At 44.1% G+C, this 144,179-nt stretch overlaps 2 protein-coding genes and 14 non-coding genes across 16 annotated transcripts; 15 read left to right on the top strand and 1 right to left on the bottom strand.

Annotated features, from left to right (window-relative positions):
• Nucleotides 1-34,694: 34,694 nt before the first annotated feature.
• On the top strand, nucleotides 34,695-38,353 carry LOC137302210 (probable G-protein coupled receptor 139). Its single transcript, XM_067971869.1, has 2 exons — nucleotides 34,695-34,791; nucleotides 37,458-38,353. The coding sequence occupies exons 1-2, from the start codon at nucleotides 34,695-34,697 to the stop codon at nucleotides 38,351-38,353; spliced, it is 993 nt and encodes a 330-aa protein (XP_067827970.1).
• A 28,449-nt stretch (nucleotides 38,354-66,802) lies between these two features.
• Nucleotides 66,803-66,874, top strand: trnaq-cug (transfer RNA glutamine (anticodon CUG)). Its single transcript has one exon. It is a non-coding gene; the product is annotated as a tRNA-Gln (tRNA).
• Nucleotides 66,875-70,919: 4,045 nt separating this feature from the next.
• trnaq-cug (transfer RNA glutamine (anticodon CUG)) lies at nucleotides 70,920-70,991 on the top strand. The gene has a single exon. It is a non-coding gene; the product is annotated as a tRNA-Gln (tRNA).
• A 1,022-nt stretch (nucleotides 70,992-72,013) lies between these two features.
• Nucleotides 72,014-72,085, top strand: trnaq-uug (transfer RNA glutamine (anticodon UUG)). The gene has a single exon. It is a non-coding gene; the product is annotated as a tRNA-Gln (tRNA).
• A 1,947-nt stretch (nucleotides 72,086-74,032) lies between these two features.
• Nucleotides 74,033-74,104, top strand: trnaq-cug (transfer RNA glutamine (anticodon CUG)). Its single transcript has one exon. It is a non-coding gene; the product is annotated as a tRNA-Gln (tRNA).
• Nucleotides 74,105-75,126: 1,022 nt separating this feature from the next.
• Nucleotides 75,127-75,198, top strand: trnaq-uug (transfer RNA glutamine (anticodon UUG)). The gene has a single exon. It is a non-coding gene; the product is annotated as a tRNA-Gln (tRNA).
• A 1,936-nt stretch (nucleotides 75,199-77,134) lies between these two features.
• trnaq-cug (transfer RNA glutamine (anticodon CUG)) lies at nucleotides 77,135-77,206 on the top strand. Its single transcript has one exon. It is a non-coding gene; the product is annotated as a tRNA-Gln (tRNA).
• Nucleotides 77,207-78,227: 1,021 nt separating this feature from the next.
• On the top strand, nucleotides 78,228-78,299 carry trnaq-uug (transfer RNA glutamine (anticodon UUG)). Its single transcript has one exon. It is a non-coding gene; the product is annotated as a tRNA-Gln (tRNA).
• Nucleotides 78,300-80,246: 1,947 nt separating this feature from the next.
• trnaq-cug (transfer RNA glutamine (anticodon CUG)) lies at nucleotides 80,247-80,318 on the top strand. Its single transcript has one exon. It is a non-coding gene; the product is annotated as a tRNA-Gln (tRNA).
• A 1,022-nt stretch (nucleotides 80,319-81,340) lies between these two features.
• On the top strand, nucleotides 81,341-81,412 carry trnaq-uug (transfer RNA glutamine (anticodon UUG)). Its single transcript has one exon. It is a non-coding gene; the product is annotated as a tRNA-Gln (tRNA).
• A 1,937-nt stretch (nucleotides 81,413-83,349) lies between these two features.
• On the top strand, nucleotides 83,350-83,421 carry trnaq-cug (transfer RNA glutamine (anticodon CUG)). The gene has a single exon. It is a non-coding gene; the product is annotated as a tRNA-Gln (tRNA).
• A 1,022-nt stretch (nucleotides 83,422-84,443) lies between these two features.
• Nucleotides 84,444-84,515, top strand: trnaq-uug (transfer RNA glutamine (anticodon UUG)). Its single transcript has one exon. It is a non-coding gene; the product is annotated as a tRNA-Gln (tRNA).
• Nucleotides 84,516-86,462: 1,947 nt separating this feature from the next.
• On the top strand, nucleotides 86,463-86,534 carry trnaq-cug (transfer RNA glutamine (anticodon CUG)). The gene has a single exon. It is a non-coding gene; the product is annotated as a tRNA-Gln (tRNA).
• A 1,022-nt stretch (nucleotides 86,535-87,556) lies between these two features.
• trnaq-uug (transfer RNA glutamine (anticodon UUG)) lies at nucleotides 87,557-87,628 on the top strand. Its single transcript has one exon. It is a non-coding gene; the product is annotated as a tRNA-Gln (tRNA).
• A 1,947-nt stretch (nucleotides 87,629-89,575) lies between these two features.
• Nucleotides 89,576-89,647, top strand: trnaq-cug (transfer RNA glutamine (anticodon CUG)). Its single transcript has one exon. It is a non-coding gene; the product is annotated as a tRNA-Gln (tRNA).
• A 46,330-nt stretch (nucleotides 89,648-135,977) lies between these two features.
• LOC137302002 (probable G-protein coupled receptor 139) lies at nucleotides 135,978-139,322 on the bottom strand. The gene is made up of 2 exons (XM_067971715.1): nucleotides 139,226-139,322; nucleotides 135,978-136,873 (listed from the first exon to the last, which is right to left on the bottom strand). Exons 1-2 carry the CDS (start codon nucleotides 139,320-139,322, stop codon nucleotides 135,978-135,980), a joined length of 993 nt encoding a protein of 330 aa, XP_067827816.1.
• Nucleotides 139,323-144,179: the final 4,857 nt, after the last annotated feature.

Here is a 144,179-nt window from a genome sequence, read left to right as displayed (position 1 = left end):
TTCTTAAATAATGGAGTCACATTTGTCATTTTTCAATCTGAACGGACAATTCCTGAATCGAGAGCGCTTTCGAAGAATATGGCTAAAACATCTTCCATTTTCCTCAATTACTTCCTTTAAAACGCTGTGGTGGAAAACATCATACCCCAGGGTTTTGACCGTACTTTCGTGCCAATGGGCTGGATGTTGCTGTGAGTGGTAAACGAAAGGCACCAGCTGTTGGTTAGAATTACACTCGTCCAATGATTTTCTATGAGCTTTTACACGGCAAGCTCATGAAAATTCGAAAGACGACCTATGTGAACGGGGCAAGCAGCTTTGTACTTCCTTAACAAATCACAATGAAGCATTGTTAATAACTGAGCAGTCAGAACCAGGAAGTATAAGTTAGAATAATGAATTCAATATTAAATCAGGCAACGAAAGCAAAATCAAGAGACGGCAAAACGTTTGTATTATGAGACAGATATAAAAGAGGCAATAAGAAAAATAGAAAAGAATTCATTTAATTATTGCTTTAACATCCAACAACAATTAAAATCTGAAGTAAATATACTCCACCCTTTTAAAAGTTAAATTTCAGTGCCAGAGAGGTTGTTTGGCAGTAATTGAGACATACCACGCCGTTAAAACGATACTTAGACTTCAACTGACTTGACTTATTTTTTGTGGCGAGATTAGTTTGTCGCTGCGACCTCAGTACAGGAACTTCACGTGGTTCAATATATTTGAACGGGGAGCCAACCGGCGAGAAACAGTTGGGCGAAGAATCACATTTTGGAGAGGAGCTTCTGCATTTGCGCTTTTAACTGCGCATGTGCACTCGCAAGCAGTCGCTTTCCGATTTGCACATAAATAACGCGGAGCGCTGTGAGCCTCAGCGATATGTATATGCCAGAATCCGGCCGATTATTTTTTCTAATATTGTTTTCTTGCTTAGCATAACTTTAGTGAGTTTCAGTCATTGATTCATTATTAGTTTCCCTGGAATGTCAGCAATATTATGCCCTTCCTCTCAAGTAATTATTGAACAAGTCTGCCATTTGCTTATTTTCATTTATTTTCCATCTCATCTAATTAATTTGACCATCATTGCGAGAGGATATTTCACTCCATTCTTCAACTCCTCTCTGAATTTCCTTTGGGTCACTGCATAAATAAAAGTGTTCGTGCAGCAACTCAGGAGCTGGAGCATGAAGCCGATTTCTGTTACAGATGTGCGCAGTGGTACAGGATATCCCAAATAATCCAATCGTCTCAGCATAGAACAAGTAGTGAACACCACCCACAAAAGGATGAAATTCCCCGATATAACAAATAGTACAACGATCGATTTCCTTCGGTTCTCCATCTCTGGGTCACTGGAACTCTCCCCACTGCTCGGACCCCGGATTCTCCTGCGGGCTCCGCTGGCCACTAAAATGTGTCTGACCGGTAATACATTTAACAGTACAATCAAAAGAAATGGAATAAATGGCGTTAACACATAATGCATTAATTCAATGACCGTCCAGACCAGCGAAAGAGCGACACCGGGTGACACGGTGCAAAACCAGGGACTATTAGAAAGCCAATACTCATTTGTATACAGAAAATACCATAAAATGTTCTTCAAGCCGCTCAGCACAGTCACTGTTCCTAGAACCACAGCCGTCTTCTCGGTGCAATATGTAGTTTTAAGCTTCTGACAACAAATGGCCACAAATCGATCAAAGGTGAAAGTGACCGTGAACCAGACTGAACAGTCTGTGGCTGCATAAAGCAGGATGGCGTGGATTTTACACACTCTAATGACACGCAGGAAATTAAATTGATCCCGATAAACAATTGGAATCTGCCTTAATATCAGATCGACGATAACGACCAGGAGATCCGCCGCTGCCATCGCCACCAGGTAGCGAGTGACACATTTGGAGAGACCGCACTTTCCCCGAGACAGGATCACAATCGTCACCACGTTAACTGTAAGCAAGACGAAAATAGGAAAATGAGTCAACAGTCTCCGGGAAAAACGCTAATTTGATGAGTTTCCTGTGAAATAACGGAGCAGTTGAAAGAACAGGAGGATTAATGTTCATCACAATAACCTGAAGTGCGCCCAAAAATTTGCAGCATGGCTTTGCGTCCAGTTTTGGAATCTGATTATTTTAACTTTGACAGGTTGTCCTGGAGATAGTATTTGTAATCAGAGTAATGAATAGGCAAATAAGTGAAGCAACGCGAAAAAATTAATTAAGGTTAAAAAGAGAAACTGACATTAGAATGAATACAAAAGCAACCAATCGGAAAGTGAAAGATTCACTTGCACCTGAGCCAGCGGGAAAAGAGAAGGTGTGACTTTTGCGGGTTTGAAATGCAGCATTTGCAAGTTAGCTGTTGGAGTGATACAAGTGACTTCAATGTCCCGAGGTTGGGACGGGATAAAAGAGCCCTGGGAGGAAGAGGAATGATCGAATCGCTGAAGCCCTTTGAATGGAATAGTGAGCTAACAACAACCATAGTCTGTGCTCATACATTTACTGTGGTCACTTGTTCAAGGCATTAAGAACATCTGAACAATGGCACAAATCAAACCCTCCCATCCAATGTTTGTAATGTATAGAAGAGAAAGGAATATTGGAATATTGGAATTGCTGGAAGATAAAAGATCAAGGTCCATCAAGTTCGCCTTCTACCTTCCTGGTACTGGCACGATACAAGGATAATGGAGTTCGTGACTAATCATATCAATTAATATCTATCAGTTAAACTACAACAGACACAGACATGAGGTGAGGAAAGCCCCAGTGTTGGAAACTTTTGTGAACCAGAGAACAAAAATCACCTTTTGCCTGGCAACCACATTGAACTTACCACAATAATGTCTCATATTACGCATCTACTGTACCCAAAATGTTATTTCCTGGAAGAAATCTAGTTAATTTACGTCTGAATAAATCAATACTAACTGCTTCCACCGTCTCCCGAAGAAACCTGTTCCATAGATTTGCCACTGAAACACAGAAATATTATTTCTGCTGCTTACCTTTGAATCCCCCCCGCCCGCTACCCGCCCACCTTCATTTGCAGGCTGCCCCCTCTGGTTCCACTGTTCTGAACAAGGTGAAACAGAAACAGTCTGTCGTAGTCCACATTATCTAGGCGAGAGATAATTACGCCACTTTTCTGCTCCTGGTCTAAAATATTATGTATTTCAATTCCTTTTTGTTTGATATAATAGAAGTGAGAGCCAACCTGATACTCTGCTCCCTGATTCCCAATGGTCAATCATTGGGTGAACGGAGTTCCAGTCACGCTAATCTCCATGCTCGGTAATTGGATATTCAGGGTCATGTGTGATGCTCCACATCAAAAATACAAAGGTAGAAAATGATAATATAACGTAGTTACTTTTGCAGGCAAATTTTCTAATCACATTACAAGCAACGCTTTTGCTTTAAATAGTGGAATGATAATGACTGGCAATATACGACATCAATCTGCGATTTCAAATTGACCTGAATTCTAGTCAAATAATGAAAATCGTCTTCTTTTCCTTCGGTTTTCTGAATTTAATAAGCTTCCAACTCACACAGGGAATAAGACACGATAAAATATCGAGTGAGTTCGATAACAGAACACGCCCCTTGCGATGATTGCGGCTCTCGATCAGAGACGAAGAACTGTACAAGCCAGGCACGGGATTAGATTATTAAAACAGATTAATTATTAGAAATGAAACCATGAAATGATCGGAATAAAAATAAACAATAGCTTACTTAACCATTCTAAATTAAACATTCAGAAGCAGTGAGACCATCATCGAACATGAAGCGGTGGAAAGCGAAAGAGTTGAACCAGATTGGACCAGGAATGCATTTGTCATTCATCTGGTAGGACTGATTTGTACAAATACATAACTAAATATAAACCCGCCGAAATTGCAGAAGTGTGAATGCATAAAACCTTTCTCAAATGACTCTCGGACTGAAAGCAGAATGCATACTTTCAATGAAGAGAATGATCTCGTCACATGGCCTGCGCTGTAATCTGAATGAACACCGGGAACTTAATAAGAGCGTCGGAAATGTTAATAATAATGACCACTAAGGAAACACTTTTCATTGAACTGACACCAATGAATGGGCCATTATCAAACACACATAAGAGCAATGGAAAGTAAGAAAGAAAGAATTGCATTTTGATAGCGCCTTTCACAAACTTAGGACGTTCCAAAGTGCTTCACAACCAATGACGTTTGCAGTGTCATCACTATTGTAATGTCGGGAGAGTAATAAAATAAAGTGCTGGACAGGCGGAATAAGAAGCCGCGTACAGATAAACTCGTCCTCCTGAAATACCAGGTGCAGATACGAACTTACCCGGGACACCGAACGCAGCCAGGATGGGGTAGTAAATCGTTTGTATATCATTAATCGCCCAGAGAATTTTGAGCTTGATCAGAAAACTAAGAGACATTATTTCCCCTTCGGTAAGAAGCGAAGATTCGATGGTTGGTCCTGATGCTGGCAGCAATTCTCCGATTGACTCATTGAGTGCAGTTTCCTTAATTATAGCAGAGCGAATTCAACCGGTCAGAAAATCAGGTCCCGTGCTGACTGGGTTTAATAACAGTCACTGAACAAACAGATGAAGTCAACAACTCTCACTCCAAGATCTCGAACAAGAACAACGGAATTTCCATTCAGGTAAAGCCCCGGAGACCAGGTTAAATGCTGCACCTTCATACACGCATACAAGTACCACAATAAGTTGTATTGGCCACAATTAGTGTGGAAGTGGGATTGGGTCGCTGATAGGATATGGGCGGCAGAGTTTCGCATGATCAGAATTTCATGGATGGTCGAGGATGGAAGCCGATCAGAAAAATATTGGAATATTCGATTATGGAGGTGAAAATTAAAAAAAATACCGATCCGGCAGCTTTCTGGGTATGTCACGGGACGAGTAATCTCGAGATCCTGGAATAATAATCCGGAGACAGAAGTTGAAATTCCGCCAAGGCAGCTGGGGAATTTAAATTCTGTTAATTAAATAAATTCTGGAATTAAAAAATAGAATCATAGAAAAGTTACGGCACAGAGGGAGACCATTCGGCCCATCGTGTCCGCGCTGGCTGAGAAACGAGGAACCCAGCCTAATCCCATTTTCCCACATTTGGTCCGTCGCCCTGCAGGTCACGTCTCTTCAGGTGCACATCGATATATATATAAATGAGTTGAGCGTTTCTGCCTCTGCCACCCTCTCAGGCAGTAAGTTCGAGGCACCCACCACCATCTGCGGGGAAATTGTTTTCCTAATTTCCGCTCTAATCCTTCTAACAATCAATTGAAATCTATGCTCCCTGGTTATTGACCCCACCACTAAGGGAAATAGGTCCTTCCCATCCAATTCATCTCGGCCCCTCATAATTTTGTACACCTCAAACAAATCAACCCTCAAGCTCTTCTGTTCCAATGAACGTAACGCCAGCCTATCCAATCGGCCATCACAGCTAAAAATCTCCATTCCTGGAAACATCCACTTAAATCTCCTCTGCACCCTCTCTGGTGCAATTACATCCTTCCTGTAATGTGGTGACCAGAACTGCTGAGGTCTTACAATTGTTTTATCCAGTTCCAACACAACATCCCTTCTTTGATGTTGTATTCCTCTGCCTGTAAAGGAAAGCAATCTACATGCCTTCTTAACCACTTCATCTTCCTGCCCTGCTACCTTCAGGGATCTGTGGACATCCACTCCAAGACACTTCCTCGACACCTCTCAGTGTCCTCCCATTTATTGTGTATTCCCTTGCCTTGTTAGGTCTCGCCAAATGCATTACCTCACACTTCTCTGGATTGAACTCCATTTATCACTTTTCTGCACATCTGACCAGTCCATTGATATCTTCCTGCAGTCTACAGCTTTCCTCCTCACTATCATCCACACGACCTATCTCTGTGTCTTCCGCAAATTTCCTAATCATGCCCCTAAGACCAAATCGTTCATGTATACCACAAATAACAAAGGACCCAGTATGGAGCCCTGTGGCACCCCACTGGAAAGAGAGTTCCAGTCGCAAAATCACCTTTCGAAAAATACCCTTTGCTTCCTGCCACTGAGCCAATTTTGGATCCAATTTGCCACATTCCCTTGGATCCAATGGGCCTTTACTTTTTTGACCAATCTGCCACGTGGGACCTTTTGAAAAGGCATTGCTAAAATCTATGTAGACTGCATCAAATGAACTATCCTTATCGATCCTCCTTGTCAACTTCTCGAAAAATGCAATCAACTTAGTCAGACCAGACCTCCACTTAACACATACAAGTTGATTACTCCATGCCTTTCTAAGTGACAGTTTATCCTCTCCTTCAGACTTGATTCCAATATTTTTCCCACCATCGAGGTTAGGCTGACTGGCCTGTAATTACATGGTCTATGCTTCACTCCCTTTTTGAACAACGGTACAACGTTAGCAGTCCTCCAATCCTCCGGCACTACGCTTTTATCCAGTGAAGTTTGGAGAATAATTGTTAAAGCCTCCGCTCTTTCCTCCCAGGCTTCATTTCACAGCCTGCGATACATTTGATCTGGCTCTGGTGATTTATCCACTTTCAAAGATGCTAATCCCCTTAATTCTTTCTCTCTCAGTATGTTTATCCCATAGCTAGTATTTGGGGATGACGCAAATGTTTATCGCAGAATGTCTATCAGTAATGGTGACTATGAATCTACCGGTTTGGTGTAAAAACCTATCTGGTTCATTAATGTCCTTTCGGGGAGGAAACGTACTGTCCTTACCTGGTCTGGGGCTTTATTTGACTCCAGACCCACAGCATTGTGGTTGATCCTTAACTGTCCTCTGAAATGGACCAGCAAGCCGCTCAGTTGTACAATTCCGGTAAAAATGTCATAATAAGAATAAAACCGGACGGACCACCCAACTTCGGATCACTAGTCACCTGACACGACAAACGCAAAGGCAAACCAAGCCCAGTGGACACTGCAAAGACCTCCTCACTAATATCTGGAGGCTTGTGCCAAAATTGGGAGTGCTGTACCGCAGACTAGCCAAGCAACAGCTTGACATAGCCATACTCACACAATCATACCTATCAGCCAACGTCTCATATATCTCCATCACCATCCCAGGGTTTATCCCGTCCCACCAGTCGGTCAGACCCACCCAGAGTGGGAGACACAATGGCAGACAGTCAGGAGGCAGCGGTCGTGGGGCGACGTCAACTTTGACTCCGACCCCATGATGTTACATGGCATCAGGTCAAGCATTGGCATGGATACCTCCTGCTGATTACCAACTCCCGCCCTCCCACAGCTGATGAATCAGTACTCCTCTATGTAGAACACCACTTGAAGGAACCACGGACGGTAGCAAGGGCACAGCATATACTCTGGGTGGGGGATTTCAATGTCCATCACCAAAAGTGAATCGGTAGCACTACTGCTGACGGAGCTGGCCGAGTCCTGAAGGACACAGTTGCCAGACTGGGCCTGTGGCAGGTGGTGAGCGAACCAACACGAGGGAAAAACATTCTTGACCACATCCTCATCAATCTACTTGTCGCAGATGCATCTGTCCATGACAGTATTGGTAGGAGTGGCCACCGCATAGTCCTCGTGGAGACGAACTGCCGTCTTCACACTGAGGACACCGACCATCGAGCATAACCACCGTGCTGCATGGGATAGATTCAGAACAGATCTTGCAGCTCAAAACTCCGCACGCATGAGGCGCTGTGGGCCATCAGCAGCAGCAGAATTGTATTCCACCACAATCTGTAACCTCATGGCCTGGCATATCCCTCACTCCACCATTACCAGCAAGTATGGGGATCCGCCCTATTTCAATGAGGACTGCAGTCGATCATGCCAGAAACAGCATCAGGCGTACCTAAACATGAGGTGCCAACCTGGTGAAACTACAACACGGGACTACCTGAATGCTAAACAGTGGAAACAGCATGCTATAAATAGACCTTAACGACTCCACAACAAACGGATCAGATCAAAGCTCTGCAGTCCTGTCACATACAATCGTGAATGATGGTGGTCAATTTAACAACGAACGGCAGGAGGAGGCTGCGTGGAATTCCCCATCCTGAATGTTGGCAGAGTCCAGCACGTGAGTGCAAAACACAAAGCTGAAGGGTTTGCAACCATCTTCAGCCAGAAGTGCCGATTGGATGATCCATCTCGGCCCCCTCCCGATATCCCCACCATCACAGAAGCCAGTCTTCAGCCAATTCGATTCACTCCACGTGATATCAAGAAACGGCTAAGTGCACTGGATACAGCAAAGTCCATGGGCCCCGACAACATCCCGGCTACAAGGCTGAAGATTTCTGCTCCAGAACTTGCCACGCCTCGAGCCAAGCTGTTCCAATACAACTACAACACTGGCATCTACCCGACAATGTGGAAAATTGCCCAGATATGTCCTGTCCACAAAAAGCAGGACAAATCCAATCCGAACAATTACCGCTCTCAATCATCGGCAAAGTGATGGAAGATGTCGTCGACAGTGCTATCAAGCGGCAGTTACTCACCAATAACCTGCTCACCGATGCACAGTTCGGATTCCAGAAGGACCACTCGGCGCCAGACCTGATTGCAGCCTTGTTCCAAATATGCACAAAAGAGCTGAATTCCAGAGGCGAGGTGAGAGTGACTGCACTTGACATTATGGCTGCATTTGACCGAGTGCGACATCAAGGAACCCTGGTAAAATTGAAGTCATTAGGAATCGGTGGAAAACTCTCCCATGGCTGGAGTCATACCTAACACAAAGGAAGATGGTAGTGGTTGTTGGAAGCCAATCATCTCAGTCTCACAACATCGCTGCATTGGTTCGTCAGGACAGTGTCCTAGGCCTAGACATCTTCAGCTGCTTCCCTCCATCATAAGGTCAGCAAAAGGGATGTTCGTTGATGATCTCACAGTGTTCAGTACCATTCGCAACCCCTCAGGTAATGAAGCAGTCTGGTGAATCCAGAAAACACAGATAAATCCAGATGCATATGCTGCTGATCTGAGTAAACCTCACTAAATCCATTTATATGGGCTGGTGATCCAACTAAATCCCACTAAACCCAGATATATGGGCTGGTAATCCCAGTAAATCCCACGAAACCCTGATATATAGGCGGATGATCAGAGTACAGCCTAATCAACCTAGATATATCGACTGGTGAGCCTAGTAAGCCGTAATAAATTCAAATATACAGGCAAGTGATTCCAATACACCCTAATTAAAGCAGTTATATTGATATTGATCCAAGTAAACCCTAATAAATTCAGATCAATAGGTTGGTGAAACCACTAAACCATATTCATTCCATATATATGTCTAAAAGATGGTGATCGCAGTAAACGCTGATGAACCCAAATATACAAGCTGGTGATCGCAGTAAACCCCCTCAAAACGAGATATACCGGCTGGTGACCACAACACACTCGATAATCCTAGCTCTACAGGCTGGTGACCACAGTAAAACCTCGATCTATCGGCAGGTGATCCCAGTAAACTCTGACCAAGACAGATATATAGGCTGGTGATCACAGAACCTGGTAATAAACTAAAATATATACGCTGGTGATCAAAGTTAACCCCAATCAAGCTACATATGTAGGCTGGTGATCAGAGTAAAACTCTGGTGAAACCAGATATACAGGCTAGTGATCCCACTAAACCATGATGAACCAAAATCTATATGCTGGTGATCGAAGTAAACCCCCATAAACCGAGATATACGGGTTGGTGACCACAGCAAAGCCGATAATTCGAAATATATAGGCTGGTGATGAAAGCTAACCCCAATCAAGCTATGTATATATAGGCTGGTGATCGCAATAAACCCTGATGAACCCAGATGTGAAAGCTGGTGATCGCAGTAAACCCTGATGAACCCAGATATACAGGCTGGAGATCGCAGAAAACGCCCATAAACCGAGATATACGGGTTGGTGACCACAGCAAAGCCGATAATCCCAAATATATAGGCTGGTGATCTCTGTAAACAACGATGAACCCAAATATTCATGCTAGTGGTTAACTGATATCCCCGATGAAACCGAGATATATAGGCTGGTGATGCCAGTTAACCCAAATAAATCCAGATGTATTAGTTAGTTATCTCAGTAAACCCCACAAAAGCTAATTACATAGGCTGGTGATCTCAGTTAATGCCGATAAACACAGATCGATAGGCTGGTGAACCCAGTATACCTTAATAATTAAGGAATTAGGTGGGATAAGACGAAAGGGTTATACCAAAAATGTGCAGAGTGCATGTGTGTTAACGCACGAAGCAGGGTAAATAATGTCCATGACCTGCAGACGCAAATAGCCATACAGGAATATGATGTAGTGACAATAACGGAGAACTGGCTCAAGAAACAGTAGGATTGGCTACGAAATATCCCTGGACAAAAGATGTTCAGGATAGATAGCAAAGGGAAAAATGGATGGGGAAGAGGGGTTGCGATGGCACTATTGATTAAGGAGAATAGTGTAGTGCTGGAGAGAGAGGATGTCCTTGAGGGGTCGAGGACAGAATCTATTTGGTTACAGTTAAGAAAATATGGAGGTGCCATTAAGCGACTTGGTCTATTGTGTAGGCCACCATCCATTGGGGAAGGATATAGAGCAGCAAATTTTCAAGGAAATTTCGAAGAGGTGTAAGGACTATAGAGTAGTGATAATGGGGTCTTGAGCTATCCAAAAATATACTGGGATAATGATAGTGTAATGGGCAAAGAGGGGGAGGAATTTCTGAAGTGTATTCAGGAGAACGTTCTTGATTAGTATGTTTCCAACACAACGAGGATGGAGGCATTGCTGGATCTAGTTCTGGGTAATGAGGTGGGATAAGTGGAGCAAGTGTTCGCGGGGGAACATTTAATTAACAGTGGTCGTGGTATCATAAGGTTTAGCGTAGTTATGGAAAAGGACAAGGAGCAATCTACAGTAAAAATATTTAATTAGAGAAGGAACAATTTCAGTGGGTTGAGATCGGATCTGGCCCGGTTAAAATATAATCAAAGATTGGTCGGGAAAACAGTAATCGAAAAATGGGCAGCCTTTAAAAAGGAGTTGGTTCGGGTACAGTCGAGGTACATTCCCACGAGGGGAAAAGGAAGGGAAACTGAAGCTGGAGCTCCCTGGATTGCAGACGCGTTAGAGAGGAAGATAAAGCAGAAAAAGGGGGCGTATGGCAGACGTCAGGTAAATAATACAATTGAGCACCAGGCTGAGTATAGGAAGTATAGAGGAGAAATGAAAAAGGAAATAAGAGAGGCAATGATGGAGTACGAGAATAGGCTGGTGGCTAACATAGAAGGGAATACAAATGTCTTCTATTGTCATATAAATAGTAAACGGATAGTAAGAGGGGCCGATTAGGGACCAAAATGGAGATCCACGCATGTTGGCAGATGATATGGCTGAGGTACTTAATGAGTACTTTGCATCTGTCTTTACCAAGGAAGAAGATGCCGCCAACCTCACAGTAAAATTGGAGGTCGTTGAGACACTGGATGGGGTGAAAATTAATAAAGAGGAGTTATAGTAAGGCTAGCTGTACTTAAAATACATAAGGTCAACAGGTCCAGTTGGGATGGAACGGTGTTTTTTGAACAAGGGCGTAACTCCGGCAACAACAGACCTGTCAGTTTAACCTCGAGGGTGGGGAAGCTTTTAGAAACGAATATTCGGGACAAAATTAATGATCAGTTGGACAAGTGTGGATTAATAAAGGAAAGCCAGAATAGGTTTATTAAAGGCAAATCGTGTTTAACTAACTTGATCGAATTTTTTGATGAGGTAACAGATAGGGTTGATGAAGGCATTGCAGTTGATGTTTTGTATATAGACTGTCAAATGGCGCTTGATAACGTGCCATGTAATAGGCTTGTCAGCAAAATTGAACCCCATGGAATAAAAGGGGCATTGGCAGCATGGACCCGAAATTGGCTGTGTGACAGGAAACAGAGAGTAGTGGTGAACGGTTGTTTTTCGGATTGGAGGGAGATACACAGTGGTGTTCCCCAGGGGTCGGTACTAGGACTGCTGCCTTTTTTGATATATATCAATGACTCGGACTTTGGTGTACACGGCATAACTTCAAAATTTTCAAATGAAACAAAACTTTGGAATGTAGTAAACACTAAGGAGAATAGTAATACACTTCAGGAGGACACAGACAACTGGACGGACGGTGCAATGGACGGACACATGACAGATGAAATTTAATGCAGACAAGTGCGAAGTGATATATTTTGGCAGAAAGAACGAGGAGAGGCAATAAAAACTAAATGGTATAATTCTAAAGGGGATGCAGGAACAGAGATACCAGCGGTGCATGCGCAAAAATCTTTGAAGGTTGCAGGACAGCGTGAGAAAGCGTTAAAAACCATACAGGATCCTGGGCTTTATAAATTGAGGCATAGAGTACAAAAACAAGGAAGTTATGTTGAACGTTTATAAAACACTGGTTCGGCTAAACTGGAGTATTGTGTCCAATTCTGGGCACCGCACTTTAGGAAGCATGTGAAGACCTTAGGGAGGATGCAGAAAAGATTTATTAGAATGGTTCCAGGGATAAAGCACTTCAGTTCCGGTGATAAACTGGAGGAGTTGTGGTTGTTCTCCTCAGAGCAGAGAAGGTTGAGAGAAGATTTGATAGAAGTGTTCAAAATCATGACGTGTTTAGATAAAGTAAATAAAGAGGAACTGTTCCCATCAGTGGAAGTTTCGAGAACCAGAGGACACAGATTCGAGGTGATTGGCCAAAGAACCAAAGGCAATGTGAGGAAAACTTTTTTTATGCAGCGAGTAGTTATGATCTGGAATAAGCTGCCTGAAAGGGTGATGGAAGCAGATTCAATCATTGCTTTCAAAATGGAATTGGATAAATATTTGAAGGGAATAAATTTGTCGGGCTACGGGGAAAGAGCGGGGAAATGGTATTAACAGGATTGCACTTACAAAGAGCTGGCACAGGCATGATGGGCTGAATGGCCTCCATCTGTTCCGTACCGATTCTATGATTCTATAAACCCAAATGTACAGGCTGGTGATTCCAGATTAATACAACGATTTTGGCTGCTAATCCCAGTGAACCGTAATAAACTCAGATATATCGTCTGGTTATCCCAGTAAAGCGTATTAAACCAACATATATAACCTCGTGCCTAATCTAATTGATAATAAACCAACATATATAGTCTGGTGATCACACTGAACTCCAATAAACCTCGATGCATAGGCAGGTGATCAGCGTAAAGTCTGATCAAGCCAAATGTCGTTGATACTGAAGCGGACAGCTGTCGATTCCAAGGGGATATCAATGGGTTGGTGGAGTGGGCGGAAAAGTGTCAAATGCCGTTCAACCCGGAGAAGTGTGAGGTAATGCACTTAGGGAGGGCAAACAGTAAAATGGACTGCGCAGTAAACGGGAATATATTGAGAGGGGTAGAGGACGTGAGAGACATTCGAGTGTATGTGCACAGGTCCCTGAAGGTAGCAGTATAAGTAGATACGGTTGTGAAGAAGGCATACGGAATGCTATCCGCTATTAGCCGAAGTATAGAATACAAAAGCAGGCATATAATGATGGAACTCTGTAAAACGCTGGTAAGGCTACAGCTGGAGTATTTTGCTCAGTTCTGGTCACCACATTACAGGAAGGAAGTAATTGCTGTGGACAGAGTGCAGAGAAGACTTACAAGAATGTTGCCAGGGCTTGAAAATTGCAGCGACGAGGCGAGATTTGATAGGCTGGGGTTGTTTCCCTGGGAGCAGAGGAGGCTGAGGGGAGACTTGATTGAGGTGTAGAAAATTATGAGGGGCCCAGATGGATTAGACAGGAGTACCTGTTTCCCCTAGCAGACAGTTCAAGAACTTGAGGACATAGATTTAAGCTGATTGGTGGAAGGATTAGACGGGACATGAGGAAAAACGTTTTTGTCCAGAGGGTGGTGGGTGTATAGAATTCGCTGCCTGAATTGGTGGTCGAGGCAGGGACCCTCAACTCTATTAAAACGTACCTGGACCTGCACCTAAAGTTCCGTAAGCTGCAGGTCTACAGACCGGGTACAGGAAGGTTCGAATGGGGGCCTGGTTGTTCTTCGAGCCGGCGCAGACAAATGGGCCGAATGGCCCCTTCTGTGCTGTATCATTTTTATGGTTCTATGGTTCTATGTATTAGCTGGTGATCAGAGTAAACCCGAATAAACCAACATATATAGGCCGGCGTTCATAGTAAATAGTAATGAACCAAGATATATACGCTGATGATCAAAGTTAACTCCAATAAACTTATATATAAAGGCTGTTGATCACAGTAAAACCCAATAAACCCAGATATACTGGCTGGTGATCGCAGTAAACACTGCTGAAACCAGATATATATGTTGGTGTTCCAAATATAGCCTAAGAAACCAGGATAAATAGTCAGTCCATATAAATCCAGATGTATATGCTGATGTCTCCAGTATTCCCTGAAAAACACAGCGATATTGGCTGATGATCACTGTAAACCATAATAAACCCAGATATACAGGCTAGGTTACCAATAAACCCTGTTGAGCACGGATATATAGTCTGGTGATCCCAGCAACCCCAGATAAACCCAGATATATAGGCTAGTGATCGCAAAGAACCCTGTTAAATACAGACATATGGGCTGGTGATCTCAGTGACCCTTGATAAACCCCGAAATATAGGCTGGTGATCGCAATAAACCCTGTTAAGCTCTGTTAAACCCAGATATACTGGCTGGTTATCCCAGTAAACCTTGATCAACCAAGACTTATAGGCTGGAGATATCAATAAACCCCGATATATCCAGATACATAGCGTGGTGATGCCAGTGAACCCACTGAAGAGCCCAAATATATAGGCTGGTGCTCCCATAAAACCCTGATAATCCGAGATATAAAGGCTCGTAATGCCAGTAAATACATCGATAAACACAAGTGTATGGACAGATCATCACAGAAAACGCACTGATGGAGCCAGAGATATAGACTGGTGATCCTAGTAAACCCTGATAATCAGAGATATATCGATTGGTGAACCCAGTAATCCCTCCTAAACCCAGATAGATAAGCTGGTGATCCCAGTATACACCGTGAAAAAAAGTATACATTTATTGGTGGTCCCAGAAAACGCTGATAATCCGCGAGATGAAGGCTGGTGATACCAGTAAATTCACAGATAAACCCAGTTATATAGACTGCTGATCCGAGTAAACACTAATAATCCGAGATCTGTCGGCTGGAAACCCATGTTAACAGACTGATAAACCCAAAATTATTGGCTGGTGATGCCAGTAATCCCTGATAAACCCTGATATTTCGGCTGTTGATCCCAGTATACCCTGATAAACTCAAATTGAAAGGCTGCTGATCCTATTAAAATCTGAGAACCCCAGATATAGAGGCTGGTGATCCGAGTAAACGCCCGGGGAAAAACAAACATATTGTTTGGCTATCCCATTATCCCTGAAAAACCCACATATATAGAATGATGATCCCAGTGAACCCTGATAAACCGATAGACTAATATTGCCAGTAAACCCGGATAAACGTACATATATGATGATGATCCCACTTAGCCTCGAAAAAGCAGTATAAATAGGCTGATGATCCCATTAAACACCGATACATGCAGATATATACGCTGATGACACCAGTAAACCCGACACACCCAGATAAATAGGTTGGTGATCACAGTAATCCCCTTTTAAACCCAGATATATAGACTAGTTATCCTAGTTATCCCTGATATATGGGCTGGTGAGGACTCTATTCCCTCGTCCCAGTTTCTCCATCTCCTTCGCATCTGTTCTGACGATGCCACCTTCCACACCAATGCTTACGATATGTTTACCTCTTTCCACAACCCAAGATTCCCCTGCACTGTAGTTGACAGGGCCCTAGATCGTGTGCATCCCATTTCGCACACTTCTACCCTCACACCTTCCCCTCCCTCCCAGAAACATGTTAGAGTTCCCTTGCCCTCACCTTCCACTCCACCATCCTTCACATTCAACGTATCATCCTCTGATATTCCCGCCACCTCCAGCACGATCCCACCACCAAACACATCGTCCCCTCCCTTCTCCTTTCAGCATTCCAAAGGGGCCGGTTCCTCCGTGACACCCTGGTCCTCTCGTTCATCACTCCCAATACCAGCTCTCCTCCACACAGCACCTTCACGTGCGAGCGCAGGAGATGCAACACTTGCCCTTTCAACTCTTCCCTTCCCATCGTCCAGGGCCCCAAACACTCGTTCCTGGTGAAACAGAGATTTACTTGTACCTCTTTCAATTTAGTTATACTGTGTTCGCTGCTCATGATGCTGTCTCGTCTACATTGGGGAGACCAAACGCAGATTGGATGATCGCTTTGCTGAACACCTCCACTCAGTCCGTCACCCAGACCTGCCGGTGGCTTGCCATTTTAATTCCCCGTCCAACTCTCACTCTGACCTCTCTGTCCTCGGCGTCTTACACTGTTCCAATGAAGCTCAATGGAAGCTCGAGGAACATCACCTCATCTTTCGACTTCGGCACTTTACAACCTTCTGGACCCAACATTGATTTCAATAACTTAAGAACATATCCGCTGCTCCCATTTTATCGGACAACAGGTGTTGGTGATGGTTGTGTTGTTGCCATTTCAGCTGCTCCAGACCCATCTTTTGTTTCCTCACTTCTCCCATTACCACCCTGCTTTCCTTGCACCATCATACCTTTGGTCATTTATTTACACCTGCCCTCCACCATATCAGAGAACCTTTTGTTCTTTCCTCCCTTATCCGCCCAGACCCCCTCCCCCCTTCCCTGGCTCTGTACTTGCTTAGAAACTGTTCACTCTTGAAATTCTTGCAGTTCCAACGAAAGGTCATCGGCCTGAAACGGTAACTCTGTTTCTTTCTCCACAGATGCAGCGGGACTTGCTGAGAATTGCCAGCATTTTCTGTTTTTATTTCAGATTTCCAGCATCCGCAGTATTATGCTTTTGAAATTCCGATCCAGTAAACCGCGAAATATTGGCTCGTGATGCGCTTGCACCAAGATAGGCCCGATATATAGACTAGTGATGCCAGTGATCACCGATAAACCCAAATATATTGGTTGGTAACCACATTAATTCCCGATAAATTCAAACATATAGGCTTGTAGTCCCAATAAACCCCTCTAAACACAGATATATGAGGGTGATCACAGTAAACCCCGATAAAGGAAAATATACATGCTGATGATCCCAGTATATGCTGAGAAATTTAGATAAATAGATTGGTGATCACTGGTAAACCCCGTTTTAAGCCCAGATTATATAGACTGGTGATCTCAGTCAACCCCGATGTGCAGAGATAAATAGGCTGGTAGTCCGAGCAAATCCCGATAAAACCCGATATATAGGCTGCTGTTCCCAGCAAACTCCGATAAATAAGCTGCAAATCCGACTAAACCCCGATATATAGATTTGTTATCCCAATAAATTGCGATATTAGGTTGGTGAGCCCAGTAAACACTGTTAAACCAGGATATAGAGGCTGGTGATCGCAATAAACCTAGACAAACCTGATATATAGGACAGCGATGTCAAATATATAGGTTGGCCATCTAAGTAATTCCCGATAAACACTGATATATAGGCTGGTGTTCCCAGTAAACCCGAATATATAGGCTGTTGATCCGAGTAACCCATGGTAAAGACTGACATATCAGCCGGTGTTCCCAGTAAACCCGAATACATAGGCTGGTGATCTCACTGAACCATGATAAACCTAGATGAATAGGCTGAGGGTGAAAATTGAACACGAGAATATCTGAGCAAGACGTATTAAAACAGATTTTAAGAGATTCTACAAGTCTGTAAAAGGGAGAGTTTAGCGAAAGTAAATGTGGGTCTCTTAGAGACTGAGGCAGGAGAAATTATAATGGGTAATAATGAAACTGCAGAGACGTTAACAAATATGTTGTATGTTTACAGCAGAAGGGACAAAAAACATGCCGGAAATAGTAGGGAACCAAGGGTGCAATGAGGGTGAATAACTTAAAGTAATTAAGAGTGGTAAAGAAAAAATACTGGAGAAATTCATGGAACTAGGAGCCGACGAATCCCTTGGACCTGATGGCGTACACCCTAGGGTTAGAAAAGAGGTGGCTGCAGAGATAATGGGTGCATTGGTTTTCCACTGCTTTTCATGATTTCTATTAATGACTTGGACTTAGGTGTACAGGGCGCAATTTCAAAATTTGCAGATAGCACAACATTTGGAAGGGTAGTAAACATTGAGGAGGATAGCGATAGATATAGGAAGATAGGAGCATAGGAACAGGAGTAGGCCATTCTTCCCTTGGGGCCTGCTCCGCCATTTGACAAGATCATGGCTGATCGATGATCGAACTCCATATACTTGCCTTTGGCCCATATCACTTGATACCTTTGGTTGACAAAAACGCTATCGATCTCAGATTTAAATTTATCAATTGAGATAGTATCAATTGCCGTTTGGGGAAGAGAGTTCCAAACTTCTACCACCCTTTGTGTGCAGAAATGTTTTCTCATCTCACTCCGGAAAGGTCTGGCTCTCGAAAGTTTCTCTCTATCCACCCGATCTGTTCGCCTCGACATCTTATAAACTTCGATCAGATCACCCCTTAACATTAGAAACTATAGAGAATACAACCCCAAATTATGTAATCTCTCCTCGTAACTTAACCCTTGAAGTCCGGGTGTCATTCGAGTAAACCAACGCTGCACTCCCTCCAAGGCCAATATGTCCTTCCGAAGTTGCGGTGCCCAGAACTGCTCACAGTATTCCAGGTGTGGTCTAACCAGGGTTTTGTATAGCTGCAGCATAACTTCTGCCACCTTGTACTCTACTCCTCTCGATATAAAGACCAGCATTCCATTAGCCGTATTGATTATTTTCTGCACCTGTTCGTGGAGACTTCAATGATCGATGTACCTGAACCCCTAAGTCCCTTTGGACATCCACTGTGTTTAACTTTTTACCATTAGAAAGTACCCTGTGCTATACTTTTTTGATCCAAAGTGGATGCCCTCACATTTGCCGGCATTGAATTCCATTTGCCACAGATTTGCCCGTTCAATATGACTTTGTAATTTTATGTTTTCATCTACAATGCTTACAATGCCACCAATCTTTGTGTCATCGGCAAACTTAGATATGAGACTTTCTCTGCCTTCATCTAAGTCATTAATAAATATTTTGAATACTTGAAGCCCCATGGCAGATCTCTGCGGGACTGCACTAGTCACATCCTGCCAATATGAGTAGCTACCCATTATCCCTACTCCCTGTCGCCTTTCGCTCAGCCAACTTCCTAAACAAGTCCGTACTTTTCATTCGATTCCATGGGCTTCTATCCTCGCTAACAGTCTCTGATGTGGGACTTTATCAATTGCCTCCTGGAAGTCCATATTAATAAAATCCATTGACATTCGCCTGTCCACTACTTTAGTCACCTCTTCAAAAAATTCAATCAGATTTGTCATGCATCGCCTAACTTTCACAAATGCATGCTGGCTCTCTCTGATTAACTGAAAATTTAAGAACATAAGAACATAAGAAATAGGAGCAGGAGTCGGCCAATCGGCCCCTCGAGCCTGCTCCGCCATTCAATAAGATCATGGCTGAACTGATCCTAACCTCAAATCTAAATTCATGTCCAATTTCCTGCCCGCTCCCCGTAACCCCTAATTCCCTTCACTTCTTGGAAACTGTCTATTTCTGATTTAAATTGATGTAATGATATAGCTTCCACAGCTTCCTGGGGCAGCAAATTCCACAGACCTGCGACCCTCTGAGTGAAGAAGTTTCTCCTCATCTCAGTTTTGAAAGAGCAGCCCCTTATTCTAAGATTATGCCCCCTAGTTCTAGTTTCACCCATCCTTGGGAACATCCTTACCGCATCCACCCGATCAAGACCCTTCACAATCTTATATGTTTCAATAAGATCGCCTCTCATTCTTCTGAACTCCAATGAGTAGAGTCCCAATCTCCTCAACCTCTCCTCATATGTCCACCCCCTCATCCCCCGGATTAACCGAGTGAACCTTCTTTGTACTGCCTCGAGAGCAAGTATGTCTTTTCTTAAGTATGGAGACCAAAACTGTATGCAGTATTCCAGGTGCGGTCTCACCAATACCTTATATAACTGCAGCAATACCTCCCTGCTTTTATATTCCATTTTCCAGATAGTCAGTCACCCTATCCTTAATTGTAGACGCCTGCATTTTCCCCACAACAGATGTTCGGCTTACTGGTCTATAATTCCCTGGTTTCCCTCTCTCTCCTTTCTTCCAAAGCAGAGTGACATGTGCAATTTTCCAATCTAGAGGGTCAGATCCTGAATCGCGAGAACTTTGAAATATTATAGTTAGGGCGTCTGCAATGTGCTCACCTACTTCCTTTAAAACCCTGGGATGGAAACCATCTAGTCCTGGGCATTTGTCACTCTTTAGTGCTATTATTTTCTTCATTATTGGTGTTTTACTTATGTTAATTTTATTGAGTCCCTGCCCCCGATTCAATATCGGTTTTCTTGGTATTTCGGGCATGCTATCCTTTTTTTTCTACTGTAAATACTGACACAAAGTATCTGTTCAACATGTCCGCTATTTCCCCGTTGTCAATGAGAATATCCCCACTTTCAGTTTTTAAGGGGCCAACACTGCACCTGGCCAACCTCTTTTTGCTAATATAACTGTAAAAGTTCTTCGTATTGGTTTTGATGTCCCTTGAAAGTTCTTTTCATACTCTCCTTTTGTAGCTCTGACTGTCTGTTTTGTGACATTTGTCACGTGTCCGCCTGTGCAATCAATCTGTTGATATCAAGAGGATATAAACAGGTTGATGGCATAGGCGGACACGTGGCAAATGAAATTTAATGCAGAAAATTGAAAAGTGATACATTTTGGTCGGAAGAACGAGGAGAGGCAATATAAACTAGAGGGCACAATTTTAAAAGTGGACAGGAACAGAGAGCTCCGGGGGTATATGTGTACAAATTGTTGAAGATCGCAGGGCAGGTTGAGAAAGCGTTTCAAAAGCATACTGGATCCTTTGCTTCATAAATCGAGGCATAGAATACAGAAGTATGGAAGTCATGATGATCCTTTACAAAACACTGGTTCGGCCACAGCTGGAGTATTGTGTCCAGTTGTGGGCACTGAACTTTCGTAATGATGTGAAGTTCTTAGAGAGGGTGTAGGAGATATTTACGAGAATGATTCCAGGGATGAGGGACTTTAGTTACGTGGATAGATTGGAGAAGCTGAGGCAGTTCACCTTGGAACAGAGACAGTTGTGAGGAGTATTCAAAATCATGAAGGTTCTAGACGGAGTCGATAGAGAGAAACTTTTCCCATTGTTGGAAGAGTCAAGAAACAGAGGACATAGATTTAAGGTGATTGGCAAAAGAATCAAAGGTGACATGAGGAAATGTTTTTTTACACAGCATGTTAGGATCTGTAATGCACTGCCTGAGGGGGTGGTCGACGCAGATTCAATCACGACCTTCAAAGGGGAACTGGATAAGGACTTGAAAGGAAAAATTGCGGTGCTCTGGAGAAAGGGCGGGGGATTGCTCTTGCTCTTGTAAGGTTGGAGCAAAGGCGATTAAACAGAGTTGAGGTACAGATCAGCCATAATCTCAATGAATGGCGGAAGAGGCTCCACGGGCTGAATGGCCTACTCATGTACCTTTGTGCATGGGTGTGAGTGTGTGTGCGACTGACTACTGGACAAGGATAGGATTGGAGTTGACAATGATGTCCTTCGTGATGTAATAGCCCACTGTCACTCAGTGTATGATTTTTACAAGTATCCGGGAGGAGAGCAGGGGGAAAGGTAAACTGGATGCGAAACCTGGAAGTAAAGTTGATGAGTTGGAATCTGCGACCTAATTGAACAGTCAAAATTTTACTTCCTGCTTTCGCGGGTTCAAAGAGGAGTGAGGGAGGGAGAGATCGGAAACCGTGTAGAAGATCTGGTGTGGGGGTGCGTAGAGAAGATTGAGATGGTGGGGCCATGGAGAAGTTTGTGGGGAGGAGGTGATTGGGTGGAAGAGTTGGTGATTGAGTCGGGGGGAGAGTTGGTGATTGGCTCAGACAAGATTTGATGATCGGGTCAGGGGAAGAGTTGGTGATCGGATCGGGAAAGAGTTGGTGATCGGCTAGGGGAAAAGTAGAGAAAATCAGTGTGGAGGGGCAAGAGAGAAGATCTGTAAGGAGCCGTGGAGAAGATCGAAGGGGGCGTGGAGAAGGTCGGGGGAGGGGCCTTGAGAATGTTACTGGGAGGAGCTGATCGGGTGGAAGAGTTGGTGATCAGGTCAGCGGGAGAGTTGGTGATCATCTCGGGACAAGAGTTGATGATCAGGTCGGTGGAAGAGTTGGTGGTCGCGGACTCGATGGGCCGAATGGCCTCCTTCCCTGTTGTAACCTTTCTATGGTTCTATGATTCTATAATCTAAAAAAATCTCTAGATTCTGGAACGGTCACCGCAGATTGGAAGTTAGCAAATGTAATCACGCTATTCAAGAAAACAGGCAGAGAGAAAATAGGGAACTATAAGCCAGCTCGACTGACAACAGTATTGGGGAAAATGCTGGAATCTATTTTTAAGGACATAGTAACAAGGCACTTAGCAAATCAAAGTATGATTAGGCAGCTTCAACACGGTTTCATGGAAGGGTAATTGTGTTTCACAAATCTGTTAGATTTTTTTGAGGGTGTAACTAGCAGGGTAGATGTGAGGGAACGAGTGGATGCAGTGTATTTGGATTTTCAAAATCATTCGATAACGTCCCACACAAGAGGTTGTTTCACAAGATTAGGGATCATGTGATTTCTTGGTAATATATTAGCATGGTGTGTGTATGGTTAGCGAATGAAAATAGAGAGTAGAGATTAGGAACACACGGACCATTTGTGGGTTGGCAGGTTGTAACTACTGGGGTGCAGCAAAGAGCAGTGCCTGGGTGTCAGCTGTTTACAATATATGCAGATGACTTAGGTGAAGGGGCCGAGTGTAATGTATCCAAGTTTGCTGACGACAAAAAGCTAGTAGACAAAGTAAGCTGTGAGAAGGCCGCGGAAGCTGCAAATCGATATAGACAGGTTAAGTGAATGGGCGAGAAGGTCGCAGATGATATATAATGTGGGGGAATGTGAAATTAGCCGCTTTGGCAGGAAGAATAAACAAGCAATATAATTATTTCAAAGGGAAGAGACAAAGAAATGCAAGAAATAGTACAGATCCTGGCAAATGGAAGAAATACAGAGAACAGCAAAGGGTGACGAAACAGATGGTAAGAGCTGCAAAAAGGGAGAACAAAAAGAAACTTGCAAGGGATATTAAAACCAACAAAATTTAAAAATATATATATTGGGAAAATAAGGATGATCAAGAGCAATGTGGGCCCTTAAAAACTGACAATGGTGATATTGTAAATGAAAATAAGGAAATGGTGGACCTAATAAAATAATTACTTTGCATCAGTATTTATAGTAAAGGAAGGGGATAACATGTTAGACAGCCCAAGGAAACCAATTTTGAATCAGGGACAGGGACTTACCATAATTAACGTAAGCAAATTAACAGCAATGAAGAAAATAATAACACGAAAGAGTGACAAACCGAGCGAGCAGATGGTTTCCATCCCAGGGCTTTAAAGGAAGTAAATGCGATCATTGAAGTTGCCCTAACTATAATCTTCCAAGGTTCTCCCAATTTCTATAGATTGTAAAATTCCATATATAACTCCGCTGTTTAAGAAATTTGAGAGAGCATTCAACTGTTTCTCCCTGGTTTCACTCTCTCAACTTTCATTATATTTATCTGTTGTCGGGAAATTATTAGAATCTATAATTAAATTTAGAGTGACTGAACACCTTGAAAATGTTCAGCTGATCAGAGAAAGCCAGCATGGATTTCTAAAGGGTACATCATTCTTGACGAACCTCATTGAATTTTTCCAAGAACTGACTAAAGTTTTGAACAGAGGAATGTCTATGGATGTTGTTTATATGGACTTCCAGAACGCATTCGATAAAGTCCCTCATAAAAGACAATTAGCTCATGGAATTGAGGGCTATTTATTGACGTGGTTAGGAAATTGGCTTCGTGATAGGAGACAGAGAGTCGGGATAATGGACAGGTAGTAAAATTGGCAGGATGTGAATAATGGTCTCCCACAGAGGTCTGTGTTGTGGCCTCAACTATTCATTTTGTTTATCAACGACTTAGATGACGGGGTAGACAGCCGCATGTCCAAGTTGTCGATGACACAAAGATCGGCAGCATTGTAGCAGTGCAGATGGAAGAATACAATTACAGAGATATTAATAGATTAAGTGAATGGGCAAAACTGTGGCAAATTGATTTCAATATGGATAATTCTGAGGTCATCCACTTTGGACCTAAAAAGGATAGATCAATGTATTTACTAAATGGTGAAAAGCTCGAAACAGTGGAGGTCCAAAGAGACTTTGGGGTCCATGTGCATAGTTCATTAAGAAGTCATGGATAGGTACTTAAAATATTCAAAATGGCTAATGGAAAGCTGTCCTTTACATCAAGAGGACGAGAATACAAGGGGGTAAAAGTTATGCCACAACGATACAAAGCCCTGGTTAGGCCACACCTGGAGTATTGTGTTCAGTTCTGGGCACCATACCTCAGGAAGGATATATTAACATTGGAGGGAGTGTAGCGTAGATTTACTGGAATGATACCTGGGGTTAAATTCTGAGGAGAGAATAAACAAACTCGGGTCGTATTCCTTGGAATTTAGAAGATTAAGGGGAGATTTGATCGAAGTTTTTAAGATATTAAGGGGAGCTGATAGGTTAGATAGAGGGAAATTATTTTCCCTGTCTGGGGAGTCTAGGACTAGGAGACATAGTGTAAAAAATAGAGCCAGAGCTTTCAGGAGTGAAGTTAGGGAACACCTCTATATGCAAAGGGTTGTAGAAGTTTGGAACTCTCTTCTGCAAACGGCAGTGGATGCAACTCAATTGTTAATTTTAAATCTGAGATTGATAGATTTTTGTTAATCAAAGGTATTAATGGGTATGGGGCTAAGGCGGGTAGATGGAGGTAAGTAACAGATCAGCCATGATATCATTGAACAGGCTCGAGGGCCTAAATGGCCGATACCTGTTGCTATATTCCTATGTTCCTATGTTCCTCGTCGGAGGGATTTGGGTCTCCTTGTACACGAATCACAGAAATTTAACATGCAGCTACAGCAAGCAATTCGGAAGCCAAATATTATGTTGACATTTATTGCAAGGGGGTTGATGTATAAGAGTAAGGAGGTCTTGCTGCAATTATATACGGCTATGATGAGACCACACCTGTCGTATTATGTGCAGGTTTGGTCTGCTTAACAAAGGAAGAATATACTTGCCTTAGAGGCGGTACAATGAAGGTTCACTCGATTGGTTCCTGGGACGAGAGGGTTGTTCTATGATGAGAGATTGAGTATAATGGGCCTATATTCTGTGGAGTCGAGAAGAATCTGAGGTGATCTCATTGAAACTTACAGAATTCTTAGAGGGCATGACAGGGTTGATGCTGAGATACTGTTGCCCTGACTGGCGAGTGGTCGGCCATTTAGAACCGAGATAAGCAAAAATGTCTTCATTCAGAGGTTTGTGAATCTTTAGAATTGTATTCCCCAGAGGGCTGAGGATGCTCAGTCGTTGACTATATTCAAGACAGTGATATATAGATTTTTTGGACACTAAAGGATTAAAGGGACATAAGGATAGGGCGGGAAAGTGAAGGTAAGGTTGAAGATCAGCCATGATCTTAATGAATGGCGGAACAGGCACGGCGACCATATGGCCTTGCTGCTCATCTTTCGAATGTTCCTTTGATGAGATTGTAAACGCCGATAAACCCACATACATAGGCTGGTGATTCCAGTAATCCATCATCAACAGGAAACGATTGCATTATAACCTCTTTCGAATGGATTTGGTTTTTATATGTATTTATCCAATTGCCTTTTGAAAGTTACTATTGAATCAGCTTCCACCACCATTCCAGGCAGTGCTAACCAGATCATAACAACTGGCTGAATAAAAAATCTCCTCATCTCCCTCTTCGGTTTTTTACCAATTATTTTAAATCAATATTGTCTGGTTACCGACCCTCCTGCCAGTGGAACCAGTTTTCCCTCTCTATGCTATTAAAACCCCTCATAATTTTAAACAACCATCTTAAATTTCTCCTTAAGCTTTTCTGTTCGAAGGAGAATATTCCCAGATTCTCCAATCTGTCCACATAACTGAAGTCCCTCATCCCTGGTACCATTCTACTCAATTTCCTCTTTACCCTCTCCAAGGCCTTGACATCGTTCAGTGTGTTGACCAGAGTTGGACACAATACTCCAGCTGATGCCTAACCAGTCATTTACAAAGGTTTAGCATAACTTCCTTGCTTTTGTACCCTATTTTTCTATTTATAAAGCCAAAGATCCCGGAAGTTTTTTTTTAACAGCTTTATCAACTTGTCCTGCTACCTGCAAAGATTTATGTAAGTACACCCCCGGATTTCTCTTTTCTTGCACCCCCTTAAAAAATGTACCAATTAATCTACGTTGCCTCTCCTCATTTTTCCTTCCGAAAGGCATCACTTCACACTTGCCATCTGCCATACGACTGCCCATTTCACCAGCCTGTCTATGTACTCCGGAAGTCTGTTACAATCATTCACATTGTTTGTTACATTTCCAAGCTTTGTGTCTTCTTCAAACTTTTGAAAGTGTGCCCAGTATACGCACGGACAGGTCATTAATATATATTTTTAAAAAACAATGGTCCTAACAACGACTCCTCTCTCGTCAGCAAACTTAGACACACGGCTCTCTTTTCTTCATCTAAGTCATTGATCAATATAGTGAAACGCTAAGGCCCAAGTACAGGTCGAAAGGGGATACCACGAGTCACATCCTGCCAATTGGAAGGCATACAGATTATCCATACTCTTTGTCTCCCACCTCCCAACTAATTCCCCGCACATGTCAACACGTTGCCTTCAATTCCTTGCGCTTTCATTATTGCTAACAGTCTCTCATGTCTCTTATGCACAGTTTAGGCCAAGGAGTTCCAATATAAAATGGATCGAATGCTCCTGCTGGACTTTGCAGATAGACTTACACAGAATGCCCAGCTCTGATTGCTCTTTTACGAACGTTGGAACAGGAGCATGCCATTCAGCCGCACAAGCCTGTTCTGACATTCAATGAGATCGTGGCTGATATGTATCCTAACTCCCTTCAACCTCCTTTGCTCCATATCCCCTAATAACTATGGCTTTCAAAAATCTATCGATCTCCGATTTAAAATTGTTAATTGAGCAAGCATTTACTGCTTTTTGTGGGAGAGAGTTCCACACTTCTACCACCCTTTGCATGTACAAGTGTTTCCTAACATCTCCTGAATGGCCTGGCTCTGATTTTACAATTATATACTCTTGCCCTAAATTCCTCCACCAGCGGGAAAACTTTCTCTCCATCTGCCCTATCAATTCCTTTCAAAATCCGAAAAGCCTCAATCAAATCAACTCTTAACCTTCTATATTCCAAGGAAAGCAAGCCTAGTCTTGGTTGGGCCGGCTCCCCCTCGGTGACATTCGCTGCAATGAAACTTTCAGAATGGACACGTTTAGTCTGTGAGGTTTTAGTTCTCCTTCAATTACTATAGAATCATAGAATCGTTACAGCAAAAAAGGTGGCCATTCGGCTTCTCGAGCCTGTGCCGACTCTTTGTGATAACAATCCAGTTAGTCCCATTTCCCTCCTCTTTCCCCATAGCCCTGGATTTTTTTCCTTCAAATATTTATCCAATTCCTTTTTAAAATTCATGATTGAATTTGCTTCCACCATCCTTTCAGGCAAAGCATTCCAGATCAAAATTACTCGCTGCGAAAACCAAGTTTTGTTTTTCTCACTTAACCTTTGTATGTATATGTTTATTCCCTTTAGAAAGCTATTGGTGTATCGGTTTACACCTTCATTTTAGGCAGTGCATTCCAGATCATAACAACTCGCCCCTTAAAGACAATCTTCTCATCTCATCACTGATTCTATGCCAAGTACTTTCAATCTGTGTCTCTCTTTACCAAACCTTCTGCCACTGGAAACAGTTTCTCCCTATTTACTGAAAACCCTTCTTGACTTTGAGCACCTCGATTAAGTCTTATCTTAATCTTCTTTGCTCCAAGGAGAACAACCCCAGCTTCTCCAGTCTCTCCAAATAACGCATGTTCATCATCCTTGCTGGCAATCGAGTAAACCTCTGCTGTACCCTTTCTCGTGCCACGACATCCTTCCTAAAGTAAATGGAGTTAAGATACAGATTAGCCATGATCTAAAGTAATGGCAGAACAGGATCAAATGGTTGAATGGCCTCCTCCTATTCCGAAGTTCCAAAATGAAACCCACTCTGCCATTCTTGCCCCACGAACTGTGAGAAAGCATTCCATTGTGTGCTCTTTGTGCAAGGACATTTCTGCTAAACCCCTCCAAACTCTATAACTGACATGTTTTAAATCGGTGCCTCCCCAAACAGAGGAAATACTCTTTCCTTATCCAATTCATCAGAAGAATTCATGATTTAAATCATCTCTTTTAAAGGACCACTTCGCCTTCTCTGCTCCAGTGGAAAATCTCAGTCTCTCAAGTCGCTGACCGTTATAGTTTTCCATTTTTTACATATATCTGGGGGAAGGGGTGGCCAGTGCCCGGGGAGGAGGGGGAGGTGGGATCAGTGTACAGGGCGTGGTTAGTGTCCGTGGGGGGGTGGTGGGATTGGATAGAATCTGGGGATTAATGCCCCGGGGGATCAGTGCCCCTGGAGTCAGTGCCCTGGCCGTGTCAGAGTAGTGGGCTGCAGCGTCAGACCTGGGTTGGGGGGTGGTTGGGTGGTCAGTGCCCAGGGGTGGGATGGGGAGGTCCGTACCCAGGGGGCTCGTTCCTCAGCCCGACAATGTTAATACATCACTGACCCCTCGAGGCTACTGGCAAACCTCTCCCACCTGCAAAACTGCAAGCAGTGGACAATTCCGCCCTTCCACTTTGGCTCGGCCCTTTCTCGTCCTTACCTTCAGCTTCCCCTCTTTCTCCTCTGCCATGTATAGATGCTCAGCCAATCACACAGCTGCTGTCAAACCAATCGCTTCCCTCGTCTCTGCTTCTGTTCCACAATGCTCAGCGCAGCTCGTATTACAGTCTTGCCAGATTATCAGTGCATAAACATTGTAAGGCACTGATGCATCAAGTTTGGCGTGAAAAGAATATGTTAACTTTGCACGAGGTCAAGAACACGATCCAAGCAATGCCTGGATTTCAAGGAACAATGCTTTGAATTTCGACATGTTTTCCTGCTGAATGCAGTTTGCAAAGAAAAATTCAGCAAACAACATTCGTTGATGCAGTGAAAAGCATCATTGCATAAAAAACAACTTTCTCTTCTGCTGATTGGGGAAAAGAAAAGACTGGCTGAGCTAATGAACTGAAACATATATCAGGAGCTCGATCCGCATTGATTGAGGCAGCGAAGTGCCAACAGCAGGGATTGGATACCAGGTGTCTTTTAGATGTTTGCCCCAAAGTTCGAAATCAATGGGACAAAAGAATTGAGCTTTCATCGAGAAGTGAATTCGGATCGCAGGATTCAGAGTCCAGAGTGCTCACCATTACAACATGGAAACCAGACATTGATTCATTCAGCACCCACCATTCAATGTCACTTGGCTCTTTTCTCAGCAAGGCAATGTCCATGCCAAAAAACGAAAAAAAATGCGTAAGCTGGAAATCTGAAATAGAAACAGAAAATGCGGATAACCTCAGCAAGTGAGGTAGCATCTGTGGAGAAAGAAACCCAGTGAAGTTTCCAGGTCGAAGGCCTTTGGTCAGAACTGGAAAATGTCAAAGAGTTAAAGTTTTTAAGCAAGTGCAGAGTTAGGGAAAGCGGGTGAGGGAGAGCAGGGGAGGGAAGAGCAAAAGGGAAGGTCTGTGATAGGGTAGAGGGCAAGAGTGATTAAATGACTAAAGCGATGATGGTGCAAGGCAGGGAGGGTTTTACTTGGACAAGTTAAGAAGCAAAAGGTCGCTGTGGAGTAGCTGTAAATGGCAAAAGGAGAAACATAATGAGCAGCTGCAGTCCAATAATTAAAAAATATATAGTTATTGAAAAATATGGGAGCAGTGGTTATGGTCTGAAATTAGTGAAATCAGTGTTGAGTCCGGAAGGTTGTAAAGTGCCTAAACTAAAGATGAGGTGCTGTTCCTCGAGCTTCCGTTGAGCTTCATTGGAACAGTGTAAGAGGCCGAGGACAGAGAGATCAGTGTGGGAGTTGGACGGGTGATTAAAATGGCAAGCGACCGTTAGATCGGGGTCACACTTGCTGACAGAGCGGAGGTCGACAGCAAAGCGATCACCCAAATTGCGTTTTTTCTCCCCAGTGGAGAGGAGACCGCAGTGTGAGCAGCGAATACAATATAGTAAATTGAAGGAAGTGCAAGTAAATTGCTGTTCACTTGGAAGCAATGGTTGGGGCCTTGGACGGTGGGAAGGGAGGAGGTGAAAGGGCAGGTGTTGCACCTCCTGCACTCGCATGGGAAGATGCACTGGGGAGGACAGCGGGTGTTGGGGTTGATGGAAGAGTGGACGAGAATGTCACGGAGTGAGCGCTTCCTTCGGAATGCTGAAAAGGGAGGGGAGGGGAAGATGTGTTTTGTGGTGGGATCGCGCTGAAGGTGGCGGAAATGGCGGAGGATGTCACGTTGAATGTGGATGCTGGTGGGGTGTAAGGTGAGGGCAAGGGGGACTCTCTCATGGCTCTGGGAGTGAGGAGAAGGGTTGAGAGAAGAATTGAGGGAAATGGGATGGACACGATCTAGAGCCCTGTCAACTAGAGTGGAGGGGAGTCTTCGGTTGAGGAAAAAGGAAGACATATCAGAAGCATTGGTGTATTAGGTGGCATAATCAGAAGAGGTGCGACTGAGATGGAGAAACTGGGTGAAGAGAATAGAATCCTTGCTGGAAGCTGGGTGGGAGGAACTGTAACCAATGTAGCTCTTGGAATCGGTGGGCTTATAATAGATATTGGTTGACAGCCTATCCCCGGAAATGGAGATGGAGAAGCCGAGGAAGGGAAGGGAAGATTCGGAGATGGACCATGTGAAGACGAGGGAAGGGCGGAAGTTGGAAGCAAAGTTGATGAAAATATCCAGTTCGGGGCGAGAGCAGGAAACGGCACTGATATAGTCATCAATGCACCGGAAAAAAAGTGCTGAGGGTGGGGACCTGAGTAGGACTGGATCAAGGAATGTTCCACGTATACCACACATCGGCAAGCAGGGCGAGGACCCACAAGGGTTCCAATAGCGTCACCGTTTATTTGGAGAAACTGAGTGGAGTCAAATGAGAAGTTGTTCAAAGTAAGAACAGGTTCAGTCAGGCGGAGAAGGATGGTGATTGGTGGAAGATGTGGAAGGCCCACAGGCCAACATGGTGAGGGATGGAGGTTTTAGGGGGACTGGACGTCCATGGTGAAAAGGAGATGGTTCGAGACTTGGAATTAAAAGCTGTTGATATGGCGGACGGCGTCGGAGGAGACGCGAATGTAAGTTGGAACAGATTGAACAAGGGGAGAAAAATTAGAGTCGAGCTGGGAAGAAATAAGTTCCATGTGGGAAGAGCAGTCCGAATTGATGCGTCTCATGTTCGTCGATCGTGGGAAGGCGGTTGAAGTGGGCTATGCAAGGTTGGGGGAATATGAGGTCAGATGACGTGTGTGGACGATCTCAGAAGAGATGAGGACATTGACGGTCCAGCAAACTATGGCTTGATGTTGGGCGGTGGGGTCATGGTCCAGGGGAGGTAGGAGGAGGTGTAGGAGAATTGTCGTTCAGCCTCCTCAAGTTGGAGGTCTGTTCGCCATGCAACAACAGTGCTGCCCTTTTCAGCAGGTTTAATGACAATGTCTGGGGTGGACCTGAGAGAACGGAGTGCTCTAAGTTCGGTGGAAGTACGTGAGTATAAGTGGGAGAAGCAAATAAATTGAAACGGCCGAAGTCATGCCGACAGTTCCGAAGGAAAAGTTCAAGAGAGGGCAAGAGGCCACAGGAAGGGGTCCGGGTGGAACTAGAATTCTGAAGACTGGAGAAAGTGTCTGCTGTGCGGGGGGAATATTTCTGTCCAAAGAAGTAGGCGAGGTGGCAAAGGCGACGGAAGAAGAGCTCAGCAACGTGTCGAGCTCGAAATTCATTGAGGTGGGGGCGCAAGGGGATGACTTCATTGGGATCACCAACCAATATATTGGGGTTTATCGACATTTGCTGGAATAATCAGCCTACATATTGGTGTTTAACTGCATTTGCTGGGATAACAAGCCGATATATATATCTGCGTTTAAAAGAGCGGTTTCCTGCGATCACCAGCCTATTTATATGGATTCATTGGTATTAATTGGGATCATAAGCATATATCAACGTTTATCGGGGTTCACTGGCACTACCAGCCGATGTAACTTGGTTTATCGGGGTTTACTGAGATCACTAGCCTCTATATATGAGTTTATGAGGGGTTTCTGGATTCACCAATCCATATATTTGGGTTGATCACTTTGCTGACTGGAATCACCAGCGTATATATATCGGTTGATCGGGTTTATTGCGATCAGCAGCTTATGTATCTGGGTCTATTAGGGTTTACATGGGTCACCAGTTCATATATCTGGGCTTCTCGTGTTTACTGGGATCACCAGCCTATGTATCTGGCTTGATCAGTGGGTTTTCTATGATGATCAGTCTACATATTTGGGTTTATCACTGGATTCACTGGGATTACCAGACTTTCTACCTCGGATTATCAGGGTTTGCGGGGAATACCATCCAAAATATAAATATGTCGATTGATTGTGGTTAACTTTGATCACCAGCGTTATATCGTAGTTTATTACCGATTACTGCGATCAATATAGAGTGATAGAATCATAGGACGATTACAGCACGAAAGGAGGTCATTTGACCAATCGAATCTGCACCAGATCTATGCAAGAGCAATCCAGCTAGCCCCAGTCCTAAGTCCTGTCCTCGTAGCCCTGCATTTTTTCAGTTTCAAGTACTTATCCAGTTCCTTTTGAAGGCCATGATTGCATCTGCCTCCACCACCTCTTTGGACAGTGCATTACAGATCCTAACCAATCGCTGTGGCAAAACGTTTTTCCTCATGTCATGTTGGATTCATTTGCCAATCACATTAAATCTATGTCCTCTGGTTCTTCATCCTTCCGCGAATGGGAACAATTTCTATCTATCTGCTCTGTCTGGATTCTTTATGATTTTGAATACGCCAATCAAATCTTCTCGCAACTATCTCTGTTCCATGGAGAACAACCGCAGCTTCTCCAGCCTATTCATGTAACTCACCCCCTGAAATCATTCTTGTAAATCTCATCTGCATCGTCCCTTAGGCCTTCACATCTTTCCTAGAGTCGGGTGCCCAGAACTGGAAACAATAATCCAGTTGTGGCCGAACCAGTCTTTTATAAAGTTTCACCATGACTTCCTTACTTTTGTAATCTATGCACCCATTTAAAAAGCCCAGGATCCCGTCTGCTTTTTTAACCGTTTTCTCGTCCTGCCCTGCCAACTTCAACGGTTTGTGCACATATACTTCCAGATCTCTCTCTTTCTCTAGCCCTTTTAGAGTTGTGCAACAGAGTTAATATTGCATTTCCTCGTTCTTCCTACCAATGTGTATTACTTCGCATTTTCTGCGTTAAATTTTATCTGCCACGTGCCCGCCATGCCACCAGCCTGTCTATATCCTCTTGAAGTCTAATCGCTATCCTCATCACCGTTTACCACCCTTACAAGATTTGTGTCATTTGCAAATTTTGAAATTGTGGTCTTTACACCCAAGTCCAAGTCATTTATATACATGAAGAAAATCAATGGTCTCAGAACCGACCCCTGGGGAACACGAAGGGACACCTCCCTCCAGTCCGACAAAACAACCGTTCACCGCTGCTCTTTGTTTCCTGTCACGTGGTTTATCACAGTTTGCTGACACAAGAGCCGACATATCTGGATATATTAGTGTCGGGGCTTATCAGGTTTTCCTGCAATCCCCAGCCTATTTATAGGAGTCAATCGGAGTTCACTGGGATCAACAACATGTATATTTGGTTTATCATGGTTTGCTTGGATCACCAGCCAAAATATCTGAGTTGATCAGGGTTTTCTAAGATCACCAGCCTGTACATCTGTATTTTTAGCGGTTTACTGCGATTACCAGTTGATATATCTGGGTTTACCGGGGTATGTTGATAAAGCCAGCCGACATATCTCGGTTTTTCGGGGTTGCCCTGCAACACCAACTTGTATGTTTATGATTTTAGTGGATATTCAAGTCTCCAGGAAGACAAGTTCTGAAGTATCTCCTGTGTAAACAGTGTGTTTGTTCAGTGACTGTGATTAAAACCAGTCAGCGCGGGACCTCATTTTCCGAACGGTTGAATTCGCTCTGCTATAATTAAGGAAAATCCACTCAATGTTTCAATCGGAGAACTGATCCCAGCACGAGGACCAACCATCGAATCATCGCTTCTTACTGGAGGGGAAATAATGTCTCTGAGTTTTATGATCAAGCTCCAGATTCTATGGGCGCTTAATGACATACAAAAGATTTACTACCCCATCCTGGCTGCGTTCGGTGTCCCGGGTAAGATACAATCTGCACCTGGTACTTCAGGAAGCCGAGTTTATCTGTACGCGGCTTCTTTGTCCGCCTGTTCATCTCTTTATTTAATTACTGTCCCTACATTACAACAGTGACTGCACTGCAAACTTCATTGGTTGTGAAGCACTTTGGAAGGTTCTCAGGTTGTGAAAGACGCTTTCAAAGTGCAATTATGTTTTTTATTTCCATTGCTCTTGTGTGTGTTTGATGATGGACCATGGTCCAGTGATGTGAATTCCCATTCATTGGTGTCAGTTCAATGAAAAGTGTGCCCTTAGTTGCCATTATTAGTAACATTCCAGGCGATCTTATTAAGATCCCGGTCTTCTTTCAGACGACAGCACACGTCATGTTACTGGATCTTTCTGTTAATTAAAAGTGTGCATTCTGCTGTAAATACTGAGTCCGACTGACAAGTGAGAAACGTTTTATTATCTAACACGGTCTGCAATTTCGGCTCGATTTAGTTATTTAGTTGCACAAATGAGTCCTACCAGATAAATGACAAATGCATTGATGATCCAATCTGGTTCAACTCTCTCGCTTTCCACCGCTTCATGGTCTGCATTGGTGTCACTGTTTCTCAATGGTTAAATTAGAATGGTTCAGTGAGCTGCTATTTATTTTATTCAGATCATTTAATGGTTTCATTTCTAATAATTGATCTGCATTGATAATCTAATCCCGTACCTGGTTTGTACAGTGCTTTGTTTCTCTGATCGAGACCCTCAATCAATGTAAGGGTCGCATTCTGATAGTGAAACTCATTCAATATTTGATCGTGCATTTTCGCGATATGGATTGGAAGTTTATTGAATTCCCACTACTTAAGGGAAAGAGCAAGATTAACACTATTTGACTAGAATTTTGATCGATTTGTAATCACAGGTTGGTATGAAGGATTAGAGGGGAGGGAACTGAGCAGAATTATTTTCACCCAGAGTGTGATGGGAGTCCGGAACTCGCTGCCTGAAAGGGTAGAAGAGGCAGAACCCTCAACTCATTTAAACAGTATCGATGTGCACTTGAAGTGAGGTAACCGACATGGCGACGGACCAAGTGCTGGAAAGTGCGATCAAGCTGGTTTGCTCGCTTCGACTGGCATGAACACGATGTGCCCAATCGCCTCCTTCAGTGCCGTAACTTTCTATGATTCTCTGAATCTATTGTGTATTATATTACCAGGCATATTATTCCACGATTGTTACAAGTGTTACCTGTAATGTAAATAGAAAACTTGCCTGCAAAATTAACGACATTATATTATCATTTTCTACCTTTGTATTTTTGGTGCGGAGCATCACACATGACCCTGAATATCCAATTGCCGATCTTGGAGCTGATCGTGACTGTAACTCCGTTCATCCAATGATTGACCATTGGGAATCAGGGAGCAGAGTATCAGATTGGGCATCACTTCTAATATAGAAAACGAACAGGGATTGAAATATTTAGTATTTTAGACCAGAAGCAGAAAAGTGGAATAATTATCTCAAGACTAGATAATGTGGACCACGGCAGGCTGTTTCCGTTTCACCTTGTTAGAACAATAGGACAGTAAAGGTTAAGGCCTGCAATTGAAGGGTGAGTTGGGGGGTAAAGTCAAAACTAAGCTGCAAAAAGAATATTTCTGTGTTTGAGCAGCCAACCTATGGAACAGGCTCCTTAGGGAGACGGTGGAAACAGTGAGTATTGATTCATTAGCGAGCTTTCGTTCAGAAAATAACATTTTGGGTGCAGCAGTTGAGTAATTGGAGACATGACACATGGTTAGTGTCACATGCTTGAGAAGGAAAAGGTGATTTTGGATCTATGTTTCTCAAACGTTTCTAAACTCGGGGCTTTCCTCACCTCATTAATTGATTGATAGAGACTGATTGCTATGATTTGTCGCCAACTCCATTATTGTTGTATCATGTGACTACCATGAAGGTAGAAGGTGCACTCGATGGACCTTGGTGTTTTTTGATCCAGCAATTCCTATGTTGCGATACTCCTATCTCGTATGTACATTAAAACATTGGATGGGCGGGATTGATTTGTGCCATTGTCCAGATGCTTTTAATGCCTTGAACAAGTGACAATCGTCAACGTATGAGCACAGATTGGGTGTTGTTCGCTCACTATTCCATTCAAAGGGCATTAGCGATTTCACCATTCCTCTTCCTCCCAGGGACCATTTATCCCTTCCCCACCTCGGGACATGAAATCCAGGTATCACCCCAGCAGCTAACGCACACACACTGCAATTCAAACATGCAAGAATCTCAACTATCCTCCCCCGCCCCCCACCCCCCCACCCCGCCCCTGCTCAGGTGTCGGTGAGGCTCTCGCTTTCCGTTTGGTTGCTTCGATATTCATTCCAAACTAAGTTTCCGTTTTTAACGATGTTTCATTCTATCCCGTTGCTTCACTTATTTGCCGATTCATTACTCTGATTACAAAGCCCGTCACAGCTAAAATAATCAGATTCCATCACTGGAGGCAAAGCCAACCTGCAAATTTCTTGGTGCATTTCAGGTTATTGTGAAGAACATTAATGTCCTTGTTCTCTCACCTGATCCTTCCTTTATTTCACTGGAAACGCAACAAATTAGTGTTTTTCCTGAGTCTGGTGAATCATTTCCCAATTTCCGTCTTGCTTCCAGTTAACGTGGTGACGATTGTGATCCTGTCTCGTGGAAAATGCGGTCTCTCCAAATGTGTCACTCGCTACCTGGTGGCCATGGCAGCGGCAGATCTACTGGTCGTTATCTTCGATCTGATATTAAGGCAGGTTCCTATTGTTTATTGGGACGAATTTATATTTCTGTGGTACGTTGGACTGTGTAATATCCACGCCGTCCTGCTTTATGCAGTCACGGATTGTTCTGTTTGGTTCACGGTCACTTTCACCTTTGATCGATTTGTAGCCATTTGTTGCCAGAAGCTGAAAACTAAATATTGCACCGAGAAGACGGCGGCTGTGGTTCTCGGAACAGTGACCGTGCTGAGCGGCTTGAAGAACATTTTCTGGTATTTTCTGTATAAAAATGAGTATTGGCTTTCGAACAGTCCCTGGTTTTGCCGCGTGACACCCGAAGTATCTCGTTCGCTGGCCTGGGCGGCCATTGAATTAATGCATTATATTTTCACTCCATTTGTTCCATTTCTTTTGATTGTACTGTTCAATATATTGACGGTCAGACACATTTTAGTGGCCAGCAGAGCCCGCAGGAGAATCCGGGGTCCGAGCAGTGGGAAGAGTTCCAGTGACCCAGAGATGGAGAACCGAAGGAAATCGATCGTTGTACTATTTGTTATATCTGGAAATTTCATCCTGTTATGGGTGGTGTTCATGGTGTGTTCTATATTGAAACGGTTGGATTATTTGGGATATCCTGTTCCCCTGCCCACATTTGTACGAGAAATCGGCTTCATGCTCCAGCTCCTGAGTTGCTGCACGAACACTTTTATTTATGCAGTGACCCAAAGGAAATTCAGAGAAGAGTTGAGGAATGGAGTGAAATATCCCCTCGCAATGATGGTCAAATTAATTAGATGAGAAGATCGCACACTTTCTCACAGTTTCAGGTATTTTTGTTCGATGTTCTGTCGAATTTAATGTGGGGCTTCTTTTCGCCTTAATGTTTTGTGAAACATTTCACACCCTGGTTCTGTCTTAAAAGTAAGTTAATGTAGCCATTCTTCACCAGATAGGACCCAGACATGATCTATCTGCAGATGCGGTTTGACCGTACACTTGCCCAAGAGCGGTTAGCTGCTTTATACAGTCCTGTGCTCAGCTCGCATTCCGGTTTTTTTGGGAATGACCCCTTGTGATTATTTCCATAAATAATCCATTTGTGAACAATGTCCGGTCAAACAGAAGATGTTTAGCACCTCAGTGTTGATAAATCTCTGTTATCTCTGCCGACCTTTGAAGGAAGACTTTTTGAATTCCAAGATCGAAACCAGAAAACAGTCAAGGCAGCAGGTAGATTGTGGAGGTTATTAATTTGTGCACCGTCCCTGGGACAAGTAGATAAACAGCATCAAAGTTTCTACATTAATTCCAATCAAACCTTGCTCCTTAGTCTAAGTGTGTTTTATTATTTGTCACAGTTTCCGCGCAGATGTTGAGTGTTCTGTATCTTTTACCTGTGGTTGAATAAAGCAGGTTGTGAATTGAACGAAACGACACTTAGCCCAGTGATAACTCGGTCCACCGTTACAGAGATTGTAAGAGGACAAAGAGATCTGCAGCAGATCAATATTGCTCCAATCCCGGGACCCGGTGACGCACATTCCCGCATCCCGGAACTGCACAATGAATTGTCCCGGTACAGCATACTCCTCGGTCCAGGTACAGCGCACCCCAGGGTCCTTGTACAGCACACTTCCGGGTCCCGGTACAGCACAGTCCCTGGTCTAGATCCAGCACATTCCCAGGTCCCGTTGAAGCAAATTCCCGGATCCAGGTGCGGCATGCTCCATGGTCGCAATACGGCACCTCCCCGGTCCTGGTACGGCAAACTCCCAGGTCCCAGCATAGCATACTCCCGGGTCCCAGTATAGTATGCTCCCAGGTTCTTGCACAGCACCAAGTCCTCGCTCCCGGAAAAGCACTCTCTCCGGACCCGGTACAGCAAATTCGGGGGTCTCGGAACAGCACACTCCAGGATCCAGGTACAGCACATTCCAGAGTCCTGGTACTGCACGGTCCCGGATCCAGGAACAGCACACTCCCAGGTCCGGATGCAGCACAATCCCCGGTCGCCTTATGGCAAAGTCAGCATGGCTTTATGAAGGGGAAGTCATGTCTGACAAATTTGCTTGAGTTCTTCGAGGATATAACGTATAGGGTGGATAAAGGGGAACCAGTGGACATAGTGTATTTAGACTTCCAGAAGGCATTCGACAAGGTGCCACATAAAAGATTATTACTTAAGATAAAAAATCACGGGATTGGGGGTAATATTCTGGCATGGGTGGAGGATTGGTTATCGAACAGGAAGCAGAGAGTTGGGATAAATGGTTCATTTTCGGACTGGCAACCAGTAACCAGTGGTGTTCCACAGGGGTCGGTGCTGGGTCCCCAACTCTTTACAATCTATATTAACCATTTGGAGGAGGGGACCGAGTGCAACATATCAAAATTTGCAAATGATACAAAGATGGGAGGGAAAGTAGAGAGTGAGGAGGACATAAAAAACCTGCAAGGGGATATAGACAGGCTGGGTGAGTGGGAGGAGATTTGGCAGATGCAATATAATATTGGAAAATGTGAGGTTATGCACTTTGGCAGGAAAAATCAGAGAGCAAGTTATTTTCTTAATGGCGAGAGACTGGAAAGTACTGCAGTACAAAGGGATCTGGGGGTCCTAGTGCAAGAAAATCAAAAAGTTGGTATGCAGGTGCAGCAGGTGATCAAGAAAGCCAACGGAATGTTGGCTTTTATTGCTAGGGGGATAGAATATAAAAACAAGGAGGTATTGCTGCAGTTATATAAGGTATTGGTGAGACCGCACCTGGAATACTGCATACAGTTTTGGTCTCCATACTTAAGAAAAGACATACTTGCTCTCGAGGCAGGACAAAGAAGGTTCACTCGGTTAATCCCGGGGATGAGGGGGCGGACATATGAGGAGAGGTTGAGTAGATTGGGACTCTACTCATTGGAGTTCAGAAGAATGAGAGGCGATCTTATTGAAACATATAAGATTGTGAAGGGTCTTGATCGGGTGGATGCAGTAAGGATGTTCCCAAAGATGGGTGAAACTAGAACTAGGGGGCATAATCTTAGAATAAGGGGCTGCTCTTTCAAAACTGAGATGAGGAGAAACTTCTTCACTCAGAGGGTGGTAGGTCTGTGGAATTTGCTGCCCCAGGAAGCTGTGGAAGCTACATCATTAGATAAATTTAAAACAGAAATAGACAGTTTCCTAGAAGTAAAGGGAATTAGGGGTTATGGGGAGCGGGCAGGAAATTGGACATGAAGCTGAGTTCGGATCGGTCAATGCCCTGTGGGTGGCGGAGAGGGCCCAGGGGCTATGTGGCCGGGTCCTGCTCCGACTTCTTGTGTTCTTTAGATTTGTGGTTGGGATCAGATCAGCCATGATCTTATTGAATGGCGGAGCAGGCTCGAGGGGCCGATTGGCCGACTCCTGCTCCAATTTCTTATGTTCTTATGTTCTTAAACTCCCCGATCCCGATATCGCGGACTTCCAGGTCCCGGTATATTACATTCCCGGGTCTCGGTATAACACAGTTCTCTGTTTCTGTACAGGACGCTCCCTGTCCCGAAACACCACACTCCTTGTCTTCGCTATGTTTCTTTGTCAATTTTCTTCCATTTGTGTCCTCTAGTTACCAACTCTCCTACCGGTGGAAACAGTTTCTCCTTATTTACTTCTTCAAAACCCCTCATCATTTAGAACACATCTATTCAACCTTCCCTTAACCATCGCTGCTCTCAGGAGAACAATCCCAGTTTGTCTCGTCTCTCCACATTCCTGAAGTCCCTCATATCTAGTCCCATTCTCGTTGACGATACAATTGGCGTGCTCCGAAATGCATCCACTTATTAGTGTTGCCCTGTGGACCCTTAGGTTCCTCCGGCCTACCATGTTCCAATAGCAGAAGAGAGTTTTATAATAGCGTTTCAGTTTTCCTTGTTTAAAGGAGGGAGTGGGGAAATTGGCGACAATTGATTGGGTGAAAGGGCGGGCCACATGTCTTTAAATCTAAACAAAAACAAATGCACAATTCCTATTTTCTTGAAGCAGATATACATCGCTTTGAACTGTCAAGTCTGTAAATTGGGAATGGAAAGATGCTTCCTAGTCTCATGGTGTAAACGGGTGAAATTACTCAGCTTCCAGTTAAAGATCCGCTGGAAGGTCAAGCGGCCTTTTCCAATCCCCGTGTGGGAAAAGTTTGCCGTTTTACCCACTTGATAAAGTGCTTTTTTTGGTTCTCACCAATGAGAAAAAGGTTGTCAGAAATGAGCTGATGTGGACCTCATGGGTTACCTGCCCATGATTCCTACATCATGTACAACAGAAACAAGGATTCTCCTGAACACGTTTCTTGGAATTTTGAAAAGGGTCCCTGACGTGTATTTGGATTCTGAAAATTAAAAGGCCACAAATGAAGCGGTTTGATACAATTCCAATGGGTAGGAGGATGCTCGTGTTGAGCATAAAGCTGGCATGGACCAGTTGGGCCGAATGGGTTATCCCTGTGCTGTGAATTCTGTGCAATGTATGCAAACGTGGCACTGACATATCTCTGTCCCGAGAGTACAAAGCTCAACGAGGCAGAGTTCTGACAGTCCTCTGTTCAAATCCTTTAAAACAACAACAACTTGCTTTTATATATCGCGCCATTAACGTAGTAAAAAGCCCCATGGCGCTTCACAGCAGTGGTTATCAAACATAATTTGACACCGGGCCACATGAGGAGATATTAGTACAGCGACCAAAAGCTTGGTGAAAGTGATAGATTCTCAGCAGCATCATCAAGGAGGAGAGAGAGGTGGAGAGGTTTAGGGAGGGAATTCCAAAAGTTATGGTCTCGGCAGCTGAAGGCATGGCCGCCGATGGTGGAGCGAAGGAAATTGGGAATGTTCAATGGCCAGAATTGGAGGAACGCATCTCGAAGGGTTGTAGGGTAGGAGGAGGTTACAGAGATAGGGACGGGCAAGGCCATGCAAGGATTTGAAAACAACGACGAGAATTTTAATACATTGGCTTTGCCGGAACAGGAGCCAATGTAGGTCAGCGAGCACAGGGGTGATGGGTGAAGGAGATTTGGTGCAAGTTAAGACAAGAGCAGCAAGAATTTTGGATGAGCTCTATTTTAGAGAGTGTGCAAGGTGGGAAACCGGACAGGAGAGTACTTTAGTAACCGAGTCCCGAGGTAACAAAGGCATGGATGAGGATTTCAGCAGCAGATCAGCTGAGGCAGGACTGGTGGCCAGGAGTATTATGGAGCTGGAAGTAGGCAGTCTTCATGATGGAGCGGATGTGGGGTCGGAAGCTCAGCCCAGAGTCAAATAGGACGCCAAGGTTGCGAACAGTCTAGTTCAGCCTCAGGCAGTGGTCAGGAGAGAGATAAAACATCAGACAATTTCTGCCCGTCCAGCCAAGACGCTGCATTGTCAACTCAGGCGGGCATCTCAGAAAATGGCTTTGTTCTCTGATCAGCACGTTTACCAGAAACATTTGGATAGTTAGAAAAACCACTTGTATTTGAAATTTGTCAATTGGTTGGTTAATACTGAGTTCGGTTGGGCTGATCTGATTTCTTTCTTCTCACAAGTCTGATACCTTTTAGCACCCACACTCTCACTTCAATCACCATCCGAGTGACATTCAGCGCTACAAATCTTTCCGTGCTGTCTCTTATTGAAATTCGGGAACAATGTTAAACACTTCTCCCTGTCAAATACAGGTGTCGCCAGTTCAACCTTGTTCAACTTGAAGCCAGGGTGGTTTTACCGTCACTGATTTCAATGCACTTTCCCGAAAGTCTGCTCTTAGAGAGAGCAACAAAATAGGGAGGAGCAGTAAGAATTTCTCTATTGGTGCAAAAGCAAAATAGCTGCTAAATGTGTGGCTACAGCGACTCTGTTTTGCCTGCTTATACTGAGTTTAATAGACACGCCTTATAAACAGTCACACAGCACAACTAAATGTACTTCTACGTTATATATTATAAGCATTATATACTGTATTGCCTACATTACAACCGTGATTAGACTTCAAAAATATTTCATTGGCAGTAAAGCGCTTTGGGATATCCTGAGGTCGTTTAAGGCGCTATATGAAGGCAAGCTCTCTTTTTTTTACTTCACACACGTCTACTTATTTCGCAAACATCTACCAAAATTCAAGCAAAATTTGGCGGTCCTTCACTTCCTCCAAAATTTCCAATTCCGGCATCAATTGGTCAGGCATGGCAGATCTTAGGGAAACTTATTGATGGTAGCCCAGCAGCTAAAGGAGGAAATTCGGATTCTTCAGAGTGGTTGCTGGGAATGTTGATTCGGAAAATCAAACGGAGCCAAACCTGTGACCTGTGACCAGCAATTTTCAAACCCCAAATTTAACCTCAGTCCCGGCATTTTACCACATTTTCAGCACAGAGTTCTTCTCAGTCATTTATCGAGTTACATCGAGTTACATCGAAACTACAACACAGCCCAACTGGTCTATTTATGCTGCACATGTCCCTCCTCCCTCCTTAGTTCATCTAACCCTATCAGGATACGCTTCTATTCCATTCGCCCTCATGTTGTGATCGAGTTTCCCCTTAAATGCATCCATGCGATTCACCTCAACTCTTCCTTGTGGTAGTGCGTTCCACATTATTACCATTCTTTGGGTAAAGAAGTTTCTCCGGAATTCCCTGTTCGATTAATTAGTGACTATATTATTTAGGACCTCTAGATTTTCACAGTACAATAATTGGAAACATGTTCTCTCGGTCTACCCTATCAAACAATATCATTATTTTAAAGACCTCTATCACGTGAACCCTCAGCCTTCTCTTTTCTAGAGAAAGGTGAACCAACCTGTTCAGCCTTTCGTGATGAGGATGTCCGCTCATTTCTGGCATCATCCTTGTGAATCTTGTTTGCGCCCTCTCCAATGCCTGGATATCCTTTCTAAAGTATGGAGACCAGAACAGTGCACAGTACTCCAAGTGTGGTCTACCCAAGGTATGTAGAAGTTTAACATAACATCTTTGCTTTTCAATGATATCCCTCGAGAAGTGGTTGATTTACCTTTTTTATGGTCTTAATAATCTGTGTTGCTACTTTTAGTGAATTGTATATCGGTACCCATAAATTCCTCTGCTCCGTTGTCCCATTTGGACTCTTATTATCCCAGAAGTATGTGGCCTCCTTATTCTTCCAATCAATATGCACCACTTCACACTTACATATATTGAAGTTTATTTGCAAATTACATGGTCATTCTGCAAGTTTATTAATGTCTTCTTGCATTTTGACGCATTCTTCCTTTGTATTAACTAAACCGCACAATTTCACGCCGCTCGCAAATTTTGAAATTGTATTTCGAATTCCCGAATCCAAATAATTAATGTAAATTGTGAACAACAATGAACCCTGTGGAACATCACTGCCCAACTTTTGCCAGTCTGAGCAGGTAGCCGTAACCTCAACTCCCTGTTTTCTGTTTTGTAGCCAGCTTGCTGTCCATTCTGCTGCCTGTTCCCTGACTGCACATGCTCAGATTTTAGCCATGAGTCTAAAATAAGGTAACTTATCTGCTGATGAACCACTTTGGAATATCAGCAGATATATTTCAAGAGCACGTTTCTGCACAGGAAGCAGTTCCACAGGTTTGTTTGTGTGAGTACGCACGTGTGTACGTGTGTGCTTTTGCGTGCATGTAAGTGTGAGCATGTGTGTGTGTAAATTTTATTGAGTGTGGATGCGTGTGTCCATGTGGCGAATGTGCATGTGTGCGTGAATGTGTGTATGTGTGCTTTTGTGTGCAGGTGTGGAGCGGAGCGACAGGCGGGAGCGGACCGAGGAGAGAGCGCGGGACTTGGAGACTACCAAAGGCCCAGGCTGGAGGGCCGATGCGCACTCGGAGTGGAGCTGCAGCGGGAGCGGACCTTGGAGAGAGCGCGGTACTTGGAGACGACTCGAGGCCCAGACTCGAGGGCCGATTCGCACTCGGAGCGGCAGAGAGACAATCGGTGAAAAAAAAGGAGTGACGTCACAGGACCGCAGGTAGGTGATTGGCTGGTGAGTATTAGTTTATTTCTCTGAGTTCGGGAATTGGGTAAAATTGAATTAAAAACTAGAAGCATAAAACTACTGGTATCTAATTAAAATTAAAGCTTAAACTACTTAACTGGAGTTATATATCCAGAAATAACTGTATGAGGCATAATTTGTTTTTTTGCTTGGTTTAAGTTAATCTAATATATTTTGTGGTGACTTCGGTCCCTTTGTGTCGCGGGGACGACTGTTAAGCAGGGGCCCTTTAGTATATCACTTAAATCCAGTGTGATTGGTGGGATCCATTTAATTTTAATTTAATTTAATTCAATTAAAGGGTCAGTCATGGCCGGACAGCTCGGCCCCGTGTCATCCTCCTCCTGCTCCATGTGGGAAATCAGGGACACTTTCTGTGTCCCTGACGACCATGTGTGCGGGAAGTGTATCCAGCTGCAGCTACTGACAGACCGCATTGCGGCACTGGAGCTGCGGATGGAGGCATACTGGTGAATTCGCGATGCTGAGAACCACGTGGATAGCACGTTCAGCGAGCTGGTCACACCGCAGGTAAAGGGTGTACAGGCAGGAATTGAATGGTTGACCACCAGGCAGAGTAAGAGGTGCAGGCAGGTAGTGCAGGGGTCCCCTATGGCCATCCCCCTCTCAAACAGATATACCACTTTGGATACTGTTGGGGGGATGACTTATCAGGGGGAGGCAGCAGCAGCCAACTTCCTGGCACCATGGGTGGCTCTGCTGCACAGGAAAAAGATTGCAAGAGCTATAGTGATAGGGGACTCAATTGTAAGGGGAATAGATAGGCGTTTCTGCAGCCACAACCGAGACTCCAGGATGGTGTGTTGCCTTCCTGGTGCAAGGGACAAGGACGTCTCGGATCGGCTACAGAACATTTTGGAGGGGGAGGGCGAACAGCCAGCTGTCGTGGTGCACATAGGCACCAACGATATAGGTAAAAAAGGGGATGAGGTCCTAAAAGCAGAATATAGGGAGTTAGGAGGTAAATTAAAAAATAGGGCCTCAAAGGTAGAAATCTCAGAATTGCTACCAGTGCCACGTGCGAGTCAGAGTAGAAAAGGATGATATTTCAAATGAATGCGTGGCTAGAGGAGTGGTGCAAAGAGGAGGGATTCAAATTCCTGGGCCATTGGAACCCGTTCTGGGGGAGGTGGGACCAATACAAACCGGAAGGTCTGCACGTGGGTAGAGCCGGGACCGCTGTCCTAGGGGGAGTGTTTGCTGGTGCTGTTGGGGAGGGTTGCAACTAAAGTGGCAGGGCATTTGGGAACCTGAGCAGGGAGACAGAGGAAGGCGTGTCAGGAAGGGACAAAAGTTATGGAGTAAATGGTAAAGTGTTAAAAAAGGAAAAAGCAGGAACTAAGTGTCACAAAACATATTTGAAAGTTCTTTATCTGAATGCACGTAGCATTCGAAACAAAATGGACGAGTTAACAGCACAAATAACTATGTATGGGTATGATCTTGTGGCAATTACAGAAAAATGGCTGCAGGTTGACAACGACTGGGAATTAAATATGCCAGGGTATTCAAAAATCGGGAAGGACAGGCAGGAAGGAAGGGGAGGTGGCGTGGCTATGTTAATAAAGGAAGCAATCACTGTAATACAGAGAAATGATATTGGGACAAAGGATGAGGATAATGAAACAAGTTGGGTAGAGATAAGGAATAATAAGGGGGAAAGAACACTAGTGGGCGTAGTATATAGGCCTCCTAATAGTTGCAACTCTGCTGGAAGAAGTATTAATCAGGAAATAGTCGGAGCATGAAATAAGGGAACAGCTATAATTATGGGGGATTTTAACTATCATATTATCTGCACAAATCAAATTGGGCAGGGCAGCCTTGAGGAAGAGTTTATTGAGTGTATTAGGCATGGATTTCTTGAGCAGTATGCAACTGATCCGATAAGGGGGCAAGCAACCTTGGACCTGGTCCTGTGTAATGAGCTAGGATTAATTAATAATGTCCTAGTTGAGGATCCCCTTGGAACGAGTGACCATAACATGGTAACATTCCATATCCAATTAGAGGGTGAGAAGGTTGGTTCTCAAACAAGCGTACTGATCTTGAAGAAAGGAGACTATGATGGTATGAGAGCGGAATTGATTAAAGTGGACTGGAAAAATAGATTAAAGTGTTAGACGGTACATGAAGAGTGGTGTTCATTTAAGGAGTTATTTTACAACTTTCAAATAAAATATATTCCACTGAGGAAAAAAGGGTATAAAAGAAATGACACTCATCCGTGGCTCAGTAAAGAAATTAAGGATAATATTCGACTAAAAACAAGGACATATCATGTAGCCAACCTTAGTGGGAGGATAGAAGATTGGGAATTCTTCAAACAAAGCAAAAATAACTAGAGGATTGATTAAGAAAGGGAATATAGATTATGAAAATAAATTAGCAAAAAATATATAAACAGATAGCAAGAGTTTCTACAGTTATATAAAAAGAAAAAAAGTGGCTAAGGTAAACGTAGGTCCCTTAGAGGATGAGACCGGGAAATTAATGGTGGGAAACTTGGCGATGGCAAAAATGCTCAACAAATATTTTGTATCAGCCTTTACGGTAGAGGACACGAAGAATACCCCAACACTGGACAAACAGGTGGCTCTCGTGGGGGGAGGAGCTAAATACGATTAAAATCACTCAGGAATTTGTACTCAGTAAAATAATGGGATTCAAGGCGGATAAATCCCCTGGACTTGATGGCTTACATCCTTGGGTCTTGAAGGAAGTGGCAGTAGGGATTGTGGATGCTTTGGTAATAATTTTCCAAAATTCTCTGGACTCGGAAAAGGTCCCGGCAGATTGGAAAACTGCTCATGTAACACCCTCATTTAAAAAGGGTAGTAGGCAGAAGGCTGAAAGTTATAGACCAGTTAGCCTAACATCTGTGGTCGGTAAAATTTTGGAGTCCATTATTAAAGAGACAGTAACGGAACATTTAGATCAACATAATTTAATAGGAAAAAGTCAGCATGGCTTTATGTAGGGGAAGTCATGTCTGACAAATTTGCTTGAGTTCTTTGAGGACATAACGTACAGGGTGGATAAAGGGAACCATTGGACGTAGTGTATTTGGACTTCCAGAAGACATTCAACAAGTTGCCACATAAAAGAATATTGCTCAAGATAAAGAATCACTGGTTTGGGGGTAATATTCTGGCATGGGTGGAGGATTGGTTATCTAACAGGAAGCAGAGAGTTGGGAGAAATGGTTCATTCTCGGACTGGCAAACAGTAGCCAGTGCTGGGTCCCCAATTCTTTACAATCTATATTAACGATTTGGAGGAGGGGACCGAGCGTTACATATCAAAGTTTACGGATGATACAAAGATCGGAGGGAAAGTAGAGAGTGAGGAGGATATAAAAAACCTACAAGGGGATATGGACAGGCTGGGTTAGTGGCGGAGATTTGGCAGATGCAATACAATATTGGAAAATGTGAGGTCATGCACTTTGGCAGGAAAAATCAGAGAGCAAGTTAATATCTTAATGGCGAGAAACTGGAAAGTACTGCATTACAAAGGGATCTGGGGGTCCGAGTGCAAGAAAATCAAAAAGTTAGTATGCAGGTGCAGCAGGCGATCAAGAAGGCCAACGGAATGTTGGCTTTTGTTGCTAGGGGGATAGAATATAAAAACAGGGAGCTATTGCTGCAGTTATATAAGGTATTGGTGAGACCGCACCTGGAATACTGCATACAGTTTTGGTCTCCATACTTAAGAAGAGACATACTTGCTCTCGAGGCAGTACAAAGAAGGTTCACTCGGCTAATCCCGGGGATGAGGGGCTGGACATATGAGGAGAGGTTGAGTAGATTGGGAATCTACTCATTGGAGTTCAGAAGAATGAGAGGCGATCTTATTGAAACATATAAAATTGTGAAGGGGCTTGATCGGGTCGATGCGGTAAGGATGTTCCCAAGGATGGGTGAAACTAGAACTAGGGGGCATAATCTTAGAATAAGGGGCTGCTCTTTCAAAACTGAGATGAGGAGAAACTTCTTCACTCAGAGGGTAGTCGGTCTGTGGAATTTGCTACCCCAGGAAGCTGTGGAAGCTACATAATTAAATAAATTTAAAACAGAAATAGACCGTTTCCTAGAAATAAGGGAATTAGGGGTTACGGGGAGCGGGCAGGAAATTAGTCATGAAGCTGAGTTCGGATCGGTCAAGGCCCTGTGGGTGGCGGAGCGGGTCCAGGGGCTGAGTGGCCGGGTCCTGCTCCTACTTCTTGTGTTCTTTAGATTTGAGGTTAGGATCGGATCAGCCATGATCTTATTGAATGGGGTAGCAGGCTCTAAGCGCCGATTGGCCGACTCCTGCTCCAATTTCTTATGTTCTTATCATTGGAACTGAATAATCATCCCCACAGAACTTGGAAAAGAGGTGGTCCGATGGACACATACGTCCAGCGCGGCGGAATTTGTTTCAGCGACTGCTTCAAACAATGTTGTGTCCTGATATAACAGCAAATTTGACAGCAGTCGTGAACCAATGCATAATATGTGCACAGGGTGACCCAGGACTTGAAAAGAAGATAACAATGGGTCAGATAAAGTTTACATCGGGACCATGGAATACATTGTAGATTGATTATATCGGACCATTAAAAATGACCTCAACAGGCCAAGGGTATGCCGAAGTGATGGTACATTATTTTGCAAATTCTAATTAATAATGTTACAGTCACTCAAACATCTAATGTCCTCACTGAGCACGTCTTCACCCGATGGTGTCTGTCCAACACATTTGAATCTGAACAAGACACTGATTTCACCGGCAGGTGATGAGACCTGCAGGATTTAGGGCATAGATACCAGATTTCACATCCAATATAATGCCCAGGCTTTTGGTATGTGGAGTGAATGGACCACACGACTAAAAACCGATTGAGAAAGGCTCCATTCGAATCAGGCACACGATGGAATAACCTGTTGTCAATGATTCTCATGGCTGTTAGAGATGCCCCGTGCAAAATTACCGGGTACATTCAATATGAGAGAGGGATTGGCCGCAAATGCTCCTGCCCGAAGTGTGGATGGCGGGCCATATGTCCCAGCCTCAATTGGACGAGTGGAAATGGACAACAGAATGCACAAACTGAAGAAACAATTGGACCAATAGCAGCTGCACGGAACCGAGGGTAGGGTATGCCCGAGCAGGTCCCTCCAGACATCTGGAACCCAAAACCGCAAGATTTAACATATGAGATCAGTTGATGATCTGCATCCACCCGTCTCAAGGCAATTGGCAACTACAATTTGAACGCCTCTGTAATGCAATAGACAAAGTCGGCCCGATTTTACATAAAGTGTACTGTCAAGACCAAAAGCGAAAAGCAGGAGATCCATCAATAAAAATCATACAAGGAAAAAAATTGATTAAAGTGGACTGGGAAAATAGATTAAAGGGTAAGACGGTACATGAGCAGTGGTGTTCATTTAGGGAGTTATTTTACAACTTTCAAAATAAATATATTCCACTGAGGAAAAAAGGGTGTAAAAGAAATGACAGCCATCCGTGGCTAAGTAAAGAAATCAAGGATAGTATCCGACTAAAAACAAGGACATATAAGGTAGCCAAACTTAGTGGGAGGATAGAAGATTGGGAATTCTTCAAAAGTCAGCAAAAAGTAACTAAAGGATTGATTAAGAAAGGGAAGTTAGATTATGAAAAGAAATTAGCAAAAAATATAAAAACAGAAAGCAAGAGTTTCTATACTTATATAAAAAGAAAAAGGGTGGCTAAGGCAAACATAGGTCCCTTAGAGGATGAGACCGGGAAATTAATGGTGGGAAACATGGAGATGGCAAAAATGCTGAACAAATATTTTGTTTCAGTCTTTACAGTAGAGGACACCAAGAATATCCCAACACTGGACAAACAGGGGACTCTCGGGGGGGAGGAGCTAAAAACGATTAAAATCACTCAGGAGATGGTACTCAGTAAAATAATGGGACTCAAGGCGGATAAATCCCCTGGACCTGATGGCTACCATCCTAGGGTCTTGAGGGAAGTGGCAGTAGGGATTGTGGATGCTTTGGTGATAGTTTTCCAAAATTCCCTGGAATCAGGAGAGGTCCCGGCAGATTGGAAAACTGCTAATGTAACACCGTTATTTAAAAAGGGTAGTAGGCAGAAGGCTGGAAATTATAGGCCAGTTAGCTTAACATCTGTGGTGGGTAAAATTTTGGAGTCTATTATTAAGGAGACAGTAACGGAACATTTAGATAAGCATAATTTAATAGGACAAAGTCAGCATGGCTTTATGAAGGGGAAGTCATGTCTGACAAATTTGCTTGAGTTCTTCGAGGATATAACGTATAGGGTGGATAAAGGGGAACCAGTGGACATAGTGTATTTAGACTTCCAGAAGGCATTCGAAAAGGTGCCACATAAAAGATTATTTCTTGAGATAAAAAAATCACGGGATTGGGGGTAATATTCTGGCATGGGTGGAGGATTGGTTATCGAACAGGAAGCAGAGAGTTGGGATAAATGGTTCATTTTCGGACTTGCAACCAGTAACCAGTGGTGTTCCACAGGGGTCGGTGCTGGGTCCCCAACTCTTTACAATCTATATTAACGATTTGGAGGAGGGGACCGAGTGCAACATATCAAAATTTGCAGATGATACAAAGATGGGAGGGAAAGTAGAGAGTGAGGAGGACATAAAAAACATGCAAGGGGATATAGACAGGCTGGGTGAGTGGGCGGAGATTTGGCAGATGCAATATAATATTGGAAAATGTGAGGTTATGCACTTTGGCAGGAAAAATCAGAGAGCAAGTTATTTTCTTAATGGCGAGAGACTGGAAAGTACTGCAGTACAAAGGGATCTGGGGGTCCTAGTGCAAGAAAATCAAAAAGTTGGTATGCAGGTGCAGCAGGTGATCAAGAAAGCCAACGGAATGTTGGCTTTTATTGCTCGGGGGATAGAATATAAAAACAGGGAGGTATTGCTGCAGTTATATAAGGTATTGGTGAGACCGCACCTGGAATACTGCATACAGTTTTGGTCTTCATACTTAAGAAAAGACATACTTGCTCTCGAGGCAGTACAAAGAAGGTTCACTCGGTTAATCCCGGGGATGAGGGGTCGGACATCTGAGGAGAGGTTGAGTAGATTGGGACTCTACTCATTGGAGTTCAGAAGAATGAGAGGCGATCTTATTGAAACATATAAGATTGTGAAGGGTCTTGATCGGGTGGATGCAGTAAGGATGTTCCCAAAGATGGGTGAAACTAGAACTACGGGGCATAACCTTAGAATAAGGGGCTGCTCTTTCAAAACTGAGATGAGGAGAAACTTCTTCACTCAGAGGGTGGTAGGTCTGTGGAATTTGCTGCCCCAGGAAGCTGTGGAAGCTACATCATTAGATAAATTTAAAACAGAAATAGAAAGTTTCCGAGAAGTAATGGGAATTAGGGGTTATGGGGAGCGGGCAGGAAATTGGACATGAAGCTGAGTTCGGATCGGTCAATGCCCTGTGGGTGGCGGAGAGGGCCCAGGGGCTGTGTGGCCGGGTCCTGCTCCGACTTCTTGTGTTCTTTAGATTTGTGGTTGGGATCAGATCAGCCATGATCTTATTGAATGGCGGAGCAGGCTCGAGGGGCCGATTGGCCTACTCCTGCTCCAATTTCTTATGTTCTTATGTTAACAACAATTAAGATTCCACGAAGATTGGAACTTCCATCACTCCATTCAGAGTCCAGAGTGCTCACGATTACACCATGGAACCCAGTCGTTAAATCACACAGCACCCAGTATTCAAAGGCACTGGCTCTTTTCTCAGAACAGCCAATTTGGGTCAGCTCTTTCTCATCCATACCTTCAGCTTCCCCACTTTCCCCTCTGCTAATGATAGATACTCAGCCAATCACACAGCTACTGTCAAACTATCGCTTCCCTCATCGCTGCTTCTGCTTCGCACCGCTCAGAGCAGCTCGTCTTCTCAGAAAATGAGTGCATCAACAGTCCAAGGCACTGATGCATAAATGTATCAGCGTATATCATCTTATCAGTGCAGATCATATTATCTTCTACTGTTTTCTTAATCAAGGATTGATTGGCACCCGCTTTACTTTACTTGTTGTTTGCAGTCGAGGGCGTGTCACATGCAGACATAATCTCCAGAGATCAACCTCTGTGTTGGTGCCTTGTGTCGAACTCGAATCTCCCGGTCGGTTATGTTCATTGGCTCAGGGTGCAGCCTCAATTCATCTCCAGTTTCCAGTATTGTGGTGCGCATGCTTTCTATGTGACCTGTTAGTTCTCATCCCTGGTATGATTTTTATTGATGGATATGGACCCATCGAACTCCTTTTCGGTTTTCTCCTTGACAGTGCACATTATGTACATTGGGACTGACTTGGACTATTACGAGATAGGTGCCTTCAAATTTGAGTTCCCAATTTTCTTGAGATGTGTAGATGCAGATGATCACCTGGTCTCCTATGTTAAATCCCGTGGTTTCGGGTTCCGGATGTCTGGAGGGACCTGCTCGGGCATACTGTACCTAGGTTCAGGGCAGCTGCTATTGGCCCAGTCGATTCTGCAGTTTGTCCATTTCCACCTAATCTAATTGAGGCTGGGACATATGGCCCGCCAACCATACTTCCTGCGTGCGCATTTTGCGGCCAGTCATTATCTCATATTGAGTGCACTCGGTATTTTTCCCGGGGGCACATCCAATAGCCATAAGAATCATTGGCAAAAGAGTATTCCATCGTGTGTCTGACTCGGATGGAGCATTTATCAACCGGTTTTTAATCGTGCAGTTCATTCGCTCCACATACCCTGACGCCTGGGGATTATATGGGATGTGAAAACTGTTTTCAATGCCCAAAGTCCTGCAGGTCGAATCATCTGCCCGGTGAATGAGTGCCTTGGTTCGATTCCGGAGGCTTCCTCCTTCCTCGACTATTCACCTGAGGAAGGAGGAAGCCTCCGAAAGCTTGTGGAATTTAAAATAAATTTGTTGGACAATAACTTGGTGTTGTAAAATTGTTTACAATTGTCAACCCCAGTCCATCACCGGCATCTCCACATCTTGCTAGATTCAATTGTGTTGGACAGACCCCATTGGGTGAAGACGTGCTCAATGAGACATTTGCCGTTTGAGTCGCTGTAGCCTTATTAACTGGAAAGGCTTCGACGCATTTGGGAAATAATGTACCACCACGAAAGTATACTCTTTGCCTCATGAGGTCCTTTTTACAGGTTCGATATAATCAATCTGCAGTGTATCCCATGGCCGAGGTGTAATCTTTATATGCACCATTGTTGCTTTTGTTTTAATTACTGGTTCTTATTGTGCACATATTATGCATGAGTTCATGACTGCTGTCATATCTGCCGTTATATCCGGCCAGCTCATTGTTTGAAGTAGTCGTTGGACCAAGCTGTCCCTCCGATGATATCCGGTGGACTTATGTGTCCATCAAACCATCTCTTTTCCGAGTTCTGTGGCGATTATCATTAGTTGCGATAAAATACCAATTTATCTGTATCTAGAGTGATGTCGCCCCCATTGTAGGGCATCCCTGAGGCGACGGGTCTGTGCCCTGTACGGCAGCCTGTATCTGCTGGATCCAGGAGTTTGGCAGAACCTAATGGTATATACGTCAATGCAAGGAGTTTAGTGAATAAGACTGATGAGCTGAGTGCACGGATGGACAGGTGGAAATAAGTATCAGAGCTATTACTGAAACTTGGCTTAAAGAAAGGCAGGAATGGCAGATCAACATTCTTGGTTGCAGGATTTTCAGACGAGATAGAGAGAAGATAAAAATGGAGGTTGAGTCGCAAAATTGGTTAAAGAAGCAAATCTAGAGCCCCCTGAATATCAAGGAGCATACAGGGTAGGATAAGGCAAACAATGGGAAGCTTATGTCAGACACCGAGAGCTCACTACTGCAGAAAGCCCAGAGGAGTGTATAAAGTGAAGGGATGAAATTAATAAGGACATTAGGAAAACAAAGAGGGGGCCTGAAAAAATATTGGCAAGTAAAATCAAGGAATGCCCAAAGATGTTTTCTGAATACACAAAGAGCAAGAGGGTAACTAAGGAAAGAATAGGACTTATTAGAAAGCAAGAAGGTAATCTGTGTGTGGAGGCAGAAGTCGTGGGTATGGTTCATAATGAATACTTTGCGTCTCTCTTCAACAAGTGGGAGACAATGCAGCCATTATAGTTAAGCAGAAGGAATGTGAAATATTGGATGGGATAAACATGGCGAGAGAGGAAATATTATGGTGCTAAGCATAGTTGAAAGTAGATAAATCGCCAGGTCCGGATTAAATGCAACCCAGGCTGTTAAGAGAAGCAAGGGAGGAAATGGCGGAATCTCTGACCATCATTGTCCATGCTCCTCTGGCTACAGGCTCGGTGCCGGAGGACTGGAGGACTGCTCATATTGTATTGTTGTTTAAGAAGGGGGGAAAGGATAGACTGGGTAATTGCAGGCCAGTCAGCCTAACCTCGGTGGTGAACAAATTGTTGGAAAAATTCTGAGGTACTGAATAAATCGTCATTTTGAAAGGCACGGTTTAATCAAGGACAGAGAGCATGAATTTGTTAAGGGAAGGTCGTGCCTGGCCAAGTTTGAATTTTTCGATGATGTAACAGGCGGGTCGATGAGGGTAGCGCGTTTGATGTAGTCTACATGGATTTTAGTAAAGCTTTTGACAAGGTCCCACATGGCAGACTGGTCAGAAACGTAAAAGCCCCTGGGATCCAAGGGAAAGTGGCAAGTTGGTTCCAAAATGTCCTAAGTTGCAGGAATCAAATTGTGTTATTGTGACTGGAAGGATCCTTCCAGTGGAATTCCGCAGGTTTCAATGCTAGGTATATTGCTGTTTGTGGTATATTTCGACTTAAATCGTCAGGGGCATGATTAAGACGTTTGCAGATGATACAAAAAATAGCCGTGCAGTTGACACTGAGGAGGAAAGCTGTAAACTGCAGGAAGGTATCAATGCACTGTTCAGGTGGGCAGAAAATTGTTGAAAATAATTCAATCCAAAGAAGTGTGAGGTTATGCATTTGGGGAGGACAAACAAGGCAATGGAAAACACAATAAATGGGTGGATACTGAGGTGTGTCGAGGAAAAGAGGGGCCTTGGAGTCCATGTCCACTGATCCCGAAAGGTAGCACAACAGGTAGATAAGATGGTCAATTAGGCATATCGGATACATTCCTTTATTAGCCGGGATAGGATATAAGTGCAGGGAGGTTATGTTATGCTGAGGGGAGATTCAAGTATATAAAATTATGAGGTTTCTACGTTAACTGGACAGGAAGGACCTATTTCTCTTAGCAAAGAGATCAATAACCTGGGGGCACAGATTTAAAGTGATCGGTCGAAGGATGAGAGGAAGTTGATGAGAAATATATTCACCCAGAGGTTTTCAGGTTTTGGAAATCACGGCCTGAAAAGGTGGTAGAGGCAGAAACACTCATCACATTTTAAAAATATTTGGATGTACACTGGAAGTGCCTTAACCTACAAGGCTACGGGTCAAGAGCTGGAAAGTACGATACGGCTGGATAGCTCTTTTCCGGCCAGCACAGACACGATTGGCCGAAATTTCTATGATTCTAAGATTCTACTCAATACCTAACGGGGGAGACCGTGAAACACCCCATAGACATTTAATTGAGAGACTCCAAAGACACTCCACAAACAACAAACTGCGGAGACTGGGGAAACACCCCACGAACACCTATCTGTGGAGAGTCGGGAGATACCCAACAAACATCAAACTGGGGAGACCCGGGAAACCCCCAACGAACATTTAAATAGGGAAACCCTGGAAACGCCCCCCGAACATCTAAATCGGGAAACCCGGGAAACGGCCCACGAGAATCTAACTGGAGGTTCCAAGAAATGCCCCACAAACATCTAACTGGGGAGTCCCGGGATACATTCTGCAGACACCGAGTAGGAACACCCTGGAAACACCCCTCGAAACTCAAACCGGGGAGTCCTGGGAAACGCCCCACAAAATCTAACTGGAGAGGTCCGATCATTTCTCCCTTTCACCGTTAGGTTCGACTATCTGTAGGTTCTGTGGATGTGGTTCGGGGGGGGGGGGGCTCAGGCCTGCACTAAGAACTGGGAGGAGCGGGTCATCAAGGCCAAATAAAAGCCTGGTTTGTGGGGAGGCGTTTCCTCTCCAGAACCGGTAGGAACTTGGTGCTAAGGTGTGAGGTACTCGCGGTGTTGCTCCACTTGGCCAAGGTCTGGCCCATTACCCACCAATGTGCAGTCTCAGTCACCCGAGCTATCTTCCACTTTGTCTGGTGGTCCAAGGTAGGACGCGTCCACAGGGACACCATGTACAAGCCCCCATACAAAGAGGGGAAGTGCAAACCCAATGCCGCTCAGATCCTGATGACCATCTTTATGTGTGGCTGCATCAGAATATGTAGAGCAAACAGCAAGTGTCACTACGTGCTGAGTATCTACCTGTCCAACACACTGAGAAGGCTGGGTCTGTCCACTCTGGCCGAGCAGAAGCAGGATATCCCATCCAGTTGGATATTCCCCCTCCACCTGGTGGAGAAGTTCCTGTGGAGGACCCCCTTCGACCCACAAGGCTGTCAGACAATGGTCGGGTAGGAATGTTCTGAGAGTCCTGCGGGGAAAGCAGAGGATGGACCCGATCGGGCAGTTCCCCGACCAGGCGGTCGATGCCATGTGTCAGATCGTCTCGTCACCGGCAGATCGTCTCGTCACCAGAAGGTATAGAGATTAAAAACAAACAGATAAAGGAAGCTTATGACAAATGTAAGCTTCATAATACAGTAGAGAACGAGGCTGAATGCAGATAGTACAGAGGAGGTCTAAAAAAGGGAAGAACACGGATAAAGAGGTATTTTGAGAAAAGATTTGCTGCTGATATAAAAGGGAACCCAAAAGTCTTTTATAAACATAGAATGTTGTGTGTGGACCAGGAATTGAGCCCTTCTGGGACCCCAGAGTGAACTGTATGGGGACCTGGGAGTGTGCTGAATGGGGACCTGGGAGTGTGCTGCATGGGGATACGGGATTGTGCTGTATGGAGACCAGGGATTGTGCTCGAGTCGCAGTCCAGCACACTCCCGGCTCACGCGACTGCGCAATCCCGGGTCGCTGCGACCTCCTTAACCTTCCAATCAAAATGCAACACCTCACACTTATCTATATTTAAATTCATTTGCCAATGACATGCCCATTCTGCAAGTTTATTAATGTCCTCTTGCATTTTGACACATTCTTCCTTTGTATTAACTATACCTCCCAATTGGGTGCGGTCCGCAGGTTTTGAAATTGTACTTCTGATTACCGAATCCAAATAGTTAATGTAAATTGTGAACAACAATGGACTCACCAGCGATCCCTGTGGAACACCACTGCCCACATTTTGCCAGTCTGAGAAGCAACCCTTAACCTCTACTCTCTGATTCCTGTTTTGTAGCCAGCTTACTATCCATTCTGCTACCTGTCCCCGGACTGCACACGCTCAGACCTTGGCCATGAATCTACAGTTCTTCTGATGTACCGCATTGGAATATCAGCAGATTTATCTCAAGTCCACGTTTCCTCACAGGAAGCAGTTCCACAAGTTTGTGTGTGTGCATACGCGTGTGTGTACGTGTGTGCTTGTGCGTTCATATATCTGTGAGCATGTGCGTATGCCGCTTTGATTGTGTGGATGCGTGTGCATGTGTGCCGCGTATGTATGTGTGCGTGAATGTGTGTATTTGTGTTTTTGTGTGCAGGTGTGAGCGCATGCATATGAACGCGATTGTGTGTATGTGTGTCTATGTACCTGCTTGTAAGTGCACATCTGTGTGTCTGTGTGCATGTCTGTGCGTATGTCTGCGTACGTGTGCGTGTATGTGTGTCTGTGTGCTGAGAAAGGAGCCAGAGTTCTTTGAATGGTGCGTGCACAACGCAATCTCTGCGTTCTTTACATGGTGTAATGGTGAGCACTGTGGACTTTGAATCCAGTGAATGCGCGTTTAAATCTCGGAGAAACCTGTTTGGAGTTGATCCCTATGTTTCCCATATCAAAGAAGACACTTTTTAAAATGTGTACACAGGTCGATTCTCGAGTTCAACATTCAAAAATCCTCCCGCCACTTGAGCAGGAACTGCAATCCAGGTCACTGGAGATTATTCCAGCGCATTGCGCAATGACGGAATGTTTTCTTGTAGTGGTTGTTAATTCTCAAGATGAAAAGATCCATCTCGCCTCATAACCTGGGCTTGTTCTGCTCTCTTTCTTTCTTCCCTCATTAAGCGGTACAGAGAGCTTCCTGCTCCACTGGGCTTCATGTGACTGGCGCAGCAGAACCTGGTTTTCGTTCAGTTGAAGCGCTGTATACGACAGATTTCCTTTTCTGTCCAATCTTTCCCGATGAAGAATATTGGAAAATGTCAAAAAGCTGCTCTTCAAATGCCAGCTGGTGCTCACACTGTGCCATTCCTCTCAGGCTGGATGCTTCATTCCAGGCCGATTGGTGTCCATTAGAGTCCTGTAAAGAATGGACGCTTTTATTCGTTCACCCGATGGGAGCGATCTCATGCAGCGAAAATAAACATCTCAAAGCTTTAATCTGCCTTCAAATATAACTGGCAAGAATAGAACTGAAAATACCGACCAGAACTCGCTGGACCAGAGTGCAAAGGCGGAAATGAAAATGTTCAATGTTTGTTGTTCTCCTCTTGCGACAAGTTCCGAAGCTTTCTTACGTCAGATGACAAAAACATGAATGGACTCATGATTCCAGACCGAATGCTTTATCTGCTGCCTCCCGGTACAAGGAACATTGTCAGAAGATTCGGCCCGTTGGTTTCCCAGTGTAAGGGAGATAAGTGTCTGATCTGCTCTGCTAATTAAGCGAGCAAAATCTCAGGTAAATTGGTCAGCTCTGGGTGATTCATTGAGGAAGTTTTAGAACATTGCTTAAAGCCTCCGGCTCACTCAAAAACAAACCCAGGCACACGGATTGACCCAGAATTAACCAGAGATGGTCACGGGGATAAACAGAGCCGAGATACAGGCAGTGTTTAGAAACACGTGGGAATAGATAAGAGAAAGAGAAGGACAAAGCGATTTGATGACAAAAACTTGACTTAAACCCTAAAAGACAGCAATAAGAGGCTGCTGGCGTTTGTCGTGACCGGATGTGGTGGCGAGGATGTCCCTCAAGGCTCCGTGCCTTCGTTGCTGAAAAAAGCCTGTCGAATGAGTAGGAGTTCCTGGCATCAAATCCCAGGGGGATCTCATTCTTTTCACCTTGGTTCCATTTCCCTATTTGTGACTTTCAAGCGAGGGCTTTGAGATTCTTCGGAATTCAGCAAATACAGCGGTGCCAAACTGCACCTTTAATGTGCGGAAAGACATCTCACAGAAAGAATGAAGTAAGATGCTGGAAATCTGAAATAATAACAGGAACTGCTGGAAAAACTCAGCAGGTCACAGTGAGTCTGTGTAGAGACGAACGTGGGATAACGTTCCGGCGAAAGGTCATCGATTAAAAAATTATTCTCCCTTCCTCTTTTCACAGATGCTGCCTGACCCGTTGAGTATTTCCAGCATTTCCTGTTTTTATCTCAGGCAATGAGTCGATGACGTGTGTCGAGTATCCTCCGCTGGAGAAGTGTTTTTACAAACTAGGTTACTTGCACAGGATCACAGTTAAAGGAGCAGACCATGCAGCCCCTCTGGCCTGTTCCGTCATTCAATCATATAATGGCTGATCTGTACCAGATCTCCATTTACACGTTTTCAAGCCATTTCCCTTGATATTCTAACCTAACAAATCTCCATTTATCGCATTCTTGAAAATTTCAATTTAGCCAGCATCCACTGATTTCCACTACCCTTTGTGTGTCCAACGTGCTTCCTGATATCACTCCTGAACGGCCTAGCTCCAGTTGCAAGAATATGCTCAATTGTTCTATATCGCTGCACCAGAGCTAATGGTTTCTATGGAACCACCCTATAGAATCTCTTTACCAGTTTAAATGCCGATTAAATGGCCCTCCCACCGTATAAACTCAAGGGAATACAAGTCAGGTTTATGCAACCTGTCCACATAATTTCCCCTTTTATGCCCACGTATTCAGTTGAATCTGTGCTACACTCCCTCCAACCCTTCCTGAATTGCAGTGCCCAACACTGAACGAAGTTGTCCAGATGGAATGTGAACAAGGATCTGTTCATCTGCAGCATCATTTCCTCACTTTTGTTTTCCAGCCGACTTAAGATAAAGAGCAAACCAAGAATTGGGGTTTATTTCTAGAGGGATGGAATTGAAAAGCTGAGAAGTTATATTAAATCTGTGTAGAACCTGGTTTAGACCATACTTGGAGTATTGGGAACAGTTCTGGTCTCCATATTATAAAAAAAAGGACATAGATGAATTCGAGAAGAGGCAAAAAATATTTAGTGGGATGAACGGACTATTGCAAAGAAGCATACCGACAACTGGACAACGAGGAATACTACAGACGGTTACCCGCAGATCCAAAGAAGGAACACACCCACCAGCTCAACAAACTGATCAAGACCTTCGATACAGACCTTCAAAGCATCCTACGCGCTCTCATCCCACGTACTCCCCGCGTGGGAGACTTCTACTGCCTCCCAAAGATACACAAAGCCAACACACCCGGACGTCCTATCGTATCAGGCAACAGAACCCAGTGTGAGAACCTCTCTGGATACGTCGAGGGCATCCTGAAACCCATCGTACAGGGAACCCCCAGCTTCTGTCGCGACACTACAGACTTCCAACAAAACTCAGCACCCACGGACCAGTTGAATCAGGAACACTTCTCACCACGATGGACGTCTCGGCACTCTACACCAGTATCCCCCACGATGACGGCATCGCTGCAACAGCATCAGTACTCAACACCAACAACAGCCAATCCCCAGACGCCATCCTACAACTCATCCGCTTCATCCTGGATCACAATGCTTCACCTTCGACAACCAGTTCTTTACCCAAACACAAGGAACAGCCATGGGGACCAAATTCGCACCCCAATATGACAAAGTTTTCATGCAAACGTTCGAGCAGGACTTCTTCACTGCACAGGACCTCCAACCAACGCTATACACCAGATACATCGAAGACATTTTCTTCCTATGGACCCATGGCGAAGAATCACTAAAGAGACTGCACGATAACATCAACAAGTTCCATCCCACCATCAAGCTCACCATGGACCACTCCTCAGAATCGGTTTCTTTCTTGGACACACGAATCTCCATCAAAGACGGGCACCTCAGCACCTCACTCTACCGCAAGCCCATGGACAACCTCACGATGCTACACTTTTCCAGCTACCACCCTAACCACGTCAAAGATGCCATCTCCTATGGACAGGCCCTGCGAATACAGAGGATCTGCTCAGACGAGGAGGAACGCGATGGACACCGACAGACGCTGAAAGACGCGCTCGTAAGAACGGGATATGACGCTCGACTCGTCGATCGAAAATCGCAGAGACTTCCTCAGAAGACTAACACGGGACGCAACCAACAGAGTACCCTTCGTCGTCCAGTACTTCCCCGGAGCGGAGAAACTACGCCATGTTCTCCGCAGCCTTCAACATGTCATCGATGACGATGAACACCTCGCTAAGGCCATCCCCACACCTCCACTACTCGCCTTCAAACAGCCACCCAACCTCAAACAGACCATCGTTCGCAGCAAATTACCCAGCTTTCAAGAGAACAGCGTCCACGACACCACACAACCCTGCCACGGCAACCTCTGCAAGACATGCCAGGTCATCGACACAGACACCACCATCACGCGAGAGGACACCACCCACCAGGTACATGGTTCATACTCCTGTGACTCGGCCAACGTTGTCTACCTCAGACGTTGCAGGAAAGGATGCCCCAGAGCATGGTACATTGGCGAGACCATGCAGACACTGCGACAACGGATGAACGGACACCGCGCAACAATCGCCAGACAGGAGGGTTCACTCCCAGTCGGGGAACACTTCAGCAGTCAAGGACATTCAGCCACCGATCTTCGGGTAAGCGTTCTCCAAGGCGGCCTTCGAGACACACGACAACGCAAAATCGTCGAACAGAAATTGATAGCCAATTTCCGCACCCATGAGGACGGCCTCAACCGGGATCTTGGGTTCATGTCACGCTCCAGGTAACTCCACCAGCGAAAGTAAGTTATCTTTTTTTAACACAACGGTTCATTTTCTGTCTTTCTCTTCCTTTCGGATGTTTCTCTCTCTCTCTCTGTCTGTCTTTTGTTCTGGCCGTTTGTGCATTCGGTGGTCCTGTAGGTAACATCACTCTGTCTGAACACTTTGATTGCCTTGACAACTGGCAGTTGGAAACATTATCTGTAATCACCAGGTATTGTTCTCTGACTGTAAATGCGGTAACCTTCCATGGAATTCTACACTCGCTCACCTGGCGAATTGGAAAGCCTCCGAAAGCTTGTGATTTTCAAATAAAACAGTTGGACGTAAACCTGGTGTTGTAAGATTCCTTACATTTGTCAACCCCAGTCCATCAACTGCATCTCCAAATCACAGATTTAAAATTAACAATGGCGCGAGCATTAACTGTCATTTGCAGAAGAAAGAGCCTACCTTAACCAAACGTTTTCGGGCAGAATTGTTGCCAACTTCACTCCTGAAAGCGCTGGCTCCAATTTTTCGACGATGTCCCCGAGTTCGAGAGAAGAGCCATGTATCTTTGGATGGAGGGTGCGACATTTCTCATTGAATGGGTTCCATGGTGTAATGGTGCGCACTCTAAACTTGGAATCGCGCGAACTGAGTTCGAATCTCGGTGGAACCTGATTTGTTTTTGTCCCATTCGTTTGCAACTGCAGGGCGAAAAAACAAAATGCAGCTGGAATGCACTCCCTGCTGGTGGGAAGTTGCTGCCTCAATCAATGACGTTCCAGTTGCTTCTGTCGGTTTCAGTTCAGAAGCTCAACCGGACTTTTGCTTTCCCAAATCAGCAGAAGAGAAAATTGTTTTTTCTTTGATGTTAAGTTTCACTGCACCAAAGAATGGTGTTTGCTGAGCTATTCTTTGTAATCTGCATTCAGCAGTCAAGCATGTAGAAATTCAAAGCACTGTTTCTTGAAAGGCAGGCATTGCTTGGATCATGTCCTCGGGCAAAGTTTACATTTTCTTTGCAAGAAGTTGCAGTTTTGCTGATGGGAGAGGTTTGTCGGTCGCCTCGAGGTGTCAGTGATATGGCATTATGGCAGTGCTAAGAAAAGAGCCAAGTGTCGTTGACTGGTGGCTGCCGGCAGAAGTGATCAGTTGGATTCCATCGTGCAATGTTGAGCCTTCTGGACTTGGACTCCAGCGATCCAACTTTAAACCTCGAATTTTGTCCGATTCGTTTGCAAGTTTAGGGCAGAATAAGTCAAACGCACTTGAAATCCATGAGGGCAATGCGATTGATGTGGTGTTCTTTAACTTTCAAACGCGTTTGATAAATTGCCTCATAATAGGGTTGTCATCAAGATTGATACCCATAGAATAAAAGGAGCAGTGGCAACATGGATACAAAATTGCCTCAGTAACAGGAACCAGAGAGGATTGATGAACGGTTGTTTTTCGGATTGGAAGGAGGTGTACAGTAATGATTCCCACAGGTCGGTACTCGCACCACTGCCGCTTTTGACATTTATGAATGACTTGGACTTGGGTGCACAGGGCACAATTTCCAAATTTGCAGATGAGACAAACCTTGGAAGTATCGAGAACAGTGAGGAAGATAGTGATAGACTGCAAGTGGAGAAAGGTATTTCACCCAGAAAAATGCAAGGTGATACACCTTGGTCGGAAGAAGGAGGAGAAGCAACATAAATTTGAGTGCTCAAAACGAAGAGGGGTACAGGATCAGAGAGATCTGGGGGTATATGTGCACAAATCGTTGAATGTAGCGAGGGAAGCTGAGAAAGCGGTTTAGAAAAGCAAACGGGATCCTGGGCTTTATAAATAGAGGCATAGAGTACTAAAGCACGGAATGCATGATGAACCTTTATAAAACATGAGTTCGACCACAACTGGAGTATTGTGTCCAATTCTCGGCACCGCACTTTTGGAAAAATGTGAAGGCCAAAGAGAGGGTGCAGAAAACATGAACGAGAATGATTCCAGGGATGAGGGACTTTAGTTACGTGGATAGACTGGAGAAGCTGGGGTTGTTCTTCTTGGAACAGAGAAGATTGAGAGGAGATTTGATAGAGCTATTTAAGCTCATGAGGGGTATTGACAGAATAAATGTAGACAAACTGTTCCTATTGGCGGAAAGGTCAAGAACCAGAGGACATAGATTTAAGGTGACTGGCAAAAGAATCAAAAGTGACTTGAGGAAAAACCTTTTTTACACAGTGAGTGGTTAGGAAATGCAATGCAATGCCAGGGGTCGTGGTGGAGGCAGATTCAATCGTGGCTTTCAAGAGGGAACTGAAAAATACTTTAAAGGAAAACATGCCGAGGGCTACGGGGATAGGGCGAGGGAGTGGGATTGGCTGGATTGCTGTTGCATAGAGCTGTCAGGACTCGAAGGGCCGAACGGCCTACTTCCGTGCTGTAACCTTTCTATGAGTCCATAAGCTCAGCCTGTCTTTTGCTTTCCTAAATCTTCAGAAGACAAAGTTGCTTTATGTGCAACGCTGCGCTTCACTGCACCAAAAATGGTGTTTGCTGAATTTTTCTTTGCAATCTGCATTCAGCAGGCAAACATGCAGAAATTCAAAGCACTGTCTCTTGAAATGCAGACATTGCTTGGATCGTGCCGTCGCACAAAGTTTACATTTTGTTTTAGGCCAATCTTCATGCATCCGTGCCTTGCAATATTTATTCACAGATTATCCGGCACGACTGTCATCGGAGCTGCGCTGAGCAGATTGAAAGAGAAGCAGTGACGAGGGAAGCGATAGGTTTGACTCGCTGCTGTGTGATTGGCTGAACATCGATACTAAGCAGAAGGAAAAGGTTGGAAGCTGAAGGAAGAGATGAGAAAGGGTCAAGTCAAAGTGGCAGTTTGGAATTGTCAAGTTCTTGTCGTTTTGCTGATGGGAGCGGTGTGGCAACAGCCTCGAGAAGTCAGTGATGCAGCGACGTGGCCGTGCTTAGAAAAGAGCCAAATGTCTTTTGATGGAGGGTGCGACCTTTGTTAACAAATGGGTTCCATGGTGTAATGGTGAGCACTCTAGACTCTGAATCTAGCGATCCGAGTTCGAATCTCGGTGGAACCTGATTTGTTTTTGTCCCATTCGTTTGCAACTGCAGGGCAAAAAAAACAAAATGCAGCGGGAATCCACTCCCTGCTGGTGGGAAGTCACTGTCAATCAATGAGGTTCCAGTTGCTTCTATCGGTTTCAGTTCATCAGCTCAACCGGACTTTAGCTTTCCCAAATCAACAGAAGAGAAAGCTGTATTTTGTTTAATGCTGAGTTTCACTGCACCAGAGAATGGTGTTTGCAGAACATTTCTTTGTAATCTGCATTCAGCAATCAAGCATGTAGAAATTCAAAGCATTGTTTCTTGAAAGGCAAGAATTGCTTGGATCATGTGCTCGGGCAATGTTGACATTTTCTTATCAAGATGTTGCAGTTTTGATGATGGGAGAGGTTTGTCGGTAGCCTCGAGGTGTCAGTGATGTGGGGTTAAGGCAGTGCTGATAAAACAGCCAAGTGTTTTTGACTGGTGGGTGCCAGCTGAAGTAATCAGTTGGTTCACACAGTGCAATAACAAGGGCATTCTGGACTTGGATTCCAGCGATCCAAATTCAAATTTCGATCAACCTTCGAATTTTGTCCTTTTCGTTTGCAAATTGAGGGCAAACAAGTTAAAATCACTTGGAATCTAATCCCTGTTGGTGGGGAGTTCGCAGCTTTAATCAGTGAGGATCGAGCTCTTTTCATTTCACCCCGAACTTCATGCATCAGTGCCTTGCAATGTTTATGCACTGATTATCCAACAAGACGAGCTGCGCTGAGCAGTGTGAAACAGAAGCAGCAACGAGCGAAGCGATGGATTTGACAGCAGCTGTGTGATTGGCAAAGCATCTATACTTATCAAAGGGGAAAGTGGGGAAGCTGAACGTCTGGATGAGAATGGGCGGAACCAAAGTGGCAGGTTGGGATTGACCAGGGCTTGCAGTTTTGCTGATGGCAGATGTTTGCCAGTCGCCTCGTGCAGTCAATGATGCAGCGCCATGGCGATGCTGATAAACGAGCCCAGTATCTTTGAAGGGAAGGGTGTCGCATGTTTTAATGAATGGGTTTCATGGTGTAATGATGAGCACTCTGGACTTTGAATCCAGCGATCCGAGTTCAAATCTCCGTGGAACCTCAACTTTTGTCCCTTTCGTTTGTAACTTTTGGGGAAACAAATAAAAGTCACCTGGAATCCCATCCCTGTTCGTGGGAAGTTCGGAGCCTCTATCAATGAGGTTCGAGCTAATTGTATAAATTTGGGCTTTTGTTAAAGTCAAATCGTATTGAACTAACTTGATAGAGTTTTTGATGAGGTAACGGAGAAGGATGCTGAGGTCAATGCGATTGATGTGGTGTATGTAAACTTTCAAAAGGCGATTATTTAGTGCCTTATGATAGCCTTGTCATCAAGATTGATACCCATAGAATAAAAGGAGCAGTAGCAATATGGATACAAAATTGCCTCAGTAACAGGAACCAGAGAGGAGTGATGAACGGTTGTTTTTCGGATTGGAGGGAGGTGTCCAGTAATGTGCCCCACAGGTCGGTGCTCGCACCACTGCCCTTTTTGATATTTATTAATGACTTGTACTTGGGTGTCCAGGGAACAATTTCCAAATTTCAAGATGACACAAACCTTGGAATTATAGTGAACAGTGGGGAGGATAGTGATAGACTTCAAGAGGATATATAAATTGAACGCAGAAAAATGCAAGGTGACACATCTCAGTGGTCGGAAGAACGAGGAGAAGCAATGTAAATAAGAGGGCTCAATTCGAAAAGGGTACAGGAGCAGAGAGATATGGGGGAAAAGTGCACAAATCGTTGAATGTAGCGAGGCTGGTTGAGAATGCGGTTCAAAAAGCATACGGGATCCTGGGCTTTATAAATACAGGCATAGAACACTAAAGCACGGAATTCATGATGATCCTTTATAAAACATTAGTTCGACCACAACTGGAGTATTGTGTCCAGATCTGGGCACCGCACTTTAGGAAAAATGCGAAGGTCTAAGAGAGGGTGCAGAAAAGATGAACGAGATTGATTCCAGGGATGAGGGAATTTAGTGGCGTGGATAGACTGGAGAAGCTGGGCTTGAAGTCTATCACTATCCTCCCCACTGTTATTTGTTATTTATATTAATGATTTGGATGAGAATTTAGGAGGCATGGTTAGTAAGTTTGCAGATGACACCAAGATTGGTGGCATTGTGGACAGTGAAGAAGGTTATCTAGGATTGCAACGGGATCTTGATAAATTGGGCCAGTGGGCCGATGAATGGCAGATGGAGTTTAATTTAGATAAATGTGAGGTGATGCATTTTGGTGGATCGAATCGGGCCAGGACCTACTCCGTTAATGGTAGGGCTTTGGGGAGAGTTATAGAACAAAGAGATCTAGGAGTACAGATTCATAGCTCCTTGAAAGTGGAGTCACAGGTGGATAGGGTGGTGAAGAAGGCATTCAGCATGCTTGGTTTCATTGGTCAGAACATTGAATGCAGGAGTTGGGATGTCTTGTTGAAGTTGTACAGGGCATTGGTGAGGCCACACTTGGAGTACTGTGTACAGTTCTGGTCACCCTATTATAGAAAGGATATTATTAAACTAGAAAGAGTGCAGAAAAGATTTACTAGGATGCTACCGGGACTTGATGGTTTGACTTACAGGGAGAGGTTAGACAGACTGGGACTTTATTCCCTGGAGAGTAGGAGGTTAAGGGGTGATCTTATAGAAGTCTATAAAATAATGAGGGGCATAGATAAGGTCGATAGTCAAAATCTTTTCCCAAAGGTAGGGGAGTCTATAACGAGGGGGCACAGATTCAAGGTGAGAGGGGAGAGATACAAAAGGATCCAGAGGGGCAATTTTTTCACTCAAAGGGTGGTGAGTGTCTGGAACGAGCTGCCAGAGGCAGTAGTAGAGGCGGGTACAATTTTGTCTTTTAAAAAGCATTTGGACAGTTACATGGGGAAGATGGGTATCGAGGGATATGGGCCAAGTGCAGGCAATTGGGACTAGCTTAGTGGTATAAACTGGGCGACAAGGACATGTTGGGCCGAAGGGCCTGTTTCCATGTTGTAACTTCTATGATTCTATGTTCTTCTGGAAGAGAGAAGATTGAGAGGAGATTTGATAGAGCTATTTAAGCTCATGAGGGGTATTGACAGAATAAATGTAGACAAACTGTTCCTATTGGCGGAAAGGTCAAGAACCAGAGGACATAGATTTAAGGTGACTGGCAAAAGAATCAAAAGTGACTTGAGGAAAAACCTTTTTTACACAGTGAGTGGTTAGGAAATGCAATGCAATGCCAGGGGTCGTGGTGGAGGCAGATTCAATCGTGGCTTTCAAGAGGGAACTGAAAAATACTTTAAAGGAAAACATGCCGAGGGCTACGGGGATAGGGCGAGGGAGTGGGATTGGCTGGATTGCTGTTGCATAGAGCTGTCAGGACTCGAAGGGCCGAACGGCCTACTTTCGTGCTGTAACCTTTCTATGAGTCCATAAGCTCAGCCTGTCTTTTGCTTTCCTAAATCTTCAGAAGACAAAGTTGCTTTATGTGCAACGCTGCGCTTCACTGCACCAAAAATGGTGTTTGCTGAATTTTTCTTTGCAATCTGCATTCAGCAGGCAAACATGCAGAAATTCAAAGCACTGTCTCTTGAAATGCAGGCATTGCTTGGATCGTGCCCTCGCACAAAGTTTACATTTTGTTTTAGGCCAATCTTCATGCATCCGTGCCTTGCAATATTTATTCACAGATTATCCGGCACGACTGTCATCGGAGCTGCGCTGAGCAGATTGAAAGAGAAGCAGTGACGAGGGAAGCGATAGGTTTGACTCGCTGCTGTGTGATTGGCTGAACATCGATACTAAGCAGAAGGAAAAGGTTGGAAGCTGAAGGAAGAGATGAGAAAGGGTCAAGTCAAAGTGGCAGTTTGGAATTGTCAAGTTCTTGTCGTTTTGCTGATGGGAGCGGTGTGGCAACAGCCTCGAGAAGTCAGTGATGCAGCGACGTGGCCGTGCTTAGAAAAGAGCCAAATGTCTTTTGATGGAGGGTGCGACTTTTGTTAACAAATGGGTTCCATGGTGTAATGGTGAGCACTCTAGACTCTGAATCTAGCGATCCGAGTTCGAATCTCGGTGGAACCTGATTTGTTTTTGTCCCATTCGTTTGCAACTGCAGGGCAAAAAAAACAAAATGCAGCGGGAATCCACTCCCTGCTGGTGGGAAGTCACTGTCAATCAATGAGGTTCCAGTTGCTTCTATCGGTTTCAGCTCATCAGCTCAACCGGACTTTAGCTTTCCCAAATCAACAGAAGAGAAAGCTGTATTTTGTTTAATGCTGAGTTTCACTGCACCAGAGAATGGTGTTTGCAGAACTTTTCTTTGTAATCTGCATTCAGCAATCAAGCATGTAGAAATTCAAAGCATTGTTTCTTGAAAGGCAAGAATTGCTTGGATCATGTCCTCGGGCAATGTTGACATTTTCTTATCAAGATGTTGCAGTTTTGATGATGGGAGAGGTTTGTCGGTAGCCTCGAGGTGTCAGTGATGTGGGGTTAAGGCAGTGCTGATAAAACAGCCAAGTGTTTTTGACTGGTGGGTGCCAGCTGAAGTAATCAGTTGGTTCACACAGTGCATTAACAAGGGCATTCTGGACTTGGATTCCAGCGATCCAAATTCAAATTTCGATCAACCTTCGAATTTTGTCCTTTTCGTTTGCAAATTGAGGGCAAACAAGTTAAAATCACTTGGAATCTAATCCCTGTTGGTGGGGAGTTCGCAGCTTTAATCAGTGAGGATCGAGCTCTTTTCATTTCACCCCGAACTTCATGCATCAGTGCCTTGCAATGTTTATGCACTGATTATCCAACAAGACGAGCTGCGCTGAGCAGTGTGAAACAGAAGCATCAACGAGGGAAGCGATGGATTTGACAGCAGCTGTGCGATTGGCTGAGCATCTCTACTTATCAGAGGGAAAAGTGGGGAAGCTGGAAGTATGGATGAGAAAAGGCCAAAGTGGCAGGTTGGGATTGACCAGTGCTTGCAGTTTTGCTGATGGCAGATGTTTGCCAGTCGCCTCGTGCAGTCAATGATGCAGCGCCATGGCGATGCTGATAATGGAGCCCAGTATCCTTGAAGGGAAGGGGGTCGCATGTTTTAATGAATGAGTTTCATGGTGTAATGGTGAGCACTCTGGACTTTGAATCCAGCGATCCGAGTTCAAATCTCGGTGGAACCTCAACTTTTGTCCCTTTCGTTTGTAACTTTTGGGGAAACAAATAAAAGTCACCTGGAATCCCATCCCTGTTCGTGGGAAGTTCGGAGCCTCTATCAATGAGGTTCGAGCTAATTGTATAAATTTGGGCTTTTGTTAAAGGCAAATCGTATTGAACTAACTTGATAGAGTTTTTGATGAGGTAACGGAGAAGGATGCTGAGGTCAATGCGATTGATGTGGTGTAAGTAAACTTTCAAAAGGCGATTAATAAAGTGCCTTATGATAGCCTTGTCATCAAGATTGATACCCATAGAATAAAAGGAGCAGTAGCAATATGGATACAAAATTGCCTCAGTAACAGGAACCAGAGAGGAGTGATGAACGGTTGTTTTTCGGATTGGAGGGAGGTGTCCAGTAATGTGCCCCACAGGTCGGTGCTCGCACCACTGCCCTTTTTGATATTTATTAATGACTTGTACTTGGGTGTCCAGGGAACAATTTCCAAATTTCAAGATGACACAAACCTTGGAATTATAGTGAACAGTGAGGAGGATAGTGATAGACTTCAAGAGGATATATAAATTGAACGCAGAAAAATGCAACGTGATACATCTCAGTGGTCGGAAGAACGAGGAGAAGCAATGTAAATAAGAGGACTCAATTCGAAAAGGGTACAGGAGCAGAGAGATATGGGGGAAAAGTGCACAAATCGTTGAATGTAGCGAGGCTGGTTGAGAATGCGGTTCAAAAAGCATACGGGATCCTGGGCTTTATAAATACAGGCATAGAAGACAAAAGCACGGAATTCATGATGATCCTTTATAAAACATTAGTTCGACCACAACTGGAGTATTGTGTCCAGATCTGGGCACCGCACTTTAGGAAAAATGCGAAGGTCTAAGAGAGGGTGCAGAAAAGATGAACGAGAATGATTCCAGGGATGAGGGAATTTAGTGGCGTGGATAGACTGGAGAAGCTGGGCATGTTCTTCTTGGAAGAGAGAAGATTGAGAGGAGATTTGATAGAGCTATTTAAGCTCATGAGGGGTATTGACAGAATAAATGTAGACAAACTGTTCCTATTGGCGGAAAGGTCAAGAACCAGAGGACATAGATTTAAGGTGACTGGCAAAAGAATCAAAAGTGACTTGAGGAAAAACCTTTTTTACAGAGTGAGTGGTTCGGAAATGCAATGCAATGCCAGGGGTCGTGGTGGAGGCAGATTCAATCGTGGCTTTCAAGAGGGAATTGAAAAATACTTTAAAGGAAAACATGCCGAGGGCTACGGGGATAGGGCGAGGGAGTGGGATTGGCTGGATTGCTGTTGCATAGAGCTGTCAGGACTCGAAGGGCCGAACGGCCTACTTCCGTGCTGTAACCTTTCTATGAGTCCATAAGCTCAGCCTGTCTTTTGCTTTCCTAAATCTTCAGAAGACAAAGTTGCTTTATGTGCAACGCTGCGCTTCACTGCACCAAAAATGGTGTTTGCTGAATTTTTCTTTGCAATCTGCATTCAGCAGGCAAACATGCAGAAATTCAAAGCACTGTCTCTTGAAATGCAGGCATTGCTTGGATCGTGCCCTCGCACAAAGTTTACATTTTGTTTTAGGCCAATCTTCATGCATCCGTGCCTTGCAATATTTATTCACAGATTATCCGGCACGACTGTCATCGGAGCTGCGCTGAGCAGATTGAAAGAGAAGCAGTGACGAGGGAAGCGATAGGTTTGACTCGCTGCTGTGTGATTGGCTGAACATCGATACTAAGCAGAAGGAAAAGGTTGGAAGCTGAAGGAAGAGATGAGAAAGGGTCAAGTCAAAGTGGCAGTTTGGAATTGTCAAGTTCTTGTAGTTTTGCTGATGGGAGCGGTGTGGCAACAGCCTCGAGAAGTCAGTGATGCAGCGACGTGGCCGTGCTTAGAAAAGAGCCAAATGTCTTTTGATGGAGGGTGCGACTTTTGTTAACAAATGGGTTCCATGGTGTAATGGTGAGCACTCTAGACTCTGAATCTAGCGATCCGAGTTCGAATCTCGGTGGAACCTGATTTGTTTTTGTCCCATTCGTTTGCAACTGCAGGGCAAAAAAAACAAAATGCAGCAGGAATCCACTCCCTGCTGGTGGGAAGTCACTGTCAATCAATGAGGTTCCAGTTGCTTCTATCGGTTTCAGTTCATCAGCTCAACCGGACTTTAGCTTTCCCAAATCAACAGAAGAGAAAGCTGTATTTTGTTTAATGCTGAGTTTCACTGCACCAGAGAATGGTGTTTGCAGAACTTTTCTTTGTAATCTGCATTCAGCAATCAAGCATGTAGAAATTAAAAGCATTGTTTCTTGAAAGGCAAGAATTGCTTGGATCATGTCCTCGGGCAATGTTGACATTTTCTTATCAAGATGTTGCAGTTTTGATGATGGGAGAGGTTTGTCGGTAGCCTCGAGGTGTCAGTGATGTGGGGTTAAGGCAGTGCTGATAAAACAGCCAAGTGTTTTTGACTGGTGGGTGCCAGCTGAAGTAATCAGTTGGTTCACACAGTGCAATAACAAGGGCATTCTGGACTTGGATTCCAGCGATCCAAATTCAAATTTCGATCAACCTTCGAATTTTGTCCTTTTCGTTTGCAAATTGAGGGCAAACAAGTTAAAATCACTTGGAATCTAATCCCTGTTGGTGGGGAGTTCGCAGCTTTAATCAGTGAGGATCGAGCTCTTTTCATTTCACCCCGAACTTCATGCATCAGTGCCTTGCAATGTTTATGCACTGATTATCCAACAAGACGAGCTGCGCTGAGCAGTGTGAAACAGAAGCATCAACGAGGGAAGCGATGGATTTGACAGCAGCTGTGCGATTGGCTGAGCATCTCTACTTATCAGAGGGAAAAGTGGGGAAGCTGGAAGTATGGATGAGAAAAGGCCAAAGTGGCAGGTTGGGATTGACCAGTGCTTGCAGTTTTGCTGATGGCAGACGTTTGCCAGTCGCCTCGTGCAGTCAATGATGCAGCGCCATGGCGATGCTGATAATGGAGCCCAGTATCCTTGAAGGGAAGGGGGTCGCATGTTTTAATGAATGGGTTTCATGGTGTAATGGTGAGCACTCTGGACTTTGAATCCAGCGATCCGAGTTCAAATCTCGGTGGAACCTCAACTTTTGTCCCTTTCGTTTGTCACTTTTGGGGAAACAAATAAAAGTCACCTGGAATCCCATCCCTGTTCGTGGGAAGTTCGGAGCCTCTATCAATGAGGTTCGAGCTAATTGTATAAATTTGGGCTTTTGTTAAAGGCAAATCGTATTGAACTAACTTGATAGAGTTTTTGATGAAGTAACGGAGAAGGATGCTGAGGTCAATGCGATTGATGTGGTGTATGTAAACATTCAAAAGGCGATTAATAAAGTGCCTTATGATAGCCTTGTCATCAAGATAGAATAAAAGGAGCAGTAGCAATATGGATACAAAATTGCCTCAGTAACAGGAACCAGAGAGGAGTGATGAACGGTTGTTTTTCGGATTGGAGGGAGGTGTCCAGTAATGTGCCCCACAGGTCGGTGCTCGCACCACTGCCCTTTTTGATATTTATTAATGACTTGTACTTGGGTGTCCAGGGAACAATTTCCAAATTTCAAGATGACACAAACCTTGGAATTATAGTGAACAGTGAGGAGGATAGTGATAGACTTCAAGAGGATATATAAATTGAACGCAGAAAAATGCAAGGTGATACATCTCAGTGGTCGGAAGAACGAGGAGAAGCAATGTCAATAAGAGGGCTCAATTCGAAAAGGGTACAGGAGCAGAGAGATATGGGGGAAAAGTGCACAAATCGTTGAATGTAGCGAGGCTGGTTGAGAATGCGGTTGAAAAAGCATACGGGATCCTGGGCTTTATAAATACAGGCATAGAACACTAAAGCACGGAATTCATGATGATCCTTTATAAAACATTAGTTCGACCACAACTGGAGTATTGTGTCCAGATCTGGGCACCGCACTTTAGGAAAAATGCGAAGGTCTAAGAGAGGGTGCAGAAAAGATGAACGAGAATGATTCCAGGGATGAGGGAATTTAGTGGCGTGGATAGACTGGAGAAGCTGGGCATGTTCTTCTGGAAGAGAGAAGATTGAGAGGAGATTTGATAGAGCTATTTAAGCTCATGAGGGGTATTGACAGAATAAATGTAGACAAACTGTTCCTATTGGCGGAAAGGTCAAGAACCAGAGGACATAGATTTAAGGTGACTGGCAAAAGAATCAAAAGTGACTTGAGGAAAAACCTTTTTTACACAGTGAGTGGTTAGGAAATGCAATGCAATGCCAGGGGTCGTGGTGGAGGCAGATTCAATCGTGGCTTTCAAGAGGGAACTGAAAAATACTTTAAAGGAAAACATGCCGAGGGCTACGGGGATAGGGCGAGGGAGTGGGATTGGCTGGATTGCTGTTGCAGAGAGCTGTCAGGACTCGAAGGGCCGAACGGCCTACTTTCGTGCTGTAACCTTTCTATGAGTCCATAAGCTCAGCCTGTCTTTTGCTTTCCTAAATCTTCAGAAGACAAATTTGCTTTATGTGCAACGCTGCGCTTCACTGCACCAAAAATGGTGTTTGCTGAATTTTTCTTTGCAATCTGCATTCAGCAGGCAAACATGCAGAAATTCAAAGCACTGTCTCTTGAAATGCAGGCATTGCTTGGATCGTGCCCTCGCACAAAGTTTACATTTTGTTTTAGGCCAATCTTCATGCATCAGTGCCTTGCAATATTTATTCACAGATTATCCGGCACGACTGTCATCGGAGCTGCGCTGAGCAGATTGAAAGAGAAGCAGTGACGAGGGAAGCGACAGGTTTGACTCGCTGCTGTGTGATTGGCTGAACATCGATACTAAGCAGAAGGAAAAGGTTGGAAGCTGAAGGAAGTGATGAGAAAGGGTCAAGTCAAAGTGGCAGTTTGGAATTGTCAAGTTCTTGTAGTTTTGCTGATGGGAGCGGTGTGGCAACAGCCTCGAGAAGTCAGTGATGCAGCGACGTGGCCGTGCTTAGAAAAGAGCCAAATGTCTTTTGATGGAGGGTGCGACTTTTGTTAATAAATGGGTTCCATGGTGTAATGGTGAGCACTCTAGACTCTGAATCTAGCGATCCGAGTTCGAATCTCGGTGGAACCTGATTTGTTTTTGTCCCATTCGTTTGCAACTGCAGGGCAAAAAAAACAAAATGCAGCGGGAATCCACTCCCTGCTGGTGGGAAGTCACTGTCAATCAATGAGGTTCCAGTTGCTTCTATCGGTTTCAGCTCATCAGCTCAACCGGAATTTAGCTTTCCCAAATCAACAGAAGAGAAAGCTGTATTTTGTTTAATGCTGAGTTTCACTGCACCAGAGAATGGTGTTTGCAGAACTTTTCTTTGTAATCTGCATTCAGCAATCAAGCATGTAGAAATTCAAAGCATTGTTTCTTGAAAGGCAAGAATTGCTTGGATCATGTCCTCGGGCAATGTTGACATTTTCTTATCAAGATGTTGCAGTTTTGATGATGGGAGAGGTTTGTCGGTAGCCTCGAGGTGTCAGTGATGTGGGGTTAAGGCAGTGCTGATAAAACAGCCAAGTGTTTTTGACTGGTGGGTGCCAGCTGAAGTAATCAGTTGGTTCACACAGTGCAATAACAAGGGCATTCTGGACTTGGATTCCAGCGATCCAAATTCAAATTTCGATCAACCTTCGAATTTTGTCCTTTTCGTTTGCAAATTGAGGGCAAACAAGTTAAAATCACTTGGAATCTAATCCCTGTTGGTGGGGAGTTCGCAGCTTTAATCAGTGAGGATCGAGCTCTTTTCATTTCACCCCGAACTTCATGCATCAGTGCCTTGCAATGTTTATGCACTGATTATCCAACAAGACGAGCTGCGCTGAGCAGTGTGAAACAGAAGCATCAACGAGGGAAGCGATGGATTTGACAGCAGCTGTGCGATTGGCTGAGTATCTCTATTATCAGAGGGAAAAGTGGGGAAGCTGGAAGTATGGATGAGAAAAGGCCAAAGTGGCAGGTTGGGATTGACCAGTGCTTGCAGTTTTGCTGATGGCAGACGTTTGCCAGTCGCCTCGTGCAGTCAATGATGCAGCGCCATGGCGATGCTGATAATGGAGCCCAGTATCCTTGAAGGGAAGGGGGTCGCATGTTTTAATGGATGAGTTTCATGGTGTAATGGTGAGCACTCTGGACTTTGAATCCAGCGATCCGAGTTCAAATCTCGGTGGAACCTCAACTTTTGTCCCTTTCGTTTGTAACTTTTGGGGAAACAAATAAAAGTCACCTGGAATCCCATCCCTGTTCGTGGGAAGTTCGGAGCCTCTATCAATGAGGTTCGAGCTAATTGTATAAATTTGGGCTTTTGTTAAAGGCAAATCGTATTGAACTAACTTGATAGAGTTTTTGATGAGGTAACGGAGAAGGATGCTGAGGTCAATGCGATTGATGTGGTGTAAGTAAACTTTCAAAAGGCGATTAATAAAGTGCCTTATGATAGCCTTGTCATCAAGATTGATACCCATAGAATAAAAGGAGCAGTAGCAATATGGATACAAAATTGCCTCAGTAACAGGAACCAGAGAGGAGTGATGAACGGTTGTTTTTCGGATTGGAGGGAGGTGTCCAGTAATGTGCCCCACAGGTCGGTGCTCGCACCACTGCCCTTTTTGATATTTATTCATGACTTGTACTTGGGTGTCCAGGGAACAATTTCCAAATTTCAAGATGACACAAACCTTGGAATTATAGTGAACAGTGAGGAGGATAGTGATAGACTTCAAGAGGATATATAAATTGAACGCAGAAAAATGCAACGTGATACATCTCAGTGGTCGGAAGAACGAGGAGAAGCAATGTAAATAAGAGGACTCAATTCGAAAAGGGTACAGGAGCAGAGAGATATGGGGGAAAAGTGCACAAATCGTTGAATGTAGTGAGGCTGGTTGAGAATGCGGTTGAAAAAGCATACGGGATCCTGGGCTTTATAAATACAGGCATAGAACACTAAAGCACGGAATTCATGATGATCCTTTATAAAACATTAGTTCGACCACAACTGGAGTATTGTTTCCAGATCTGGGCACCGCACTTTAGGAAAAATGCGAAGGTCTAAGAGAGGGTGCAGAAAAGATGAACGAGAATGATTCCAGGGATGAGGGAATTTAGTGGCGTGGATAGACTGGAGAAGCTGGGCATGTTCTTCTTGGAAGAGAGAAGATTGAGAGGAGATTTGATAGAGCTATTTAAGCTCATGAGGGGTATTGACAGAATAAATGTAGACAAACTGTTCCTATTGGCGGAAAGGTCAAGAACCAGAGGACATAGATTTAAGGTGACTGGCAAAAGAATCAAAAGTGACTTGAGGAAAAACCTTTTTTACACAGTGAGTGGTTAGGAAATGCAATGCAATGCCAGGGGTCATGGTGGAGGCAGATTCAATCGTGGCTTTCAAGAGGGAACTGAAAAATACTTTAAAGGAAAACATGCCGAGGGCTACGGGGATAGGGCGAGGGAGTGGGATTGGCTGGATTGCTGTTGCATAGAGCTGTCAGGACTCGAAGGGCCGAACGGCCTACTTCCGTGCTGTAACCTTTCTATGAGTCCATAAGCTCAGCCTGTCTTTTGCTTTCCTAAATCTTCAGAAGACAAAGTTGCTTTATGTGCAACGCTGCGCTTCACTGCACCAAAAATGGTGTTTGCTGAATTTTTCTTTGCAATCTGCATTCAGCAGGCAAACATGCAGAAATTCAAAGCACTGTCTCTTGAAATGCAGGCATTGCTTGGATCGTGCCCTCGCACAAAGTTTACATTTTGTTTTAGGCCAATCTTCATGCATCCGTGCCTTGCAATATTTATTCACAGATTATCCGGCACGACTGTCATCGGAGCTGCGCTGAGCAGATTGAAAGAGAAGCAGTGACGAGGGAAGCGATAGGTTTGACTCGCTGCTGTGTGATTGGCTGAACATCGATACTAAGCAGAAGGAAAAGGTTGGAAGCTGAAGGAAGAGATGAGAAAGGGTCAAGTCAAAGTGGCAGTTTGGAATTGTCAAGTTCTTGTAGTTTTGCTGATGGGAGCGGTGTGGCAACAGCCTCGAGAAGTCAGTGATGCAGCGACGTGGCCGTGCTTAGAAAAGAGCCAAATGTCTTTTGATGGAGGGTGCGACTTTTGTTAACAAATGGGTTCCATGGTGTAATGGTGAGCACTCTAGACTCTGAATCTAGCGATCCGAGTTCGAATCTCGGTGGAACCTGATTTGTTTTTGTCCCATTCGTTTGCAACTGCAGGGCAAATAAAACAAAATGCAGCGGGAATCCACTCCCTGCTGGTGGGAAGTCACTGTCAATCAATGAGGTTCCAGTTGCTTCTATCGGTTTCAGTTCATCAGCTCAACCGGACTTTAGCTTTCCCAAATCAACAGAAGAGAAAGCTGTATTTTGTTTAATGCTGAGTTTCACTGCACCAGAGAATGGTGTTTGCAGAACTTTTCTTTGTAATCTGCATTCAGCAATCAAGCATGTAGAAATTCAAAGCATTGTTTCTTGAAAGGCAAGAATTGCTTGGATCATGTCCTCGGGCAATGTTGACATTTTCTTATCAATATGTTGCAGTTTTGATGATGGGAGAGGTTTGTCGGTAGCCTCGAGGTGTCAGTGATGTGGGGTTAAGGCAGTGCTGATAAAACAGCCAAGTGTTTTTGACTGGTGGGTGCCAGCTGAAGTAATCAGTTGGTTCACACAGTGCAATAACAAGGGCATTCTGGACTTGGATTCCAGCGATCCAAATTCAAATTTCGATCAACCTTCGAATGTTGTCCTTTTCGTTTGCAAATTGAGGGCAAACAAGTTAAAATCACTTGGAATCTAATCCCTGTTGGTGGGGAGTTCGCAGCTTTAATCAGTGAGGATCGAGCTCTTTTCATTTCACCCCGAACTTCATGCATCAGTGCCTTGCAATGTTTATGCACTGATTATCCAACAAGACGAGCTGCGCTGAGCAGTGTGAAACAGAAGCATCAACGAGGGAAGCGATGGATTTGACAGCAGCTGTGCGATTGGCTGAGCATCTCTACTTATCAGAGGGAAAAGTGGGGAAGCTGGAAGTATGGATGAGAAAAGGCCAAAGTGGCAGGTTGGGATTGACCAGTGCTTGCAGTTTTGCTGATGGCAGACGTTTGCCAGTCGCCTCGTGCAGTCAATGATGCAGCGCCATGGCGATGCTGATAATGGAGCCCAGTATCCTTGAAGGGAAGGGGGTCGCATGTTTTAATGAATGAGTTTCATGGTGTAATGGTGAGCACTCTGGACTTTGAATCCAGTGATCCGAGTTCAAATCTCGGTGGAACCTCAACTTTTGTCCCTTTCGTTTGTAACTTTTGGGGAAACAAATAAAAGTCACCTGGAATCCCATCCCTGTTCGTGGGAAGTTCGGAGCCTCTATCAATGAGGTTCGAGCTAATTGTATAAATTTGGGCTTTTGTTAAAGGCAAATCGTATTGAACTAACTTGATAGAGTTTTTGATGAGGTAACGGAGAAGGATGCTGAGGTCAATGCGATTGATGTGGTGTATGTAAACTTTCAAAAGGCGATTAATAAAGTGCCTTATGATAGCCTTGTCATCAAGATAGAATAAAAGGAGCAGTAGCAATATGGATACAAAATTGCCTCAGTAACAGGAACCAGAGAGGAGTGATGAACGGTTGTTTTTCGGATTGGAGGGAGGTGTCCAGTAATGTGCCCCACAGGTCGGTGCTCGCACCACTGCCCTTTTTGATATTTATTAATGACTTGTACTTGGGTGTCCAGGGAACAATTTCCAAATTTCAAGATGACACAAACCTTGGAATTATAGTGAACAGTGAGGAGGATAGTGATAGACTTCAAGAGGATATATAAATTGAACGCAGAAAAATGCAAGGTGATACATCTCAGTGGTCGGAAGAACGAGGAGAAGCAATGTAAATAAGAGGGCTCAATTCGAAAAGGGTACAGGAGCAGAGAGATATGGGGGAAAAGTGCACAAATCGTTGAATGTAGCGAGGCTGGTTGAGAATGCGGTTCAAAAAGCATACGGGATCCTGGGCTTTATAAATACAGGCATAGAACACTAAAGCACGGAATTCATGATGATCCTTTATAAAACATTAGTTCGACCACAACTGGAGTATTGTGTCCAGATCTGGGCACCGCACTTTAGGAAAAATGCGACGGTCTAAGAGAGGGTGCAGAAAAGATGAACGAGAATGATTCCAGGGATGAGGGAATTTAGTGGCGTGGATAGACTGGAGAAGCTGGGCATGTTCTTCTTGGAAGAGAGAAGATTGAGAGGAGATTTGATAGAGCTATTTAAGCTCATGAGGGGTATTGACAGAATAAATGCAGACAAACTGTTCCTATTGGCGGAAAGGTCAAGAACCAGAGGACATAGATTTAAGGTGACTGGCAAAAGAATCAAAAGTGACTTGAGGAAAAACCTTTTTTACACAGTGAGTGGTTAGGAAATGCAATGCAATGCCAGGGGTCATGGTGGAGGCAGATTCAATCGTGGCTTTCAAGAGGGAACTGAAAAATACTTTAAAGGAAAACATGCCGAGGGCTACGGGGATAGGGCGAGGGAGTGGGATTGGCTGGATTGCTGTTGCATAGAGCTGTCAGGACTCGAAGGGCCGAACGGCCTACTTCCGTGCTGTAACCTTTCTATGAGTCCATAAGCTCAGCCTGTCTTTTGCTTTCCTAAATCTTCAGAAGACAAAGTTGCTTTATGTGCAACGCTGCGCTTCACTGCACCTAAAATGGTGTTTGCTGAATTTTTTTTTGCAATCTGCATTCAGCAGGCAAACATGCAGAAATTCAAAGCACTGTCTCTTGAAATGCAGGCATTGCTTGGATCGTGCCCTCGCACAAAGTTTACATTTTGTTTTAGGCCAATCTTCATGCATCCGTGCCTTGCAATATTTATTCACAGATTATCCGGCACGACTGTCATCGGAGCTGCGCTGAGCAGATTGAAAGAGAAGCAGTGACGAGGGAAGCGATAGGTTTGACTCGCTGCTGTGTGATTGGCTGAACATCGATACTAAGCAGAAGGAAAAGGTTGGAAGCTGAAGGAAGAGATGAGAAAGGGTCAAGTCAAAGTGGCAGTTTGGAATTGTCAAGTTCTTGTAGTTTTGCTGATGGGAGCGGTGTGGCAACAGCCTCGAGAAGTCAGTGATGCAGCGACGTGGCCGTGCTTAGAAAAGAGCCAAATGTCTTTTGATGGAGGGTGCGACTTTTGTTAAGAAATGGGTTCCATGGTGTAATGGTGAGTACTCTAGACTCTGAATCTAGCGATCCGAGTTCGAATCTCGGTGGAACCTGATTTGTTTTTGTCCCATTCGTTTGCAACTGCAGGGCAAAAAAAACAAAATGCAGCGGGAATCCACTCCCTGCTGGTGGGAAGTCACTGTCAATCAATGAGGTTCCAGTTGCTTCTATCGGTTTCAGTTCATCAGCTCAACCGGACTTTAGCTTTCCCAAATCAACAGAAGAGAAAGCTGTATTTTGTTTAATGCTGAGTTTCACTGCACCAGAGAATGGTGTTTGCAGAACTTTTCTTTGTAATCTGCATTCAGCAATCAAGCATGTAGAAATTCAAAGCATTGTTTCTTGAAAGGCAAGAATTGCTTGGATCATGTCCTCGGGCAATGTTGACATTTTCTTATCAAGATGTTGCAGTTTTGATGATGGGAGAGGTTTGTCGGTAGCCTCGAGGTGTCAGTGATGTGGGGTTAAGGCAGTGCTGATAAAACAGCCAAGTGTTTTTGACTGGTGGGTGCCAGCTGAAGTAATCAGTTGGTTCACACAGTGCAATAACAAGGGCATTCTGGACTTGGATTCCAGCGATCCAAATTCAAATTTCGATCAACCTTCGAATTTTGTCCTTTTCGTTTGCAAATTGAGGGCAAACAAGTTAAAATCACTTGGAATCTAATCCCTGTTGGTGGGGAGTTCGCAGCTTTAATCAGTGAGGATCGAGCTCTTTTCATTTCACCCCGAACTTCATGCATCAGTGCCTTGCAATGTTTATGCACTGATTATCCAACAAGACGAGCTGCGCTGAGCAGTGTGAAACAGAAGCATCAACGAGGGAAGCGATGGATTTGACAGCAGCTGTGCGATTGGCTGAGCATCTCTACTTATCAGAGGGAAAAGTGGGGAAGCTGGAAGTATGGATGAGAAAAGGCCAAAGTGGCAGGTTGGGATTGACCAGTGCTTGCAGTTTTGCTGATGGCAGACGTTTGCCAGTCGCCTCGTGCAGTCAATGATGCAGCGCCATGGCGATGCTGATAATGGAGCCCAGTATCCTTGAAGGGAAGGGGGTCGCATGTTTTAATGAATGAGTTTCATGGTGTAATGGTGAGCACTCTGGACTTTGAATCCAGCGATCCGAGTTCAAATCTCGGTGGAACGTCAACTTTTGTCCCTTTCGTTTGTAACTTTTGGGGAAACAAATAAAAGTCACCTGGAATCCCATCCCTGTTCGTGGGAAGTTCGGAGCCTCTATCAATGAGGTTCGAGCTAATTGTATAAATTTGGGCTTTTGTTAAAGGCAAATCGTATTGAACTAACTTGATAGAGTTTTTGATGAGGTAACGGAGAAGGATGCTGAGGTCAATGCGATTGATGTGGTGTATGTAAACTTTCAAAAGGCGATTAATAAAGTGCCTTATGATAGCCTTGTCATCAAGATTGATACCCATAGAATAAAAGGAGCAGTAGCAATATGGATACAAAATTGCCTCAGTAACAGGAACCAGAGAGGAGTGATGAACGGTTGTTTTTCGGATTGGAGGGAGGTGTCCAGTAATGTGCCCCACAGGTCGGTGCTCGCACCACTGCCCTTTTTGATATTTATTAATGACTTGTACTTGGGTGTCCAGGGAACAATTTCCAAATTTCAAGATGACACAAACCTTGGAATTATAGTGAACAGTGAGGAGGATAGTGATAGACTTCAAGAGGATATATAAATTGAACGCAGAAAAATGCAAGGTGATACATCTCAGTGGTCGGAAGAACGAGGAGAAGCAATGTAAATAAGAGGGCTCAATTCGAAAAGGGTACAGGAGCAGAGAGATATGGGGGAAAAGTGCACAAATCGTTGAATGTAGCGAGGCTGGTTGAGAATGCGGTTCAAAAAGCATACGGGATCCTGGGCTTTATAAATACAGGCATAGAACACTAAAGCACGGAATTCATGATGATCCTTTATAAAACATTAGTTCGACCACAACTGGAGTATTGTGTCCAGATCTGGGCACCGCACTTTAGGAAAAATGCGACGGTCTAAGAGAGGGTGCAGAAAAGATGAACGAGAATGATTCCAGGGATGAGGGAATTTAGTGGCGTGGATAGACTGGAGAAGCTGGGCATGTTCTTCTTGGAAGAGAGAAGATTGAGAGGAGATTTGATAGAGCTATTTAAGCTCATGAGGGGTATTGACAGAATAAATGTAGACAAACTGTTCCTATTGACGGAAAGGTCAAGAACCAGAGGACATAGATTTAAGGTGACTGGCAAAAGAATCAAAAGTGACTTGAGGAAAAACCTTTTTTACACAGTGAGTGGTTAGGAAATGCAATGCAATACCAGGGGTCGTGGTGGAGGCAGATTCAATCGTGGCTTTCAAGAGGGAATTGAAAAATACTTTAAAGGAAAACATGCCGAGGGCTACGGGGATAGGGCGAGGGAGTGGGATTGGCTGGATTGCTGTTGCATAGAGCTGTCAGGACTCGAAGGGCCGAACGGCCTACTTCCGTACTGTAACCTTTCTATGAGTCCATAAGCTAAGCCTGTCTTTTGCTTACCTAAATCTTCAGAAGACAAAGTTGCTTTATGTGCAACGCTGCGCTTCACTGCACCAAAAATGGTGTTTGCTGAATTTTTCTTTGCAATCTGCATTCAGCAGGCAAACATGCAGAAATTCAAAGCACTGTCTCTTGAAATGCAGGCATTGCTTGGATCGTGCCCTCGCACAAAGTTTACATTTTGTTTTAGGCCAATCTTCATGCATCCGTGCCTTGCAATATTTATTCACAGATTATCCGGCACGACTGTCATCGGAGCTGCGCTGAGCAGATTGAAAGAGAAGCAGTGACGAGGGAAGCGATAGGTTTGACTCGCTGCTGTGTGATTGGCTGAACATCGATACTAAGCAGAAGGAAAAGGTTGGAAGCTGAAGGAAGAGATGAGAAAGGGTCAAGTCAAAGTGGCAGTTTGGAATTGTCAAGTTCTTGTAGTTTTGCTGATGGGAGCGGTGTGGCAACAGCCTCGAGAAGTCAGTGATGCAGCGACGTGGCCGTGCTTAGAAAAGAGCCAAATGTCTTTTGATGGAGGGTGCGACTTTTGTTAACAAATGGGTTCCATGGTGTAATGGTGAGCACTCTAGACTCTGAATCTAGCGATCCGAGTTCGAATCTCGGTGGAACCTGATTTGTTTTTGTCCCATTCGTTTGCAACTGCAGGGCAAAAAAAGCAAAATGCAGCGGGAATCCACTCCCTGCTGGTGGGAAGTCACTGTCAATCAATGAGGTTCCAGTTGCTTCTATCGGTTTCAGTTCATCAGCTCAACCGGACTTTAGCTTTCCCAAATCAACAGAAGAGAAAGCTGTATTTTGTTTAATGCTGAGTTTCACTGCACCAGAGAATGGTGTTTGCAGAACTTTTCTTTGTAATCTGCATTCAGCAATCAAGCATGTAGAAATTCAAAGCATTGTTTCTTGAAAGGCAAGAATTGCTTGGATCATGTCCTCGGGCAATGTTGACATTTTCTTATCAAGATGTTGCAGTTTTGATGATGGGAGAGGTTTGTCGGTAGCCTCGAGGTGTCAGTGATGTGGGGTTAAGGCAGTGCTGATAAAACAGCCAAGTGTTTTTGACTGGTGGGTGCCAGCTGAAGTAATCAGTTGGTTCACACAGTGCAATAACAAGGGCATTCTGGACTTGGATTCCAGCGATCCAAATTCAAATTTCGATCAACCTTCGAATTTTGTCCTTTTCGTTTGCAAATTGAGGGCAAACAAGTTAAAATCACTTGGAATCTAATCCCTGTTGGTGGGGAGTTCGCAGCTTTAATCAGTGAGGATCGAGCTCTTTTCATTTCACCCCGAACTTCATGCATCAGTGCCTTGCAATGTTTATGCACTGATTATCCAACAAGACGAGCTGCGCTGAGCAGTGTGAAACAGAAGCATCAACGAGGGAAGCGATGGATTTGACAGCAGCTGTGCGATTGGCTGAGCATCTCTACTTATCAGAGGGAAAAGTGGGGAAGCTGGAAGTATGGATGAGAAAAGGCCAAAGTGGCAGGTTGGGATTGACCAGTGCTTGCAGTTTTGCTGATGGCAGACGTTTGCCAGTCGCCTCGTGCAGTCAATGATGCAGCGCCATGGCGATGCTGATAATGGAGCCCAGTATCCTTGAAGGGAAGGGGGTCGCATATTTTAATGAATGAGTTTCATGGTGTAATGGTGAGCACTCTGGACTTTGAATCCAGCGATCCGAGTTCAAATCTCGGTGGAACCTCAACTTTTGTCCCTTTCGTTTGTAACTTTTGGGGAAACAAATAAAAGTCACCTGGAATCCCATCCCTGTTCGTGGGAAGTTCGGAGCCTCTATCAATGAGGTTCGAGCTAATTGTATAAATTTGGGCTTTTGTTAAAGGCAAATCGTATTGAACTAACTTGATAGAGTTTTTGATGAAGTAACGGAGAAGGATGCTGAGGTCAATGCGATTGATGTGGTGTATGTAAACTTTCAAAAGGCGATTAATAAAGTGCCTTATGATAGCCTTGTCATCAAGATTGATACCCATAGAATAAAAGGAGCAGTAGCAATATGGATACAAAATTGCCTCAGTAACAGAAACCAGAGAGGAGTGATGAACGGTTGTTTTTCGGATTGGAGGGAGGTGTCCAGTAATGTGCCCCACAGGTCGGTGCTCGCACCACTGCCCTTTTTGATATTTATTAATGACTTGTACTTGGGTGTCCAGGGAACAATTTCCAAATTTCAAGATGACACAAACCTTGGAATTATAGTGAACAGTGAGGAGGATAGTGATAGACTTCAAGAGGATATATAAATTGAACGCAGAAAAATGCAAGGTGATACATCTCAGTGGTCGGAAGAACGAGGAGAAGCAATGTAAATAAGAGGGCTCAATTCGAAAAGGGTACAGGAGCAGAGAGATATGGGGGAAAAGTGCACAAATCGTTGAATGTAGCGAGGCTGGTTGAGAATGCGGTTCAAAATGCATACGGGATCCTGGGCTTTATAAATACAGGCATAGAACACTAAAGCACGGAATTCATGATGATCCTTTATAAAACATTAGTTCGACCACAACTGGAGTATTGTGTCCAGATCTGGGCACCGCACTTTAGGAAAAATGCGACGGTCTAAGAGAGGGTGCAGAAAAGATGAACGAGAATGATTCCAGGGATGAGGGAATTTAGTGGCGTGGATAGACTGGAGAAGCTGGGCATGTTCTTCTTGGAAGAGAGAAGATTGAGAGGAGATTTGATAGAGCTATTTAAGCTCATGAGGGGTATTGACAGAATAAATGTAGACAAACTGTTCCTATTGGCGGAAAGGTCAAGAACCAGAGGACATAGATTTAAGGTGACTGGCAAAAGAATCAAAAGTGACTTGAGGAAAAACCTTTTTTACACAGTGAGTGGTTAGGAAATGCAATGCAATGCCAGGGGTCGTGGTGGAGGCAGATTCAATCGTGGCTTTCAAGAGGGAACTGAAAAATACTTTCAAGGAAAACATGCCGAGGGCTACGGGGATAGGGCGAGGGAGTGGGATTGGCTGGATTGCTGTTGCATAGAGCTGTCAGGACTCGAAGGGCCGAACGGCCTACTTCCGTGCTGTTACATTTCTATGAGTCCATAAGCTCAGCCTGTCTTTTGCTTTCCTAAATCTTCAGAAGACAAAGTTGCTTTATGTGCAACGCTGCGCTTCACTGCACCAAAAATGGTGTTTGCTGAATTTTTCTTTGCAATCTGCATTCAGCAGGCAAACATGCAGAAATTCAAAGCACTGTCTCTTGAAATGCAGGCATTGCTTGGATCGTGCCCTCGCACAAAGTTTACATTTTGTTTTCGGCCAATCTTCATGCATCAGTGCCTTGCAATATTTATTCACAGATTATCCGGCACGACTGTCATCGGAGCTGCGCTGAGCAGATTGAAAGAGAAGCAGTGACGAGGGAAGCGATAGGTTTGACTCGCTGCTGTGTGATTGGCTGAACATCGATACTAAGCAGAATGAAAAGGTTGGAAGCTGAAGGAAGAGATGAGAAAGGGTCAAGTCAAAGTGGCAGTTTGGAATTGTCAAGTTCTTGTAGTTTTGCTGATGGGAGCGGTGTGGCAACAGCCTCGAGAAGTCAGTGATGCAGCGACGTGGCCGTGCTTAGAAAAGAGCCAAATGTCTTTTGATGGAGGGTGCGACTTTTGTTAACAAATGGGTTCCATGGTGTAATGGTGAGCACTCTAGACTCTGAATCTAGCGATCCGAGTTCGAATCTCGGTGGAACCTGATTTGTTTTTGTCCCATTCGTTTGCAACTGCAGGGCAAAAAAAACAAAATGCAGCGGGAATCCACTCCCTGCTGGTGGGAAGTAGCTATCAATCAATGAGGATCCACTTGCTTCGATCGGTTTCAGTTCATCAGCTCAACCGGACTTTTGCTTTCCCAAATCAACAGAAGAGAAAGCTGTATTTTGTTGAATGCTGAGTTTCACTGCACCAGAGAATGGTGTTTGCAGAACTTTTCTTTGTAATCTGCATTCAGCAATCAAGCATGCAGAAATCCAAAGCATTGTTTCTTGAAGTGCAAGAATTGCTTGGATCATGTCCTCGGGCAATGTTGACATTTTCTTGTCAAGATGTTGCAGTTTTGAGATTGGGAGAGGTTTGTCGGTCGCCTCGAGGTGTCAGTGATGTGGCATTATGGCAGTGCTAATAAAACAGCCAAAAGTCTTTGACTGGTGGGTGCCAGCTGAAGTAGTCAGTTGGTTCACACAGTGCAATAATAAGTATTCTGGACTTGGATTACAGCGATCCAAATTCAAATCTCGATTAACCTTCGAATTTTGTTCTATTCGTTTGCAAATTGAAGGCAAACAAGTTAAAATCACTTGGAATCTAATCCCTGTTGGTGGGGAGTTCGCAGCTTTCAGGAATTAGGATCGAGCTCTTTTCTTTTCACCCCGAACTTCATGCATCAGTGCCTTGCAATGTTAATGCACTGATTATCCAACAAGACGAGCTGCGCTGAGCAGTGTGAAACAGAAGCATCAACGTTGGAAGCGATGGATTTGACAGCAGCTGTGTGATTGGCTAAGCATCTCTATTTATCAGAGGGGAAAGTGGGGAAGCTGGAAGTATGGATGAGAAAAGGCCAAAGTGGCAGTTTGGGATTGACCAGTGCTTGCAGTTTTGCTGATGGCAGACGTTTGCCAGTCGCCTCGTGCAGTCACTGATGCAGCGCCATGGCGATGCTGATAAAGGAGCCCAGTATCTTTGAAGGGAAGGGGGCCGCATATTTTAATGAATGGGTTCCATGGTGTAACGGTGAGCCCTCTGGACTTTAAATCCAGCGATCCGAGTTCAAATCTCGGTGGAACCTCAACTTTTGTCCCTTTCGTTTGCAACTTTTTGGGAAACAAATAAAAGGCACCTGGAATCCCATCCCTCTTCGTGGGAAGTTCGCAGCCTCAATCAATGAGGTTCGAGCTCCTTGTATTAATTTGGCCTTTTGTTAAAGGCAAATCGTATTGAACTAACTTGATGGAGTTTTTGATGAGGTAACGGAGAGGGTTGCTGAGGGCAATGCGATTGATGTGGTGTCTGTAAACTTTCAAAAGGCGTTTGATAAAGTGCCTTCTAATAGCCTTGTCATCAAGATTGCTACACAAAGGATAAAAGGAGCAATAACAACATGTTTCGAAAATTGCCTCAGTAACAGGAACCAGAGAGGAGTGATGAACGGTTGTTTTGGGGATTGGAGGGAGGTGTACTGTAATGTTCCCCACAGTTCGGTGCTCGCACCACTGCCCTATTTGATATTTATTAATGACTTGGACTTGGGTGTACAGGGCACAATTTCCAAATTTGCAGATGACGCAAACCTTGGAAGTATCGTGAACATTGAGTAGGATAGTGATAGACTTCAAGAGGATATCGAAATTTATCGCAGAAAAATGCAAGGTGATACATCTCGGTAGGAAGAACGAGGAGAATCAATATAAACTAAAGCTCACAATTCTAAAATGTGTCGATGGACGGAGAGGTCTGGGGGTATATGTGCACAAATCGTTGAATGTGACGAGGTAGGTTGAGAAAGCGGTCAACAAATCATATGGGATGCTGGGCTTTATATTTTGAGGCATAGAGTACAAAAGCAAGGAGGCTATGATGAAGGTTTATAAAACACTAGTTCGACCACAACTGGAGCATTAGGTCCAGTTCTGAGCACCGCACTTCACGAAAGATGTGAAGGTTTTAGAGAGGGTGCAGAAAAGATAAACTAGCATGATTCCAGGGATGAGGGACTTTAGTTCCGTGGATAGCCTGGAGATGCTGGGTTTGTTCTTCTTGGAACAGAGAAGATTGAGAGGAGATATGACAGATTTACTTGAAATCATGAGGGGTGTTGACAGAATAGATCGAAATAAACTGTTCCTTATGCCAGAAGGATCAAGAACCAGAGGAAATAGATTTAAGGTGACTGGCAAAAGAACCAAAGGTGACATGAGGGAAAACCTTTTTTACACAGTGAGTGGTTAGGATCTGGAATGCACTTCCAGGGGTCGTGGTGGAGGCAGATTCAATCGTGGCTTTCAAAAGGGAACTGCATAAATACTTGAAAGGAAAGCATGTGCAGGGCTCCTGGGATCGGTCGAGGGAGTTGGATTGGCTGGATTGCTTTTGCATCGAGCCGTCAGGGCTCGATTGGCTGAATGGCCTCTTTCCGTTCTGTAACATTTCTATCAGTCTCGAAGCTCAGCCTGTTTTTTGCTTTCCCAAATCTTCAGAAGAGAAAGTTGCTTTTTGTGCAACGCTGCGCTTCACTGCACCAAATAATGGTGTTTGCTGAATTTTTCTTTGCAATCTGCATTCAGCAAGCAAACATGTCGAAATTCAAAGCACTGTCTCTTGAAATGCAGGAATTGCTTGGATCGTGTCCTCGGACAAAGTTTCCATTTTGTTTTACGCCAATCTTCATGCATCAGTGCCTTGCAATATTTATTCACAGATTATCCGGCAAGATGTAATCGGAGCTGCGCTGAGCAGAGTGAAACAGAAGCAGTGACGATGGAAGAGACAGGTTTGACTTGTAGCTGTGTGATTGGCTGAGCATCGATGCTTAGCAGAGGAGAAGGAGTGGAAGCTGAACATGTGAGTGGCAAAGGGCCGGGTCAAGATGGCAGTTTGGAATTGTCCATTGCTTGCAGTTTTGCTGATGGGAGAGGGTTGGCAACAGCCTCGAGAGGTTGACCCAAAGGAAATTCAGAGAGGAGTTGAAGAATGGAGTGAAATATCCTCTCGCAATGATGGTCAAATTAATTAGATGAGATGGAAAATAAATGAAAATTAAATAAGCAAATGGCAGACTTGTTCAATAATTCCTTGAGAGGAAGGGGATAATATTGCTGACATTCCAGGGAAACTAATAATGAATCAATGACTGAAACTCACTAAAGTTATGCTAAGCAAGAAAACAATATTAGAAAAAATAATCGGCCGGATTCTGGCATATACATATCGCTGAGGCTCACAGCGCTCCGCGTTATTAATGTGCAAATCGGAAAGCGACTGCTTGCGAGTGCACATGCGCAGTTAAAAGCGCAAATGCAGAAGCTCCTCTCCAAAATGTGATTCTTCGCCCAACTGTTTCTCGCCGGTTGGCTCCCCGTTCAAATATATTGAACCACGTGAAGTTCCTGGACTGAGGTCGCAGCGACAAACTAATCTCGCCACAAAAAATAAGTCAAGTCAGTTGAAGTCTAAGTATCGTTTTAACGGCGTGGTATGTCTCAATTACTGCCAAACAACCTCTCTGGCACTGAAATTTAACTTTTAAAAGGGTGGAGTATATTTACTTCAGATTTTAATTGTTGTTGGATGTTAAAGCAATAATTAAATGAATTATTTTCCATTTTTCTTATTGCCTCTTTTATATCTGTCTCATAATACAAACGTTTTGCCGTCTCTTGATTTTGCTTTCGTTGCCTGATTTAATATTGAATTCATTATTCTAACTTATACTTCCTGGTTCTGACTGCTCAGTTATTAACAATGCTTCATTGTGATTTGTTAAGGAAGTACAAAGCTGCTTGCCCCACGCATTCATCCTGTCTATTCTCTTATTCCTATACTCACTCGCACGTGGCACCGGTAGGAATCCAGAGATCACTGCCTTTGAAGTCCTGCTTTTAAATTTATCTCCTTACTCCTTAAATTCACCTTGCAGGACCTCAGCTTTTTTTTACCAATGTCGTTTTTACCAATATGGATCACGACTACTGGCTGTTTACCCTCTCCCTCCAGAATGCCCTGCAGCCGCTCCGTGGCATCCTTGACCCTAGCACCAAGGAGGCAACATACCATCCTGGAGCCACGTTTGAGGCCGCATAAACGCCTATCTGTTCCCCTTACAATTGAATCCCATATCACTCTTGCCCTGCCACTCTTCTTCCTCCCCTCCTGTGCAGCAGAGCCACCCGTGGTGCCCCGAACCTGGCTCTTGCTGCATTCCCATTTCTGATCTGGAATGTAGTGCATGAAACAAAAGCGGAAGCAGATTCAATAATAACTTTCAAAAGAAAATTGGATAAATATTTGACAAAGGAAAATGTGCAGGGCTTTGTGGAAAGGGCAGGGGAGTGAGACGAATTGGATTGCTTTTCAACGAGCCGCTCATCATCGAAGACCGAATGGCCTCCTTCTGTGCTGTACCATTCTATGATGCTATGATTCTATGAATATATTCTGACTGTCAAAATGTGGCAAATGGCACATAACACTAAATTAAGAGGCACAGTAAGGTGTGTAGATGGGAGGAGGAAGTTTCGAACGGACATTGCCAGACTTAGCGAGTGGGCAAAAGTGTGGCAGATGGAGCTGAATTTGAGGAAGTGTGAGGTCATCCACTTTGGATCCAATAATGAAAAATCGAAATGTTATTAGGAAATGTGGAGGAGTAAAGATATCCGGATGTCAAAGAACATAAATCATTAAAAGCTACTGTACAGATACAAAAAGCAATCAAAAAGGCTAATGAAGTGTAAGCCTTTATCTCAAGGCGGCTGGAAAACAAAAGTGCTGAATTATGCTTCAGATGTACAGATGCTTGGTCAAATTTCATCTGGAGAACTTGGTTCAGTTTTGGGCAGTTCAACTCAGGAAGGATATATTGACGTTGGAGGGAGTGTAGCACAAATTCAATTGAACACGTGGGCTTAAAAGGGAAAGTTATGTGGACAGGTTGCATAAACCTGACTTGTTTTCCCTTGGGTTTAAACGGTGGGAGGGCCATTTAATAGAGGTGTTTAAAATGATCAGGAGATTCGATAGGGTAGTTTCTGAGAAACTATCAGCTCTGGTGGAGCGATATAGAATAAGTGAACATATTCCTGCAATTAGAGCTTGGCCGTTCAGGAGTGACATCAGGAAGCACCTTGGACACACAAAGGGTAGTGGAAATCTGCGGATGCTGGGTCAATTGAAATTTTCAACAATGCGATTAATAGATTTTTGTTTGGTAAAAGTATCAAGAGAAATGGCTCAACGACGTGTAAATGGAGGTCAGGTACAGATCAGCCGTGATATGATTGACTGGCAGAACAGGCTGGAGGGGCTGCATGACCTACTCCTGTAACTATGATCCTGTGTAAATAACTGAGTTTGTAAAAACACTTCTCCAGCGGAGGATACTCAACACACGTCATCGACTCAATCACTAAGATAAAAACAGGAAATGCTGGAAATACTCAGCGGGTCAGGCAGCATCTGTGGAGAGAGGAAGGTAGAATAATTTTTCAACCGATGACCTTTCGCCAGAACGTTATCCGACCTTCGTCTCTACTCAGACGATGTCTGACCCGTTGAGTTTATCAGGCATTTTCTGTTATTATTTCAGATTTCCAGCATCTCACTTCATACTTTCTGTGAGATGTCTGTCCGCACATTAAAGGTGCAGTTTGGCACCGCTGTATTTGCTGAATTCCGAAGAATCTCAAAGCACAAATAGGGAAATGGAATCAAGGTGAAAAGAATGAGATCCCGCTGGGATTTGATGCAAGGAACTCCTTAGATTCGACAGGCTTTTTCATCAACTAAGGCATGGAGCCCTGCGGCACATCCGAAACACCACATCCGGTCACTGCAAACACTAGCAGCCTTGTTGCTTTTTTTTGAGGGTTGAAGTCAAGTTTTTGTCGATAAATCACTTTGTCCTTCTCTTTCTCTTGTCTATTCCCATGTGTTTCTTCATACTGCCTCGGGCTGTGTTTATCTCTGTGTCCATCTTTTGGTTAATTCTGGGTCAATCCCTGTGTCTGGGTTTGTTTCTGAGTTAGTCGGAGGCTTTAAGAAATGTTCTAAAACTTCCCCGATGAATCACGCAGAGGTGAACAATTTACTCGAGATTTTTCTACCTTAATTAGCAGAGCAGTTCAGACACGTTTCTCCCTTTCACTGGGAAACGAATGGGCCGAATCTTCTTACAATGTTCCGTTTATTGGGAGGCAGCAGATAAAGCATTCGGTCTCGAATCATTCGTCCATTCATGTTTATGTCATCTGACGCGAGAGAGCTGTGAAAATTGTCACAAGAGGATAACAACAAGCATTGGTCATTTTCATTTCCATTCCAGGCCAGCTAGTTCTGATCGGTATTCTCAGTTCTATTTTGCCAGTTCGATTTGAAGGCAGATTAAAACAGCTTTGAGATGTTTATGTTCGCTGCATGACAGCACTCCCATCGGCTGCACGCATAAAATGTGTCCATTCTTTGCAGGACTCCAACGGTCACCAATCGGCCTGGAATGAATCATCCAGCCTGAGAGGAATGGCACAGTGTGAGCACCGGCTGCATTTGAAGAGCAGCCATTTATCCTTTTCCAATATTCTTCATCGGGAAAGATTAGACAGGACAGGAAATCTGTCTTATCCAGCGCTTCAACTGAACGAAAACCAGCTTCTGTGCGCCAGTAAAATGAAGCCGAGTAGAGCAGGAAGTTCTCTGTACCCCTTAATGAAGAAAGGAAGAAAAAGAGAACGGAACCATCCCAGGTTATGAGCGGAGATGGATATTTTGAACTCAAGAATTCACATCACTGCAAGAAAACAATCTGTCATTGCACAATGAGCTGGATTAAAGCTTCAGTTACGTGGATTGCAGTCGCTGCTCACGTGGCTGGCGGATTTGTGAATGTTGAACTCGAGAATCGACCTGTGAACACATTTTTAAACGTGTCTTCATTGATATGGGAAACATAAGGATCGACTCCAAACAGGTTTCACCGATATTTAAACGCGGATCACCGGATTTAAATTCGACAGTGCTCACCATTACACCATGTAAACAACGCAGAGATTGCGTTGAACACACACCATTCAAAGAACCCTGGCTCCTTTCTCAGCATACACACACATACACACACAAATACACGCACACATACGCAGACATACGCACAGACGTGCGCACATACACACAGATGCGCACTCAAAAGCCCGCACATAGACACACATACACACACAAACGTGTTCACATACACGCTCTCACATCGACACCAAAAAGCACACATACACGTTCGCCACACATACACACGCATCCACACTCAATCAAATTTACACACACACACGCTCACACATACATGCACGCAAAAGCACACACCGACACACGTGCGTCCGCACGCACACAAACTTGTGGAACTGCTTCCTGTGTGGAAACGTGCTCTTGAAATAAAGCTGCTGATATTCCAAAGTGGTACATCAGCAGATGAGATCCCGCATTGTAGATTCCTGGCTAAGTTCTGAGCATGAGGCGTCAGGGGACAGGTCGCAGAATGGATAGCAAGCTGGCTATAAAACAGAAAACAGAGAGTTGTTGTTAAAGCGAGCTGCTCAGACTGGCAAAAGGTGGGCAGTGATGTTCCATAGGGATCACTGCTGGGTCCATTGTGCTCACAATTTACATTAATATTTGGATTCGGGAATCCGAAGTACAATTTCAAAGTTTGCGAGCGGCGTGAAATTGTGAGGTATAGTTAATAAAAAGGAAAAATGCGTCAAAATGCAAGAGGACATTGATAAACTTGCGGAATGAGCATGTAATTGGCAAATGAATTTCAATGTAGTTAATTGTGAGGTGGTGCATATCGACAGGAGGATTAAGGAGGCCACATGCTGCTTGGTTAATAACAGTCTAAATGGGATAACAGAGCAGAGGAATTCATGGTTACCGATACACAATTCACTAAAAGTAGCAACACAGATTACTAAGACCATAAAAAAAAGTAAATCAAGCACTGGGGTTTATTTATCGAGGGATATAATAGAAAAGCAAAGATGATATGTTAAACTTCCACATACCTTGGGTGGGCCACAGACTGAGGTCCAGTATTGGAGTTTGAGAATTGGCACAGTTCGAGTACTGTGCACTGTTCTGGGCTACATACTATAGAAGGATATCGAGGCTTTGGAGAGGGCGCAATCAAGATGAACGCGCATGATGCCAGAAATGAGAGGACATCCTTATCAGGAAAGGCTGAACAGATTGGTTCACTTTTCTCTAGAAAAGAGAAGGCTGAGGGGTGACCTGGTGGAGGTCTTTAAAATAATCATATGGTTTGATAGGTTAGACCGAAAGAACATATTTCGACTGCTGGGCATGTCCAAAACTAAAGGTCCTAAATATAAAATAGTCGCAAATAAATCGAATAGGGAATTCCGGAGAAACTTCTTTACCCAAAGAATGGTAATAATGTGGAACACACTACCACAAGGAAGATTTGAGGCAAATCGCATAGATGCATTTTAGGGGCAACAAGATTACAACATGAGGGAGAAATGAATAGACGCGTATCCTGATAGGGTTAGATGAAGTGAGGAGGGAGGAGGGTCATGTGCAGCATAAATAGACCAGTTGGGCTGTGTTGTAGTTTAAATGTAACTCGATGCAACTCGATACATGACTGAGAAGGACTCTGTGCTGAAATTGTGGTAAAATGCCGGGACTGAGGTCCAATATTGGGGTTTGAGAATGGCCGCAGTCAAACTGGTCACAGGTTTGGCTCCGTTTGATTTTCCGAATCAACATTCTCAGCAATCACTCTGAAGAAACCCAATTTCCACTTTTAGCTGCTGGGCTACCATCAATAAGTTTCCCTGTGATATGCCATGCCTGACCAATTGATGCTGGAATTGGAAATTTTGGAGAAAGCGAAGGACTGCAAAATTTTGCATTGAGTTTTGGTAGATGTTTGCTCAATAAATAGACGTGTGTGAAGTAAAATAAAGAGAGCTTGCATTTATATCGCGCCTTTCACGACCTCAGGATATCTCTAAGCGCTTTACAGACAATGAAATATTTTTGAAGTGTAATTATGGTTGTAATGTAGGCAATACAGTATATAATGCTTATAACATATATTGTAGAAGTACATTTAATTGTGTTGAGTGACTGTTTTTAAGGCGTTTCTACTAAACTCTGTAAAAGTGGGCAAAACAGAGTCACTGTCGCCACACATGAAGCAGCTATTTCGCTTTTGCACCAACAGAGAAATTCTTACTGCTCCTTCCTATTTCGTTGCTCGATCTATGAACAGACTTTCGGGAAAGTGAAATGAATTTCAGTGACAGTAAAACGACCCTGGCTTCAAGTTGAACAAGATTGAACTGGCGACACCTGTATTTGAGAGGCTGAAGTGGTTAACATTTCTCCCGAATTTCAGTAAGAGACAGCACGGAAAGATTGGTAGCGCTGAATGTCACCCGGATGGTGATTCATAGAATCATAGAAGTTACAACATGGAAACAGGCACTTCGGCTCAACATGTCCATGTCGCCCAGTTTATACCACTAAGCTAGTCCCAATTTACTGCACTTGGCCCATATCCCACTATACCCATCTTACCCATGTAACTGTCCAAATGCTTTTTAAAAGAAAAAAAATTACCCGCCTCTACTACTGCCTCTGGCAGCTCGTTCCAGACACTCACCACCCTTTGAGTGACAAAATTGCCCCTCTGGACCCTTTTGTATCTCTCCCCTCTCACCTTAAATCTATGTCCCCTCGTTATAGACTTCCCTAACTTTGGGAAAAGATTTTGACTATCTACCTTATCTATGCCCCTCATTATTTTATAGACTTCTATAAGATTAGTTAACCTCCTACTCTGCAGGGAAAAAAAGTCCCAGTCTATCTAACCTCTCCCTATAAGTCAAACCATCAAGTCACGGTAGCATCCTTGTTAAATCTTTTCTGCACTCTTTCTAGTTTAATAATATCCTTTCCATAATAGGGTGACCAGAAATGTACACAGTATTCCAAGTGTGGCCTTACTAATGTCCTGTACAACTCCAACAAGACATCCCAACTCCTGTATTCAATGTTCTGACCAATGAAACCAAGCATGCCGAATGTCTTCTTCACCAACCTATCCACCTGTGACTCCACTTTCTAGGAGCTATGAACCTGTACTCCAAGATCTATTTGTTCTATTACTCTCCCCATCGCCCTACCATTAATGGAGTAGGTCCTGGCCCGATTCGATCTAACAAAATGCCATCACCTCACATTTATTTAAATTAAACTCCATCTGCCATTCATCTGCCTACTGGCCCAATTTATCAAGGTCCCGTTGCAATCCTAGATAACCTTCTCCACTGTCCACAATGCCACCAATCTTGGTGTCATCTGCAATCTTACTAACCATGCCTCCTAAATTCTCATCCAAATCATTAATATAAATAACAAATAACGGCGGACCCAGCACCGATCGCTGAGGCACACCGCTGGACACAGGCCTCCAGTTTGAAAAACAACCCTCTACAACCACCCTCTGTCTTCTGTCGTCAAGCCAATTTTTTATCCAATTTGCTACCTCACCTTGGATCCCATGAGATTTAACCTTATGTAACAACCTACCTTGCGGTACCTTGTCAAAGGCTTTGCTAAAGTCCATGTAGACCACGTCTACTGCAAAGCCCTCATCTATCTTCTTGGTTACCACTTCAAAAAACTCAATCAAATTCGTGAGACATGATATTCTTCTCACAAAACCATGCTGACTGTTCCTAATCAGTCCCTGCCTCTCCAAATGCCTGTAGATCCTGTCTCTCAGAATACCCTCTAACAACTTACCCACTACAGATGTCAGGCTCACCGGTCTGTAGTTCCCAGGCTTTTCCCTGCCGCCCTTCTTAAACAAAGGCACAACATTTGCTAACCTCCAATCTTCAGGCACCTCACCTGTAGCTTTCGATGATTCAAATATCTCTGCTAGGGGACCCGCAATTTCCTCCCTAACCTCCCATAACGTCCTGGGATACATTTCATCAGGTCCCGGAGATTTATCTACCTTGATGCGCGTTAAGACTTCCAGCACCTCCCTCTCTGTAATATGTACACTCCTCAAGACATCACTATTTATTTCCCCAAGTTCCCTAACATCCATGCCTTTCTCAACCGTAAGTTGAAGTGAGAGTGTGGGTGTTAAAAAGTATCTGACTTGTGAGAGGAAATAAATCAGATCAGCCCAACCGAACTCAGTATTAACCATCCAATTGACAAATTTCAAATACAAGTGGTCTTTTTAACTATCCAAATGTTTCTGGTAAAAGTGCTGATCAGAAAACAAAACCATTTTCTGAGCTGCCCGCCTGAGTTAACAATGCAGCGTCTTGGCTGAATGGGTAGAAATTGTGTGCTGTTTTATCTCTCTCCTGACCACTGCCTGAGGCTGAAGCAGACTGTTCGAAAACTTGGCATTCTATTTGATTCTGAGCTGAACTTCCAACACCACATCCGCTCCATTACTAAGACTGCCTACTTCCAGCTCCATAATATCTCTGGCCTCCAGTCCTGCCTCAGCTGATATGTTGCTGAAATCCTCATCCTTGCCTTTGTTACCTCTCGACTCGGCGACTAAAATACTCTCCTCTCCGACCTCCCGCCTTGCACACTCCCTAAAATAGAGCTCATCCAAAATTCTTGCTGCCCGGATGTTAACTTGCACTAAATTCCCTTCATCCATCACCCCTGTGCTCGCTGACCGACATTGGCTCCTGTTCCGTCAAAGCCACATTTTTAAAATACTCGTCGTTGTTTTCAAATCCTTACATGACCTTGCCCCTCCCTATCTCTGTAACCTCCTCCTACCCTACAACCCTTCGAGATCTCTGCGTTCCTGCAATTCTGTCCTTTGCACATTCCCAATTTCTTTTGCTCCAACATTGCCTTCAGCTGCCGAGACCATAAGTTCTGGAATTCCCTCGCTAAACCTCTTCACCTCTCTCCGCCTTGTGACGCTCCTGAAAATCTCTCACTTTCACCAAGCTTTTGATCGCCTGTACCAATATCTCCTCATGTGGCCCGGTGTCAAATTATGTTTGATAATCGCTGATGTGGCGCCATGGGGCTTCTTACCACGTTATTGGCGCGATAGATAAAAGGAAGTTGTTGTTTTAAAGTATTTGAACCGAGTACTGTCAGGTATCTGTCTCGTTGAGCATTGTACTCGAGGGACAGAGATATGTCAGTACCACGTATGCATAGATTGCAATGAAATTACAGCACAGGGATAGGCCATTCAGCCCAACTGATCAATGCCAGCTTTTATGCTCAACACAAGCATCCTCCCACAATTTCGAATTTTATCAAACTGCTTCATTTGTGGCCTCTTAATTTTCAGAGTCCAAATACACGTCAGGGACCCTTTTCAAAATTCCAAGAAACGTGTTCAGGAGAATCCTAGTTTCTGTTGTACATGATGTTGGAAACATGGACAGTTAATCCATGAGTTCCACATCGTCTTGTCTGCGACAAACATTTTTTTTTCATTCGTGAGAACCAAATAAAAAAAGCACTTTATCAAGTGGCTAAAACGGTGAACCTTTCCCACACGGGAACTGGAAGAGGCCGCTCGACCTTTCAACAGATCATTAACTCTGAGCTGAGTCATTTCACCCGTTTACACCATGGCACCAGGCAGCATCTTTCCCTTCCCAATTTCCCGACATGACAGTTCAAAGCGACGAATATCTGCTTCACAAAAATAGGAATTTTGCATTTGTTTCTTTTCGATTGAAAGACCTGTGGCCCGCCCTTTCACCCAATCAATTGTCGCAAATCGCCCCACTCCCTCCTTAAAACAAGTAATACTGAAACGCTGTTTTAAAACTCTCATCTGCTATTGTAACACGGTAGGCCGGAGGATACTAAGAGTCCAGAGGGCAACACTAAAAATGCATTTACGAACACTCCAATTGTATCGTCAACTAGAATGGTACAGATATGAGAGACTTCAGTCAGTGGAGGGAAGAGAGAAGCTGGGAATGTTCTCCTGAGAGCAGCGATGTTTAAGGGAAGGTTGATCAGATGTGTTCAAAATGATGAGGGGTTTTCATAGAGTAAATAAGGAGAAACTGTTTCCACTGGTCGGCGAGTTCGTAACTAGAGGACAATAATATAAGAAAATTGACAAAATTAACACGGGGCAGACGAGGAGTGTGGTCTCTCGGGACAAGGAGTGGCCTGTACCGAGACAGAGGAGTGTGCTATAGCGGGACCCGGGAATGTGATGGTTCGGGATCGGGGAGTTTGCCTTAAGGCGACCGGGGATCGTGCTGCATCTGGACCTGGGAGTGTGCTATTCCTGGATCCAGGGCCGTGCAGTACCAAGACTCTGGATTGTCCTGTACCTGGATCCTGGAGTGTGCTTATCCGGGACCCCGAGTGTGCTGTACAGGATCCGGAGAGAGTGGTTTTCCGGGAGCGGGGAGTGTGCTGTGCAGAAACCTGGGAGCATACACTATTGGGACCCGGGAGTATGCTATGCTGGGACTTGTGATTTTGCCGTACCGGGACCGGGAATTTGCCGTATTGCGACAATGGAGCATGTTGTACCTGGATCTGGGACTGTGCAGTATGGAGACTTTGGACTTTATTGTACCTGGACCTGGGATTTTGCTGTAGCCGGACCTGGGAATGTGCTGCCCTGGACCCGGAAGTGTGCTGCACAGGGACCCGGGGGTGTGCTGTACCAGGACCGGGGAGCGTGCTGTACCGGGGCGGTTCAGTGTGCAGTACCGGGATGCGGGAGTGTGCTTCACCGGTCCCGGGAGTGGAGCAATATTGATCTGCTACCGATCTATTTGTCCTCTTACAATCTCTGTAACGGTGGACCAAGTTATCACTGGGCTAAGTGTCTTTTAGTTCGATGAACAACCTGCTTTATTCAACCACAGGTAAAAGATACAGAACACTGAACACGATTAAATACATTTGATGCAATCAGTTCAACATCTGCACGGAAACTATGACAAATAAATAGAACACACTTGGACTAAGGCGCACGGGTTGATTCGAATTAACATTGATTCTTTTTCTCTATTTGTCCCAGTGACGGTGGACAGAATAATAACCTCCACAGTCTACCTGCTGCCTTGACTGTTTTCTGGTGTCTATCTTGGTATTCAAAAAGTCTTTCTCCAACGATTGGCAGGGATCAGAGAATCTTATCAACACTGAGATATAAAATATCCTCGGTTTGACCGGACTTTTTTCACAAATGGATTATTTTTTGGAAATAACAAAACAAGAGGTCATTCCCAAAACACCCCGGACTGCGAGCTGAGCACAGGACTGTCTAAAGCAGCTAACGGCTATTGGGCAAGTGCACGGTCAAACCGCATCTGTCGACAGATCATGCCTGGGTCGTATCTGGTGAAGAATGGCTACATTAACTTACTGTTAAGACGGGACCAGAGCGTGAAATGTTTCACAAAATATTAAGAGTTAAAGATGCCCAATATTGGATTCTATAGAATATGAAACAAAATCCCTGAGAATGTTAGAAAGTGTGAGATCTTCTCATCTAATTAATTTGACCATCATTGCGAGGGGATATTTCACTCCATTCCTCAACTCCTCTCTGAATTTCCTTTGGGTCACTGCATAAATAAAAGTGTTCGTGCAGCAACTCAGGAGCTGGAGCATGAAGCCGATTTCTCCTACAAATGTGGGCAGGGGAACAGGATATCCCAAATAATCCAATCGTCTCAATACAGAACACACCATGAACACCACCCATAACAGGAAGAAATTCCCCGATATAACAAACAGTACAACGATGGATTTCCTTCGGTTATCCATCTCTGGGTCACTGGAACTATCCCCACTGCTCGGACCCCGGATTCTCCTGCGGGCTCTGCTGGCCACTAAAATGTGTCTGACCGTTAATACATTGAACAGTACAATCAAAAGAAATGGAATGAATGGCGTGAAAATGTAATGCATTAATTCAATGACCGCCCAGGCCAGCGAACGAGATACTTCGGGATTCACGCTGCAAAACCAGGGACTGTTGGAAAGCCAATACTCATTTTGATACAGAAAATACCAGAAAATGTTCTTCAAGCCGCTCAGCACGGTCACTGTTCCGAGAACCACAGCCGCCGTCTTCTCGGTGCAATATTTAGTTTTCAGCTTCTGGCAACAAATGGCCACAAATCGATCAAAGGTGAAAGTGACGGTGAACCAGACTGAAAAATCCGTGACTGCATACAAAAGGACGGCGTGGATATTACACACTCTAATGACCCGCAGAAAACTAAATTGTTCCCAATAAACAATAGGAATCTGCCTTAACATCAGATCGATGATAACGACCAGTAGATCTGCCGCTGCCATGGCCACGAGGTAGCGAGTGACACATTTGGAGAGACCGCACTTTCCGCGAGACAGGATAACAATCGTCACCACGTTAACTGTAAGCAAGACGGAAATAGGGAAATGATTCACCAGACAAAGTGAAAAAAACTAATTTGATGCGTTTCCAGTGAAATAAAGGAAGGATCAGATGATAGAACAGGGATATTAATGTCCTTCAAAATAAACTCAAATGCCCTAAGAATTTGCGGCTTGACTTTGCCTTCAGTGATGGAAACTGATTATTTTAGCTGTGACGGGTTTTGCAATCAGGGTAATGAATCGACAAATACGTGAAGCAACGGCATCAAATGAAACATGGTTAAAAACAGAAATTTAATTTCGAATGAATACAGAAGTAACCAAATGGAAAGCTAGAGCCTCACCGACACCTGAGCCAGAGGGAGAAGGAAAAGCTGAGATGTTTGCATGTTTGAATTACAGTGTTTGCGCGTTAGCTGCTGGGGTGATACCTGGATTTCATGTCCCGAGGTGGGGAAGGGATATAAGCACCCGGGGTTGAAGAGGAATGATGGAATCGCTGATACCCTTTGTGAGGAATAGAGAGCGAACAACACCCATTGTTTTTGCTCATACACTGACTCTGGTCACTTGTTCAAGGCATTAAGAACATCTGTACAATTGCACAAATCAGAACCGTCCACCCAATGTTTTAATATACATAAGGGATTGGAGCATAGGAACACAGGAATTGGTAGATCAAGAAACACCAAGGTCCATCGAGTGCACCTTCTACCTTCCCGGTAATCGCATGATGCAACGATAATGGAGTTGGCGACAAATCATAGCAATCAGTCTCTGTCAATTAATGTACAACAGACCAAGACAGGAGGAGAGGAAAGCCCCATGTTTGGGAACCATAGAAGCAAAATCACCTTTTTCCCTCCCAAGCATGTTAAACGAACCATACGTCATGTCTCATATTACTCATTGACTGTCCCCAAAAATTTATTTTCTGGAAGAAACCTCGCTAATGAATCAATACTAACTGCTTCCACTGCCTCCCTAAGGAGCCTGTTCCAGAGATTGGCCACTGAAACACAGAAATATTTTTTTTGCAGCTTACTTTTGACTTTATCCCCCAAACTCACCCTTCAATTGCAGGCCTTGCCCTCTACTGTCCTATCGTTGTGGACAAGGTGAAACGGAAACAGCCTGTCGTCGTCCACATTATCTCGTCTTGAGATAATTATTCCACTTTTCCTCTCCTGGTCAAAAATACTAAATATTTCAATCCCTGTTCGTTTTATATATTAGAAGTGAGGTCCAGTCTGATACTCTGCTCCCTGATTCCCAATGATCAATCATTGGATGAACGGAGTTACAGTCACGCTTTGCTCCGTGATCGGCAATTAGATAGTCAGGGTCATGTGTGATGCTCCGCATCAAAAATACAAATGTAGAAAATGATAATATAATGTCGTTAATTTTGCAGGCAAGTTTTATAATTACATTAAAGGTAACATTTGTAACAAAGAGCATTTAAATTAAATTGTGGATTAATATGACTTGTAATATAATACACCATAGAATCATAGAATCATAGAAAGTTACGGCACAGAAGGAGGCGATTGGGCACATCGTGTCCATGCCGGTCGAAGCGAGTTAACCAGCTTAATCACACTTTCCAGCACTTCGCCCGTAGCCATGTTGGTTACCGCACTTCAAGTGTAAATCTCTCCTGTTTAAATGAGTTGAGGGTTCTGCCTCCACCACCCTTTCAGGGAGCGAGTTCCAGTCTCCCATGATCCTCCAGGTGAAAATAAGTCTCCTCAGTTCCCCTCGAATCCTTCATACCTATCTGTGATTACAAATCGATCTGAATTCTCGTCAAAAGTGTTAATCTTGCTCTTTCCCTTCAGTAGTGCGAATTCAATAAACTTCCAATTCATACAGGGATTAATGCACAATAAAATATTGAATGAGTTTCACTATCAGAATGCGATCCTTAAATTGATTGAGGGTCCCGATCAGAGAAACGAAGCACTGTACCTGACAGGCACGGGATTAGATTTTAATGCAGATTAATTATTAGAAATGAAACCATTAAATGATTTGAATAAAATAATTAGTAGCTCACTGAACCATTCTAATTTAACCATTCAGAGACACTGACACCAATGTAGACCATGGAGCGGTGGAAAGCGAAAGAGTTGAACCAGATTGGATCATCAATGCATTCGTCATTTATCTGGTAGGACACATCTGTACAACTAAATAACTAACTATATCTGCCAAAATTGCAGACCGTGTGAGATAATAAAACATTTCTCACTTGTCAGTCGGACTCAGTATTTACAGCAGAATGCACACTTTTAATTAACAGAAAGATCCAGTCACATGACGTGTGCTGCAGTCTGAAAAAAGACCGGGATCTTAATAAGATCGCCTGGAATGTTACTAATAATGGCAACTAAGGGCACACTTTTCATTGAACTGACACCAATGAATGGGAATTCACATCAGTGGACCATGGGCCATTATCAAACACACACAAGAGTAACGGAAAGAAAGAAATAATTGCCCTTTAATCGCGTCTTTCACAATCTTAGAACCTTCCAAAGTGCTTCACAACCATTGAAGTTGGCAGTGCAATCACTGTTGTAATGTAGGGAAAGTAATAAAATAAAGAGATGAACAGGCGGACAAAGAAGCCGCGTGCAGATAAACTCGGCTTCCTGAAGTACCAGGTGCAGATAGTAACTTACCCGGGACACCGAACGCAGTCAGGATGGGGTAGTAAATCTTTTGTATGTCATTAAGCGCCCATAGAATCTGAAGCTTGATCATAAAACTCAGAGACATTATTTCCCCTCCAGTAAGAAGCGATGATTCAATGGTTGGTCCCAGTGCTGGGATCAGTTCTCCGATTGACAACTGAGTGGATTTTCCTTAATTATAGCAGAGCGAATTCAACCGTTCGGAAAATGAGGTCCCGCGCTGACTGGGTTTAATTACAGTCACTGAACAAACACACTGTTTACACAGGAGCTACTTCAGAACTTGTCTTCCTGGGGACGTGAATGTCCACGAAAAACCTAAATATATCGGTTGGTGATACTGGGCAACCACGAAAAACCTAGATATGTAGACTGGCTGCATCAACATACCCCTGTAAATCCAGATATATCAACTGGTAATCCCAGTAAACCCCGATAAATACAGATGTACAGGCTGGTGATCCCAGTAAACCCTGATCAACTCAGATATATTGGCTGGTGATCCCAACAAACCCTGATAAACCAGAAATACATGTTGTTGATCTCAGTGAACGCCGATAGACTCCTATATATAGGCTGGAAAACCTGATAAGCCCTGAAACTAATATATCCAGATATGTAGGCTCGTGTGTCAGCAAACTGTGATAAACCCAGTGATAGGAAACAAAGAGTCGTGGTGAACGGTTGTTTTTCGGATTGGACGGAGGTGTACATTGGTGTTCCACAGGGGTCGGTTCTGGGACCACCGCTTTTCTTCATATATATAAATTAATTAGAATTGGGTGTGCAGGCCACAATTTCAAAATTTGCAAATGACACAAATCATGGAAGGGTAGTAAACAGTGAGGAGGATAGTATTAGACTTCAAGAGGATATAGGCAGGCTGGTGGCATAGCGGACACGTGGCAGATAAAATTTAACGCAGAAAATGCGAAGCAATACACATTGATAGGAAGAGCGAGGAAATGCAATATAAACTAGAGGGTATAACTCTAAAAGAGCTACAGAAAGAGGGAGATCTGAGAGTATATGTGCACAAATCGTTGAACTTGTCAGGGCAGGTTGAGAAAACGGTTTAAAAAGCAGACGGGATCCTGGGCTTTTTAAATGGAGGCATAGAGTACAAAAGTATGGAAATCATGATGAAACTTTATAAAAGACTGGTTCTGCCACAACTGGAATATTGTTTCCAGTTTTGGGCACCCCACTCTCGGAAAGATATGAAGGCCTCAGGGAGGGTGCAGAAGAGTTTTCCCACAATTAGTTCAGGGGTTTTAGTTGCATGGTTCGGCTGGAGAAGCTGGGGTTGTTCTCCTTGGAACAGAGACAGTTGCGAGAAGATTTGATGGGCGTATTCAAAATCATAAAGATTCCAGACAGAGTAGATAGAGAGAAACTGTTCCCATTGGCGGAAGGAACAAGAACCAGAGGACATACATTTAATGTGATTGGCGAATGAACCAAAGGTGACATGAGGAAAAACATTTTTTTACACAGCGATTGGTTAGGATCTAGAATGCAGTGTCCAAGGAGGTGGTGGAGGCAGATTCAATCATGGCCTTCGAAAGGAACTGGATAAGTACTTGAAAGGAAAAAAAAATGCAGGGCTGCGGAGACAGGACGTGAGCTGGATTGCTCTTGCATAGAGCTGGCGCAGATTCGATAGGCCAAATGGCCTCCTGCCGTGCTGTAATCTTCCTGTGATTCTATGACTCTATATTGTTCACAGTAATCGGTAAGAAACTACGATATACACGGTGGTGATTAAAGTTAACCACAATCAATCAATATAAATATATATGTATATATATATATATATATATATATATATATATATAAATATATATATATATATATATGTGTGTGTATATACATATATAGAAGTATATACATATGTTTCGGCTGGTGGCCCCCGCAAAAGCTGATAATCCGAGGGAGAAAGCCTGGTAATCCCATTGAATCCAGTGATAAACCCAAATATATAGACTGATCATCCAAGAAAACCCACAGATGAAGCCAGATACATCGGTGGTTATCCTAGTAAACCCTACAAGCCCGGATATATAAACTGGTGACCCAAGTAAACCCTGATAGACCCAGGTTTATAAGCTAATGATGCCAGTAAACCCGATTAACCGAGATATGTCGGCTGGTGATTTCAGTCAGCACACGAATCAACCCAAATATATAGATTTGTGAGCCCAGTAATCCGTCATAAACACAGATATAGAGGCTGGTGATCTCAGTAAACCCCGATAAACCGAGATAAATATGCTGGTAATGCCAGTGAACCCCGATAAACGTAGATATATGTTGATGATCCCAGTAAACACCAATGAAGCCATATAAATATGCTGGTGATGGCAGGAAAGGGCCCTTTTAAACACAGATATATAGGCTGGTTATCCCAGCAAATGCCAATAAACGCCAATATGTAGGCTGTTTATTACAGCAAATGCCGATAAAGCCCGATATATACGTTGGCGATCCCATTAAATTCATCCCCTTCCGCCACCACCTCAATGAATTTCGAGCTCGACATTTTGCTGAGCTCTTCTTCCGTCGCCTTTGCCTCCGCGCCCACTTCTTTGGACAGTAATCTCCCCCCCTCACAGCGGACCTTTTCTCCCCTCTTCAGAATTCTCGTTCCACTTGGACCCCTTCCTCTGGCCTCTTACCCTCTCTTGAACTTTTCCTTCGGAACTGCCAGCGTGACATCGGCCGTTTGTAATTCTCTGCTTCTCCCATTCACTCTAACCTACCTCCACCTGAACTTACAGAACTCCGTTTTTTCAGGTCCAACCCTCACATTGTCATTAAATCTGCTGAAAAGGGCAGCGCTGTTGTTGCGTGGCGAACAGACCTCCAACTTGAGGAGGCTGAACGACAACTCTCCGACACCTCCTCCTACCTTCCCCTGGACTCCGACCCCACCGCCAAACACCAAGCCATAGTTTGCTGGACGGTCAATGACCTCATCTCCTCTGAGAACTTTCCCACACGTCATCAAACGTCATATTCCCCCAACCTATTTCCCACGATCGACGAACAGGACTGCCCCGGGAGATGCATCATTTCAGACTGTTCTTCCCACATGGATCTTATTTCTTCTCAGCTCGACTCTAATTTTTCTCCCCTTGTTCAATCTCTTCCGACTTACATCCGCGTCTCCTCCGACGCCCTCCGCCACATTAACAGCTTTTCGTTCCCAGTCCCGAATCATCTCCTTTTCACCATGGACATCCAGTCTCTCCACTCCTCCATCCCCCACCTTGATGGCCTGCGGGCCTTCCGCTTCTTCCATCCACCACCACACTTCTCCGATTGACTGAACTTGTTCTTTCGTTGAACAACTTCTCCTTTGACTCCACTTAGTTCCTCCAAATAAAAGGTGTCGCCATGGAAACCCGTATGGGTCCCAGCTCTACCTGCCTTTTTGTGGGATACGTGGAACATTCCTTGTTCCAGTCCTAATCAGGTCCCAACTCTCAACACTTTTCCGGTACATTGATGACTGTATCAGTGCCATTACCTGCTCTCGCCCCGAACTGGAAAAATTCATTAAGTTTGTTTCCAACTTCCACCCTTCCCTCGACTTCACACGGTCCATCTCCGACTCCTCCCTCCCCTTCCTCGGCGTCTTCATCTCCATTTCCGGGGATCGGCTGTCAACCAATATCTGTTATAAGCCCACCGATTCCAACAGCTACTTTGATTACAGTTCCACCCACCCCGCTTCCAGTAAGGATTCTATTCTCTTCTCCCAGTTTCTCCATCTCAGTCGCACCTCTTCTGATAATGTCACCTTACACACCGATGCTTCTGATATGTCTTCTTTTTTCCTCAACTGAGGACTCCCCTCCACTGTCGTTGACAGGGCCCTCGATCGTGTCCATCCCATTTCGCGCAATTCTGCTCTCAACCATTCCCCTCCCTGCCAGAACCATGATAGGGCCCCCCTTGACCTCACCTTCCTCCCCACCAGTCTCCACATTCAACGTATCATCCTCCGCCATTTCCTCCACCTCCAGCGCGATCCCACCACCAAACATATCTTCCCCTCCCCTCCTCATTCAGCATTCCGAAGGAACCGCTCCCTCGTCCACTCTTCCATCACCCACAACGCCCGCTCTCCTCCCCACTGCACCTTCCCGTGCGAGTGCCGGAGATGCAATATCTGCCCTTTCACCTCCTCCCTTCCCACCGTCCAGGGCCCCAACCAATGCTTCCAAGTGAAACAGCAATTTAATTACACTTCTTTCAATTTAGTTATACTGTATTCGCTGCTCACACTGCGGTCTCATGTACACTGGGGAGACGAAACGTAGATTGGCTGATCGCTTTGCTGAACATCTCCGTTCTGTCAGCAAGCGTGACCCTGCCGGTCCTTGCCATTTTAATCCCCCGTCCAACTCCCACTCTGATCTCTATGTCCGCGTCCTCTTATACTGTTCCAATGAAGCTCAAAGGAAGCTCCAGGAACAGCACCTCATCATTCGTTTCGCCACTTTAAACCTTCTGATTTCAACATTGATTACAATAATTTCAGACCGGAACCACTGCTCCCATCTTTTTATAAATATATATATAATTTAATGGACTGCAGCTGTTGATCATGTTTCTGCTGTTGCCATTTACAGCTACTCCATACCGATCTTTTGCTTCTTAACTTGTCCCATTAAAACCCACCTTGCCTGGCACAATCATCGCTTTTGTCATTTAATCACTCTTACCCTCTATATCCAATCACGGACCTTCCCTTTTGTTCTTTCCTCCCCTCCTCTCTCTCCCCACTTTCCCTGGCTCTGTACTGGCTTAAAAACTTAACTCTTTGACATCTTCAAGTTGTTACAAAAGGCCTTCTACCTGAAAAGTTCACTCTGTTTCTTTCTCCACAGATGCTGCCTCACTTGCCGAGCTTTTCCACATTTTCTGTTTCGATTTCCGATTTCCAGCATACGCAATGTTTTCATTTTCTGGCTTCGACATTGCCTTCCTGAGAAAAGAGCCAAATTACTTTGAATGGTGGGTGCTGAATGAATCAATGTCTGGTTTCCATGTTGTAATGGTGAGCACTCTGAACTCAATTCTTTTGTCACATGTGTTTGACACTTCGTGGCAAACATGTAAAAGACATCTAGGATTCAATCCCTGCTGTTGGTCAGTTCGCTTCCTCAATCAATGCGGATCGAGCTCCTGATACGGATTTCCGTTCATTTGCTCAGCCAGTCTTTTCCTTTCCCGAATCAGCAGAAGAGAAAGTTGTTTTTTTATGCAATGCTGCTTTTCACTGCACCAAAGAATGTTGTTTGCAATTTTTCTTTGCAATTTGCATTCAGTAGGCAAACATGTCGATATTCAAAGCATTATTTCTTGAAATGCAGGCATTGCTTGGATCGTGTTCATGACCGCGATCAAAATTGACATATTCGTTTGACGCCCAACTTTATGCATCAGTGCTTTGCAATGTTTATACACTGATTATCTGGCAAGACTGTAATACGAGCTGCATTGAGCAGTGTGAAACAAAAGCAGCGACGAGTTAAGCGAAAGATTTGACAGTAGCTGTGTGATTGGCTGAGCATCGATATTTAGCAGAGGAGAAAGAGAGGAAGCTGAAGGTATGGATGAGAAAGGGCAGAGCATAAGTGGGAGGGTGGAATTGTCCATTGCTTGCAGTTTTGCTGGTGGGAGAGGTTTGCCAGTAGCCCCGAGGGTTCAGTGATGTATCGACATTGTCGGGCTGAGGAACGAACCCCCTGGGTACTGACCTCCCAACCCCGCCGCAGGGCACTAACACCGCAGGCTCTGACGCTCCACCTCGCTTCTCTGACACCCCAGAGCACTGACTCCTTGGACACTGATCCCCCGGGACATTGATCGCTAGACACTGTCCAATCCCCCCACGGACACTAAACCCGCCCTGTACACTGATCCCACCTCCCCACCCCCCACCCTCGGACACTGGCCACCTCCGGACATTGGCCACCCCCTCCCCCTGACATATATCAAGATGGAAAACTATAATTGGACAGAGACTTGAGAGACTGAGATTTTCCACTGGAGCAGAGAAGGCGACGTGGTCCTTTAAAAGGGATGACTGAAATAATGAGTTGTTTTGATGAAGTGGACGTGGAAAGAGTATTTCCTCTGTTTGGAGAGGCAACGGTTTAAAACATGTCAATTAGAGAGTTTGGAGGGGGTTAGGAGAAATTTTCGTTCACAAAGAGCACACAATGGAATGTTTTCCAACAGTTCCTGGGCAAGATTGACACAGTGGGATTAATTTTGGAACTTAGGAATAGGAAGAGGCCATTCAACCACCTGAGCCTGTTCTGCCATTAATTTAGATCATGGCTGATGTGTATCTTAACTCCATTAACCTTAGGAAGGATGTCATGGCACTAGAAAGGGTACAGCCGAGGTCTACTAGATTGTCAGCAAGGATGAAGGACTTGAGTTATGTGGAGAGACTGGAGAAGCTGCGGTTGTTCTCCTTGGAGCAAAGGCGATTAAGATAAGACTTAATAGAATTGTTCAAAATCAAGAAGGGTTTTGAGTAAATCGGAAGAAACTGTTTTCAGTGGCAAAAGGTTTGCCAAACAGAGGACACAGATTTAAAGTACTTGGCATAGAATCAGAGACGAGATGAGAAGATTGTCTTTAAGCGGTGAGTTGTCATGATCTGGAATGCACTGCCAGAAAGGAAGTTGCAAACCGATACACAAATAACTTTCAAAAGGGAATAAATACTTGAAGATTAAAAATTTGATGGGATATGGGGAAAGAGCAGCGGAGAGGGACTAATTGCATATCTCTTTCAAAGAGCCGGCACAGGCAAAATGGGCCGAATAGCCTCCGTTTGTTCTGTATCATACTTTGATTCCATGATTCTATTCTGTGATTTATCCGTCTTGGTTCCATTTCCATTAAAAATTTTAACTCACAAAAATCTATCAATCTCAGATTTGAAAGTTTCAATTGACCTCCCTCATGAACTGCCTTTTGTGGGAGAGAGTTCCAAATTTCCACTCACCTTTGTGTGAAGAAGTGCTTCCTGCCATCATCCCGCAATGGCCTAGATCTAATTTTAAGGTTATGCTGCCGTTTTCTCGACTCACTCCCCGACCACCGAGGATAGGTTTCTCTCTACCTACCCCGTCAAATCCTTTAATCATCTTAAACACCTCACTTAGATCACCCCTTTACTTTTTTTTTTCATTCGTTCATGGGATGTGGACGTCGCTGGCAAGGCCAGCATTTATTACCGATCCTACGTGCCCTTGAGAAGGTGTTGGTGAGCCTTCTTCTTGAACCGCTGCCGTCCGTGTGGTGAAGATTCTCCCACAGTGCTGTTAGGAAAGGAGTTCCAGGATTTTGACCCAGCGACGATGTCGGAACGGCGATATCGTTCCAAGTCGAGATGTGTTTGACTTGGTGGGGAACGTGCACGTGGTGTTGTTCCCATGCGCCTGCTGCCTTTGTCATCTAGTTGGTAGAGGTCGTGGGTTTGGGAGGTGTTGTCGAAGAAGCCTTGGCGAGTTGATGCACTGCATCCTGTGGAAGGTACACATTGCACCAACTGTGCGTCGGTAGTGGTGGGAATGAATGTTTAGGGTGGTGGATGGGGTGCCAATCAAGCGGGGTGCTTTGTCCTGGATGGTGTCGAGCTTCTTCAGTGTTGTTGGAGATGCATTCATCCAAGCAAGTGGAGAGTATTCCGTCACACTCCTGACTTGTACCTTGTGGATGGTGAAAGGCTTTGGGGAGTCAGGTGGTGAGGCACTCGCCGCAGAATACCCAGAATCGGACCTGCTCGTGTAGCCACTGTATATATGTCGCTGATCCAGTTAAGTTTCTGGTCAATGGTGACCCCCAGGATGTTGATGTTGGAGGATTTGGAGACGGTAATGCCGTTGAATGTCAAGGGGAGGAGTTTAGATGCTCTCTTGTTGGAGTTGTCGTGCCTGAAAGTTATCTGGCGCGAATGTTACTTGCCACTTATCAGCCCAAGCCTGGATGTTGTCCTGGTCTTGCTGCATGCGTGCACGGACTGCTGCATTACCTGAGGGGTTGCAAATGGAATTGAGCACTGTGCAATCATCGGCTAACATCCCCATTTCTGACCTTATGATGGAGGGAAGGTCATTGTTGAAGCAGCTGAAGACGGTTGGGCCGAGGGCACTGCCCTGAGGAACTCTTGCAGCAATTTCCTGGGGCTGAGATGATTGGCCTCCAACAACCACGACCATCTTCCTCTGTGCCGGATATGACTCCAGCCACTGGACAGCTTTACCCCTGATTCCCATTGAATTCAATTTCACGAGGGCTTCTTGGTGCCACACTCGGTCAAATGCTGCCTTGATGTCGAGGGCAGTTACTGTCACCCCACCCCTGGAATTCAGCTTTTTTGTCCATGTTTGAACCAAGGCTGTAATGAGGTCTACAGCTGAGTGGTCCTGGCGGAACCCAAACTGAGCATCGGTGAGCAGTTTATTGGTGAGTAAGTGCCGCTTGATAGCATTGTCGACGACACGTTCCAACACTTTGCTGATGATTGAGAGTCGACTGATGGGGCGGTAATTGGCCGGATTGGATTTGTCGTGTTCTTTGTGGACAGGACATACCTGGGCAATTTTCCACATTGTCCGGTAGATGTCAGTGTTGTGGCTGTGCTGGAAGAGTTTGGCTGGGGGCGCGGCTAATTCTGGAGCACAAGACTTCAGCATGACAGCCGGGATGTTATCGAGGCCCATAGCCTTTGTTGTGTCCAGTGCACTCAGCCATTTCTTGATATCAATTAGAGTGAATCGAATTGACTGAGGACTGGTTTCTGTGATGGTCGGCATACCGGGAGGAGGCCGAGATGGATCATCTTCTGTACTCATGGGAATATTAAAATAGACTAGGCAATCTGTCCTCATAATTTTACCCTTTAATAGTTACTATCTTCTCGCCATTCAGATAATTCGAAAACACTCTGATCTGTCTTTCTTAGGTCCAAAGTGGATGGCATCGCACTTCTCCACATTGAACTCCATCTGCCAGTTTTGCGAACTCACTTCTTGTATCAAGGTCTCTTTGGAACTTTCTACTCCCATATACATTACTTATTGTGCCAACTAACTTGTTATCATCAGCAAACTTGGAAATAAGGCTCTCTATTCCTTCATCCAAGTCAGTTATAAATATAGTGAATAGCTGAGGCCCCGGTACAAACCCCTGGGAGACGCCATTTCGCATCCTGCCATTTGGAGCGTATATCCCTATCCCATTATCCCTACTCTCTGTCTGTTATTTTTTTGTTAACATTCTCAGATAACGAATCTTATCAAAGTCCATATAAATAACAACTATAGACTCACCCACCATCAATCGATGGCGGTAACCCATCAAGAGGCGGATCCCTGCTGGAGGCCATTTCCACACTGACGGATTGTTGACGATCACTACGCCTGGACTGGAGGCTGTTGCTTTATCCGACGTTCCTGCTGACAGTGTTACTGACCCAGTGCTTGGTTAACTACTTTCTGCTTTTCTTTTGCAGTAATTACACGTACAACAAAGAGCCCCCAGATCGATAATGTGTCCAAGAAATGTCCGAGACGGTTGACAATTTCGTCTGAGGGGTTGGGGAGTTCCTTTGATTCATCGCTTGCGTTGGTGCTTGGACTCATGTTAGGACAGCTCACGGGATGAAATGCCAGCCCCACATATCTCCTTTGCCGAGGATTAGTAAGTACTAGACGCGGTGTCACCGCGGGGCAAATGGGACTTTGTACACATCGATCAATTCAAATTCGAATGGCACAAAAGCGCTATTTTGTTTTCTTTTCCTTTATTGCCTTTTGTTCAATCCGATAGTAATCAATTAAACGCGGAATGGTGATGAACCTGCTCCCCTCCCGCGAGGGATTAATCGAAAGGAGAAAGGAAACAGAGAGCAGAGGTGAGTGTTTGTTTTTTGGATAGGAGGAAGGTATATAATGGTGTTCCCAGGGGTCGGTACTAGGACCAGTGCTCTATGGATGCATATACATATTTATATGGCTTGGACTTTTGTGTGCAGGGCAGAATTTCACAATTTTCAAATAACGCAAAACTTGTTAGTGTTCTAAGCAGTTAGGACGATAGTAATAGATTTCAGGAGGACATGGACAGGCTGGTGGAATGGGCGGACACATGGCAGATGAAATTTAATGCAGAGTGATATATTTTGGAAGGAAGAACGAGGACAGGCAATATTATCTAAACGTTACCATTTTAAAGGAGCAGATAGAACTGGGATATATGTGCACAAATCTTTGAAGGTGGCAGAACAGGTTGAGAAACCGATTAAAAAGCATACGGGATCCTGGGCTTCATAAATGGAGAAATAGAACACAAACGCAAGGAGGTTATGATGAACCTTTATAAAACACTGGTTGGTCCACAATTGGAGTATTGTGCCAAATCATAGACACCTCACTTTCGTAACGATCTGAAGGACTTATAGTTGGTGCAGGAAAGTGCAGAACAGATTTACGAGAATGGTTCCAGGAATGAGGGAATTCAATTACGTGGACCGAATGGATAAGCTGGGGTTGTTCTCGTTAGAGAAGAGGAGGTTGAGAGGAGATTTGATTGGCGTGTTCAAAATCATAACGGGTTTAGATAAAGTAAATAATGAGAATTTGCTCCGATTGGCGGAAAGGTCAAAAAAACAAATGACACAGATTTATGGGGATTGGCAAGAAACAAACCAAGGTGACGTGAGGAAAAACTTGTTTTCCGCAGTGAGTAGTTTTGCTCTGGAATGATTTGCCTGAAAGGGCGGTGGATACAAATTCAATCGTGGCTTTGAAAAAGGAATTGGATAAATATTTGAATGAAAACATTTGAAGGCTACGGGGAAAGAGCAGGGGAATGAAACTAACTGGATTGCTATTACAAAGAGCCGCACAGGATCGAATGTCCACCTTTTGTGCTGTAACGATTCTATGATTCTATAATAATTGAAGAAGAAATAAAACCGTCAAGAATAAACAATACATTCCGAATGTTTCATTGCAGCCAGTGTCAAAGAGAGGGAGTCGGCCAAATCAAGACTAGGCTTGCGTTCCTTGGAATATGGAAGGTTAAGAGTTGATGTGGCTGAGGCTTTTAGGATTTTGAAAGGAATTGATAGGGTAGATGGAGAGAAACTTTTGTCGCTCGTGGGGGAGTCTCGGACAAGAGTACATAACCGTAAAATCAGAGCCAGGTCATTCAGGAGAGGTTAGGAAACACTTTTACATGCAAATGGTGGTCGAAGTGTGGAACTCTCTCTCTCACAAAAAGCAGTAAATGTTAGCTGAATTAACAATTTTAAATTTGAGATCGATAGATTTTTGCTCGCCATATGTATTAAGGAATATGGAGCAAAGGCCGGTGAGGGGAGTTAGGATACAGTTCAGCCATGATCTCATTGAATGGCAGAACAGGATCGAGGGGCTGTATAGCCGACTCTTGTACCTCTGTTCGTAAAAGAGCAATCAGAGCTGGGCATTCTGGGTAAGTCTATCTGCAAATTCAAGCAGGAGCATTCAATCCATTGTATATTGGAACTCTCTGGTCTAAGTTGTACATAAGAGACACAGGAGACCGTTGGCAACAATGAGAGCGGAACGAATTGGAGGCAACGTATTGACATGTGTAGAGAATTAGTTGGGAGGTGGGAGACAAAGAGTAGGGATAATCAGTACGCACTCCAATTGGCAGGATGTGACTAGTTGTGCCGCCTAGAGACCTGTACTGGGGCTTCAGCGTTTGACTATATTTATCAATGACTTCGATGAAGGAAAGAGGGCCATGTATCTAAGTTTGCTGACCTCACGTGGGTGGTTGTTAGGACCATTGCTTTTTTTGGATATCTATTAATGACCTGGGCTTGGGTATATTGGACACAATTTCAAAAGTTTGCGGAAGACACAGAGCTTGGAAATGTAGTGAACAATGTGGAGGATCGTAACAGACTTCCGGATGACATGGACAGACTGGTGAATTGAGTAGACGTACGGCAAATGAAATTTAATGCACACAAGAGTGAAATGATGCCTTTTCGAAGGAAAAATGAGGCGAGGCAATCTAAGTTAATTGTTGCAATGTTTAAGAGGGTGCAAGAACAGGGAAACCTGGGGATGCACTTACACAAATCTTTGCACGTGGCAGGACAAGTTGATAACGCTGTTAAAAAAAAACCATCCGGGATCTTTGGCTTTAAAAATAGAAGAAAAGTGTACAAAAGCCAGCAAGTTATGCTAAGCACTGACGCCCTGGATACTCATCACATCCCCGGACGCTGAACCCCACACCCAGACACTTCTCACCACAGTCAATGATCACCCCTGATAATTATCCCTTCCGGACACAGATCCCCCGCAGACACTGACCTCCTCACAGACATGACACCACCGTACACTGACGTCCTCCTGACACTGATCCCCCGGGATCATGATGCACCCCTGCTGACACTGACCGCCCCCACCCGAAACTGCCCCCCCCCCCACTCCCGGCACACAGAAAGCATCCAAGACAGTGACTCCTCCCATGCACTGTCCGCTTCATGTACTGACACCACTGGACACTGATCGCCCCAGTCAGTGACACCACACAGACATTGACACTCCGGACACTGATCATCCCCTGGACATGACCCCCACAGAAACTGATCCCAAGACGTGCTCTGGCCCTCAGCGCACTGACAGCGCCTGGACACTGATAACAACAACGGACGCTGTCCGATCCCCGCCCTCCTCTGACACTGTTCCTCCCCAGACAATGACAACATCCGGGCACTGACACATCTGACATCGAACACCCCGCACACTGACAGGCCCGCACACTGACCCCTCTACTGGACAATGATTCTTCCAGACACTGTTACCCCCCGGACACTGAACACCTCCCCCCACCCCGTACAGTTCTCTCCACGGACACTGAACGCAACACCGCCCCCACCCCCCCCCACCAATACCTTTCTCCCACGAATATTGACACAACGGGCACAGTTCTCAAATGTGCACTGACTCATCCCGGGAAAATGACGCGCCCCTGGACACTGACCCTACCCCCGCCCAGGGCACTGAACGCCCGGGCACTTGCCCGCATCCGCGGAATAATGATCCCGCGGCAGTCGCTAACAGGGCACTGACCCCGCCCCCCAACCTCACCCTCCCCACCCCGGGCATTGCCTCCACGCTGGACACTGAAATTCCCCGCAGGGCAATGATCACTAAGACACTGTCCTCTCCTGACACTGACCCCCAGACGCTGACTGCCCCTTCCCCCGGACACTGACCCTCCCAACCCATCTCAGACACATGCCAAGAATCGGAAACTATAACTGAGCGGAGACTTGAGATACCGAGACTTTCCACTGAAGCAGATAAGTCGAAATGCTGATTTAACAGATGTTTTAAATTATGAACTGTTTTGATGAAGTGAATAGGGAAAGAAGTGCTTCCTAACATCACCCCTGAAGGGCCTCGCTCTAATTTTAAAGATATGCCTCCTTGCGGTCTGAATATAGCTTATAAATTCCTTTTATCACGTTAAACACCTTAATTAAATCACCTCTTGATCTTCAGCACTCAAGGGAATACAACGTGGTCTATGCAACCTGTCCTCATAATTTAACCCTTTTAGCCGCGAAATCATTCCGGTCAATCTGTGCTGCAAACCCTCCAAGTTCAATACAGTTTATCCTTCCTGAGATGCTGTGCCCACAACTGAGCGAAGTGTTCCAGATGAAATCCAACCAGAGCTCTGTACAGCTGTAACATAATTTCCACCCCATTTTATTCCATCCTCCCTGAGATAAAGGCCAACCGCCTTTAAAACTATTGTTTGTATTTGTCCACTTGTTTTTGGTGATTTCCGGGTTTGACCCCCTAAATCTCTCTGTCCATCAACAGTTACTAACTTCTCGCCATTTAGACAACTAGAAAATACACTGATCTATTTTTCTTAGGTCCAAAGAGGATGACCTCACACTTTACCACATTGAACTCCAGCTGCCACAATTTTGCCCAATAATTTAATGTATCAATGTCCATTTACAAGTTTCTGCCCCCAACTACAATCTGCCAGCTAACTTGGTATCATCGGCAAACTTGGATATACAGCTGTCTATTCCTTCATCCAAGTCATTTATAAATATAGTGAATAGATGAAGCTCCAGTACAGATACCTGGGGGACACCACTCGTCACATCCTGCCACTTTGAGTAGGTATCTTCCACGGCATACTGGATAATTTCCTTTATTTGCCGAGGCGTAGAATATAAGAGCAGGTAGGTTATGGTGGAACTGTATAAAGCACTAATTAGGACTCAGCTTTAGCACTGCGTACAGCTCTGGTCACCAAATTACAGGAAAGGTGTGATTGCACAAGAGAGGGCACAGAGGAGATTTACGATGATGTTGTCTGGGCTGGATAACTTTAGCTATGAGAAAAAATTGAATCGGCTGGGGTTGTTTTCTTTGGAACAATGGAGACTGAGTGGAGATTTAATTGACGTGTATGGAATTATAAGGGGCCTAGATAGAATGGATAGGGAGGACCTATCTCCCTTTAGCAGAGGGGTCAGTGACCAGGGGGCATAGATTTAAATTAATTGGTAGAATGAATAGAGGGGAGCTGAAGAGAAACATTTTCACCCAAATGGTGGTGGGGTCCGGAACTCACAGCCTGAAAGAGTGGTAGAGGCAGAAACCGTCAGCTCATTTCAGAAGTATTTGGATGTGCACTTGGCCTCGGACCAAGTGCTGGAAATTGGGATTAAGCTGGAAAACCCTTTTTTGGCCGGCACGGACACGATGGGCTGAATGGCCTCCTTCTGTTCCGTAACTTTCTATAAATATAGAGAATAGCTGAGACGGCGGTACAGATCCCTGGGGGACACCACAAGTCACATCCTGCCATTTTGAGTATATATCCCTATCCCATTATCACTACTCTCTGTCTGTTAATTTTTGTCAACAGTCTCTTATGCAGAAACTTATCAAAGTCCATATAAATAACATCGAAATACTCACCCACCATCAACAAATGTGATGTACCCCATCAAGATGAATAAATATTTGAGAGGCCAGGGTTGTTTCCTCTGGAACAGAGGAAGCAGAGGGGAGATTTAATTGAGGTGTGTAAAATTATGAGGGACTGGATTGGAAGGACCCATTTCGCTTTGCAGAGGGGTCAGTGACCAGAAGGCATAGATTTAAAGTAATTGGAAGAAGAATTAGAGGGGAGCTGAGGAGTAATGTTGTCGTCAAGAGGGTGGTGGGGGTTTGGAACTCACTGCCTGAAAGGGTGATAGGGGCAGAAAACCTAATTGCATTTAAAAAGTGCTTGGAAATGCACATGTAGTGTCGTAACATGCAAGGCTACGGACCAAGAGCTGGAGAGTGGAATTAGGCTGGAAAAGCTCTTGTTCGGCCGACTCAGACACGATGGGAAAAAAAGGCCTCCTTCTGTGCCTTAAATTTCGATAATTCTCTGACAATTCTCACTGAAGTGGAATCAGGAGAGATTTTAACGGCTGTTAATGGTAGGAGAGCTGTCGAAAGCAGAATTTTCTGAGATCCAAGAGTTTCGCTTCGATCGTGTAATGGTGAGCACGCTGGATATTGAACCCAGTGATCAGAGTTCAAATTTCGGTGGAACGTCCATTCTTGTTAACTCATCTGTTTGAAAATATGGGACAAATAAATAAAAGACACCGGGTTGCCAATCGCTGCTGCTGGACAGATTGCTGCCTTAATCAATGAGGGTTGAGCACCTTTTCCAGATTTCAAGTCATCAACTCAGCCTGACTATTATATCAGTTTCATAGTAGGTGCAGCTCTGGATGGCGCCATTCATCCGATCGTGCCAGTGCCGGCTATTTGGTAGAGCTATCCAATAAGTCCCACTCCCCTGCTCTTTCCCATAGCCCTGTAAAGTATTTCCCTTCAAATATTTATTCAATTCCCTTTTGAAACTTAGTATTGAATCTGCTTCTGCCACCCTTTCAGACAGTGTAATCCGGATCATAAGAACTCGCTGTGTAAAAAAATGTTTCCTCGTGTTGCCTCTGGTTGTTTTGCCGATCACCATAAACCTGTGTCTTCCGGTTACCGACCCTTCTGGCGCTTGGGCGGTTTTTCTTTATTTACTCAATCAAAACATTTTATGATTTTGAACTCCTCTATGAAATCTCCTCGTAATCTTCACTGCTCTAAGGAGAACAACCCCAGCTTCTCCGGTGTCGCCACTGAAATCCCTGACCACTGGTACCATTTTATCCTCGGCACCCTCTCTAAGGCCTTGACATCATTCTTAAAGTGTGGAACCCAGAATTGAACACAATACTCCAGCTGAAGCCCAACCAGTGTTTTATAAAGTTTGGCAGAACTTCCATTCTTTTGTTCTCTATGCCTCTGTTAATAAAACCCAAATGCAATATGCTTTTTAACAGCCTTCTCAACTTGTCCTGCCACCTTCAAAGATGTGTGTACATACACCCCCTGGTCTCTCCGTTCCTGTGCCCCTTTTGAAATTGTACCATTTACCTGGAAATGTTTCTCCTCATTCTTCCTACCAAAATATATCACTTCACAGCTCTCTGCGTTAGATTCCATCTGCTATGTGTCTGCTCGTTTTCTATCAGCGAAAAGTGTTGGTTCCATAATGTAATGGTGAGCATTATGGGCTTTGAATCCATAAATCCTAGTCCAAATTTCGGTGGTGTCTCAATATGCTTGTTTTCTCAGCTGTTTGAAAATTTGTCACAAAAACAGCAAAAGGCCCCTGAAAGCCAATCACTCTTGTTGGGCGGTTAGCTGCCTTAATCAAGGAGGTTCCAATTCCATGTCTCGATTTCAGTTCATAAGTTCAGCCTGTCTTCCCATTTCCCAAATCAGCAGAAGAGAAAGTTGTTTGTTTTTCAATGCTGCGTTTCGCTGCATAAAAGAATGTTATTCACTGAACTTTAGTTTGCAATTTGCAACCATCAAGCTAACTTGTAGAATTTCAAAGCACTGCTTCTTGAAACGTACACATTGCTTGTATCGTGTTCTTGTCCTGCGGCAAAGTTTATGTTTTCAATTTACGCCAAACTTTATGCATCTGTGCCTTGCCAAATTGGCCTCGGGACAAACATATTTGATGGTTAAATGCTTGGCTGATAGCGTGGTGTGGGAAGCAGGTGTTTCAATTCTTGGGGCACTGGCACCAGTACTGGGGACAGTGGGAGCTGTTCCGTTTGGACGGCCTCCACTTAAACCGAGCTGGGACAATTGTCAGGGCAAATGGAATAACTGGAGCGGTAGATTGGGCTTTAAACTAACAAGTGGGAGGGAGGATTCAGGTAAGGGAAAATTTGTAATTCTAAAGAAAAATGTAAAGTCTGTAGAGCTGATTAGGTTGTTGCACCTGCATGCCAACTTTCTGTTTTTTCTTTGTACAATGACACCCACATTTATCTGAACACCCACATTTCATAGTTTTTCACCATTTAAAAATATTCTGCCTTTCTATTCTTTCCACCAAAGTGAATAACCTCACATCTCCCCACACTATACTCCATTTGCCACCTTCTTGCCCACTCACTTAACCTATCTATATCCCTTCGCAGACACGTTGTATCCCCCTCACAGCTTACTGTCCCACCTACCTTAGTATCGTCACCAAACTTGAATACATCACACTCGGTCCCATCATCTAAGTCATAAATGTCGATTGTAAATTGCTGAAGCCCCTGCACTGATCATTTCGGCACCCCACTAGTTACAGCCTGCCAAACTGAAAATGGCCTGTTTATCCATGCTCTCTGTATTCTGTCCGTTAACCAATCCTCTATCCGTGCTAATACATTAACCACAATCCCATGAGCCCTTATCTTGCAGAACAACCTTTTATGTGCCACATTATCGAATGCTTTTTGAAAATCCAAATATATTACATCCATCGGTTCTCCTTTATCTTCCCTGCTAGTTACATCCTCAAAAAACTCTAATAAATTTGTTATACACGATTTCCCTTCCATAAAACCATGTTGACTCTGGCTAATCATATTATGATTTTCAAAGTGCCCTGTTACCACTTCCTTAATAATGGATTCCAGTATTTCCTGACGACTGATGTCAGGCTTACTGGCCTGTATTTCCCTGTTCTCTCTCCCTCCTCTCTTGAATAGCGGGTATACATTTGTTACCTTCCAATCTGCTGGGACCGTTCTAGAATCTATTAAAGTTGGACGATTACAGCCAATGCATCCATTATCTATGCAGCCACCCGTTTTAGAACTCTCGGATGTAGGCCATCAGGTCCATGGGATTTTTCACCTTTCAGTCAGATTAGTTTCTCTAGTACTTTTTCGCCACTGATATTAATTGTTTTAAGTTCCTGACTCTAATTTGCCCCTTGGATCACCACTATTTCTGGTATGTTATTTCTGTCTTCGAATGTGAAAGCAAAAAGACATTATTTGTTTAACGTCTCTGCCCTTTCCATATTCCCCATTATAATTTCTCTAAGGAAAAAATGTTTACTTTTGCTACTCTCCACCTTTTTGCATACCTGTAGAAGCTCTAACAATCTGTTCTTATATTTCTTGCAAGTTTACACTCATATTATTTTTTCTCCCTTTTATTCAATTTTTTGCTCTTCCTTTGCTGGTTTCTAAAACTCTCCCAATCCTCAGGCTTACTAATATTCTTTGCAACATTATCAGCTTCTTCGTTTAATCTAATACTTTCCTTAACTTCTTTCGTTAACCACGGATGGATCGCTTTTCCGGTGGAGTTTATAGCTGTCAATGGAATGTATATTAGTTGAGAATTCTGAAATATTTCTTTCTGTCACCACTTAGCTACCATCATACCTTTTAATCCAATTCTCGCAATCTACCATAACCAACTCGCCTCTCATGCTTGTCGTATAGTAATTGGCGTCATTTAAATTTAATTATCTAGTTTGGAACTTAAGCACGTCACTCACAAACTCAACGTGAAATTCTATCATATTGTGATCACTCTTCCCCAGAGGATCCATTACTAAGAAATTAATTATTAACCCTGCTTCATCCAACACTACACGTTCTAATAGTTCTAAAAACACTGGTTTGGCCACAACTGGGGTATTATGTCCAATTGTGGACACCACACTTTCGGAAGGAAGTGACGGCCTTAGAGAGGGTACAGAACAGAAGTACTAGAATCGTTCCAGAGTAAACAACTCTTTTGCTTCTAAACATTACGACCGGAGTTGGCCGGTTGTGTTCCAAAATCCATCTGTTGTGTTCCAAAATGCATCTACTTATTAGCTCTGTGGAAAATTAGGTTTCTCTGACCTACTGTACTGACCTACAACAGCAGGTGAGTTTTAAAGCAGCCATTTGCTCATACTTGCTAATATTATGGAGGGAGCGGGGTGGGTTTAATGGGTTGGCGATGGTGGCATGGGGTGGGAGATGAGGGTGGCAATAAGCTGATTGGGTAAAGGGCTTGCAAGAGATGTTTCAATTTAAATTACCAAACATACATCTCCTATTTTAGTGAAGAAGGTATTTATTGGTTTGATGCATCGAGTTGGGAAAATTCGACAGTGAAAGATTTTGCCTGGTGTCATGATGTAATGAGTGAAATATTCAGTTTAGAGTTGTTGATCCGCCATAAGGTCGAGCGGCCTTTTCCAGTTGCTGTGTGGGACAAGTTTAGCTTTTTAGACACTGGGTGAAGTGTTATTTTCTTTAACTTGCTGCTCACGAACGACAACACATTTGGTGCAAAGGGGAAGATGTGTAACTTAAGGGTTACTGAGCTACACACTCGATCACCTCTCCATTTCTATGGTCAGAGCCCTACTATAAGGCACAAAGAGAAATGAGATTATTCGCAGTTAAATTTAACAGTGGCAATGAAGCAAAGTAAAATCTTTATGATTGATAATGAAATGAGCTGAGATATTGAGCTGTAGATTTGGAAATGCATCGCTTTAACCTGCTCAGGATGTAGTTAACTGCTAAGAGGCTGAATTTCTTTATAATAAAATCAGCATGTCTGGTGTTAAAATAATGCACCATTTTGCTGTGCGACACAGAAACACTGTAACAGATTGAAGTAAACTCTCTGCCTCCACACAAACACACATACACAGGCACACTCGCGGACACGCGCGCGCGTGCACACACACACACACACACACACGCACAGTTCATTGCTGTAGTGAAATGGTCCATCCGCAGTAAAATCTCTGTCGATATCTCAAATGAACTCCTACTGATCCATCACTCACAGCTCAGTGCTCCTCATTCAGGCTGCGCCACTTTCTTAAAATTTTAATAATTAAATAAAGTGTCGATTTCCCAGGAGGAATTAACTGCGCAACAGCACTTTCTCAATTCTTATCACCACCTCCAAATTAGCACGGTCAGGATTATTGAATTCGGACTCCCCCCTGCCCACATTACATGCTCTGAACCTCCACCATTCATTTTAACGAGTGCAGCCTTGATCTAGTTTTAATTTGCCCTGGGCATTCACTGCGCTCAATCTCTGTTTTGTTTTCCTCGGATTTGCAGTGAAGTGGAGACAAATGTCGGATTAAACCAGCACCTGTCGTTTTCCAATAACACGGCAGATTCCAGTTCTTACACAGTTCAGGAAATTATCCATTATTTAAATTATGAACTAAGCACCGCATCTTCTTCCAATGCTCTGGAAGATCATGCAACGTGATTCTGTACTGACAAATATCTTCATATCTTCTTTGTGCAAGTTGTCCGCCTAAATTCAGAATCAAGAGGCAAAGGGCTCGTCGAGGATTTGAACCCCAGACCTCTCGAATATTCTCAATGCAAAATCCCGAAACGAAAAGTTAGACTACTGGACCAACGATGGAGGCCACTTCCCTGTCATTCTCTAGCCATTTTTACCTGAGCTAGTGTATAATTGATTGGTGCTGATTTGTGCTTTTAGTGGAGGTGAGCAGAGAGTATGAACCCAGACACTGGTGACTTTGCATTCCCGACATTACAACAGTGACTATACTTTGCAATTACTTCATTGATTGTGAAACGTTTTTCGACATCCTGTTGTCTTGAAGTGCGCCACATGAAAGCCAGTTGTTCGTTTCTTTAGCGAGAGTGTCAGTTGCCGAATATAATGGATTCGTTCTTCCCAATGTTAAATTGGAAACATTGCTGTTTATCCAGGACTGGATGTGGGTGAATAGACTGAAGGCCGAGAGGGCTAAGGGTGGTCAGAGCCTTCGTTATTTCCTCCCTTGCTTCTATTAACAGCCTGAGATACTCATCATCTGGGCCTGGCGATTTATCTCCTTTTAAAAATGTTAATATTTCCTCTCTCACTATGTTTATCCCATCCTATATTTCACGCTCTTCTTCCTCCTCTGCATCGTTCCCCTCTTTTTTGAAGGATGACGCAAAGGATTCATGAAGAACCATACCACATCTTCCACCTCCACAAATAGGTTACATTTTTCGTTGTAATTGCCCGCATCAACCCTCGCTATTGCCTCATCAAAAAACTCAATGAAGTTAGTCCAACACGATTTGTCTTTAACAAATCCGTGCGGGCTTTCCGTAATTAATCTAGTCATGTTCAAGTGACTGTGAATTCTGTTCCAGATGATCGATTCTAAAAGCTCCCCCACCACCGAGGTTAAACTAACTGCCCTGTCGTTGCCTGGTTTATCCTTACATCCCTTTTTAAAGAAGGGTGTTGCATTTGCAATGCTCCAGTCCCCTGGCACCATCCCTCACCACCCCCGTAACTAAGAATGATTGGAAGATTATGACCAGTACGTCCGTAATTTCAACCCTTACTTCCCTCAGCAACCTTGGAAGCATCCCATCCAGACCATGTGACTTATCTACTTTAAGTACAGCTAGCCTTTCTAGTGCCTCTGGTATCAATTTTCAACATATCCAGTATATCAACTGCCTCCTCTTTTACTGTGACTTTGGCAGCATCTTCTTCCTTGGTAAAGACAGATACAAAGTCCTCATTTAGTACCTCAGCTATGCCCCCTGCCGCCATGCGTAGATCTCCTTTTTGGTCCCTAATCGGCCGCACCCCTCCTTTTACTACTTGTTTACTATTTATACGCCGAAAGAACACGTTTGGATTCCCATTTATGTTAGCCGCTATTGCATTCTCATACTCTCTCTTTGACCTTCTCATGTCCTTTTTCACTTCTCCTCTGCACTATCTATATTCAGCCTGGTTCTCACTTGGATTATCAACCTGACATCTGTCATAAGACCCCTTTTTCTGCTTCATCATCTTCTCTCTCTCTTTCGTCATCCAGGGAGGTCAGGCTTTGTTTGTCCCACCTTTCACCTCGGTGGGAATGTACCGAAAATATACTCGAGCCATCGCCTCCATAAAGGCCGCCAATTGCTCGATTACATTTTTACCTGCCAATCTTCGATGGTTGGCTGAAAGAACATTGGGATCTTAAATAAGATCGCCTGAAATGAATCTAATGAACACCACAAAGGACACACTAACCATTGAAATGAAACCAATGAATGGGCGTTCACATCAGTGGAACATGGGCTATTATCAAACACACACACGAGCGATGAATGGATGGCTGAAAGGATGGACAAATGGATGGATGGATGCATGGATGGATGGATGGATGAATGGATGGATGGATGGATGAATGGTTGGATGGATGCATGGATGGATGGATGGATGAATGGATGGATGGATGGATGAATGGTTGGATGGATGCATGGATGGATGGATGGATGGATGGATGGTTGGATGGATGAATGGATGGATGGATGGATGAATGGTTGGATGGATGCATGGATGGATGGATGGATGCATGGATGGTTGGATGAATGGTTGGATGGATGGATGGTTGGATGAATGGTTGGATGGATGCATGGATGGATGGATGGATGGATGGATGGATGGATGCATGGATGGATGGATGGATGAATGGATGGATGGATGGATGAATGGTTGGATGGATGCATGGATGGATGGATGGATGGATGGATGATTGGATGAATGGTTGGATGGATGGATGGTTGGATGAATGGTTGGATGGATGGATGTATGGATGATTGAATAGATGGATGGATGGATGGATGTTTGAATGGATGGATGGATGGATGGATGGGTAGATGGTTGAATGGATGGATGGATGGATGGGTGGATGTTAAATGGATGGATGGATGGGCGGTTGGTTTAATGGATGGATGGATGGATGGATGGATGGGTCGATGGTTGAATGGATGGATGAATGGATGGATGGTTGGTTGGATGGATGGATGGATGGATGGATGGATGGAATGACGGCAGGAAAGAAAGACAGAAAGAAAAATGAATTAATCAAAGAAAGAGTCCCCCATTGCTATTTCGCCTATCACAACCTTTGGATGTCCCAAAGCGCTTTACAATAAACAAAGCATTTTTGAAGTGTAGTCATTGCTGTAAGGAGGGAAAATAGTAAAAGAAAGTGCTGGACTTGGGGACTAAGATGCCATGTCTAGTTAAACTCGGGTTCCTGAAATATCAGGTGCAGATCTTAACTTATCCGGGAAACCGACTGAGGCCAGAATGGGCAAATAAATCTTTTGAATATCTTTAATGTCCATAGAATCTGGATTTTCATTAGAAAACCAAGAGATATTATCACCTATTCTGTAATAACCGATGATTCGATGGTCGGTGTTAATGCTGAGAGCAATTCACCAATTGACACATTGAGTGGATTCTCCTTATTTGTGGCAGAGAGAATCCAACCAGTCAGAAAATCAGGTCCCGTGCTGACTAGGTTTAATGGCAGTCACTGAACAATCAGATGAAGTGAACACCTTTCACTACAAGAACTTGTACGAGAGCAGTGGAATTTCCAATCAGATAAAGCCAATAAGCAGGTTAAATGTCACACCATCATAAACTCAGACAAGTCCCACAATCTAAGAAGAATTTCAAAACCATATTCAAACCATTTCTTCCAGCTTCCGTGTTGAATAAAATGAATTGAAAGCCGGACACATCAATTCCAGTTTATTCTGTCAGTCAGAATCTTTGTGTTGTGCATTATTGGTCACTATTAGCGTGAGAGTGGGGTTGGGTCGGTGATAGGATGTGGGCAGCATAGTTTCGCACGATCAGAATTTCATAGATGGTAATGCATGGGAAGCCGATCAGAACAACATTGGAAAAGACAATTATGAGGATGAAAAAGACACGTAGGACAGTTCCGTTGGTGTATGGGATGAGATCAGGATTGAGGCAGGAGATGTTCCCGAGGTGGAAATGGTCAATTTTGCTGATCGAGTTTGTGATGAGTCTCCTAGATAGGATGGACTCGGAGAGGATATGGAGACAGATGGGAGAAACTAGAGAGAGACAGAGATTCAGGAGCAGAGTGTGTGTGTGTGGATGTGGTTGGGGGAGGGGTGTGCGTGAGGTTGGGGTGATGCAAGAAGGGTGGGGTAATGAAGGAGAGTTGGATTGGTGTGTGGCGAGCAGGGGAACGCATCAGAGGAGGCTGAACGAAAGGTTAATGACTTGAATCACCAAGGAATCCGTGACCACCTCGAATTTGTTCAAAAAATAACCATGAACACGAATGTGACTCGAGTGAACCGTTCTCTGGAAGAAATACCTTCAATATGAGTCACTGATTCCAATTAACATTTTCATTAGATCTAATGAAGCTCATTGTGTTGGAATAACTCACTTCATTTGCCTCTGATATATTTAGAGAATGAACCCAGTAATTCCTATTAAATGGAGACACTGTCCCCACACAGCCTCTTATTCCTTTTCCACATTATGCAATACGCACTGTTTACATAGGAGCGACTTCAGATTTCGATGTGCTAGCGACTGAGCCTATTAGACATGAGACTGTCAACTAAATACTCAAATATGTAGTCTGGTGATAAATCCAGACATATAATCTCGTGATCCCAGTAAACCCGGATAAACACAACTGTGTAGGCTGGTAATCCCAGTGAAAATATCGATAAAACCTGATATATTGGCTGGTGATCCCAATAAACTATGATAAAACCGGATACATATTCGGTTAATCCAGTAAATCCTGTTAAATCCAGATATGCAGGCTTGAGATGCAGGAAAAACTGCAAACCCAGTAAAAATATCGATATAACCTGATATATTGGCTGGTGATCTCAATAAATCCGGATAAATCGAGATACCTAGGCTGGTGATCACAATAAAATCTGATCAACCGACAAATATAGTGATCCCAGTAAATCCTGACAAACCCAGATATATAGGCTCTTGATCCACTTCAACAAAGATCAACCGAAATATATAGACTGGTGATCCCATTAAACACTCGAAAACACAGATACGTGGGCTGGTGATCCAAATTACCCACAATATAACCCGGTATATAGGCTGCTGGTCCCAGTAAACCCTGATGAATCCAGATATATAGGCTGCTAATTCTATTAAATCCTGATACACACAAATATATCGGTCATTTCAGGAATTCCTCACCATCTTTGCCCTTTGCAATGTAAACGTCAATAAACCAAGATATATAGGATGGTGATACCAATAAATCAATATGCACCCATATATATGGGCTGGTGATCGCAGTAAACTCCGATAAACCAGGTATATAAGCTGGTGATCCGAGTAATTCCACATACTATCATTTATGTGAGCTGTTGATCGCAGTACGCACTGATAAACACAAATAGATAGGCTGGTGATCCCAATTATCGCAGATATATAGGCTGTTGATGGCAGTAAATCCTGATAAACCCACATATATAGGGTGTTGATCCCAGTAAACCCTCATCAACACAGGTATATCAGCTGGTGATCGCAGCAAACACTGATAGACCGAGATACATGGGTTGGTGATCGCAGTAAACTGTGATAAAACCAAATATGTCGTCTGGTGATCCCAGTAAGTCCTGATAATTCCAGATATATATGCTGGTGTTTCCTGTAAACCACGATAAACCCAGATAGATAGGCTGCTGAACCTGGAAACGCAGATATACGGCTGGTGACCGCAGTATACCCTTGAATCACCACTTAACCTTTTAATATCTAAGGAATTAAAAACTTGTTTATGCAATCTCTCCTCATAACTGAACCCTTGGATCTCTAGTAAAATGCTGGTGAATCTGCGCTGCACAATTTCCAAGGCCAAAATATCCTTTCTCGTGTGTGCTGCCCAGAACTGTGCACAGTACTTCAGAGGTCATCCAGCCAGGGCTTTGTACAGCTATAGCAAAGCATCCTCCACTTGAGATTTTAGCCCTCGAGTAAAAAAAGGCTAACATTCCTTTAAAAGCTTTGATTTTTTTTGTACCTTGACTTTAGAGAACTGTGCTCATGGACTCCAAAATCTAATTGGACCTCACTGTTCCTAAATTTTCGCTATTTATAAAATTCACGGATCTATCCTTTTTTTTGTCCAAAATGGACGATCTCACATTTACATATGCTGATATCCATCTGCCACAGGTTTGCCCACTCACTTAATCGATCTATGTCTCTTTGTAACTGTATGCTTCTATCTACAATTCTTACTATGAACAATCTTTGAGTTACTGACAAAGTTGGATATATGGCTCTCTATTATGTTATCTCAGTCATTAATAATTATAGTGAATAGTTCCTGCACTGATCGAATACATGTCAATTCGTGTTTCTTCGCATTATCCTTATTCTGTGTCTTCTACCGCCTAACCAATCTCCTAATCGGGTCAGTAGTTTACGTTCAATTCCAGGAGCTTTAGTTTTAGCTAACAATCTCTCCTGTTGAACCATATCGAATGACTTCTGTAATTCGATATAAAATGCATCCATAGACATTCGGCTGTCTACTACTGTAACTACTTCTTCAAAAATTCAATTACTTTCATAAGACATGACCTACCCTTTACAAATCCATGTTGGCGCTCGCTAATCACGTCACATTTCTCCGAGAGCTCAGTCACACTTTCCTTAATTATGGATTCCAACACCTTACCCACAACTTATGTTAGACTAATAGATCTATAATGTCCTGTTTTCTATCTCTCACCTCTCCTACATTTGCAACTTCCCAATCTGAACGGACAATTCCTGAATCGAGAAAGCTTTGCAAGATTATTGCTAAAACATCTTCAATTTCCTCACCAACTTCATTTGAAACTCTCAGGTGGAAACCATCATATCCTAGGGATTTGTCAGTACTTTCGTGCCTGTGGGCCGGATGCTGCTGTGAATGGCAAAAGGAAGGCACCAGCCGTTCGTTAGAATTGCACTTGACCACAGATTTTCTAGGAGCTTTTGCACGGCAAGGTCCTGAAAATTAATAATCCAGGAACCACTGTGCCCTCTACAGGGCATCTGCGGCCTGTGTGAACAGGACAAGCATCTGTGTATTTTCTTAATCAATCAGATTGATGCATCGTTATCAAGGGAGCAATCAGAACCAGGAAGTACAAGATAGATTATTGAATTCAATGTTAAATCAGGCACAGAAACCAAAATCAAGAGAGGGTAAAAAGATTGTATTGTGAGACAGGGATAAAAGAGGCAATAACAAAAAGTGAAAAATAATTAATTTAATTATTTTTTTAACGTCCATCAATAAATACATTCAGAAGTACATATACTCCACAGTTGTAAAAGTTAATTTTAAGTGTCAGAGAGGTTGTTCAGCAGTAATTAAGACTTACCTCGCCGTTTAAAGCGACTTCGACTTGAAATGACTTGACTTTCCTTTTGTTGGCGAGTTTAGTCTGAAGCTGCAAAATCAGTACAGGAACTTCAGGTGGTTCAATACGTTAGAACGGGTAGCCAAACGGCGAGGCATCGATTTGGTGCAGTTTGTGGAGGAGCATCTAATTTCCGACAGTAACTTCTGCATTTGCGCTTGTAACTGCGCATGTGTGCTCGCCAGCAGCAGCTTTCCGATTTCCATATAAATACGTTGAGCCTTGTGAGCCTCAGTGATATGTTTAGACTACAATCCGGCCCATTATTGTTTCTCATATTGTTTTCTTGATTACTTTAACATTGGTGAGTTCCAGTCCTTGATTCATCATTAGTTTCCCTGCAATGTCAGGTATATTATCCTCTTCCTCTACTGTGAAGACTGACACAAAGTAATTATTGAACAAGTCTGCCATTTCCTTATTTTCATTTATTTTTCTTCTCATCTAATTAATTTGACCATCATTGCGAGGGGATATTTCACTCCATTCCTCAACTCCTCTCTGAATTTCCTTTGGGTCACTGCATAAATAAAAGTGTTCGTGCAGCAACTCAGGAGCTGCAGCATGAAGCCGATTTCTCGTACAAACGTGGGCAATGGTACAGGATATCCCAAATAATCCAACCGTCTCAATATAGAACACGCAGTAAACACCACCCATAACAGGATGAAATTCCCCGATATTACAAACAATAAAATGATGGATTTCCTTCGGTTCTCCATCTCTGGGTCACTGGGACACTCGCCACTGTTCGGACTCCGAAGTCTCCTGCGGGCTCTGCTGGCCACTAAAATGTGTCTGACCGTTAATACATTGAACAGTACAATCAAGAGAAATGGAATAAATGGTGTTAAAATATAATGCATTAATTCAATGATCGTCCAGACCAGCGAATGTGCTACACCGCGTGACACACGGCAAAACCATGGACTATTAGAAAGCCAATACTCATTTGTGTACAGAAAATACCATAAAATGTTCTTCAAGCCGCTCAGCACAGTGACTGTTCCGAGAACCACAGCCGCCGTCTTCTCGGTGCAATATTTAGTTTTCAGCTTCTGGCAACAAATGGCCACAAATCGATCAAAGGTGAAAGTGACCGTGAACCAGACAGAACAGTCTGTGGCTGCATAAAGCAGGACGGCGTGGATATTACACATTCTAATTACCCGCAGAAAACTAAATTGTTCCCGATAAATAATAGGAATCTGTCTTAATATCAGATCGATGATAACGACCAGTAGATCTGCCGCTGCCATGGCCACGAGGTAGCGAGTGACACATTTGGAGAGACCGCACTTTCCCCGAGACAGGATCACAATCGTCACCACGTTAACTGTAAGTAAGACAAAATAGGAAAATGATTCAATAGAATCAGGAAAAAAAAAACTAATTTGATGCGTTTCCAGTGCAATAAAGGAGCACGTTATAGAACAGGGACATTAATGTTCTTCACAATAAATTGAAATCCGCCAAGAAATTTGCAGCTTGGCTTTGGGTCCAATATTGGAATCCGATTATTTTAGCTGTGACGGGGCGTCCTGGAGACAGGGTTTCTAATCAGAGTAATGAATCGGCAAATAATGAAGCAATGGGATCAAATTCAATATGTTTAAAAACAGAAATTAAGTTTCGAATGAATACAAAGCAACCATTCGGAAAGTGAGATCCTAACTTGCACCTGAGCAAGACGGAGAGGAAAAGATTGGCCGTTTGCGGGGATTGAATTGCAGCGTGTGTGTGTTAGCTGCTGGGGTGATACAAGTGACTTCAATGTTCTGAGGTGGGCGGTGATAGAAGAGCCCTGGGAGGAGGAGGAATGGTCGAATCGCTGGTGCCCTTTTCAACGAATAGTAAGCGAACAACACCCATTGCCTGTGTTCATACATTGATTATTGTCACTTGTTCAAGGCATGAAGAGCATCTGTACAATGACACAAATCAAACTTTCCCAGCAATGCTTGTAATGTGCACAAGAGATAGGAATGTAGAAACATGCAAATTGCTAGAAGAAAAAAAAACACCAAGGTCCATCGAGTTCGCCTTCCACGTACCTGCAAATCGCATGATACAATGACAATAGAGTTGGTGACTAATCATAGCAATTTATCTCTATCAATTAATATACTAAAGACCGAGACATAAGGTGATGAATGACCCAGTGCTGGAAACATTTGAGAACCATAAATCCAATATCACCTTTGCCCTCCCAATCACGTTACATTTACCGTACGTCATGTCTCATATTACTCCTCCACTGTACACAAAATGTTATTTTCTGAAAGAAGCCTAGGTAATTTGTCTTTGAATGAATCAACACGAACTGCTTCCACCGTCTCGTTAAGCAACCTGTTCCATAGATTGGTTACTCAAACACGGAAATATTGTTTCTGCAGCTTAGCTTTGAATTCACCTCCGCCACTCCCCCCACCACCGCCCCCACCCCCTCCCACACCCTTCAATTGCAGACTGCGTCCTCTGGTTCTACTGTTCCGGACAAGATATAACAGAAACAGCCTGTCGTGGTCTATATTATCTGGTCAAGAGATAGTTGTTCCACTTTTCTGCTCTTTGTCTAAAATATTATATATTTTAATTCCTGCCTGTTTTATATAATGGAAGTGAGGCCCAATCTGATACTCTCCTTCTTGATCCCAAAGGTCAATCATTGGATGAACGGAGTTACAGTCACGCTAAGCTCCATGATCGGCAATTGGATATTCAGGGTCATGTGTGATGCTCCCCACCAAAAATACAAAGGTGGAAAATGATCGTCTAATGTAATCAATTCTGCATGCAAGTTTTCGAATTACATTGCAGGTAATACTTGTAAAAACAATCATTTACTTTAGAAAGTGGAATAATATGACCGGCAATATAATACATCAACCTGCGATTTCATATCAATCTGAATTCTAGTCAAGTAGTGTTAACCTTGCTCTTTTCATTCGGTGGTGTGAATTGAATAAGCTTCCAATTCATACAGGGAATAAGACACATAAAATATCGAGTGAGTTCACAATCAGAATAGGCTCCTTAAAATGACTGTGGATCCTGATCAGAGATACGAAAAACTGTACCAGACAGGCACGGGATTAGATTATCAATACAATTTTTTTTTAGAAATACATGCTTTAAATGATCGGAATAAAAATAAACAGCAGCTCACTTTACCTTTCTAACTGAGTCACTCAGAAACAGTGACACCAACGAGAAGATGAAACGATGGAAAGCGAGAGCGCTGAACCAGATTGGATCATCAATGCATTGTCATTTATCTGGTAGGAGCGATTTGTACAACAAAATAACTAAATATATCCTGCCAAAACGTTTCTCACCTGACACTCGTACTCAGTATTTACAGCAGAATGCAAACTTTTAATTCAGAGAATTAACCAATCACATGGTTTGTGCTGTATTCAGAAAGAACACCGGGACCTTAATAAGATCGCCTGAAATCTTACTTATAATGACCATTATGCACACAATTTTCATGGAAATGACACCAATGAATGTAAATTCACATCAGTGGAGCATGGGCCATTATCAAAGACACACAAGAGCCTTTCACAACTTCACTGTTGTAATGTAGGGAAAGTAATAAAATAAAGAGCTGGACAGGCGGACTGAGATGCAACATACAGTTAAACTCGGCTTCCTGAAGTACCAGGTGCAGATAGTAACTTACCCGGGACACCGAACGCAGCCAGGATGGGGAAGTAAATCTTTTGTATGTCATTAATCGCCCATAGAATCTGGAGCTTGATCAGAAAACTGAGAGACATTGTTTCCCCTTCCGTCAGAAGCGATGATTCGATGGTTGGTCCTAATGCTGGGATCAATTCTCCGATTGACACATACAGTGGATTTTCCTTAATTATAGCAGAGAGAATTCAACCGGTCAGAAAATCAGGTCCCGTGCTGACTGGGTTTAATTACAGTCACTGAACAAACAGACGAAGTCAACAACTCTCACTCCAAGATCTCTAACAAGAACAACATAATTTCCATTCAGATAAAGCCCCGGAGGCCAGGTTAAATGCTGCACCTTCTTCCAGGCATACAAGTACCACAATACGTTGTATTGTCCGCAATTCGCGTTGGATTGGGATTAGGTCGCTGATACGATATGGGCAGTTGAGTTTCGCACGATCAGAATTTCATGGATGGTAGAGGATGGGAAGCCGATCAGAAAGGCATTGGAATAGTGGATTAAGGAGGTGAAAATGAATAATTACACTAGCATTTTGGGTATGTTAATGGACTAGTAATACAAAGGCCTTGACCAATAATCCGGAGAGATGAGTTCACATTCTGCCAGATCAGCTGAGGAATTTAAATTCTGTTAATTAAATAAAATCTGGAATAAAAAAACTAGTGTCAGTAATGGTGACCATGAAACTTTACAGTTGTGGTAAAAACCCACCTGGTTCATTAATGCCTTTAGGGAAAGAAAGCTGCAGTCCTTACCTGGTCTGGGACGTTATTTGACTACAGACACACAGCAGTGTGATTCATTATTAATCCTGGTACAAAAAAATCATAATAAGAATCAAACCGGGCAGACCACCAGTCGTCGGACCACTAAGCACAGGACACGACAAAGACAAAGGCAAACCAAGCATAGTCGACCCTGAAAAGTCATCCTCACTAACACCTGGGCACCTGAGCCAAAATTGAGAGAGCTGGCCGACAGACTATTCAAGCAAAAGCCTTTCATTGCCATTCTCACAGAATCATACCTTTCAGCCAAAGTCGCAGACTCCTCCATCACCATCCCTGAGCTTATCCTGTTCGACGGCCAGGTCAGACACAACAGAGGTGGCAGCACAGTGGCATACAGTAAGGAGGATTGTCCCTGGGAGACCCCAACATTGACTCATGGCCACACGAAGTCTCATAACATCGGGACAAATATGGGCAAGGGTACCTCCTGCTGATTACCACCTACCACCCTCCCTCAGCTGTTGAATCAGTCCTCCTCTATATTGAACACCACTTGGAGGAAGCACTGAAGGTACCAAGGGCACAGAATGAACTCTGGGTGGGGGACTTCAATGTCCAGCACCAAGACTGGCTCGGTAGCACCACTACTGAGCGAGATGGCCGAGTCCTGATGGATATAGCTGCCAAACTGAGGCTATGGCAGGTGGTGAGAGAACCAACACGAAAGAATAACCTGCTTGACCGAATCGTCACCAATCTACCTGCAGCAGATATATCTGTCCATGTCAGTATTGGTAGCAGTGACCACCGCATAGTCCTTGTGGGGACCAAGTGCCGTCTTCACACTGACGACACCGTCCATCGTTAAATGATTCAGAGCAGATATAGCAGCTCAAACCTGGGCATCCATGAGGCGCTGTTGGTCATCTGCAGCAGCAGAATAAGTATTCCACCACAATCTGAAAACTCATGCCCTGTCATATTCCTCACTCTACCATCACCAACAAGTCAGTGGATCAACCCAGGTTCAGTGAGGAGTGTAGAAAAGCATGCCAGGACCGGCACTAGGCGTACCTAAAAATAAGGTGCCAACCTGGTGAAGCTACAACACAAGACTACATGCATGCTAAACAGTGGAAGCAACATGCTACAGACAGAGTTAACCGATTCCACAATTAATGGATCAGGTCAAAGCTCCACAGTCCTGTCACATCTGTCCGTGAATGGCGGTGGACAATGAAACAACTAACGGGAGGAGGAGGCTCCGTGAATATCCCCATCCTCAATGATGACAAAGTCAAGCACGTGAGTGCAAAGGACAAGGATGAAGCGTTTGAAACCATTTTCAGCCAGAAGTACCGAGTGGATGATACATCTCGGCCTCCTCCCGATAGCCTCACCATCACAGAAGACAGTCTTAAGCCAATTCGCTTCACTTCACGTGATATTAAAAGGCTGCGTGCACTGGATACAGCAAAGGCCCTGGGCCCCGACAACATTACGGTTGTAGTGCTCAAGTGTTGTGCTCCAGAACTATCTGCGCCTGCAGACAAGCGACAACACTGGCATCAACCCGACAAAGCGGGAAATTGCCCAAGTTTGCCCTGTCCACAAAAAGCATGACAAATCCAATCTGGCCAATTACTTCTCTATCAGTCTACCCTCAATTATCAGCAAAGTGATGGAAGGTGTGGTCCACAGTGCTATCAAGTGGCACTTACTCATGAATAACCTGCTCACCGATGCTCAGTTTGGGGTCCACCAGGACCACTCTGCTCCAAACTTCATTACAGCCTTGGTCCAAACATGGACAAAATAGCTAATTTCCAGAGGTGAGGTGAGAGTGACTATTCTTGACATCAAGGCAGCTTTTCACCGAGTGTGACATCAAGGAGCACGAGAAAAGGTGAAGTCAATGGGAATCAGGGGAAAACTCTCCAGTGGCTGAAGTCATGCCTAACACAAAGGGAGATGATAGTGGTGGTCGGAAGCCAATGATCTCAGCCCCAGGCCATCGTTGCAGGACGTCCTCAGGGCAGTGTCCTAGGCCGTAGCATCTTCAGCTGCTTCATCAATGACCTTCACTCTATCATAAGATCACAAGGCTGTTCGCTGATGATTGCATAGATATCTTTCAGATTATGATGCAGTCCGTCACCACATGTAACAAGACCTGGACAACATCCAGGCTTGGGCTGATAAGTGGCAAGTAACATACGCTCCAGGCAAGTGGCAGGGAATGACCATCTAAAACAAAAGCGGATCTAACCACTTCCCCTTGACATTCAACGGCATTACCATCACCGACACCAGCACCATGAACTTCCTGGGGGTTTACCATTGACTAGAAACTTAACTGGACCAGCCATATAAATACAGTAGCCACAAGACCATGTCAGTAGCTTGGAATTCTACGGCGAGTGTCTCACCTCCTGACTCCTTAAATCCTTTCCACAATCTACAAGGCACAAGTCAGGAGTGTGATGGAATACTTCCATTTGCCTGGATGAATGCAGCTCCAACAACACTCAAGAAGCTCGACACCATCCAGGACAAAGCAGCCCGCTTGATTGGCACGCCATCCACAACCCTAAACATCCACTCCCTTCACCACCGGCGCACCGTAGCTGCAGTGTGTACCATCTACAAGATGCATCACAGCAACATGACAAGGCTTCTTTGACAGCACCTCCCTAACCCGCGTCCTCTATCACCTTGAAGGAGAAGGCAGCAGGCACATTGGAACAACACCATCTGCACGTACCCCTCCAATATCACCGCTCCTTCATCGTCACTGTTACAAATTCCTGGAACTCCTTATCTAACAGCACCGTCACCACACGGACTGCAGCTGTTGATTAAGGCGGCGCACTACCACCTTCCCAAGGGCAATTAGGGATGGGCAATAAATGCTGGCTTTGCCAGCGATGCCCACATCCCATGAATGAATAAAGGTAAAGACTCGGATGAGAGTTTCATTGGCGGATGACATCAGATCGGGATTGCACCAGTTGATCAACTCAAATTGTAAATGGGCAATTTTTGTGACCAAGCTGGCGGTGAATCTCCTGGATACGATGGGATCAGGTAGGATATGGGGTCAGATGCGTGAAATTAGAGAGAGACAGAGATTCAAGAGCAGAGATTGTTGGACGTGATGGGGGAGGGATGGATTGGTGGATAATGGCTGGTAATGAGCAGAGGGAAGCATCAGAGGCGGGGAAATGGATGGTTGATGACATTCAGGATCAAGAAATCCACGAGCTCTTCGCAATTGTTCAAAGAATATCCAGGTGCAAGGGAGGGACTCCGCTGAACCATTCTCTCCATGAGTGTTCTCCATGAGACAAAATGGGATAGATTCAGAACAGATCCAGCAGCTCAAAACTGGGCATTCATGAGGCTCTGTGGGCCATCAGCAGCAGCAGAATTGTATTCCAGCACAATCTGTAACCTCATGGCCCGGCATATTCCTCGCTCTACCATTACCAACAAGCCAGGGGATCAACCCTGGTTCAATGAGGAGTGTAGAAGTGCATGCCAGGAGCAGCACCAGGCGTGCCTAAAAATGAGGTGCCAAACTGGTGAAGCTGCAACTCAGGACGACATGCATGCTAAACAGCGGAAGCAACATGCTATAGACAGAGCTAAGCGATTCCACAACCAACGGATCAGATCGAAGCTCTGCAGTCCTGCCACATCCAGTCATGAATGGTGGTGGACAATTAAACAACTCACGGAAGGAGGAGGCTGAGTAAACATCCTCATACTCAATGATGGTGGAGTCCTGCACGTGAGTTCAAAAGACAAGGCTGGAGCGTTTGCAATAATCTTCAGCCAGAAGTGCCGAGTGGATGATACATCTCGGCCTTCCCCCGATATCTTCACAATCACAGAAGGCAATCTTCAGCCAATTCGATTCACACCAAGTGATATCAAGAAGCGGCTGAGTGCACTGGATACAGCAAAGGCTAAGGGCCCTGAAAACATCCCAGCTGTAGTGTTGAAGACTTGTGCTCCAGAACTAGCTGCGCCTCGAGCCAAGCTGTTCCAGTACAGCTACAACACTTGTATCTACCCGACAATGTGTAAGATTGCCTCGGTATGTTCTGTCGACAAAAAGCTGGACAAATCCAATCCGGCCAATTACATTCCCTTCAGTCTACTCTCAATCATCAGCAAAGTGATGGAAGGTG

The sequence above is a fragment of the Heptranchias perlo genome, chromosome 35 (genome assembly GCF_035084215.1).
Source record: "Heptranchias perlo isolate sHepPer1 chromosome 35, sHepPer1.hap1, whole genome shotgun sequence".
NCBI lineage: Eukaryota > Metazoa > Chordata > Chondrichthyes > Hexanchiformes > Hexanchidae > Heptranchias > Heptranchias perlo.
This window is presented reverse-complemented; position numbering and strand designations above follow the sequence as displayed.

Excerpts from the sequence above, each read along its gene's own strand:
- LOC137302002 (XM_067971715.1), bottom strand. The coding sequence starts at position 139,322 with ATGTCTCTCAGTTTTCTGATCAAGCTCCAGATTCTATGGGCGATTAAT. Across the intron at positions 136,874-139,225 it reads GGCTGCGTTCGGTGTCCCGG|TTAACGTGGTGACGATTGTG; the intron begins GTAAGTTACTAT and ends TCTTACTTACAG.
- LOC137302210 (XM_067971869.1), top strand. The coding sequence starts at position 34,695 with ATGTCTCTGAGTTTTATGATCAAGCTCCAGATTCTATGGGCGCTTAAT. Across the intron at positions 34,792-37,457 it reads GGCTGCGTTCGGTGTCCCGG|TTAACGTGGTGACGATTGTG; the intron begins GTAAGATACAAT and ends TCTTGCTTCCAG.